Source organism: Hyperolius riggenbachi, chromosome 6 (assembly GCF_040937935.1).
Source record: "Hyperolius riggenbachi isolate aHypRig1 chromosome 6, aHypRig1.pri, whole genome shotgun sequence".
Classification (NCBI taxonomy): Eukaryota; Metazoa; Chordata; class Amphibia; order Anura; family Hyperoliidae; genus Hyperolius; species Hyperolius riggenbachi.
In genome coordinates this window covers 368,273,013-368,417,191 of record NC_090651.1, presented here as the reverse complement: position 1 = coordinate 368,417,191, position 144,179 = coordinate 368,273,013, and the positions used below count along the sequence as shown (strand labels likewise).

Sequence of the window (144,179 nt, the reverse complement as noted above, 5' to 3'; positions counted from 1 at the left end):
CCACTATTCTTCGTAGTAAAAAAGACGGGCGACCTAAGACCGGTGTTGGATCTTCGAACACTGAACAGCTTCATAGCGCTTCCGCGTTTCAAGATGGAGTCACTCCAGTCCACAATCCAAGCAGTAAGAATAGCAGACTGGATGTTGTCCATAGATTTAGAGGACGCGTATTTTCACATTCCCATACGCCAAAGCTTCCAAAAATTTCTAAGGTTCGCGATAGGAGACTTACATTTGCAATTTACTTGTCTGCCCTTCGGCATCAGTACAGCCCCAAGAACCTTTACGAAAATACTAGTTCAAGTAGTAGCAGCTCTTCGTCTGAGGAACCTGAGAATTTACCACTACCTGGACGACATCATCCTGCTTGCGCAAGACCCGCTAATGATAGTCCAGCACAGGGATCTACTGATAGAGACTCTACAACAACACGGGTGGCTAATCAGCTGGCGGAAGAGCCAGTTACTACCAACCCAAGACATGGTATACCTAGGTGCCAGGTTCCAGACACTCCACAATGCGGTGCGCCTACCAGAGGAAAAGAAAATGAAAATTCTTCAAAGAGTACAAGAAGTCATGTCCTGCAGTCACTTGAAAGCGAGACAGTGTTTGAGCCTACTCGGTCTGCTAACCTCAACAATCCCCATGGTGAAGTGGGCACAGTGGCACTCCAGACCCTTCCAATGGGGTTTCTTAACCCAGTGGCGGAAGTCGAATCTCGCACAGTGCATCCAAATAACACCAACAATGAAGAACAGTTTGTATTGGTGGCTGGACTTGAACAACCTGGACAGACACCAATCGATCCAAAAAGGAAAACCTCTTCTGATCACGACGGATGCAAGCTCCAAGGGGTGGGGAGCTCATCTATCAACACAAGTGGTCCAGGGGACATGGAATCAGGAAACAGCACAGAACCCAGCGAACATTCTGGAGTTGAAAGCCATACTACAGGCCTTACAAGCGTTCTCCGATCAAATAGCCAACAAAGCAGTACTGGTGAAGACCGACAACAGAACGGCGGTTGCTTATATCAACAAACAGGGGGGTACACACAGCCTCCGCTTACTACAACAGACGGCATTAATCATGCAGTTTGCGGAATCGCATCTAACAAGTTTACAAGCCATGTATATTCCAGGGACGGAGAACAGGATGGCAGACTATCTCAGTCGAACTTCGATCAACAACAACGAATGGGTCCTCAATCAGAGAATGTACCACAAACTCTGCAGGAAATGGGGAACCCCAGAAATAGACCTTATGGCGACAATTCAGAACACCAAGTGCAGACGCTTTTTCTCCAGGACCTATTGTCACCAAGCGGAGGACACGGATGCCATAACAGCAACATGGACATTTACTTTGGGGTATGTGTTCCCCCCGATACCCATGATCCACAGACTACTCAGGAGACTGGAACAGGAGAGCATAACCTTAATCGCGATTATACCATTCTGGAACTATCGTCCCTGGTTTCCCCTCCTGTGGCAACTGAAGGTGCTACCACCGTGGAAATTGCCAGTGACTCCGGATCTACTAATGCAAGGCCCAGTACATCATCCGGATCCCAGCAGACTTCATTTAATGGCGTGGCTCTTGAAGGGCAAAGGTTAAAAGATGCAGGCTGCTCTCAAAGTGTGATCAATACGATCTTGCGGTCACGAAAGACTACTACAAATAAAACGTACCATCGCATTTGGGAAAGATTCATATCTTTTGCAAAGACAAGAAATTTTGATCCTAAACAGCCAGAGGTTCATCAACTGTTAGAATTTCTTCAGACAGGTCTTGAAAAAGAATTAGGTTATTCATCACTTAAAGTACAAGTAACTGCTTTATCTGCCCTGACAGGCGTAAGGTGGGCACTGAACCCATTGGTAATCCAGTTTTTGAAAGGAGTGATAAAAATTAGACCCCCAAGGAAGACCATATTCCCTGCCTGGGATTTACCGCTTGTACTAGAGGCCTTGAGAACCTCCCCTTTCGAACCTCTGGAGGAGGCCTCCCTGTGGCACGTCACCTTGAAAGCAATCTTTCTAACAGCCCTGTCATCTGCACGCAGAGTCTCTGAGCTTGGAGCTATTGGAACAAAGGAACCTTACCTTTGCTTTTTTTCTGACAGAGTGGTCATTAGACCCATGCAAAATTTCATCCCGAAAGTGGCTACCTATTACCACTTTAATCAAGACTGGACTCTCCCCACTTTCCAAGACGAGGAGTCACAATCTTTGCACACTTTGGACGTAGGACGCATACTAAAACGATATCTGGAGATAACAACGGATCTTCGTAAGGCTGAGAACCTTTTTATTATACCGGCTGGATATAGAAAGGGTCAAGCTGCATCGCCAAGAACAATCGCGTCATGGATTGTAAAAGCAATACAAACTGCTTACAAAGCTATCAGTCTAGAACCTCCAACCGAGCTAAGGGCACACTCGACGAGGTCCGTCTCGACATCTTGGGCTGCCTACTCCAAAGTGTCGGCGAACCAGATTTGCCAAGCGGCGAACTGGAAAACTATTCACACCTTCATACAGCACTACAAAGTGGATCCTGCAGCCAATTCTTCTGTTACATTTGGAAGGACAGTGTTGTCAGCCTGTCCTTAATTATATTTTTCCTTATTTCTTCCAAGCTAATTAGGCTAATAAATTGGTTTTTTTGTGTGCACTTGCAATCAGACTCTCCCTCCCTATGTTATTCTTTCTCATCGCTAGTTAAATCCCATTAGTGCTGCCATGGAGGCATAAGGAAAACGGAAAATTGAATACTTACCTACCGGTAATTTTCCTTTCCTGATGCATCCATGGCAGCACGTGGGACCCACCCACGTCTCGGCAAGTCCGAAATATTAGACAGGGTGGAGTAGGCCTACCTTTAATTTATCTAGTTACCTGTCCTATAGGGGGTAGGGGGCGGGACTACTACCATTAGTGCTGCCATGGATGCATCAGGAAAGGAAAATTACCGGTAGGTAAGTATTCAATTTTCCGTTATCTGACAGGAAGCCCCGCTTTCTGTGTCCCTCATTACTTCCTCTGTCCTAAAATATCTCTCATTCCAACCTCAGCCCTTATCCTAAGATAACCCTGACCATAGACTGAAAGTCACACTTAGGCCCAGTGCACACCAAAACCGCTAGCAGATCGTCAAAACGCTAGCGGTTTTTGGACCTGATTTCAGAGCGATTCTAGAGAGGTTTTCTAAACATGCCTAGCGTTTTTTGGGAGCGTTTTTGTGTAGCATATTACAAATACTGTTACAGTAAAAGCTGTTACTGAACAACTTCTGTAACAAAAACACCTGGAAAACCGCTCTGATGTAGCGTTTTCCACAGGGGTCGAGTCCTGCGTGAACGCGGGGGGACGGCGTCCACTTACTTTTTTTGGAAAGTGAACGCCGTCCCCCCTAGCACCCTGGAGGGGAGCAGCGCAGCAGAGAGGAGCATTGTGCGCAGCGTGGGGAAGGGCGGACGTTTCCCCCCCCCCCCATCCCTCACCTTGGGGCTCCTCTCCCTGGCTCTCCCCTCCATAAAGATGCGGCGACGGTGGCTGGCGGCGGTGACTGGCAGCGGCATCGATGGGCGGGACTTACCTCCTCCAGTGTTCCAGGTGGACGCTGTGCGTGCCGCTGCTCTGGTCTTCACTAGACCAGAGCAGCGGCACGCACAGCGTCCACCCGGAACACTGGAGGAGGTAAGTCCCGCCCACCGATGCCGCTGCCAGTCACCGCCGCCGCCGCATCTTTATGGAGGGGAGAGCCAGGGAGAGGAGCCCCAAGGTGAGGGATGGGGGGGGAAACGTCCGCCCTTCCCCACGCTGCGCACAATGCTCCTCTCTGCTGCGCTGCTCCCCTCCAGCCGGGGGGGGGGGGGGAGGAGGACAACTGGCTACATATACTGGGGGCGACTATACACCTGGCTACATATACTGGGGGCGACTATACACCTGGCTACATATACTGGGGGCCACTATACACCTGGCTACATATACTGGGGGCCACTATACACCTGGCTACATATACTGGGGGCCACTATACACCTGGCTACATATACTGGGGGCCACTATACACCTGGCTACATATACTGGGGGCCACTATACACCTGGCTACATATACTGGGGGCCACTATACACCTGGCTACATATACTGGGGGCCACTATACACCTGGCTACATATACTGGGGGCCACTATACACCTGGCTACATATACTGGGGGCCACTATACACCTGGCTACATATACTGGGGGCCACTATACACCTGGCTACATATACTGGGGGCCACTATACGCCTGGCTACATATACTAGTGGCCACTAAACACCTGGCTACATATACTGGGGGCCACTATACAATTGGCTACATATAGTGGGCACATATACCCCTGGCTACATATACTGGGCACATATACACCTGGCTACATATACTGGGGACACCTATACACCTGGCTATACTGGGGACACCCATACACCTGGCTATACTGGGGGCACCCATACACCTGGCTATACTGGGGGCACCTATACACCTGGCTATACTGGGGGCACCTATACACCTGGCTATACTGGGGACACCTGAACACCTGGTTAGATATACTGGGGACACCTGGCTATACTGGGGACACCTATAGACCTGGCTACCTATTCTGGGGACATCTATACACTTGGCCACCTATTCTGGGAATATCTTTACACCTGACCACCTATTCTAAGGACATCTATACACCTGGCTACCTATTCTGGTGACATCTCTACATCTGGCCACCTATTCTGGGGACAACTATACACATGGCTACTTATACTGGGGACACATATAGACCTGGCTAGCTATACTGGGGGTACCTATTTTGGGAGAACTGCTGTCAGATCTGTATTTTTGGGGAACCGCTGATGCCAGATTACGTGTATTTTGGGGAACCGCTGCCAGATTGTGTATGTTGGGGACCACTACTGCCAGATTACATGTATTTTGGGTGTTACATGTATTTTGGGTGATCCACTACCAGGTTTCACGTATTTGGGGGAACTGCTTCCAGATTATGTGTATGTTGGGGGAACTGCTGCTGCCAGATTGTCAATTTTGGGGGAACCACTGCCATATTATCTGTATTTTGGAGGAACCTCTCCCAGATTGTGTATTTTTGGTGAAATGCTGTCAGATTACATCTACTTTTTGGGGATACTCTACGACAGAGCTCAAACTTCCCCTGGCAGACCTTTTATACCACTGCTAAGGCCATGTATATTTGGCCCCACCCATGACCACGCCCACGCTATGCTTAACCACGCCCATTTTGGGCGCGCCGCGCTATGCGCGGCGCAGAGGTTTGTAGGGTGCGTCCACTCACTTCTTTTTCCAGGACTAGACCCCTGATTTTCCACAGCGGTTGGCGTTTTTCCTATACTTTACATTGAGGATGAAACGCTTCTGAAAACCGCAAACGTGCAGCAGGAGGCACGTTTACGGTTTGGAGAAAAAAACTCAAACCCGCTGGTGTGCACCATCTCATGAAATACATTAACCAAGCGTTTTCACTGGCGGATGCGGCTGGCCGATCGCTGCTAAAACCGCTCAGTGTGCACTGGGCCTTAACCACTTCAGCCTTCACAGTCGTTTTTCACCTTATGCATCCGAGCAATTTTCACCTCCCATTCATTCGCCAGTAACTTTATCACTACTTAAAGAGAGTCTGAAGCGAGAATAAATCTCGCTTCAGACCTCATAGATAGCAGGGGCATGTGTGCCCCTGCTAAACCGCCACTATCGCGCCGCTAAACGGGGGTCCCTTCACCCCCAAATCCCCCTAACCTCCGCAGCCCTGCCCCACGCGCGTCTGTCAGCGCGTATCTCCGCCTCTCCCCTGCCCCTCTCAGTCTTCCTTCACTGAGAGGGGCGGGGGAGAGGCGGCGATGCGCCGCTGATAGACGCGACTGGAGGCAGGGCTGCAGCCGTTAGCCCTGCCTCCAGGAGCAACCAAGTCTGCGACCAAGTGTTGCAGGGGGGGGGTTTGTGGGTGAAGGGACCCCCGTTTAGCGGCGCGATAGCGGCGGTTTAGCAGGGGCACACATGCCCCTGCTAACTATGAGCTCTGAAGCGAGATTTATTCTTGCTTCAGAGTCTCTTTAACACAATTAATTGATCTATATCTTGTTTTGTTCCGCCACCAATTAGACTTTCTTTGGGTGGTACATTTTGCTAAGAATTATTTTTTCTAAATGCATTTTAACAGGAATATTAAGAAAAAAATTGAACAAATTCATTATTTCTCAGTTTTCGGCCATTATAGTTTTAAAATAATACATGCTACCATAATTCAAACCTATGTATTTTATTTGCCCATTTGTTCCAGTTATTACACCATTTACATTATGTCCCTATCACAATGTATGGCCCCAATATTTTATTTGGAAATAAAGGTGCATTTTTTTAGTTTTGTTTTTCTATCCCTTGAGCGAAAAACAGGAACTATAAGGAGGACATGATTTTTTTTTTCAGAAAAACTGCGGCTTCTGATGAGAAGCTGTCGGTTTTTCTACCAGGGACTTAGATCAATGAGTGGGAACTGTGTTCCCATGCATTGATCTCCGGGATAACCGGGGCTGCACAGGAGCACGCGGTAGCACGCACCACTGCGGCATCAGCGTTTTGGACGTCACAGTCACGTCCAAAAGGCTAAAATGGTTAAAGAGGCCCTGTAGTGACATATAGTAGAATGCAGCAAATTATTCAGGATACCCACTTTAAGGCTCCCTGCACACTGCAAATCCGTTTTCCGATTCCGATTCCGTTTCCGATTCCGATTCCGTTTCCGATTTTCCTTGAATACATTCAACAGAAAAACGGATCAAAAAACGCAGCATGCAGTTAAGATTAAAAATCTGAATCGGATGTAAAAACAGATTAAAAAGCGGAATCGGAATCTGAAATGCATGCAGTGTGCAAGAGGCCTTATGGCAATTATCCTGGTTTAAGCACCAGAAACACTTCCGATAGCTATATATTGCTGTACATTGGTATATAATCCACCCTCCCAGTGATGCTTAGCCTAGGCTGTTTAGCTATGTGGAATTCTCCTCTCAGTGCATTCTGGGAGACCAGACATTTTTTTCAGTGGCTTCAGAATTCTCAGAAACAAACATTCCCCAGAGCTGCACCTGACAGGACTACAGGTGTTGCCATATGTGACAAATCTCAGAATGTAAATCAGGTTGAGGAAAAGATTTTACATTTGGCAAACACTGACTAAATAATCTATAATAGATATTGTAAAAAAAAAAATAACTATGCATAGAAAAAAGCATTGTAAACAATATATCTAAAAGAAACATACCTGCAGCCCCACTCCATATATTCTCATCTCCTCTTCAACCCACAGAGCATTCTCTAATCCCTCTTGCACACCTATTTAGGGGGTGTGGTCTAGACTTACTGGGAGTGAGGAGGCAGGAAGAGGTTGTGCAGGATCTATGAATTAATGCTGCAGATATTTTTAATTTTTCAACTTGCAGAATCTTCGAATTATGAATAATTCATAATCATAAGGTGGTCAAAAAACCTTTTTTGCTTTATCCGAGGTGGGGGGGGGATAAGTTATACTCACATGGGGCTTCTTGACACTGTCCACTCCAAAAGATCCCCAACCACAGCTGTGGTCATGGGCTTCTGCCACCTGGCAGCGGCAGAAATGATTGAGGCACCAGCCTGCAGTGCTGCATAATCTGGGGATTCGGGGAGAGGGGCTGACATCATTCTTACCTCCCTATCCATGGGCCCCCCTCCTGCGTCTCCTTACAGACTAGTAAAACAGCGGTGCATTTTGAAAATCTCTCACCTGCTCCATGCGTCCATATGTCCATGCTTCTTCTTGGCAGCAGGCTTCTCTCTACTTCCTGTTTCCCTCACGCATCTCTACTTCCTGTTTCCCACACACATCTGTGGTTGAGGATTTTTTGGAGGAGACAGCGCCACCCTGGAGGGCAGCAGAACTACAGGGAGGGACCTGATAGAATGCCAGGGGCTGGAAGAAGCCCCAGGTAAGTATATCTAATCCTTCCCCACCTCAGATATACTAATAAACAATTTAAAAAGTGCTTGTGCATGATTCTGCGATTAGCGGGAATGCGGGAATCGCCCCTGTGAGAACGGGTCCTTAAAGGACAACCGAGGTGAAGTGTGATATAATGAGATAGACATGGGTATGTACAACGCCAAGCACACAAATAACTAGGCTATGTTACTATTTTTCTTTCACTTCCTGAAAGAGTTAAACAGGTATGCAAGTGACAGTTTCGGGTCAGGACTGGGTCAGACTACAGCATAACCCTCACTGATAAGTAATTGCAGCCATAAAACACTTTCCTGTCAGAAAATAGCTCAAAAACACTAGCATTTGAGCGTTTCGCAGAAATCGTGGCAAAACGCTCTAGTGTAAATGGGCCCTCAGTCAGTGTTTTCCTGTTGTAAAATGTTTCCTCTCCCTGATTTACATTCTGACACTTGAAGGTGGTGTCACTGGAAGGAGATGCTGCTTGCATTTCTGGCAGTTGGAAACAGCTGTTATTTCCTACAATGCAACAAGGCTCCCACAGATTGATGTCAGCACCATGGTCCTGACATCACACTATGGGAGGGGTTTCACCACAATATCAGCCATACAGAACCCCCTGATGATCCGTTTGAGAAAAGGAATAGATTCTCATAGGAAAGGGGGTATCAGCTACTGATTGGGATGAAGTTCAATTCTTGGTTACGGTTTCTCTTTAAGTCTGATGAAGGCTGCACAGGCGAAAGCTTGCTTTCTCTTATCCTTTTAAGTTAGACAATAAATGGTATCATCCTGATTCAAAATTTCTTGCTTAATCTCATTTTATGTAGTCTTGCTGTGGTGCTGCTGCCCACGTATTGCAGGCCACATCCGCAGGAAATCAAATACACAATGTTCTTATTATGACATGTAACAGTATCATTAATTTTGTTGTGCTTTCCTGTTACTGATTATTGAGATTGCATAATGCGTCTTTTCTTATCCTACTACAAATACTATTATTTAAATATATTATCTGTACTTTTTTCATTCTTAAAGTGTATCCAAGCTCAAGAATCCAAAATCAGAAGTCGCTAGGAACACTCTTCGAGGTTCCGGAGACAGTAGTTGAAATCTCCCTGTTTGAGATCTGTTATCCCTTCCAGGGCGCAGATTTTCAGCTACTCACGCTGCGTGGTCTTATTGCTCTCACCGTTTTCACCCATCTGCAATCGCTGCAGCCCTATTGCTCAGCTGTCATAATGACTGCACAGAGCTGTGCTGTCATTATGACAGCGGAGCAATAGGGCTGCAGCGATTGCAGATTGGTGAAAACGCAGCCGATTTCACTGGCTCCTGACCTGACCTTGTGATCACTGTGAGCCAATCAGAAACAGAAACATACTACAATGTGCTGATGTGTAATACGTACTGAAAATAGCCAGCAGGGTACATGTCCTTTTTGTTGATTATTTAGTAAGATACCTGTAACGATAGGCGTCAGCAAATACAAGGTTCTGTTTATTTGGTGATCTGCAGTATCACCAAATAATGTAGAGACTATATCCAGTGGTGCTCACCGCCAGGTCGTGATCACGCTTACGCGTGGATTCACGACCATTTTGACGCATTCCACCTCGGACACGCTAAACCGTGAATAGATTTTCAACCACGAAAATCTGCTTCGGCTTCGCGTGAATGCGGACAGAAATCCTCATTCACGCTCGTGAAACCCGGCGCTGAAGTCGTGGTTAGCGGAAATGCGTCAAACTATGCGGAAGTGACACATTGCAGGCCAATCAGAGGGCCCCAGCCAGGCCCTAGCAACGAATCACAGGAGGGGAGCTATGCCCTCCCCTCCTGAATATAAAGCGGCGGCCATGATGGAAAAGCTCTGTCCTTGCTAGACTGTGGTGCTGAGAGGATTATCTCCAGGCCATTGTTGTTTGAGCAAGTGCATTTATTGTGTTAAAAACAAAGCGTTTTTTTTGCTAACACTGCTCTTATACTGTACACAGTTAGCTAGTCAGTAAGTGATTGCTGTAGTTAGTTGTAGTCAGTGTAGTGTAGTGGGAGTGTGGGAGTCTAGTGATTATTTAACTGTGTGTAGTGCAGGCAGGTTCAGTGCTGCAGTGTAGTCAGTGTAGTGGGAGTGGGGATTATCTGTGTGTAGTGCAGGCAGGCAGGTTAGTGCAGCTGCAGTGTTCACTTGTATATTCCAGTGACAGTTATACACTTGTACTATTTGCAGGCAGCCAGTCACACCGCCGGCGCCGCCACTCTCTGCCAGCGCTGTTCATTCATTCTGTCAGTGACCTTGTGCCGTGCCCAGTGCCCACTGCTCGCTCGCTGGCATATAAGCATCTCATTACACACTTGTATATTATTTCAGTGACAGTTATACACTTCACTTGTACTATTTGCAGGCAGCCAGTCACACCGCCGGCACCGCCACTCTCTGCCAGCGCTGTTCATTCATTCTGTCAGTGACCTTCTGCCGTGCCCAGTGCCCACTGCTCGCTCGCTGGCATATAAGCATCTCATTACACAGTGTGACATCCTTGTGTGCCCACTGCATCCTTCAGTGACCTAGTTGTATATCCAGTGCCCACTGCTGTGCCCACTGCATCCTTCAGTGACCTTGTACTGTGCCCACTGCATCCTTCTGTGACCTAGTTGTATATCCAGTGCCCACTGCTGTGCCCACTGCATCCTTCAGTGACCTTGTACTGTGCCCACTGCATCCTTCAGTGACCTAGTTGTATATCCAGTGCCCACTGCTGTGCCCACTGCATCCTTCAGTGACCTTGTACTGTGCCCACTGCATCCTTCAGTGACCTAGTTGTATTTCCAGTGCCCACTGCTGTGCCCACTGCATCCTTCAGTGACCTTGTACTGTGCCCACTGCATCCTTCAGTGACCTAGTTGTATATCCAGTGCCCACTGCTGTGCCCACTGCATCCTTCAGTGACCTTGTACTGTGCCCACTGCATCCTTCAGTGACCTAGTTGTATATCCAGTGCCCACTGCTGTGCCCACTGCATCCTTCAGTGACCTTGTACTGTGCCCACTGCATCCTTCAGTGACCTAGTTGTATATCCAGTGCCCACTGCTGTGCCCACTGCATCCTTCAGTGACCTTGTACTGTGCCCACTGCATCCTTCAGTGATCTAGTTGTATATCCAGTGCCCACTGCTGTGCCCACTGCATCCTTCAGTGACCTTGTACTGTGCCCACTGCATCCTTCAGTGACCTAGTTGTATATCCAGTGCCCACTGCTGTGCCCACTGCATCCTTTAGTGACCTTGTACTGTGCCCACTGCATCCTTCAGTGCCGTTGTACTGTGCCTGGTGCATCCTTCAGTGACCTTGTACTGTGCCCACTGCATCCAGTGATTCATTACTAGCAACATGTCTGGCAGGGTTTCGCGGGGTGAGAAGAAAGGGAGTTCAATTGCCTCAGCCACTTCTGGGACTGCTCCACGTCCAGGGAGAGGACGCCCAGCTGTACGTGGTCGTGATGCAGCAGAAAGGTGGGCAGCAAAGCCTGGGCCGAGTCAGCGGACGCCATTGTCCAAATATTTTAAAGTTTCTGGTCCCCGTGTGGTGGTTGAGCAAATGGAACCTGACGTACTCATGGACATCATGACTTCCTCCCAGACCTCTATTGTGAGCACCACTCCAAGCAGCAGCAGCAGCAGCCAACGTCCCACGCTTGTTGTGACATCCACCCCAGCACCCACTGGTCAGCAGCCCTCCCAGGATGACAGCGTTCTGTCCCTCAGTCCGGCTTCTGGGAACCTGCTGATGCAAGAAGCTCAGGACTTACTGGGGACTGATGTGGCAGAGATTGAGATCGGGCCACAATCACAAGCATTGTTGAGTTCTGGTGATGAAGAAGAGGGGTCTGTGTCTGGGGATGTAGGGACAGAAGAGGAGGCGGGGGAGTCAGAGGAAGAGCTGGATTATGATGATGCTGCTGATGATGACGACGTTGTGGACCCTAACTATGCGCAGCCTGCTGAGTCCAGGGAAGAATGGTCAGAGCAGGATGACGAGTCACCTCGGCCTAGGCAAGGATATCGCCATATGTCAGACAGGGGCAGGGGCATCGGCAGCAGTGGGCGTGGAGGAAGTAGACAGGACACTGCTTCAGCCGGCACCACCACCATGCAACCCCCGGCAACTACTACCACACATTGTTCCGCTGCACCCTCTGCTAGTGGGGGCCGCAGTAAATTAAAGTCACCAGTGTGGGATTGCTTTGACGAATGTACTGATGACAAAAGGTATGCAGTGTGCAGGTTATGCAGCAAAAGATTGAGCCGTGGGAAAAGTCTGAGCAAGATGGGTACCTCATCCCTCCAGGGCCACCTGAGAAGCCGCCACTGCCGCGAGTATGCGGACTTTAAGAGGAAGCAGACACTGCTGGCAGAGGTTCCTGAGAGCAGAAGGCCCACCAGCGCAGCAGCATCATCCCTCCCTCAGGGTCGTGAATCCCCCACAGCAGCAGCAGTAGTAGCACGCAAGCGCTCTTCCACCTCGGCTACTCAGGACACAGACATTGAGGCTGGCAGCCAGTGGTCGTCTCTCTCCTCTGTCTCCCCTGCATCCCAGCGTCGTCAGACCCTGCTGAGCGACACCTTTCAGGGTCTGACCAAGCCTCTGCCTCCAAGCCACAGGCGGATCCGCAAACTAAATGGCTTGCTGGCCCGGGCCATGGCATCACAGCTGCTTCCCTACTCCCTGGTGCAGGAGGGGAGCGCCATGCGGACGCTGCTCCAATTTGGCATCCCCGAGTGGCAAGTCCCCAGTCGCCACTATTTCAGCAGGAGCGCGATCCCAGCACTCCACAAGTTTGCGGTGGAAAACGTGGCCCGTTCCCTGGACTACTCTGTGGGCAAGCGGGTCCACGTGACCATGGACTCGTGGAGTAGCAGATTTGGGACAGGTCGCTACCTGTCCTTTACGGCCCACTGGGTGACACTGATGGAAGGGAGGGAGGACAAGAGCGCATCAGCCCAGCTAGTGGTGCCACCACGCGGGATCAGGGGGGATGCAGAAGGGTCCTGTCACGACACTCTCCCTGCACCCGGAAAGCAAGCCCGCCTCGGCAGCAGCAGCGCCAAGCCTCGGCACTGCCAAGCCCTTTTAAAATTGGTGACCCTGGGGAAGGAGAGGCTTACGGCCACCAACGTCCTGGCCGCCCTCAGGAAGCAGGAGCAGAAGTGGCTGACCCCCAGAGGCCTGGAAGTGGGGTATGTGGCAGCCGATAACGGGGCCAACCTGGTGGCAGCAGTGCAGCAGGGAAACCTCCAGCACATCCCCTGCTTGGCCCACGTGCTCAATCTTGTGGTGCAGCGCTTCTTGCGCACCTACCAGGGGATGAGCGAGCTGCTGCAGGATGCCCGGGCGGTGGTACGCTTTTTCCGCCTGTCAGCCACTGCCTCTGCACTCTTGTCCACCTTACAGCAGCAGTATGGAAGGCCACAACACCGGATGATCATCGACATGCCAGTTCGCTGGAATTCGACTCTGGCCATGTTGGAGCGGCTGTGTCAGCACAGGCTGGCTCTTAGGGCCTACATGCTAGACCCAAGTGTCCCCAGCAACCAGCAAGTCCCCATGATTACTGCCACTCAGTGGACACTGATGCAGCAAGTATGCCTGGTGCTGAGTCCCTTCCTGGAGGCAACCAAGATGGTCAGTGAGGAGTGGGCCTCTGTGTGCCAGTGGGTGCCCTTGGTTTGTCTACTGGAGCAGGCAATGGACAATTTAATTGAGCGTGGGGATAAAGCCCTGAGGCAGTTGGAAGAACAGGAGCAGATGGCAGCACAGTCCAGCTCAGAGGAGGGCTCACAGCAGGTAGTGGAAGAGTTGGAGGTCCCTAACCTGAATGAGGAGGAGGAGGAGGAGCAGAGTGCAGCAGGCGTTGTACGTGGATGGCGGTTTGAGGAGGACAACGACATGGCACAGGAAGAGGACAGGCATGCGTTATGGAACAATGGCGAGGACGAGGAAGATCTTGCTGGCAGGGCCCACTTGTTTCCCATGGCTGTGCACATGTTGCGCTGCCTTCGCAGGGACCCCCGGGTGATCCAGATGCGTTCAAGGGAGGACATCTGGATTACCTTGATGCTTGATCCCAAGGGGAAGCTGGGAGACTTAATGACGCCATCCACCACCGAGCAACGCACAAGGGAGTTGAAGGAGGCCCTTGTGCGCAGACTACTGGAAGCATTCCCCCAGCCTTCCACCCCCACTGTAACTGCTCTGCCAAGCCAGCAAGAGGTGCCTGCCATTGCCACTAGCAGCACAACAACAACCACCAGCACCAGCAGCAGCAGCAGCAACTGGCGCCTCGGAGACCTGAAGAGCCTAAGCAAGAGCCTGTATGCAGTGCAGCAGCCCAGAACAGAGGTGCCCGCCACAGCATCCACCACCAACCAGCACAAGCAACGACTGACCACCATGGTGTCTGACTATATGGGGTCATCCAGTGGGCTCAATGACACCGACAGCCCCGTGGACCCCTTGGAGTACTGGGTCAAGAGACTGGACATCTCGAGCGAGCTTTCCCAGTACGCCCTGGAACTCCTATCCTGCCCTCCTTCCAGTGTCCTCTCAGAGAGATGCTTTAGTGCGGCCGGTGGCGTGGTCACAGAGAAGCGCTCTCGGCTCTCCCACGCCTCTGTGGACAAACTCACCTTCCTGAAAATCAACCAGGCTTGGGTGGAAGGTGAGTTCCTGGCCCCTATTGTCGGACACAGGGGGACATGAAGTGGCTGCTGCATGTGCTGTTGTTAACTATGCCTGCCTTTATAAAGACAGTTACTACCTGCCTAGTGCCTACCTTGGTTAATTTTTTGGTGTTATGGTACTACTACCAGCAGTAAGTTGCCATGGTCCTCCTTCTGAGCTGCTGAACTGACCGCCCGCTTTGTCCTCCTGACTCAGTCGCTACTACACTCTGCGTTATCACTGCCCGGGTCACCGGGTGCATTTAATTTTTTGGCCAGCACTATGACACTGTGCTACTACTACTACCACCAGTATGTTGGCATGGTCCTTCTGTGCTGCTGCTGCTGAACTGACCGCCCGCATTGTCCTCCTCCTTCTGACTCAGTCGCTTCCCGCTGCTGCACTCTGCGTTCACACTGCCTGGGTCACTGGGTGCATTTAATTTTTTGGCCAGCACTATGACGCTGTGCTGCTACTACTACACCACCAGTATGTTGCCATGGTCCTTCCGTGCTGCTGCTGCTGCTGAACTGAACGCCCGCTTTATCCTCCTCCTCCTCCTGACTCAGTCGCTACCACGGTACCACCAATGCACTCTGTCTGCGTTATCACTGCCCGGGTCACCGGGTGCATTTAATTTTTTGGCCAGCACTATGACACTGTGCTACTACTACTACCACCAGTATGTTGGCATGGTCCTTCTGTGCTGCTGCTGCTGCTGAACTGACCGCCCGCATTGTCCTCCTCCTCCTGACTCAGTCGCTTCCCGCTGCTGCACTCTGCGTTCACACTGCCCGGGTCACTGGGTGCATTTAATTTTTTGGCCAGCACTATGACGCTGTGCTGCTGCTACTACCACCAGTATGTTGCCATGGTCCTTCTGTGCTGCTGCTACTGCTGCTGCTGAACTGAACGCCCGCTTTGACCTCCTCCTCCTCCTGACTCAGTCGCTACCACGGTACCACCAATGCACTCTGTCTGCGTTATCACTGCCCGGGTCACCGGGTGCATTTAATTTTTTGGCCAGCACTATGACACTGTGCTACTACTACTACCACCAGTATGTTGCCATGGTCCTTCTGTTCTGTGCTGCTGAACTGACCGCCCGCATTGTCCTCCTCCTCCTGACTCAATCGCTTCCACCAATGTACTCTGTCTGTGTTCACACTGCCCGGGTCACCGGGTGCATTTAATTTTTTGGCCAGCACTATGACGCTGTGCTGCTACTACTACCACCAGTATGTTGCCATGGTCCTTCTGTGCTGCTGAATTGACCGCCCGCATTGTCCTCCTCCTCCTGACTCACTCGCTTCCACCAATGTACTCTGTCTGCGTTCACACTGCCCGGGTCACCGGGTGCATTTAATTTTTTGGCCAGCACTATGACACTGTGCTACTACTACTACCACCAGTATGTTGGCATGGTCCTTCTGTGCTGCTGCTGCTGAACTGACCGCCCGCATTGTCCTCCTCCTCCTGACTCAGTCGCTTCCCGCTGCTGCACTCTGCGTTCACACTGCCCGGGTCACTGGGTGCATTTAATTTTTTGGCCAGCACTATGACGCTGTGCTGCTACTACTACCACCAGTATGTTGCCATGGTCCTTCTGTGCTGCTGCTACTGCTGCTGCTGAACTGAACGCCCGCTTTGACCTCCTCCTCCTGACTTAGTTGCTACCACGGTACCACCAATGCACTCTGTCTGCGTTATCACTGCCCGGGTCACCGGGTGCATTTAATTTTTTGGCCAGCACTATGACACTGTGCTACTACTACTACCACCAGTATGTTGGCATGGTCCTTCTGTGCTGCTGCTGCTGAACTGACCGCCCGCATTGTCCTCCTCCTGACTCAGTCGCTTCCCGCTGCTGCACTCTGCGTTCACACTGCCCGGGTCACTGGGTGCATTTAATTTTTTGGCCAGCACTATGACACTGTGCTACTACTACTACCACCAGTATGTTGCCATGGTCCTTCTGTTCTGTGTTGCTGAACTGACCGCCCGCATTGTCCTCCTCCTCCTGACTCAATCGCTTCCACCAATGTACTCTGTCTGCGTTCACACTGCCCGGGTCACCGGGTGCATTTAATTTTTTGGCCAGCACTATGACGCTGTGCTGCTACTACTACCACCAGTATGTTGCCATGGTCCTTCTGTGCTGCTGAATTGACCGCCCGCATTGTCCTCCTCCTCCTGACTCACTCGCTTCCACCAATGTACTCTGTCTGCGTTCACACTGCCCGGGTCACCGGGTGCATTTAAATTTTTGGCCAGCACTATGACGCTGTGCTGCTACTACTACTACCAGTATGTTGCCGTGGTCCTTCTGTGCTGCTGAACTGACCGCCCGCATAGTCCTTCTCCTGACTCAGTCGCTACCACCACTGCACTCTGCGTTCACACTGCCCGTGTCCACTGACAACTCTGCTGCGATGTCATTGCTAATTGCTGCAAAAAAAAAAAAATTACAAAAACCTCTCTGGGGCCTTTTTGGCGTCAGCCACTCATCCTCCTCCAGCGGTACCTTCGCCGCCAAGTGCCATTGGAACTCGCCTTCACCTCTTTGATTGCTTAACGCGTATATCCCTTTTTAAAACCACGTATTACCAATTAATAGCCCCATTTACAGTGGTGATTTGTCTTTAAAAGCCATTAAAAAAAAAAAATTGGGGAATTTTTTTATGTTGAAGTTATGTTGCCCCTTATCACCTCGATAATCCATGCAATTTGGGGGATTATAGCATGTATGGGGGCTTTGTTATTAACGTTAAAAGAAATTCCGCCTCCGGGCGGGAATCCACGCATGATTACGCCATTCACGGCAGAAAATCCACGTGGTTGCGTGGACGCGGACGAAAATCCGCATGCGGCGGGGCCGAATGCGGATTTTTTTTTGCAACCACGCGGATTGCCGAATTCGTGGATGAGGCACATCCGAGCATCCCTGACTATATCTGATTATATGGTGATCTGCAGAATCACCAATAATACAAATATAGTAATAAAAGGAAGTGACGTGAGCCTAGTCACACTTTAATGCACTAAGTGTAGTGATTGGTGCAAACAGTACTGACAGAATTGGCAATACCTCACCAGAGGAGCTGGTGGGCACAGTCAGTACAGCGACAACCTCACCAGTGGCGAGGGCTCACTGGTGAGTAGAATGGTCAGACAGGCTAGGATCAGCAACAGGCGGGCAGGTACAGTACAAAATCGACTGGCAAGAGAGTAGTGAGATATCAGGCAGAGTTCAGCAACAGAGTCAGATGGGCAGAAGTACAGAATGAATAAGCAAGAGCAGGGTCAGAAGATAAGCAGAGTCATACACAGAATATCAAATATACAATAATACAATAATCCTAGTCTTGTGTGAAATCCCTGGTTTCCTCCCAGATCAAAGCACACCGGATACTATCTAAGGTCTGAGCGCTAGCACCAAGTGTTCGCAACAGTAGACAGCGAGCTACTGACAACTCGCTGTCTTTATGCTGGCAGGGGACTCCCAGGCACGCCCCCGCTAGCCAAACCAATCAGGAGCGAGGAACGCTCCTCGTGACGTCAGCCGACCCGTAGGTCAGCTGATGCATCTCCGAGACGCGTAAAGGTCTCGCCGCTGGACGCGCGCATAGCCCTGACGCTATGCGCCAGCAAGAGGCCAGCGCGCGGCGGAGCGAGCTGAGCGACGGGGACGGCAGAGATCGTATCCCCACCGCTCGTTACAATACCAACACTTATCTATGCTTAAAGTGCTGGGCAGTTTCTAGGCTAAATTGCACCCAGGGCGAGGGTGAAAAAATTGCACTCCGCCCCCCCCTCTCCACCCCCATGGACTCGCAAACCCTTACTCTTTAGGGACACTCACACAGCCTCAGGTTACAAGTAGATCTGCCTAGTTACTAGTGACCAGCCGCTCATCCAGAAGGAAGCAGGGACCAGGAAAACACACAGGCAAAGAGAGCCTGGAAAGCCCGCCTCCTCCATGAGCACCGCCCACTGACAGCCTGCAGTACCGCTACAGGACATCACGGCCCATATGCAATTAACTTTTTCACCTGAGTTATCTCCTAGGAGATAATTTTCATCTTCTCTAAAAAATGCGCAGAAGGTCAGCGAGGGATTGATAAGCCTGTAGGAGGCTGGAGGAAGCCCCAGGTATGTATAATTTTTTTCTCCCTCACCATCTCAGGTACCCTATAAAGGACATCTGAGGTGAAAATAAACGAATGAAATAAACAATTGTATCTATCTTCCTTCTCCTAAAAATGACTTTTTAAGATATTCCAGTTTTATTTTATATTTAAATCTACTTTTTAAGTTTTTACTGTTTTATTGTTTTTGCTCAATCACATATTCATTCAAGTAGGCCAGAGCTAAAATGTATGAACCATTGATCCTTTTTATCTCTTTCCTGCTCTCAGAAGCAATTTTCTGCTAGGAAAGTGTTTTATAGTTGGAATTTCTTATCAGTGTGGGTCACACTGTAGTCTAACCTAGTCCTTTAACTCTTTCAGGAAAAGAAAGAAAAAAAGGAACACAGCATAGTGATTTGTGTCATAGGCACTGTACATACACATGTCTATCTCATCATGTCACATGTCACCTCGGGTATCCTTAAGGGCCTGTTTCCACTATCGCGGTTTCTGCCGCAAATCCGCAGTTTCCCCGCAGGCAAATCACGCGGGGAAACTCTGCCATAGGGTATAACGGCGCCGCCGGGCGGTAGCGATTCGGCCGGAACCCCCCGCAGCTGTGCTGCTACTACTACCACCAGTATGTTGCCATGGTCCTTCTGTGCTGCTGAATTGACCGCCCGCATTGTCCTCCTCCTCCTGACTCAGTCGCTTCCACCAATGTACTCTGTCTGCGTTCACACTGCCCGGGTCACCGGGTGCATTTAATTTTTTGGCCAGCACTATGACGCTGTGCTGCTACTACTACTACCAGTATGTTGACGTGGTCCTTCTGTGCTGCTGAACGGCGCCGCCGGGCGGTAGCGATTCGGCCGGAACTCCCCGCAGAATTCGCAGCAGAGGCTGCGATTCTTATAGCCCTGCATGGCACGGCTGATGGGATTTGCCTGCGATCCCGCCCACCCGCTCAGTGCCGGTGTGCGTCTGCGAGACGCACGCCGCACAAGTGGAAACGAGCCCTTAAAGCAGACCTGAACTCATAACTTCTCTGCTCTAGAAGACACACAACAGCATAATAACCTTTGAAGGAAAACATTTCTTTGTTACAGCTGATACAAATCCTGCAATATATCTGCAGTGTATCTACTTCCTGCTTTCATGGAAGCAGACATATTGCTAACATCAAGGAACCAGTGGCCAGACTGATGTTTTTATTTCTGTTTGCTTCGGACTGAGCACCATTGCTTTTTTGCCAGCTTTATTAGTGGACTTTAAAGCACATTTGAATTTTGTTTAACGCTATGTTCCAGTTATTCTTTCACTTCTTTTTTATTGGTTTACTTTGCAATTCAACGTATGTTTCCTCATCATCCAACTGCCATTTCACTTCCTTATCGTCACTTTCCATTCTAAACAATGTCCTTCTCTGCAGCTATTGTGCGACCCTCTTTAGAAATATTAACAGCCTTAAACTCCTGTTTCCTCATATTATAATAAGAGTAATTCATGTTCCTTCCCTCTCCGGACCCGAAAGTATTCCATAAAAGTCCTAATTAGTTTGGAACTTCATTAAACGTTTTATTTCTGCTGTGTCGTTCAATGGTTTGCCTCTTGATGCCAACTGCATGTTTATCTAGATCTCATGGACTTATCTGGAATATCCAGACCTGCACACGACATCAAACCTGTGACATGCGACACAGAAAACGTCACATACTTACCTTTGTGATAGCCACAACATGCGCCCAAGTTACCTTGGCAGCACAGAGAAAAGTACTGTAACAGTATTTATAGACACGCCCCAAACCAACTTGTGCTAAAATGCCGGATTTAGGGCAAGGCCACCTATGCCATGGGGCACCACAGGAGCAAGGGCACCAAAGCAGCAGGCTAAACTGGTGCAAGCTTAAAGGATACCCAAAGTGACATGTGACATGATGAGATAGACATGGGTATGTACAGTGCCTAGCACACAAATAACTATGCTGTGTTCCTTTTTTTCTTTCTCTGCCTTAAAGAGTTAAATATCAGGTATGTAAGTGGCTGACTCAGTCCTGACTCAGACAGGAAGTGACTACAGTGTGACCGTCACTGATAAGAAATTCCCCTTTTTATCTTTTTCTTGCTCTCAGAAGCCATTTTCTGCTAGGAAGGTGTTTTATAAGAAATAAACTGAATTTTGAGAGAATAACAGAAATAAAGCAAATGAATGTAAAAAAATGTATTCCAAGTTCTCAACAATGCATAAACTTGTTTATTAAGGTATCAAAAATACACAGAATCCCCTTAAAAGAACCCCCCACAAAAAAACAGCCTAAATGGAATATGGAGCGCTCCTGACATCCATCCACCACACAAACCACTTCACCACATCTGGCCAGATATGTACTGCTCAAACAGCTAGCATGATCAATTCCAGGTGTTTATAGATCTTCATCTATTGGTGCGGTAATCAATGTCACTCCAGAGTGGGGACACTTCCCCTTTAAGCAACTGGTAATGATTTCAATTCCAACCGAATAGACCTCCAATAGTATGGGACCTCGCACCCAAATGTGAACCTCTACGCAAGTCCTTCCAAGAGTATCATTCCATAACCAATCGTTAGGGGTAACACAAGACTTATGCGACTGCATCACAGTCTTCCATATACAGTGGGTTGCAAAAGTATTCGCCCCCCTTGAAGTTTTCCACATTTTGTCATATTACTGCCACAAACATGAATCAATTTTATTCGAATTCCACGTGAAAGACCAATGCAAAGTGGTGTACACGTGAGAAGTGGACCGAAAATCATACATTATTCCAAACATGTTTTACAAATAAATAACTGCAAAGTGGTGTGTGCATAATTATTCGGCCCCTTTTGATCTGAGTGCAGTCAGTTGCCTATAGACATTGCCTGATGAGTGCTAATGACTAAATAGAGTGCACCTGTGTGTAATCTAATGTCAGTACAAATACAGCTGCTCTGTGAGGGCCTCAGAGGTTGTCTAAGAGAATATTGGGAGCAACAACACCGTGAAGTCCAAAGAACACACAAGACAGGTCAGGGATCAAGTTATTAAGAAATTTAAAGCAGGCTTAGGCTACAAAAAGATTTCCAAAGCCTTGAACATCCCACGGAGCACTGTTCAAGCGATCATTCAGAAATGGAAGGAGTATGGCACAACTGTAAACCTACCAAGACAAGGCCGTCCACCTAAACTCACAGGCCGAACAGGGAGAGCTCTGATCAGAAATGCAGTCAAGAGACCCATGGTGACTCTGGACGAGCTGCAGAAATCTACAGCTCAGGTGGGAGACTCTGTCCATAGGACAACTATTAGTCATGCACTGTACAAAGTTGACCTTTATGGAAGAGTGGCAAGAAGAAAGGCATTGTTAACAGAAAGCATAAGAAGTCCCGTTTGCAGTTTGCCACAAGCCATGTGGGGGACACAGAAAACCTGTAGAAGAAGGTGCTCTGCTCAGATGAGACCAAAATTGAACTTTTTGGCCAAAATGCAAAACGCTATGTGTGGCGGAAAACTAACACTGCACATCACTCTGAACACACCATCCCCACTGTCAAATATGGTGGTGGCAGCATCTTGCTCTGGGGGTGCTTCTCTTCAGCAGGGACAGGGAAGCTGGTCAGAGTTGATGGGAAGATGGATGGAGCCAAATACAGGGCAAACTTGGAAGAAAACCTCTTGGAGACTGCAAAAGACTTGAGACTGGGGCGGAGGTTCACCTTCCAGCAGGACAATGACCCTAAACATAAAGCCAGGGCAACAATGGAATGGATTAAAACAAAACATATCTATGTGTTAGAATGGCCCAGTCAAAGTCCAGATCTAAATCCAATCGAGAATCTGTGGCAAGATCTGAAAACTGCTGTTCACAAACGCTGTCCATCTAATATGACTGAGCTGGAGCTGTTTTGCAAAGAAGAATGGGCAAGGATTTCAGTCTCTAGATGTGCAAAGCTGGTAGAGACATACCCTAAAAGACTGGCAGCTGTAATTGCAGCAAAAGGTGGTTCTACGAAGTATTGACTCAGGGGGCTGAATAATTATGCACACCCCACTTTGCAGTTATTTATTTGTAAAAAATGTTTGGAATGATGTATGATTTTCGATCCACTTCTCACATGTACACCACTTTGTATTGGTCTTTCACGTGGAATTCCAATAAAATTGATGCATGTTTGTGGCAGTAATGTGACAAAATGTGGAGAACTTCAAGGGGGCCGAATACTTTTGCAAGCCACTGTATACTGCCCGTAGATACTGTTACAGTCAATGGGAGACTATGCATCTCTGGAAATTTGAACACATGCTGCTCAGCAGCACTCACCACCTCTTGCCTCTGAGCACTTTTCTTAAGGCTTGTAGCGGCGGCATCCCACAGCTTACTCTGCCCTGTAGTGGGAACCCGGGGTGACAGGGGGGCGTACGTTAAAAAAGGGCGCCGGGAAAAAAGGGCGCAGGGTTTTAAAAGATAATCATGAATAACGTTTAAAAAAAAATGTGTTATATTTCGTTTAAAAATAATGTTTTATAAAGTTATAAATCATTAAATAATGTGTATAAAATCGGCAATTTTAAAAACGTTAATCTTCCCTGTTTAAAAATTGAAATTTATAATAACGTTTTATAAAACATTAATAAGAATTTTACTAAAGCTATACCTAACCCTACTCTCACACAGAACCCTCCCTGTACTTATCCCTAACCCCTAGACCCCCCTGTTGGTGCCTAACCCTAAGACCCCCCTGGTGGTGCGTAACCCTAACACCCCCCTGTTGGTGCCTAAACCTAAGACCCCCCTGTTGGTGCCTAAACCTAAGACCCCCCTGTTGGTGCCTTAACCTAAGACCCCCCTGTGATAAGCATTAATAACGTTTAAAAAAAATATGGTGCGGTTTTTCGTTTAAAAATGTAAAAAAAATATTGTACGGTTTTTCGTTTAAAAGTAATGTTTTAAAAAATATTGTACTGTTTTTCGTTTAAAAATAATGTTTAAAAAATTATAAATCATTAAATAATGTGTAATCATGAGAAACAGTTATAAAACATTAAAAGTCTCCGGGCGCCGCTTTTAAAACGTTATTTTTCTCCGGCGCCCTTTTTTCCTGTTGGGCGCCGATTAAACGATATTTATTATGGGAGTGAATGGCGGCGCCCTTTTTGTCCACCTGCCTCATGCGCCCAAATTTCCTGCTTCCGACAGGGGGTGCGTTCTCCTCTTCTGGCCGGCCACCTACCTACTGTAAGTGACAGCAACATAGGAGAAGCGTAATTTATGGCTCATTTTACTCAGGAAGAAATGTGCTTCTTATTTGTATGTGTTTTACATTTTAAGATTTTCGGGACAGTTTCTCTTTATCTAGAACGTTATCTTCTTCTGTGAGCCTGCGCGGGATCTCCTGCTAGCCCCAAAGCCCCTGCTTGCCAATCGGCGTGGAGCGGTCCTGAGGCTGCCACTCCAATTGGCATGGATCGGTCGACAAGTAGTTAAACCATTGCTCACCCGGGAGGCACTCAAACCTACTATTAGGGAGAACCAACTAAATGAAATGCAAGCTGAGAAGAAAACATTTTTTTTCATGAATGATTGGATGACACGCTAACAAACTAAAAAAAGGATCTACTGAAGACCTTAAACTATATAAGGCCAGATGTGCTCTCTTTTGCAAATGCAAATGTTCTAATAAAAGTGGCAATAAGCCCAGATAGCTATTAACACAAGAGAGTCTTTACGCTCTACAGTTACAATATGTCAAAAAGACTATCAGGCTTGAGGAGATCAGAAGAAAGTCTACTTTTGGTTTCTTGACTATTCTAAATCTTTTACATAGTTACATAGTTAGTTTGGTTGAAAAAAAGACATCCACCCATTGAGGCCTCTTTCACAGTAGGACATTGGGTTTTGATTCGACAGTAAAGTCGCAAAGTAAATTACAACGCAACGTCTCAAAAAAGTCGCAACGCAACTTAATGCCCCGTTATCGTCGCATACAGTAGAGCATACAAGCAATGAAAAGTATGTTTCCAAGTCATTACTGAGCATGTGCAAACAGTGTAACGCAGCTGATAACGTGTATAACGCACCGCATGCAGCACTTTCACTTAACGTGCAGCGTTAGACACCAACGCAACAAGTGCACTGTGAATGAATGGGGCATTGATTTTTCATTGCAGTGAGTTATTCTGCGTTAAATGTTGTTTTAACGTGTGACTTTAACGTCGCACTGTGAAAGAGGCCTTAGTCAGAAACATCTGATCTGCATGCTTGTTCAGGTTCTATGGCTAAAAGTATTAGAGGCAGAGGATCAGCAGGACAGCCAGGCAATGTGCATTGCTTAAAATGAGATGAATATGTCAGCCTCCACATCTCTCACACTTCAGTTTTCCTTTAGGCCCATTTTACACAAGCATTTAAAACATGCGTTGTGTTACCCTATTTTGCCACAGGGTGACGCAACGGCAATGCAAGGCAAAGGGGCCTAGCACACTTAACTTGTTAGGGCCGGAATTGCCCTATCCGCTGGTGAGCAGACGCAGGGGCAACAGCATGTTGTACACGGTTGGACACTTCTTACTGCCTATACTGAGGGGACACCTCCCGCCATCTATACTGGGGGGGTACTTACTCTGGGGGACACCTTTAACTCCCTATGCTAAAGAGGGCTATTTATACTGGGGAGACACCTCTAACTACCTATACAGGGAAGGCAACCTAAACTGGGGAGCTATGTACAGTGGGTGAACTACCTTTGGCTAGGGTACCCATCTGGGTACTTATACCGGGGGGAGCTAACTCTAGCGACTTATACTGGGGGGAGGGACAATTTCAGTGTTTGCCATAGGCGCTATATGAGCTAGATATGCAGGGGCGTAACTAAAAATCACGATGCCCCCCTGCAAAACTTTGGATGGGGCCCCCTCCAGCCAGGACAGAGCACTTGGGGAAGGGTAGCGAGCTTGGGGGCAGGGCATTGTACACAAGACCCTGCTGCACACTGAATAGGGACTGTCTACAAATCTTTGTCTGCAAAACTTTGTATGATTCCTTATCAGTGGCTGAGCAGATGCAGTCATTAGAACAATTGTGCAGAGAGCAGAAAGTTTTTTCTCTCCATGGCCTTGTCAGTCTCTGTGGACAGGGAAAAGAAACTTCTCCCCCCACAGGGCCCCTTGTGGCTTCTGGGCCCCCCTGCGGCTGCATCCCTTGCAGGGCCTATTGTTACGCCCCTGTAGATATGCCTAAGTGTGATAAGAGTAGCTCTGTGGTGCCTCCTAAAGCAGGTGTCACTCCAGACATGTGCCTGGTTTGTCTATGCCTATAAACAGCCCTGCGTAAATTATCTCGACGGTTCATCACCTGATTCACAAATAGGCCAAGGTGTCAGCCCAGGTGCAGCAGGTGGGGGTATACAGGGAAGGCTGGGAGAGTCAGGTCAGCTGTACAATCTGACTGGCTTCATATGTTTCTAGAGACATTTTTTCTCCTTTCATTGCCTCTTGCTCTCCTCTGCCCTTTGCACTATTAATTTCCAGGCACTTGCGTCACTCCCGTCCCAGGAGGCCCCTGGAACAGCCAACTGATGTGATTATCTCCCGATATTTCTTCACTGCAGAGCCTGCCAAGGGCCGCCAGAGAGAGGGAGGAAGAGACAAGCCAGGGCGGGGCTGCTCTGTCCTTGTTTCAACCACTTACATTTAACATCCACTTGTGTTTACAAATTGCAAGAAATACAGATCAGCGCTGCTCAAAATGGTCACTGTAATTTAATGTTATTAAAATTACCTTCCAGCTGCCTGTCTCTTTTAGTAATGCTGTAGAATGGATGCCGCACAGGGGAAAATTATATACAGGTAGTCTTGGTGCCAAACAAGACAGGGAGGTTCATTCTTTAACCTCCATGCCGTTCCAATTTTGTCGGCAAGGGGGTGGCGCAGCCCTTTTTTGTTTACTTTTTTTTTTAATTCATGTAGCTAGCCTACCGCTGACAAGCGGCATCTCCCTACCTACTCCGATCGCCACCGGCGCTCTTTCAGAATCAGAATCAGAATCATTTATTTCGCCAAACATGACTGGGTCATGCCCGGAATTGGTTTTAGCATCACAGGGCAGCTTCACAGAAATAAGTTACAGCAGAGGCATGAACGTAAACAGTGATCAGACAATAAGTTACAGCAGAAGCTAGCAGAACGGGATTTCCTGCTTGCCTCCCCCCATCGCCATGGCCGTTGGGATGACGTCAGAGGGAATCCCGATCCACCCCTCAGCGCTGCCTGGCACTGATTGGCCAGTCTGCGCAAGGGGTCTGGAGGGAGGGGGGGCGGCGCGACGGGTAGCGGCGAATCGCCGGTGAGCGGCGGCGATCGAGATATGCACGCAGCTAGCAAAGTGCTGGCTGAATGCTATAAAAAATTTTTTTAGAAAATCAGCCCAGCGGGGCCTGAGAAATCCTCCTGCGCAGGTTACCCCAAACTGAGCTCGGGATAACCGGCAAGGAGGTTAAAGAGGAACTCCAGTGAACATTTTACTGTTGGCAGGTGATGTAGCCGCTGCATGGTTTTTGGCAGTTGGAAACAGCTGCAACAAGGTTCACAGACAGGAAACTGCCAAAAGTTCGAACTTTTCTTGTGGGAGGGGTTACTTGTGGGAGGGGTTTCACCACAATATCAGTCATACAGCGCCCCCTGTTGGTCTGTTTGTGAAAAGAAATAGATTTCTCATGTAAAAGGGGGTATCAGCTACTGATTGGGATAAAGTTCAATTTTTGGTCGGAGTTTCTCTTTAAAGAGACACTGAAGCGGAAAAAAATTATGATATAATAATGTAAAGTATCTGTTGACGCGCATACTACATGCAGGTGGTAAAATTGGTCCGTGATTGGCCAATCATAATTGAAAGTGTGTACCAGGCTTTACAGTCCATAACATGGAGGATTGTATAATTGTACTGATGTGATTCCATTATTTAGACAGCATCTATCTCATGACCAGTGTTGCATGTGAATTTACGCCACAGTCATTTTTGCATTGAAACTGCTATTTTCGACTTTGAAATGATATTTGCAAAAATACATTGCAATGTCAATTTATGCAAAAAAAAAATCCCCCAAATGTATGCCAAAATTGCTATAATTTCCCCCTAAATTGAGATGAGTTAAGAGTTAAGTTAAAAATAGCAAAAAAAAAAAAAAGTAAAAAACAAATCACACCTTTTAAAGCGAAAAATTGCTAAAAATGCGAATCATAAATATATTACAAAATGATTGTCAAAGACATTTTTGCTCAAAAGTCCTATTTTACATTATTTTCATGAAAATGAATGTGAAAAGAATATCAGCATTTTTGCAGAGAAATGTTTTATTTTCTGTAAAAAAAAAAAAAAAAAATCCTGGTTTTACTGTTTATTTTGTATTGAGTAATTCCCAATAAATTTTAATCACAAAAAAAAATGTTTTTCATGGGTATAAGTAACAAATGTTAATCTCATTTAATACTAAGTCCAATGTCATTTCATCCAGCAGCACACATCTTGAAAAATGAGAAATTTCATAATTATCTGCCTACAAGAACATGCCAGCACCAACTCTCATTCCCTGCCGAAACAGGTCGGGATTGTAGCAGCACATGTGGAAACGTTTAGGGGCCCAATAAATGATAGGATCCAGGCGGTACTGATCGCCCCAGAACAATGCCGGTCTTGTTGAGGCCTGGAGAATGGAAAATACTGCCCACCACATCTCTCGGCCTTGTTGTGTTTCCAAGAAGCTCACTGAAGGACAATTAGGAACTTTGTGATCCACTCATGCCAAGCTTCTGAGCAGACTTCTCTTCTGTCCAAGGAAAGGGTGCATTCGACGGGCATTTAAAGGGCAGGCTGATGGAAGACAAAAGTCATCTTTGTGTGTAAAAGCTCTGAAATGCTTTGGTAAAAATTCCTAAAGCCGTACAGAAGCTGTGATATTTTCTCTCGCGCCTGTATAATGCGGTCGTGAGTGCAACAATGGTGATGAAGGAAACGCATGTGCGCAGAGGAAATATTGTTCTGTTTCGTTGTTGAGTCTCGCTGTGGAGAGCAGACAGCACTGACTGAAGCCTCGTACGCGCTCTAGATTAAACTAGCCCGGGGTTGTCAAACTCAAATAGAAAATGGGCCGAAATTGAACATTGGGACCAAGTCATGGGACAACCTCATTGTCTACTGGCCAACTTCCTCCCTTATAAACGTACCTGGTGTCTAATGCCACCCCCTAGCCCGTCCAAACCCTATACAGTTCCCAGTGTCTACTGGTCCTCCTCCCTCCCCTATATATTTCCCTGGTGTCTAGTGGTCCTCCCTCCCCTATAAAGTTTTGTGGTGTCTAGGCGCCCCCAACCTTCCCCTACACAGTTCCCTGGTGTCTAGTGCTTTCCCTTACCTCTGCCATATGGTTTCCCTAGTGCTCTGTGGCTTCATATTGGTTGATATAGTAGAAGGAGGCACTCCACAGGCAAGAACTTGTGTTCAATTTTATTGCATGTCGATATACACTACATGTTTCGGGCTCCGCCCTTCATCAGGAGCCCGAAACATGTAGTGTATATCGACATGCAATAAAATTGAATGCAAGTTCTTGCCTGTGGAGTGCCTCCTTCTACTATATCTAGTATCACTGTGTGGAGCAGGGGTGGTGTACCTGCTTGGAGGAGTAGCACCGGCATCAGCTCTCCTGGTCCAGGATTGAGCCAACAGAGCCTAGTTCAGTCAAGCATACTACTGGCTTCATATTGCTTCCCTGGTGGTCTACAGTGGGCCAAACCTAATGCAAAGTGGGGAAACCTCTTGGGGGGGATTTAATGGCTCTGAGGGACAGATTTGGCCTGCAGGACGAAGTTTGACATGTATGAACTAGATTAAACTCTAGGTGGAGATTTTTGCACCACATCAACCAGCACTTCTTGGCGGTCCTTGTAGACTGGAATAATAATTGTGGCTATGGGGCACTTTGAGGAGGTTCATTTTTGGGGGGCCTCTGACAACTGATGCAAGCGATGCAGCGAGCGGCGGAAGTGTTCAGGGAGTGGTGGTGAGCGATCGGTAAGTTTAGTGTTAGGCATATCGATAGGAAGGAAGGTTAGTCATATCTCCCAACTTTTTGAGATAAGAAAGAGGGACACTTTAAGACACTCCCCCTGCCACACCTCTAATGACGCCCCCACCACACCCCTCACCATGCATACCAGAAAGAATTTAGATGATGTGTTGAATCATTAAAACCACTCTGGTCCCTTCTATCGTAATTTGTTTTCCTTCATTGTAACATTTAAAAATAAGAAATATATCAATTGAAATGATGGGAATAAAATTTAGAGTCAGTTAAACACATTTTTCAGTAGAAAAAAATAAATCTGTTTACATAGATCTGTACGTGAGTCTTGAAAGAGAGAAAGAGGGACAGAAAGATTTGGTTCCCAAAGAGGGACTGTCCTTCCGAAAAAGTGACATTTGGGAGCTATGAGGTTAGTGTTAATGTGGCCAAACATGATACAATAAAAAATATTACATTTTACTGAAATCTGATAAAATGGTTGTATTAAAAAAGTCTAGTTTTCTTTATTTGATTGAAAAATCTGATTGAATGTTCCATTTTTTTATCAATATAAGTCGATCAGGAGCAGCTACATTTTTTCATCGATTTTTATGAAAATTGAATAGTGTAGGATGGATTGTCAATTTCTTGATGGCCCAGGCAATAATTTCAATCTTCTTTTCTTTTAGATTTTGGGAAAAATTGAGCTTGTGTGTGATAACTTGCTCAGACTTTTCTAGTGTTAATTAATCAGTATTAATTAATTGTAGTTCTCACATTGAAAAGTAATATAAAAAAGTATCCTGTGTGGAGCTGAACTCTTGCACAAGACAGCAGGAAAACATAAGGAAATGCACCCTGTATGTATTTAGAGAGTTTAGCCTGTTTAATTCCCCCTCATCTGTGGTGAAGCACAAGTTGTAATTTGATCTCTCAATTGTGCCAGCTGACTGCCACGGCAGAGCAGCTAATTTGTAAACACAGGATGTTAACAATTTGTCTGCTTCCATGAAAGCAGGAAGTAGGTACACTGCAGATTTATTGCAGGATGCTGGGGATATTCACTTAGATGGGAACACTGACAGTGATAAGCAAGGCTGGAGCAAGATTCTCCAGCACGGGAGTCGGGCAGTCCAAAGTGCGTCCGCTCATAGCAGGGACAAGGTCTTCCAGCACCCAAGGCTGAGACACCAAAGTGCGCCCCTCCATCCCTCCCACCCCAGCCGTCACACACTGATTGCTATTACACTAAGAGGCCCCTCCCTCATCCCTCCCACCCCAGCCGTCACACACTGATTGCTATTAGACTAAGAGGCGTCACAGGGCCCACAACCTCCCCAACACCTTAATCTCTAGTTATCTGGCTTGCAGTCACTGCTATGTATCCCCTTTTCTTATTTCTCTCTGCTTCATACACAATTAGGAATGACAGCTGAATTAATTGTGCGCCCCTTCCTACACTGCACCCAGAGGCTGGAGCCTCTCCAGCCTATGCCTCGGCCCGGCCCTGTGTCCGCTCACCAGTAAGCACCAGTGTTGCTTGCAAATTTCTGCCAGTGTCATTTTCGCATTGAAATTGCCATTTTCGACTTTAAAAATATATTTGCGAAAATATATTATATTTTCCCAATGTGAATTTTCACAAAAATTGCCAGAATTTTTGCCAAAATTGCTTTTCATGAGTTAAAAGCAAATACCCTTCTACAGCTAAAAATCCTATTACAAGATGATCTTCACAGGCATTTTCACTCGAAAGTCGAATTTTACATTATTTTCGCGAAAATGAATGCAAAAAGAATATCGTCATTTTCGCTGCTCATCGCTGATCGGCACTACCGGGATCCCTCTTCAGCCCTATTTGCCGCACAGTGTCAACTCTAAGACACCCTTAAAGGACTTACGAGGCCAAATTAAAAAAAAAAAAGTTCTGTACCTGCATAAATTTTGAATGCATGGAGGACGCCATCCGCGCCCTCCGTGTAGTTCCGCCGGGTCCCCGCTGCTCAATGTCCCCCCGGGTCGGGCTCTCATGCCTCCTCATAAATGGCCGCCGGAGGTTGCCGCGGCTGCGCAGTCCGCATAGACGCGAGTGCAGCTGCGCAGCTCTAGGACCTCCCCCCGATCCACGCTACAGGCTGTCTCCTGTGCAACTTTAACGTCACACTGTGAAAGAGGCCTTAGTGCTGCCACTAGAGGGCATCATAGAATTGAGACAAGGCTGAAGAGGGATCCCAACGGCGCCAACTGATGAGTGAAGCACGAACCGCTCACGACTCTGCATATGGCCAGGTGAGGAGGGGCACAAGCGCAGCCTCAGGGCTGTGCGCCTAGAGGCTGTTGCCTTTCCAGCCTCTGCCTCACCCCAGCCCTGGAAATCAGGCTTCTGACATTTTTCCAGGCCATTTAGAACCAGAATAATACAATTCCTGCCGGTGAAATTTCAATAGAATATTTAGTAGCATGTTTTACCTTTTTGTTTTGCTGTGTTCGCCACAAAAAAAAAAAAAGAATTTAATTTACAAATTGTAAAATGAGAACCATATGAAATATTACAAATAAACATTTCCGTTTTGTTCAGTCACTTGGCCGATTGGCCGTTGTCATAAACAAGTTTGAAACATCATAAAAGCAGAGTCCGCTCACTGAGTGAATCATAACTTGGCCCTGTCGTTCTCTATGGAGACAGAGCAGCTGGGGGTTTGTGATACTTCCGCAGCATGCCAGCTACACCAGCAGGTGGAGCTCTCAAACCACATCATGTTTTTACATATAACAATTAACATAAATATTATTATTATTATTTATGAATTATAAAGTGCCAACATATCTGTTTTTTGTTCTTTTTGTTTATTTAAAGTTTAATTAAGAAACAAAAACACAGTACAGAAAAATATGCAAGGCGTATGTGCAGGCCCGTATTTACATCACAGGAGCCTATAGGCACAAATGTCCTGGCGCCCTAGACTCTAGAGCCCTCCATGAACCTACAAACTTCCACCAAACTGCACCGCACCACAAGTGTTCTGGCTGCCCCAGCTGTCACTGCTCCCTTACTTCTCTTGCCGGACATGGTACCCCTTAGCTCTAGGTAGCCAGAGGTACCCTCAATATTAGGTAGCTAGAGGTGCCCCCAAGTATTAGGTAGCTAGAGGACCCACGGTATTAGGTAGCTAGTGGTTCCCCCAAATATTAGGTAGCTAGAGGAATCTTAGTATTATTAAGTAGCTAGAGGTGCCCGCGACTGTTTGGAGATGTGCCGGGTGAGTAACCTCTCATTTACACTCTCATCAGGACTCTGCATAGGTAAGAAGGAAGGGAGGAGCTTGGGGAGGGGGAGTGAGCCGCCTTTCCAGCATCAGGCGCCTGTAGGCACAAGCCTACAATGCCTTATGGTAAATCCGGCCCTGTGTATGTATCATATACAAAAACGACAATTACCGACCAACATGGTACATATCACATACACAACAGAGATGTCCCGAACGGTTCGCCGTGCGAACGGTTCAAGGCGAACTTCGGGTGGTCGTTTATTCCTCTGCAGTAGAGAGCGCCATAAAGCAATTCAAACCTTCTCCCCGGCAGACCCCCTCATATTCTTTGGGTCTACCTCAAAGGGAACCAGATCATCTGTCGTAAATCCCTAACTGTCGAAAGCTACATTCCTCCACATTTTTTGTCAAGAGAAGATGGAATTAATTGCCCTCTGATTCGACTTTGATATATACAGTATCATTCCACATGATGTCATAATTTGAGTAATATTCAGGAACCGCAGGGCCCAAGGTCAATACACCTTTGAAGAGGTAAATGATTCTTCTAGCTGGTCCAGAGTCTGAGATATCAATCCCCTTGACAGGGAAGCTGGTAAAACAGGCATGATTGGTATCCACGATTTCAGCACATTATGACACAGCATAAAATGTTGGTTATCATATCATATGCCGAATGTCCATAGAGTTATGGTCGGACTCAGCCTCAGGTCAGGGTGCTAGAGGTGGGGGATCAACTCTCCTTACAAGATCCATCCCTAGCAAATAGAGGGTGAAATATGTGGACACAAAGGCTGTCGAGAGTCCTTCCATTGCCTATCCATATACCATCAAGGATCTGGGCTTTATATCTATGGACTATTATATCTTCTGTTTGGATTTACAATTCCAAAGAACACAGTAATTCTACTGCTCATACTGTATCCAGTTACTTTCACTTTTATTCCCATTATTTTACGATATCAATCTGTTTAACCACTTTACCCCCCGCAGTACGAATATCTCCGTCCCTTTTCCCCCCCCCCTAAAAAACCAAGGGATGGAGAAATCCGTACCTCCCGCGCTACCGCCGCTGTCCGTGCTCCCGCCACTCGTGCGCGCGCTCCCGCCGCTCGTGCACGCCGCCGTCCGCTTGCCCGGAGATCAATGAACGGGAAAGTCCATTCCCGTGCGTTGATCTAAGCCCCCGCAATGATCTGCTGCTTCTATGAGAAACAGCGCGATCATTGTGATTTGCCCAGCCTCGTAGTGCTTCCTGTAAGCGTCCTTCCGGACGCTTACAGGTCGCATGTAAACAAACTCACTGTGGCCATCTTGTGGCCAAATAGTAAAACTACACCCTAAAGCATTTTACATATACAACTACATTAGTTTACACAATAAATTAACTCCTTACCTCCCACACTCCCCAATTTATTTATTTTTGTAATAAAAAAAATACAATAAAAAAACATAAATAGTTACCTTAGGGACTGAACTTTTTAAATATTTATGTCAAGACGGTATAACACTGTTACTTTATAAACTACGGGCTTGTAATTAGGGATGGATGCAAAACTGAAAAAAATGCACCTTTATTTCCAATAAAATATTGGCACCAAACATTGTGATAGGGACGTAATTTAAACAGTTTTATAACCGGGACAAATGAGAAAATACATTTCATGGGTTTTAATTACAGTAGCATGCATTATTTAAAAACTATAATGGCCGAAAACTGAAAAATAATAATTTTTTTCCCACATTTTTTCCTATTTTCCCATTAAAACACATTGAGAATAAAATAATTCTTGGCATAATGTCCAACCTAAAGAAAGCCTAATTGGTGGCGAAAAAAACAAGATACAGTTCATTTCATTGTTAGGTACTTTTTTTTTTTCTTTTTCTTTTTACATTTCCTGTACTCATTATTTGTGTCCTTGATCTGAATATCTCTTTAAAGAGTCCTGCTTTTCTGAGAGAACATTACCATAACTGTTTTTATTGATATTGTTATATTTTGCTATCTCCAGAAAGGTTGTTTAACCATTTCAGCCCGCGGGTATTTTTCACCTTATGCATCCGAGCAATGTTCACCTCCCATTCATTCGCCAATAACTTTATCACTAATTATTACAATGAATTGATCTATATCTTGTTTTTTCCACCACCAATTAGGCTTTCTTTGGGTGGTACATTTTGCTAAGAATTATTTTTTTCTAAATGCATTTTCACAGGAATAAAAAAAAAGAAAAAAATTATCATTTCTCAGTTTTCGGCCCTTACAGCTTTAAAACAATACATGCGACCATAATTAAAACCTATGTATTTTATTTGCCCATTTGTCCCAGTTATTACACCATTTAAATTATATCACAATGTATGGTGCCATTATTTTATTTGGAAATAAAGGTGCATTTTTTTCAGTTTTGCGTCCATCACTATTTACAAGCTTATAATATAAAAAAAAATCTCATAATATACCCTCTTCACATGCGTATTAAAAAAGTTCATACCCTTAGTTAACTATTTGTTGTTTTTTTGTTATTTGTGTGGGAGATAAACAGTTAATTTTAAATGTAATAATGTGTGTTTATTTCATTAAAAAATGTATGTGGATGTAGTTTTACTATTTGGTTACAAGATGGCCACAGTCCCCAAAAAATGTTTAGTCCTGGAAGCGAACACTCTTGCTTCCAGGAAGCATAAAGAGGACGGGAAACTTGTTTTTTTATCAGAAAGACGGCGGCTTCTGATAAGAAGTCGTCGGTCTTTCTACCAGGGACTTAGATCAATGAATGGGAACTATGTTCCCATTTATTGATCTCTGGGCTAAGGGGGGCAACACAGGCGCGGGAGCACGCAGCAGCGTAACAGCAGCCGTCTGGATGTGACAATTACGTCCAGGCGCATAAATGGTTAAATAACTCTTTTCCTTACAGGACTAGCTAGAATTAGATTTGCATATTCGCAGGCTTATGCGAATTGGTGCCAGCTACCTGATCTCTATAGGAGATTACAGATTGTATCCATTGCATATACAATAAAAATTGTACTGTGTGTGCACTCAACCAATTCAAAAGGTTACATTGCCTGCAGTGCTGTATGGCTTCAGAATTCCCACAGGCCAGTTTCCCCGGGGGTTGCACCGCACGTAAAAAAAACAGGCCTTTGGGGATTACTGTGACACTCGCTTGTGCTCACTTCCTGTTTCAGAAATAGGGAAGTGCACGGAAGCGTATTGTAAAAATACCCTTCCGCGCATGAGCCACGTTCAAAACTTGCAGCGCGTATTCACACAAACACACGCGTCACCATAGACTTACATGACTTCCGGTCTGCCGCATAGATCGCCACAGAACTGCGCAGTTTCATAGATCTGCCCGAGCGTCGGGGGTGTGGCGAACACATCACTTCTGACGCATCACGCCGTACTGCGTCGGTATGAAAGTCGCCACTCGCCATAGACTTTCATTGCCCTGCGGTGGGGTGCGGTAAAATAACCGCACCACCCCAGTGTGAAACCACCCTTAATGGTAAACTGCGGCAAAGGGAACAGGAATTGGAGGGTGACTTCACGGGGCCCTGTGTTGCAGCCAAATTTCACCCTAGGGCCCCTGAAATGGCTACCCATTGGAAATAACTATGGCAGCCTCCATACAACTCTCACCTTAGGTTCACTTTAAGAACATATGGGGCTTGATTCACTAAGACAAATAGCACGCCTTATCAACGTTAACTCGCCTTATCAGAGTAGCATAGAGAACTTATGCCTGCTAATTGGCAATGACAAGAGCTCTACTCGTCCTGCCCTGAGCCCCTGCGGGTTCGTAGCGCTCGCTATGTTAGGGCCCTTTTCCACTAGCAATCGCTAGCGTTCACGCTGAACGCTAGCGATTGCTGAATCGCAATTACTGGCGATTCCCCGACGTTTGCGGCCGCGATTTTGCTATGCTATGCACTGCATAGCAAAATCGTGGCAAATATCGCTCCGCCGCGCGTTCGCGTTCCCGTAAAAAACGAATCGCGGTAGTGGAAATGACCTACCGCGATTCCTATGTTAAAAAGCAAACCGTAGCGATTGTAAAATCGCTAGCGGTTTGGGTCTTTGCGATTCAGCCAGCACAAACGCCGTAGTGGAAAAGGGCCCTTACTGACTAAATTTTATCCCCATCATTTCAATTGATATATTTCTTATTTTTAAATGTTACAATGAAGGAAAACAAATTACGATAGAAGGGACCAGAGTGGTGTTGGTGGAAAAGGGGCATAACTCTGATAAGGCGTGTTAACTTTGATAAGGCGTTCTAACTTTGATAAGGCATGCTATTTGTCTTAGTGAGTCAAGCCCACGGTGCCTATGTCACACAACGTAGGAAGCAGTATTATCTCTAATGGAGACCTCTCTTCTTGCAGTTGGGCCTGTGCCTTGCCTCTGCTGAACTCCATGCCTTTTCCGAGCCTCACACCACCATGGGGATCTGACACGTCGCTGCTGTTATGCCTACCAGACATAATAATCACAATCCTCAGAGGAACTAATGTTACAACTGCTGAGCTGCTGTTACATACGGCTGAGCTTATGAACAACAACCTGCACATCTCAACCACATGTGATTCCCCTACACACTGCACAAACTGCAGGAGTCACGGCACCACAACAAGTATTAAAGAGAACCTGAACTCAGAACCTCCTGTCTGCTCTAAAAGATAAGCAACAGCATAATAAACTTTAAAGAAAAACATGTCGTGGTCACAGCTGATACAAATCCTGCAATAAATCTGCAGTGTGTCTACTACCTGCTTTCATGGAAGCAGACATACAGTTAAAGGAATACTGTAGGGGGGTTGGGGGAAAATGAATTGAACTTACCCGGGGCTTCTAATGGTCCCCCGCAGACATCCTGTGTTGGCGCAGCCACTCACCGATGCTCCAGCCCCGCCTCCGATTCACTTCTGGAATTTCAGACTTTAAAGTCAGAAAACCACTGCGCCTGCGTTGCCGTGTCCTCGCTCCTGCTGATGTCACCAGGAGCGCACTGCGGAGGCCCAGTATGGGGACCTTTAGAAGGCCTGGGTAAGTTCAACTAATTTTCCCCTACAGTATTCCTTTAACATCCTGTACCTTGAAATGAACTCTCTGCCGTGGCAGTCAGCTGACACAGGGGAAAGATCAAATTACATCTTGTGATTAGACACAGATGAGGGGGAAAGACATACAGGGTGCATTTCTCTGTTTACCTTCTGTCCTGTGCAAGAGCTCTGGTCCACATTAAACTGATACACAGAAACAGAATGTGGGCGCCTTGCAATGCAAAAACAATAATTTATTGAAGTATCAGTCCGGCGAAATGCAGCTGCTGCGGCAGGGAAGGGGGGGGGGGGGGGGCAGATGGGACACAAAGGCAGGTTCGCTGCCTCATTACACTCCTCATTACACCCTTTCCGTGCCATCGACTGTGGGGGGCTGCCTGCTCCATATCATCAAACTGTGCCCTGGTCTGTGGTTTGCTGCCTGCCCCATAACACCTGTTTTTGGGCCCTGGTCCGTGCTGGCTGCCTGCCCCCTATCATCTGTTCTGGACCTGAGTCCGTCCACTTACTGTGCTGCGTTCACCGCACCATCCAATGTACCACACACTGTGCCGCCTGCTCCAGCCCATCTATTGTGTCCCTAAACGGGACGTGCTGCCTGCCCTTTGCCATCTATCTGTATCAGTCTGTGTTGTGCCGCCTGCTCCTCACCACCTGTACCATATCTGAGTCACTGAATGCTACCTACTGTGGTAGTTGTGCCATGGCCGGAGAACAGACTGCCACACTTTCTAGAGAGGCCCTTCTCAAATGGGAACCCCCGGATGGTCCCAACCAGTCACCGGGCTCCCCCCTGTGGAACACTGTCACCGCTCACATCAAGTATCTCTCCACCAAGCTAGCCCCTAACAAACGCCGCCACAGAGGAAGGAGGTCGGGGGCACAGGTCCGACTCAAAAGGAAAGGCCTACGCTCACCTATCCCTGCCATACTACTAGCTAACGTCTGCTCACTTCCCAACAAACTGGATGAGCTGCTCCTACTCGGTAGCAAACCCCAGATCAGCAAGTATACCCCTGTTCTCTGTTTCACCGAAACCTGGCTGTGCGACAGCATCCCCGATAACTCTCTGCAAGTACCAGGCCACAACCTCCTAAGAGCAGACCGTGACGCAGCCCTCTCTGGGAAAACGAGAGGAGGTGGTATCTGCTTTTACATAAACTCCTCCTGGTGCTCCAACACCACCACTCTCCACAAGGCCTGCACTCCTGATGTTGAGATCTTTGCCATAAACTGCAGGCCTCGGTACTCCCCTAGGGAGTTCTCTTCCCTTGTCCTCGTGGGGGTCTACATCCCTCCCGACGCATGCTCCAAGACTGCCCTGCAGGTACTCAGTGACTGCATCTCGTGCTGGGAAACAGCCCATCCGGAGGCCCTGTTCATCATCTTGGGCGACTTCAATAAGGCGAACCTTCGGCACGTGTTGCCCCGCTACCGGCAGCACATCACCTGTCCTACCAGGAACTGTAACATCCTGGACCACTGCTACACGGTCCATAAGTGTGCTTATAAGGCCATCCAAGGAGCCCCCCTTGGGAACTCTGACCACAACACGATACACCTGATCCCCACCTACAGGAGGCTCCTGGAGACCTCAAAGCCCATCGTCAAAACCTCAAAGAAATGGACAGCAGACGCCAAACTGGAGCTCCAAGCTTGCTTTGAAACCACCGACTGGTCGGCTCTGGAGGCACCCACCCTTGATGAATGGGCCGAGAATGTCACCTCCTACATTAGCTTCTGCGAAGAAGCGTGTATTCCGTCGAAGTCCTTCAGAGTCTATCCCAACAACAAGCCCTGGTTCAACGACAGGCTTCGCCGGCTTCGGAAACGCAAAGAGGAAGCGCACAGGTCGGGCTCTCCAGAGGAATTCAGAGAGGCCAGGCACGCCCTGAAAAGAGAACTGCGTTTGGCAAAAAGGGCCTACGCCGAAAAGCTGGGGCTCTGCCTCCAGTCGACCAACACACGGGAGGTATGGAAGGGCCTGAGAGCAGCCACGAACTTCAAACCGGCCCCCCAAACGGTGACCCCCAGCCCTCGACTGGCGGAGGAGCTCAATGAGTTCTACTGCAGGTTCGAGAAACTTCCCAACCAGCCAGCGAGCCAAACATCTCCGACCCCCCCCTCGGGTGAACTCGTCGCCCTGGCGCCGTGTGCTGTTCAGGAATCAGAGGTACTCCGGCACCTCCGCAAGCTGAACCCCAGGAAATCTTCCGGCCCTGACGGTGTGTCGTCCATCTGCTTGCGTACCTGTGCCGATCAGCTAGCCCCTGTGCTCACCTCCTTATTTAAGCAGTCATTATCTGGTGGTACAGTCCCCTCCTGTTTTAAGAGGTCTATAATTGTACCGGTCCCAAAGAAAACAGGCAGTACCGAGCTAAATAACTTCCGACCAGTGGCCCTAACCTCAAATATCATGAAGCTCCTCGAGCGGCTGGTCCTTGCCCTCCTGAAGAGGTCCACGGACTCCCGTTTAGACCCGCTCCAATTTGCTTACAGGTCTAACCGATCCGTGGAGGATGCCATCAATGTCAGCATGGCTCACATCACTGAGCACCTGGACAACCCCGCCTCCTATGCCAGGATCTTGTTCCTAGACTTTAGCTCAGCGTTCAACACGATCTGCCCAGACATCCTGATCACCAATCTGACGCAGCTCGGAATTGATACTTCACTCCGAGCATGGATCAAGGACTTCCTGACTAACAGAACGCAACAAGTGAAGCTTGGCAACTTCTACTCCAGCGTCCGGACCACCAATACAGGGGCCCCACAAGGCTGTGTTTTGTCACCTCTGCTGTTCTCCCTCTATACCAACAACTGCATCTCATCCGCTGACTCTGTGAAGGTCATCAAGTTTGCAGATGACACCACCATCATCGGCCTTATTGGTAGCAACGGGGAGCACGAGTACCGCAGCGAAGTCGGGAGAATATGCAAATGGTGCAGCGACAACAACCTGGTCCTCAACACAGCAAAGACTGTTGAACTAGTCGTTGACTTCAGGAGAAACCCCCCCCCCCCCTCCCACCTGTCCTCATTGGAGGGACAGAAGTCTCTAAGGTGTCATCGGTTCGGTTCCTCGGCACGACTCTCACTAATAACCTAAAATGGGGGCTAAACACCACCAAAATTCAGAAGAAATCCCAGCAGCGGTTGTTCTTCCTGCGCCAACTGAAGAGATTTGGCATGCCCAAGGAGCTGCTGACCAGCTTCTATACCGCCACCATAGAATCTATCCTCTGCTCCTCTGTAATTGTCTGGTATGCAGGCGCAGCGGCAAGCGACAAACACAAGCTGCAGAGAGTCATAACTGACGCGGAGAAGATCATCGGCTCTCCTCTTCCTCCTCTTGATCTCCTCCATTCTTCTAGGATGAGAAAGAGGGCAACCATGATCTCCCGCGACCCCTCCCACCCAGGCAGCCACTACTTCAGGCTCCTCCCATTGGGCCGCCGCTACAGGACTTTACCATCCAAAACTAATAGGCGGAAGAACACCTTCTTCCCCCAGGCTGTTCGGCTACTGAACTCTAACCTTCCCCGGCTTGGCCTGAATCTCTAACTGCCGGGTCGGTCAGCCGATCCCTGCCTCTGCCTGCCCAGGTTCTTTATCCGTAAAGGGACTGTGGACGTTTTAGTGCACCTTATTACTACCTGACTGCCCTGCACAGAAGTGGAATGGCCTGTACAGTCCTGACCATTGCATTCTATTTTTGTACTTTGTATTTGTATGCGTTTTGCTTTTGTCTTTACTCTGTCTGTCTTTACACTGCCTATGCCATGTGAACCACAAATAATTCCGATTACAGCTCTTGCTGTACTTGGCGAAATAAAACTGATTCTGATTCTGATTCTGATTCTGATTCTGTGTCCCCACACCACTGTAGATTCCTGAAGGACTTGTTGCCTCTACATCACACATACCCCCCCCCCCCCAATCTTAGATCAAAAGGATCAAATAACTTGGTCACCCCCAGAGCTCACCTCAAAAACTTTGAAGACAGAGCCTTCTGTCATGCTGCCCCTGCACTTTGGAACTCCCTACCACACCCAACCAGGACATCTCCATCCCTGGAAGCATTTCTGTCCAAACTGAAAAGCCACCTGTTTAGCCTGGCATTTATGAGCACCTGACTGTTTCCTCTGTAGCACAGTCCAGCCTGCAACCCATTTCCAACCATCCCTAGGCAGGAGTCTAGAGTGTCCCTTTACATTCAGGAAACAGATGTTTGTGAATCATAAACAGTGTTCATTTAAAACAGATCAGAACAAACAGGCATGTAACGGCCACATGGAATATACAAGGTTCCTGAAACCAGAACACCCTGAGACGCATGCTGATGTCTGGTGACCCAGACATGACCTTCCAGCAACGGAGGTAACCAGATGACCCCTCCCCTCTCTCTGTAGTATAGGTAACCAGATGACCCCTCCCCTCTCTCTGTAGTATAGGTAACCAGATGACCCCTCCCCTCTCTCTGTAGTATAGGTAACCAGATGACCCCTCCCCTCTCTCTGTAGTATAGGTAACCAGATGACCCCTCCCCTCTCTCTGTAGTATAGGTAACCAGATGACCCCTCCCCTCTCTCTGTAGTATAGGTAACCAGATGACCCCTCCCCTCTCTCTGTAGTATAGGTAACCAGATGACCCCTCCCCTCTCTCTGTAGTATAGGTAACCAGATGACCCCTCCCCTCTCTCTGTAGTATAGGTAACCAGATGACCCCTCCCCTCTCTCTGTAGTATAGGTAACCAGATGACCCTTCCCCCTCCCTGCAGCCCTCCAGTATAGGTAGCCCATTGACCCTTCCTCTAGTATAGGCAGCCAGAGGACCCTCCCCCCCCCATCTCTAGTATAGGTAGCCAGGTGCCAACCCCCCCCCCCCCCCCCCCTAGTATATCCTGCTACCCACATGCCCTTGATCCTGTGGTGCCCTAGGCTATGGCCTATGTAACCTTGGCTTAAATCCGGCCCTAATTGCTAGAATGAAAAAGTGTAACATTTAACCACTTCACCCCAAGGGTTTTTACCCTAACGGACCAGAGCAATTGTCGCCTGTCAGCGCTCCTCCCGTTCATTCGCCAATAACATTATCACTACTTATCACAACAAAACGATCTACACCTTGTTTTTTTTCGCCACTAATTAGGCTTCCTTTGGGCGGTACATTATGCTAAGAATTATTTTATTCTAAATGCATTTTAGCAGGAATAATAAGAAAAAAAAGGAAAAAAAATAATTATTTCTCAGTTTTCGGCCATTATAGTTTTAAAATGAAATGTGCTACTGTGAATAAAACCCACGTATTTTATTTGCCCATTTGTCCCGGTTATTACAATGTTTAAATTATGTCCCTAGAACAGTGAGCTGCAAACTTGGCTCTCCAGCTGTTAACCTCCTTGCCGTTCTGATTCTTTCCAGATTTTAGGGTCTAAAAGAGGTGCAATTTTTTTCCACTCTTTCAGACCCTAAAACCTGAAAAAAATCATTCTGGCAGGGAGATCTGCAGCAGAATAAAAAATGTACCGTCCTGGGCTCCAGCCCTGCAGTTTTCTCTTTGACCACAAGATGGCGCTAATATACATATAAACGAACTTCTCCATATTTCTCTAATATAGAGAAGTTCGTTTTAAATATTAGCCCCCGATGATGTCACGCCGCCACCGCCGCTCCGCTGCTCCGATTGGCCGCCGGGTCCCCGGAAGAATAGCGGGGACATGGGGATCCCGGCGGCCAGGGAAAGACCCCACACTGCCGGGGAGAGAGGCTGGAGTCCCGCTGCACAGCGCGATCGCGCTTGGGACTCCACAACTTAAGGTAAAGCGCTGCACTCCCTACCCCGACCTGAGCTCGGGATCACCGCTAGCAGCTTCTTTTTTCTACCCTGAGCTTAGGTCGGGAAAACCGGCAAGGAGGTTAAGGAACTACAAGTCCCACAATGCATTGCAGGAGTCTGACAGCCGCATTGCAGGAGTCTGACAGCCACATGATTCATAAAGGCAAATGTATTGTGGGACTTGTAGTTCCTTAACAGCTGGAGAGCCAAGTTTGCAGATCACTGCCTAGTACAATGGCGACAATACTTTAATTGGAAATAAAGGTGCATTTTTTTCAGTTTTGCATCCATTAATTACAACCCCATATATGCAAATATTATAGTAACATACCCTCATGCTATACATAGTAGAAAAGTGGAGTCCCTAACATAAAAAATGTTTTTTTTTTGTTTTGTTTTTTTTAATGCTGTAATTTTTTTATTTCACAGGTGTTTTTATTTTGGTAACTATAGGGGGGAGGGGTGTTCAGTGAGGGGACTAAAAGTATTAATTTATTTTTATTTAATAAATGTAAAATGTAGTGTAAAATGTTTTTTGTTTTTCACTTTTCTTTTTTTTTTTTTTTTGACCACTAGATGTCCTCACACTCTCTCGTCGAACTCTCTTGTTCTCATTGAAGCCATGAGCTTTGCTTACAGGCACTCTGATTGGTTCAGGGAAGGATTCTTCTCTGTCCCCAATCACATGCCCTGTGGGTCTTGGCAGTAATCGCGTGATCGTGAACGGTGACGGTGAGGGGGGCGGTTTAAATCGTCTCTCAGTTTGATAACAGGGACCAACAGGACGTTTTAAAACTGTTGGTGGGCGGGTAGTGGTTAAATACATGAGTACTAAAACATAGGATGTACTTTTGTCACAGAATGAAATGCACTGTAAATAACTTGTTTTCTATGTAGCTGTCACTTACAGGAATTGTTATTAATCTGACAGGTCCTCAAGTCTCATTATACTTCATCCCTCTCTGTACCTAATGCCTCATTATTATTATCATTTAGTATTTATATTATATATAATAGATATATAATTATTTAGTATTTATATACATCTTACGCACCGCAGTACAGAGTATAATGTCTGTCCTCAGAGGAGTTCACAATCTAATCCCTGCCATAGCCATATGTCTATGTATGTATTGTGTAGTGTGTGTATTGTAGTCTAGGGCCAATTTAGAAGGAAGACGATTAACTTATCTGTATGCTTTTGGAATGTAAGAGGAAACCGGAGTACCCGGAGGAGACCCACACAGACACCTGGAGAACATACAAACTCCATGCAGATAGTGCCCCGGCTGGGGTTCCACCCAGGGACCCAGCGTTACAAGGCGAAAACAGTACCCACTACGCCACCGTGCTGCCCACTATCCCTCTCTGTGCCTCAACTCATTATAATTCATCCCTCTCAGCACATCATGCTTCATTATACTTTGTTGCACTCTTTGTTGTACTCCGTCAAACGATTGCATGGTGTATGGCCAGTCGGCATTGCATTGCTGGGTGGTGGATGTTGGCATGCAGTTAGAGATGAGCGTAATGACCTAATTACGATTTCGCGAAATTTCGCGTAATTAGTGTAATTACGATTATGGCCGTAAGTACATAATCGTAATGAAGAAGGATTTCGCAAAATTTCGCGTAAGCGTAATTTCGCGTAATTTTCGCATTACAGTCGTATCATGCCGTAATTTCGCATTAAACGCTACCGTAATTTCGCGTTAAACCGTAACGCTCCATATAATATAAAAAAGCCGCCGACTTTAAGGGTTAATAGCAAAGCCCCCTTAAATGCTAAGAGCCTCAAATTTGGAGAATATATTAAGGAGATCAGGAGGAATAAAAGGAAAAACAATTTTTTCAAAAAGACCTTATAGTTTTTGAGAAAATCGATGTTAAAGTTTCAAAGGAAAAATGTAAACATTTAAAAACCCGCCGACTTTAACGGTTAATAGCAAAGCCTGCTTAAAGTTTAGGAACACCAAATTCCCAGGGTATATTAAGGGGATCAGTGGGAATAAGAGGAAAACATTTTTTTTCAAAAAGACCTTATAGTTTTTGAGAAAATCGATTTTTAAGTTTCAAGGGCGAAAATGTCTTTTAAATGCGGAAAATGTCAGTTTTTTTTGCACAGGTAACAATAGTGTATTATTTTCATAGATTCCCCCAAGTGGGAAGAGTTTTACTTACTTCGTTCTGAGTGTGGGAAATATTAAAAAAAACGACGTGGGGTCCCCCCTCCCAGACCTCTTTAACCCCTTGTCCCCCATGCAGGCTGGGATAGCCAGAATGCGGAGCACCGGCCGCGTGGGGCTCCGCACCCTGACTATACCAGCCCGCATGGTCCATGGATTGGGGGGTCTCGGAAGGGGAGGGGCAGCCAAGCTTTCCCCACCCCCTCCGAGCCCTTGTCCAATCCAAGGACAAGGGGCTCTTCTCCACCTCCGATGGGCGGTGGAGGTGGAGGCCGCGATTTCCTGGGGGGGAGATTCATGGTGGAATCTGGGAGTCCCCTTTAAAAAGGGGTCCCCCAGATGCCCACCCCCCCTCCCAGGAGAAATGAGTATAGAGGTACTTGTACCCCTTACCCATTTTCTTTAAGAGTTAAAGTAAATAAACACACAGACACTTAGAAAAAAGTATTTTAATTGAACAAAAAACATAACCACGAAAAAAGTCCTTTAATATTCTTAATTAACCATTAATACTTACCTGTCCCTTTAAATAAATGATCCCTCGCAATATCCTCGGAAATGTTCTATCAGTTACAATGTAACAAAGTTATTACAATGTAACAACTTTGTTACATTGTAACTACGCCGCACCCGACGTCACTCGCCGCCGCCGCCGCGTCTGTGCTGCAGGACCCGACAGAGCTCTGAGCTATATAGCTCAGAGCTCTCTAAGCATCTTTGTATTTGGGCTCCAAGGAGCCCCATTGGTCCTTAGCAGACCAATGGGGTTCCTTTAAATCAGAAGGAACCCCATTGGTCTGCTAAGGACCAATGGGGCTCCTTGGAGCCCAAATACAAAGATGCTTAGAGAGCTCTGAGCTATAGCTCAGAGCTCTGTCGGGTCCTGCAGCACAGACGCGGCGGCGGCGGCGGCGGTGAGTGACGTCGGGTGCGGCGTAGTTACAATGTAACAAAGTTTTTACATTGTAATAACTTTGTTACATTGTAACTGATAGAACATTTCTGAGGATATTGCGAGGGATCATTTATTTAAAGGGACAGGTAAGTATTAATGGTTAATTAGGAATATTAAAGGACTTTTTTCGTGGTTATGTTTTTTGTTCAATTAAAATACTTTTTCTAAGTGTCTGTGTGTTTATTTACTTTAACTCTTAAAGGAAATGGGTAAGGGGTACAAGTACCTCTATACTCATTTCTCCTGGGAGGGGGGGTGGGCATCTGGGGGACCCCTTTTTAAAGGGGACTCACAGATTCCACCATGAACCTCCCCCCCAGGAAATCGCGGCCTCCACCTCCACCGCCCATCGGAGGTGGAGAAGAGCCCCTTGTCCTTGGATTGGACAAGGGCTCGGAGGGGGAGGGGAAAGCTTGGCTGCCCCTCCCCTTCCGAGACCCCCCAATCCATGGACCATGCGGGCTGGTATAGTCAGGGTGCGGAGTCCCACGCGGCCGGTGCTCCGCATTCTGGCTATCCCAGCCTGCATGGGGGACAAGGGGTTAACCACATAACGACCGCCCCCAGCCGATGGGCGGCGGCAAAGTCTGGGCCCAAACGACCGCAATACGCCCATCGGCGGGGGCGGCTGCGGGAGTGGCTATGCGGCGATCGCGTCATTCGTGACGCGATCAGCCGCCGGGGACTGGCTCCGCCCCCCGTTCGCCGTAACCCGCCGGCCGTTCGGAAGCGCCGGCGGGTTACTGGCATCCGGATCGCCGCTGCAACAGTGTATAATAGGCTTTGTAATGTATACAAAGCCTATTATACTGGCTGCCTCCTGCCCTGGTGGTCCCAGTGTCCGAGGGACCACCAGGGCAGGCTGCAGCCACCCTAGTCTGCACCCAAGCACACTGATTTCCCCCCCCCCTGCCCCCTGATCGCCCACAGCACCCCTCAGACCCCCCCCTGCCCACCCCCCAGACCACTGTTTGCACCCAGTCACCCTCCTAATCACCCATCAATCACTCCCTGTCACTATCTGTCAACGCTATTTTTTTTTTAAGTCCCTAATCTGCCCCCTACTCCCTCCTGATCACCCCCCCACCCCTCAGATTCTCCCCAGACCCCCCCCAGACCCCCCCCCCCCCCCCCGTGTACTGTATGCATCTATCCCCCCTGATCACCTGTCAATCACCTGTCAATCACCTGTCAATCACCTGTCAATCACCCGTCAATCACCCCCTGTCACTGCCACCCATCAATCAGCCCCTGATCTGCCCCTTGCGGGCAATCTGATCACCCCCCCACACCAATAGATCGCCCGCAGATCCGACATCAGATCACCTCCCAAATCCATTGTTTACATCTATTCTCTCCTCTAAACACCCACTAATTACCCATCAATCACCCCCTATCACCACCTGTCACTGTTACCCATCAGATTAGACCCTAATCTGCCCCTTGCGGGCACCCAATCACCTGCCCACACGCTCAGATTGCCCTCAGACCCCCCCCTTATCAATTCGCCCGTGCAATATTTACATCTGTTCTCCCCTGTAATAACCCACTGATTACCTGTCAATCACCCATCAATCACCCCCTGTCACTGCCACCCATCAATCACCCCCTGTCACTGCCACCCATCAATCAGCCCCTAACCTGCCCCTTGCGGGCAATCTGATCACCCACCCACACCAATAGATCGCCCGCAGATCCGACATCAGATCACCTCCCAAATCCATTGTTTACATCTATTCTCTCCTCTAAACACCCACTAATTACCCATCAATCACCCCCTATCACCACCTGTCACTGTTACCCATCAGATTAGACCCTAATCTGCCCCTTGCGGGCACCCAATCACCTGCCCACACGCTCAGATTGCCCTCAGACCCCCCCCTTATCAATTCGCCCGTGCAATATTTACATCTGTTCTCCCCTGTAATAACCCACTGATTACCTGTCAATCACCCATCAATCACCCCCTGTCACTGCCACCCATCAATCACCCCCTGTCACTGCCACCCATCAATCAGCCCCTAACCTGCCCCTTGCGGGCAATCTGATCACCCCCCCACACCAATAGATCGCCCGCAGATCCGACATCAGATCACCTCCCAAATCCATTGTTTACATCTATTCTCTCCTCTAAACACCCACTAATTACCCATCAATCACCCCCTATCACCACCTGTCACTGTTACCCATCAGATTAGACCCTAATCTGCCCCTTGCGGGCACCCAATCACCCGCCCACACCTCAGAACGCCCTCAGACCCCAGCCCTGATCACCTCGCCAGTGCATTGCTTGCATCTATTTCCCCCCTCTAATCACACCTTGAGACACCCATCAATCACCTCCTGTCACCCCCTAGCACACCTACCCATCAGATCAGGCCCTAATTTGCCCCGTGTGGGCTCCTGATCACTCGGCCAAACCCTCAGATCCCCCTCAGACCCCCTTCCGATCACCTCCCCAGTGCATTGATTGCATCTATTTTCCCCTCTAACCGCCCCCTGAGACACCCATCAATCACCTCCTGTCACCCCCCTAGCACTCCTATCCATCAGATCAGGCCCAATACATCCTGTCATCTAAGAGGCCACCCTGCTTATGACCGATTCCACAAAATTTGCCCCCTCATAGACCACCTGTCATCAAAATTTGCAGATGCTTATACCCCTGAACAGTCATTTTGAGAAATTTGGTTTCCAGACTACTCACAGTTTTGGGCCCGTAAAATGCCAGGGCAGTATAGGAACCCCACAAGTGACCCCATTTTAGAAAGAAGACACCCCAAGGTATTCTGTTAGGTGTATGATGAGTTCATAGAATATTTTATTTTTTGTCAAAAGTTAGCGGAAATTGGATTGTTATTGTTTTTTTCACAAAGTGTCATTTTTCACTAACTTGTGAGAAAAAATAAAATCTTCTATGAACTCACCATACCCCTAACGGAATACCTTGGGGTGTCTTCTTTCTAAAATGGGGTCACTTGTGGGGTTCCTATACTGCCCTGGCATTTTAGGGGCCCTAAACCGTGAGGAGTAGTCTAGAAAACAAATGCCTCAAAATGACCTGTGAATAGGACGTTGGGCCCCTTAGCGCACCTAGGCTGCAAAAAAGTGTCACACATGTGGTATCGCCATACTCAGGAGAAGTAGTATAATGTGTTTTGTGGTGTATTTTTACACATACCCATGCTGGGTGGGAGAAATCTCTCTGTAAATGGACAATTGTGTGTAAAAAAAATCAAAAATGTGTCATTTACAGAGATATTTCTCCCACCCAGCATGGTTATATGTAAAAATACACCACAAAACACATTATACTACTTCTTCTGAGTACGGCGATACCACATGTGTGACACTTTTTTGCAGCCTAACTGTGCTAAGGGGCCCAAAGTCCAATGAGTACCTTTAGGATTTCACAGGTCATTTTGAGACATTTGGGTTCAAGACTACTCCTCACGGTTTAGGGCCCCTAAAATGCCAGGGCAGTATAGGAACCCCACAAGTGACCCCATTTTAGAAAGAAGACACCCCAAGGTATTCTTTTAGGTGTATGATGAGTTCATAGAAGATTTTATTTTTTGTCACAAGTTAGCGGAAATTGATATGTATTGTTTTTTTTTTCACAAAGTGTCATTTTCCGCTAACTTGTGACAAAAAAAAAATCTTCTATGAACTCACCATACTCCTAACAGAATACCTTGGGGTGTCTTCTTTCTAAAATGGGGTCACTTGTGGGGTTCCTATACTGCCCTGGCATTTTAGGGGCCCTAAACCGTGAGGAGTAGTCTAGAATCCAAATGCCTCAAAATGACCTGTGAATAGGACGTTAGGCCCCTTAGCGCACCTAGGTTGCAAAAAAGTGTCACACATGTGGTATCGCCGTACTCAGAAGAAGTAGTATAATGTGTTTTGGGGTGTATTTTTATACATACCCATGCTGGGTGGGAGAAATCTCTCTGTAAATGGACAATTGTGTGTAAAAAAAATCAAATAATTGTCATTTACAGAGATATTTCTCCCACCCAGCATGGGTATGTGTAAAAATACACCCCAAAACACATTATACTACTTCTCCTGAGTACGGCGGTACCACATGTGTGGCACTTTTTTGCACCCTAAGTGCGCTAAGGGGCCCAAAGTCCAATGAGTACCTTTAGGATTTCACAGGTCATTTTGCCACATTTGGTTTCAAGACTACTCCTCACGGTTTAGGGCCCCTAAAATGCCAGGGCAGTATAGGAACCCCACAAATGACTCCATTTTAGAAAGAAGACACCCCAAGGTATTCCGTTAGGAGAATGGCGAGTTCATAGAAGATTTTATTTTTTGTCACAAGTTAGCGGAAAATGACACTTTGTGAAAAAAAACAATTACAATCAATTTCCGCTAACTTGTGACAAAAAAAAAAAATCTTCTATGAACTCACCATACATCTAACGGAATACCTTGGGGTGTCTTCTTTCTAAAATGGGGTAATTTGTGGGGTTCCTATACTGTCCTGGCATTTTAGGGGCCCTAAACCGTGAGGAGTAGTCTTGAAACGAAATTTCTCAAAATGACCTGTGAAATCCTAAAGGTACTCATTGGACTTTGGGCCCCTTAGCGCAGTTAGGGTGCAAAAAAGTGTCACACATGTGGTATCGCCGTACTCAGGAGAAGTAGTATAATGTGTTTTGGGGTGTATTTTTCCACATACCCATGCTGAGTGGGAGAAATATCTCTATAAATAGACAATTGTGTGTAAAAAAAATAAAAAAATTGTCATTTACGGAGATATTTCTCCCACCCAGCATGTGTATGTGTAAAAATACACCCCAAAACACATTATACTACTTTTCCTGAGTACGGCAATACCACATGTGTGGCACTTTTTTGCGGCCTAACTGCGCTAAGGGGCCCAAAGTCCAATGAGCATCTTTAGGCTTTACAGGGGTGCTTACAATTAGGCACCCCCCAAATGCCAGGACAGTAAACACACCCCACAAATGACCCCATTCTGGAAAGTAGACACTTCAAGGTATTCAGAGAGGAGCATAGTGAGTCCGTGGCAGATTTCATTTTTTTTTGTCGCAAGTTAGAAGAAATGGAAACTTTTTTTTTTTTTTTTTTTTGTCACAAACTGTCATTTTCCGCTAACTTGTGACAAAAAATAAAATCTTCTATGAACTCACCATGCCTCTCACTGAATACTTTGGGATGTCTTCTTTCCAAAATGGGGTCATTTGGGGGGTATTTGTACTATCCTGGAATTTTAGCCCCTCATGAAACATGACAGGTGCGCAGAAAAGTCAGAGATGCTTGAAAATGGGAAAATTCACTTTTGGCACCATAGTTTGTAAACGCTATAACTTTTACCCAATCCAATAAATATACACTGAATGTTTTTTTTTTTATCAAAGACATGTAGCAGAATAACTTTCGCGCTCAAATGTATAGGAAATTTTACTTTATTTGAAAAATGTCAGCACAGAAAGTTAAAAAAGTCATTTTTTTGACAAAATTCATGTCTTTTTTGATGAATATAATAAAAAGTAAAACTCGCAGCAGCAATCAAATAGCATCAAAAGAAAGCTGTATTAGTGACAAGAAAAGGAGGTAAAATTCATTTAGGTGGTAGGTTGTATGACCGAGCAATAAACCGTGAAAGCTGCAGTGGTCTGAATGGAGAAAAAGGCTCTGGTCCTTAAGGGGCGAAAAGACTGTGGTCCCGAAGTGGTTAAAGAGGTCTGGGAGGGGGGACCCCACGTCGTTTTTTTTTTATATTTACCACACTCAGAATGAAGTAAGTAAAACTCTTCCCACTTGGGGGAATCTATGAAAATAATACACTATTGTTACCTGTGCAAAAAAACCTGACATTTTCCGCATTTAAAAGACATTTTCGCCCTTGAAATTTAAAAATCGATTTTCTCAAAAACTATAAGGTCTTTTTGAAAAAAACATTTTTCCTCTTATTCCCACTGATCCCCTTAATATACCCTGGGAATTTGGTGTTCCTAAACTTTAAGCAGGCTTTGCTATTAACCGTTAAAGTCGGCGGGTTTTTAAATGTTTACATTTTTCCTTTGAAACTTTAACATCGATTTTCTCAAAAACTATAAGGTCTTTTTGAAAAAAAAAATTTTCCTCTTATTCCTCCTGATCTCCTTAATATATTCTCCAAATTTGAGGCTCTTAGCATTTAAGGGGGCTTTGCTATTAACCCTTAAAGTCGGCGGCTTTTTTATATTATACGGAGCGTTACGGTTTAACGCGAAATTACGGTAGCGTTTAATGCGAAATTACGGCATGAACGAAACGCGAAATTACGCGTTGAAAATTACGCTTACGGTATTTTCAATTACGATTTTAATGGCAATTACGCTACCGTAATTTCGCATCGTAATCGCAAATTTCGCATGCGTAATTTTAGTAATGCGAAATTACTAAAATTTCGGCTCAACTCTACATGCAGTGCTCTTATCAGCCTCAGCATCTGCTGTGCAGCATCCTCTGCCTGTGCCACACCCTGATGCCAGCCCAGCCTCCACCCTGCTCAATGATAGCACACAGCATCTCTCCTCTGCTTCCCCCAGAGCAGAGTTCAGCCTCAGCCTGCACAGGGGACACACTGGAGACAGACGAGATGGAGATTAACAACAAGAATCTGTACACTCCCCAGTCTGCTGCTGTCAGCATGCCAGTCATGCAATCCCCCACCCCTCACAAGCAGAAGGACTTCCTCGGCTGGTCTATCTTCAACCTCACCTTATGCTGCGTCCCCATAGGCCTCGTCGCACTCATATACTCCGTCAAAGTAAGTGGCAAATTCAAAATGTTTTTGTTTTTCTTGTGTGTTTTTGTTATAGTTTGTCTGTTTACAAAACCCAATCGGCTTCTTCTGAAATTTTTCTGTCCAAAAATATTTTGGCAAAATACAAACTTCTCTTTATAACCTCCTTCCCTCCTTCTGTGCTGAACAGTGTGTTAAAGAGGACCTGTAGTGACAATAACATAATTAATGAAATTGCTTTGTTTTTGTTTTGTTTGTTTTTTACAATATTCATATCTATACATTATTTTTTTGTGTTTGTCTATTGTCAACATTTTTCCTCACCCAAATTTACATTCTGAAATAGATCGCGGGTGGCAACCTCTTTAGTCCTGGCAGGTGCATCGCTGCGGAATGTTTATTTACATGAGAGTTCTGGAGTCAGTAGAAAATATACCTGGTCTCCCAGAATGCTCTGGGAGGAGAATTCAGCATAGCTAAACAGCCTAGGCTAAACATAACTGGGAGGGTGCAGTTACATATACAGCAATATAGATATAGGAAGAGTTTCTGATGCTGAAACCAAGATAATTATTGTAAAAGTGGGTATCCTGAATAATTTACTGCATTCTACTACATGTCACTACAGGGCCTCTTTACTGCATTCTACTACATGTCACTACAGGGCCTCTTTAATGCATTCTATTATATGTCACTACAGGGCCTCTTTACTGCATTCTACTATATGTCACTACAAGGCCTCTTTACTGCATTCTACTATATGTCACTACAGGGTCTCTTTACTGCATTGTGCTATATGTCACTACAGGGCCTCTTTACTGCATTCTACTATATATCATTACAGGGCCTCTTTACTGCATTCTACTATATGTCACTACAGGGTCTCTTTACTGCATTTTACTATATGTCACTACAGGGCCTCTTTACTGCATTCTACTATGTGTCACTACAGGGCCTCTTTACTGCATTCTACTATATGTCACTACAGGGCCTCTTTACTGCATTCTACTATATGTCACTACAGGGCCTCTTTACTGCATTCTGCTATATGTCACTACAGGGCCCCTTTACTGCATTCTACTATATGTCACCACAGGGCCTCTTTACTGCATTCTACTATATGTCACTGCAGGGCTTCTTTACTGCATTCTACTATATGTCATTACAGGGCCTCTTTACTGCATTCTACTATATGTCACTACAGGGCCTCTTTACTGCATTCTACTATATGTCACTGCAGGGCTTCTTTACTGCATTCTACTATATGTCACTACAGGGCCTCTTTACTGCATTCTACTATATGTCACTGCAGGGCTTTTTTACTGCATTCTACTATATGTCACTACAGGGCCTCTTTACTGCATTCTACTATATGTCACTACAGGGCCTCTTTACTGCATTCTACTATATGTCACTGCAGGGCTTCTTTACTGCATTTTACTATATGTCACTACAGGGCCTCTTTACTGCATTCTACCATATGTCACTACAGGGCCTCTTTACTGCATTCTACTATATGTCACTGCAGGGCTTCTTTACTGCATTCTACTATATGTCACTACAGGGCCTCTTTACTGCATTCTACTATACGTCACTACAGGGCCTCTTTACTGCATTCTGCTGTTACTACAGGGCCTCTTTACTGCATTCTACTATATGTCACTACAGGGCCTCTTTACTGCATTCTGCTGTCACTACAGGGCCTGTTTAAAGGACAACCGAACTGACATGTGACATGATGAGATAGACATGTGTATGTACAGCATACTAGCACACAAATAACTAGGCTGTGTTCCTTTTTTTCTTTCTCTGCCTGAAAAAGTTAAACATCAGGTATATAAGTGACAGTTTCTGTCCGGGTCGGGATTAATTACAGCCATAAAATACTTTCTTGTCAGTAAATGGCTTCTGAGAGCAAGAAAGATAATTCATAGATTTGAGCTCTGACATACTTCAAGGAAGGTGTCATTGAGCGGAGACAATGAAATAGTAAAAACTTAAAAACTAGATTGAAATCTATATATATAAAATCGGATGTATATGTGTGTGTGTGTGTGTGTGTGTGTGTGTGTGTGTGTGTGTGTGTGTGTGTGTGTGTGTGTGTGTGTGTGTGTGTGTGTGTGTGTGTGTGTGTGTGTGTGTGTGTGTGTGTGTGTGTGTGTGTGTGTGTGTGTGTGTGTGTGTGTGTGTGTGTGTGTGTGTGTGTGTGTGTGTGTGTGTGTGTGTGTGTGTGTGTGTGTGTGTGTGTGTGTGTGTGTGTGTGTGTGTGTGTGTGTGTGTGTGTGTGTGTGTGTGTGTGTGTGTGTGTGTGTGCCGCGATCACTCGAAAACCCCTTGACCGATTTGAACGAAACTTGGTATACAGGTTCCTTACTACCTGGGATGATAGGTTCTGGGGGTCTCGCGGCCCCCCTGCCCACCTGGGCGGAGCTACAAACAGCAAATCAGATTCCACCCATTCAAGTCAATGGAAAAAATGTAAAAGGCTGCCATTCTCACAGTAATCAAGCCAGAGTCCCCACACTTGGCACAGTTGGTCACTTGGTGACCGAGGTTACAAATCCAGGAAAAGCGGGTGGAGCATAAAACAGCCAATCAAAATTCAGCCATTCCTTTTAAATGGGAAAAAATGCAGCCATTCTTACACTGTTAATCGCAGGGTTCTCAAACTTGCCACACTTCGCCACTGGGTGAATAAGATTAAGATTTTGGAAAGTGGGTGGAGCCTACAACAGCCAATCAAAATTCACCTATTGCGTTTAAAGGGGAATATTTAAACTGCTGCCATTCTTACACTGTTTATGGCAGAGGCTTCAGACTTGCTGCAGTCAGTCATTAGGTGACTGGGGTCCAAATTCACTAAAGGGGCGGGGCCACAAACAGCCAATCAGATTTCTTTGCTGGATAAACTGCTTCCATTCACACAATTTTGATGCCAGGAACCTGAAAGCTCACAAAATTGGTCATTGAGTGACTGTGTGACAAGGTTACACAAAGTGGGTGGAGCCAAAAACACATTTTACTGGGAAAATATAAACTGCAGCCATTCTTACACTGTTAATGGCAGGGTTGTCAAACTTTGCACAGTTGGTCATTGAGTGAATGTGATTAAGATTTTGGGAAGTGGGTAGAGCCTACAACAGCCAATCAAAATTCAACTTTTGATTGTCAAAGGGAATATTTAAACTGCAACCATTCTTATACTGTTAATAGCAGATGCCTCAAACCTGGTACAGCTGGGCACTGGGTGACTGGGGTTCAAATTCAGAAAGGGGCGGAGCCACAAACAGCCAATCAGATATACAAAGTATTGATACCAAGGATCCCAAAGCTGATAAACTTGGTAATTGAGTGACTATATGTCAAGGTTACAAAAAGTGGGCGGTGCCAGAAACTTAATTTTTTACATGGCAGGGTTCCCAAACTTGATACAATTGGCCACTGGGTGCCTGGGATTATTATTCAGAAATGTGGGTGGAGCCTACAACAGCCAATCAAAATTCAGCTATTGATTTTCATGGGGAATATTTACATTGCTACCATTCTTACACTGTTAATGGCAGAGGCCTCAAACCTGATACAGTCAGTAATTGGGTGACTGGGGACCAAATTCACTAAAGGCGGTGGAGCCACAAACAGCCAATCAGATTTGTTAGATTGATTTCAGCCATTCTGTTATTGGCAGGGTTCTCAAACTTGACACAGTTGGCCACTGGGTGACTAGGATTAATATTTAGGAAAGTGGGTGGAGTGTACAGCAGCCAATCAAAATTCATCTTTTGATTTTCAAGGGGAATATTTACATTGCTGCCATTCTTGCACTGTTAATGGCACAGATTATTATACAGAAAAGTGGGTGGAGCCTAAAAAAAACAATCAAAATTCACCTGTTGATTTTCAAAGGGAATATTAAAATTGCTGCCATTCTTGCACTGTTAATGGCACAAGCCTCAAACCTGGTACAGTTGATCATTGGGTCACTGGGGTTCAAATTCAGAAAAGGGGATAGAGGAGGCATGGGCAAACTTGGCCCTCCAGCTGTTGAGGAACTACAAGTCCCACAATGCATTGCAGGAGTCTGACAGCCACAGTCATGACTCATAAAGGCAAATGCATTGTGGGATTTGTAGTTCCTTAACAGCTGGAGGGCCAAGTTTGCCCATGCCTGTGATAGAGCCACAAACAGCCAATCAGATGTTTCATTTCACTGGGAAAATACAAATTATTGATGCCAAGGACCCAAAGCTCACAAACATGGTCATTGAGTGACTGTGTGTCCAGTTTACAAAAAGTGGGCGGAGCCAAAAACAAATTTCAATGGGAAAATGTAAACTGCAGCCCTTCTTCACTGTTAATGGCAGGGATCTCAAACTTTGCCAAGATGGTCACTGGGTGACTGAGATTAATATTCAGGGAAGTGGGTGGAGCCTATAATAGCCAAAATAGCCAAAATAGTCAAAATTCACCTGTTGATTTTCAAAAGGAATATTTAAATTGCTGCCATTTTTACACTGGTATTAGCAGATCAGAGCAGTTTCTAGGCTAAATCTCACCCAGGGCGAGGGTGTAAAAATCGCCCCCCACCCCACCCCCATGGAGCCAGGCATAGGTGCCCGCAGTACAGGTTGAACAGGTTAGCTACGTAGGTGCCTCCAGTATAGGGTAGCCTGCATAGTTGCCCCCAGTGTAGGTTAGATAGGTAGGTGCCTGCTTTATAGGTTATCTACGTTGGTGCCTCCAGTATAGGGTAGCCCGTATAGTTGCCACCAGTGTGGGTTAGATAGGTAGGTGCCCCCAGTATAGTTTAGATAGGTAGGTGCCCGCAGTATAGGTTAGATAGGTAGGTTCCCGCAGTATAGGTTCGATAGGTAGGTTCCCCCAGTATGGGTTAGATCGGTAGGTTCCCCCAGTATAGGTTCAATAGGTAGGTTCCCCCAGTATAGGTTAGATAGGTAGGTCCCCCCAGTATGGGTTAGATAGGTAGGTTCCTGCAGTTTAGGATAGTTAGGTAGGTTCCCGCAGTATAGCTTGGCTAGGTAGGTTCCCGCAGTATAGGTTAGTTAGGTAGGTTCCCGCAGTATAGGTTAGTTAGGTAAGTTCCCGCAGTATAGGATAGTTAGGTAGGTTCCCACAGTATAGCTTGGCTAGGTAGGTTCTCGCAGTATAGGTTAGTTAGGTAGGTTCCCGCAGTATAGGTTAGTTAGGTAGGTTCCCGCAGTATAGGTTAGTTAGGTAGGTTCCCGCAGTATAGGATAGTTAGGTAGGTTCCTACAGTATAGCTTGGCTAGGTAGGTTCCCGCAGTATAGGTTAGTTAGGTAGGTTCCCGCAGTATAGGTTAGTTAGGTAGGTTCCCGTAGTATAGGTTAGTTAGGTAGGTTCCCGCAGTATAGGTTAGTTAGGTAGGTTCCCGCAGTATAGGTTAGTTAGGTAGGTAGGTTCCTGCAGTGTAGGATAAATAGGTAGGTTCCTGCAGTTTAGGTTAGTTAGGTAGGTTCCCACAGTTTAGGTTAGTTGGTATGGGCGGTATGAGTTGGGCGCAGGAGCGGGGGGAGCGAACATAATAGTAATAACTCACCTGCTTCCGCCGAACCCGCGCTGCTTCAATGTCCTTCCTTTCCCGGCATCTATCTCATTAGTCACAGTGCTTCCTGTGATGACATGCGGTATGTCATCACAGGGGGCGCTGTTACCAGGCGACGGACGCCGGGAGAGGAAAGATATTGAAACTGCGGGGAACGGATGAAGAAGGTGAGTTATAACTATTATGTCCGTTCCCCCGCTCCGGCGCCCCCCCTCCTGCCGCACAATAAAGCACCCCGGGCGATTGCACGTATCACACACCCATAGAAACGGGGCTGTAGCAGATGCCTCAAACCTGCTATAGTTGGTCATTGGGTGACTGGGGTTCAAATGTTGGAGAGGAGTGCAGCCACAGACAGCCAATCTGATTTGTTTAATTTCTATGGGAATATACAAATTATTGATGCCAAAGACCCCGAAGTTCACAAACTTGGTCATTGAGTGTTCGTGCATTAGGGTTAGAAAAAGTGGGCGGAGCCAAAACCGGTCAAATACATACACAGGCAGTTCCACGTCATTAGTGGGTGGAGACAAATGCAAATTTCACTGGGAAAATGTAAACTGCAGCCATACTTACACTGTTAATGGTAGGGTTCTCAAACTTTGCACAGTTGGTCACTGGGTGACTGGGTTAAATATTCAGAAAAGTGGGTGGAGCCTACAAAAGTGAATCAAACTTCACCTATTGCTTCTCAAGGGGAATATTTAATTGCTGCCATTCTTGCACTGTTAATGGCACAGGCCTCAAACCTGCTACAGTTGGTCATTGGGTGACTGGGGTTCAAATTCAGAAAAGGGGTGGAGCCACAAACAGCCAATCAGATTTTTTTCATTTCAATGCAAATTATTGTTTCCAAAGACCGCAAAGCTCACAAACTTGGTCATTGAGTAATTGTGTGTTAGGGTTAGAAAAAGTGGGCGGAGCCAACACTAGCCAAATACATACCCGGGCAACGCCGGGCAATCAGCTAGTATAAAATAAAACAGGGATATCTTAAAAAAAAAGTTATTTTTAGGAGACTGAGGATAGATACAATTGTTTTTCTCATAAATTTATTTTCACCTCGGATGTCCTTTAAGGCTTTATAAGCAAAAGGCACATTCTGTCTTCATCGGCTATGGTAAATTTAAGCCTGACAATGCATCTACCCCCCCCCCCCCCCCCCCCAAAAAAAGCACTATATTTAAAAATAAGCAGTGTGGTGACAGTCGCTCTGAGATTTTTGGCAGTGGCTTTGTGGTGACACGGTCGTTGTTTGGTAATATTTCAATAGCGTGTTTATTTACACAGATCTGTAAATGTTTAGCTATTTTTATCCTGGGTTTCTGTAGCACTGCCAGATTTCCAGACAACTCCGAACAATTCACTTTTAAATGTCTAATGCTTCCAAAGTGATTTCACTAATATGGTCTATATACCATGTTTGGTAAGCCAGTGGTTAATATTTGTTTTTATTATCCTTTGGATTACTGACGTATGACTTAAAGAAAACCTGTAACTAAGAAAAAGTTCCCCTGGGGGTACTCCCCTCGGGTGGAGGAAGCCTCTGGGTCCTGTCGAGGCTTCCCCCGTCCTCCTGTGTCCCACCGCGGTCTCGCTGTGCCCCTCCAAACAGCGGGGATGTAAATATTTACCTTCCTGGCTCCAGCGCAGGCGCAGTATCGGCTCTCCGCTCGGAGATAGGCGGATATAGCGGATCGCTGTCGGTCCGCTCTACTGCGCAGGCACAAGTCTCCTGCAAGTCTCCTGCATCTGTGTAGCAGAGCGGACCCGACAGAGATCAGCTATATCTGCCTATCTCCGTGCTGAGAGCCGCAACAGCGCCCCCGCTGGAGGCAGGGAAAGTAAATATATGAAGCCTTGTCAGGCTTGTTGAGGGAGGATTGCGGGAGACTTCGGGGGAGCCAGCGCTGGACTGCCTGCAGCTACTGCGATGGGGGAAGCCTCATTGGGACCCTGAGGCTTCCCTCTCCTGAGGGAAGTAGCCACCAGGGGACCTTTTTTTGTTACAGAGTCTCTTTAATCTTTTTAAAGGAAACCCGAAGTGAGAGGGATATGGAGGCTGACATGTTTGTTTCCTTTTAAATAATGCACATTGCCTGGCTGTCCTGCTGACCCTCTGCCTCTAATAATTTAAAGTGTACCCGAGGCGACATGTGACATGATGAGATAAATGTTTATCTACAGTGCCAAACATATTAATAACCAGGCCTGAAAGAGTTAATTTCTTGGCATGGAAGTGACAGCTTCTGACTTGTGGGTACCTTGTCAGGAATAGTAAACCTCACTGATAAGCAAATTACAGCCATAAAAGTCTTCCTGGCAGAGTAAACTTATGAGAGCGGGGGGGGGGGGTGAAATACATGAACTATTGACCTTTTTCTTACTCTGGGACACTTAATAGGCTGCCACTGATTAGAGACTGTAAAATATTCAACCTATTTTATAAATGCTTAAATATAAAATAAAACCCTAGGATACTTAAAAAGGTTATTTTTAGGAGTAGGGGGATAAATATAATTGTTTATCTTATCAGATAATTTTCACTTTAACCTCCCTGGCGGTTTATTTATTTTGCCAGGGAGGCTGCAATGTGTTTTTTTTTTAATTAAAAAAAAAATATTTCATGCAGCCAACTGAAAGTTGGCTGCATGAAAGCCCACTAGAGGGCGCTCCTGATGTGTACTTTCGATCGCCTCCGGCAATCGAAAGTAACAAGATAGGCCGCATTCGCTTTCCTCGTCGCCATGGCGACGAGCGGAGTGACGTCATGGACGTCAGTCGACGTCCTGACGTCAGAGCCGCCCGATCCAGCCCCTAGCGCCGGCCGGAACTGTTTGTTCCGGCTGCGCTGGGCTCGGGCGGCTGGGGGGACCCTCTTTCGCCGCTGCACGCGGCGGATCGCCGCGGAGCGGCGGCGATCGGGCAGCACACGCGGCTGGCAAAGTGCCGGCTGCGTGTGCTGCTTTTTTCAGAACCGAAATCGGCCCAGCAGGGCCTGAGCGGCGACCTCCGGCGGCATACCCCGAGCTCAGCTCGGGATTACCGCCAAGGAGGTTAAAGGACCTCTATTGCGAAAATTGTAAAATTTAAAGTACGTGTAAACATATACAAATAAGTCAATTTCTCCCAGAGTAAAATGTGCTATAAATTACTTTTTTCCTATGTTGCTGTCACTTACAGTAGGTTGTAGAAATCTGACACTACCGACAGGTTTTGGATCAGCTCATCTCCTCATGGGGAAGGGGGGGGGTATTTATTTTCAAAAGCACCTAGTGAATGGCAGTTGCTCCATCCAATCCAAATGTAAAAAAAAGTAAAAAAGTAATTTATGGCTCATTTTACTCTGGAAGAAATGTACTTCTTATTGGTATGTGTTTACATGTATTTTACATTTTTCTGTGATAGTGTTCATTTGAGCCATAGACCCCGAACAAGCATGCAGATCAGATGTCTGACAAATCTGACAAGAGTAGCTGCATGCTTGTATCAGGTGGGTGATTCAGACACTACTGACCGGAAAGATCAGCAGGACAGCCAGGCAACTGGTATTGTTTTAAAGGAAATAAATATGGCCGCTTCTATAGGTCTCACACCTCAGGTTCCATTTGAGTTGCTTACTAATGATACAATCTTGATTGTACAATCTTACCAGTTCTATGTGATATGAGTGACTACTTAAATTATCCATTCAAAGTACAATTCTTCACTCTACCCGTCTACTACTTGAATTTGGTAAAGATTGGATTACTAGTGGGCACCTTAACCGATACAAAAACACGATATGGCTGGGGAAGAAGATCCTGGCCTATCAAGTGTAAAATCTACAGGTGCCCATCAATGAACCAATCTTGATTGTACAATCGTACAATTTCTATGTAATATGAGGCTAACTAAGTATTTAATCAAAATATTAAGTGCTCAGTTTACCCTTCTGCTACAAAGATTCGGCAAGATTGTTCAATCGAGATTGGATGACTGATGGGCACCGTGAGGGCACAATATATATCTGATGATCTGCTCTAGCAGGCTTACAATCTAAAGCCTTGTATACAGGCACTCAGGGGCTGCTATACACATGCTGGATTTTTGGTCGTCATTATGGGCTCCCTTGGTCGAGTTTCATCTAGCATATGCAGGGCCAGATTTCTGGAAAGGCCCCAAAGGCCATGGCCTTGGGCGCTGAAAAAGCAAGAGGGCGTCAGGACTTGGGGAGAGATAAAATTCCACATGTCAAAATAAATCATCTCTCCTGCTCCAAAGCCACCCTGCTTTGCTGCACATAAGCATAACCTGAATTCCAGAGCTCCGTGCATCTTTCTTACTTCCTGGTGTGCAATGAGACAATGCTATCTCCAGGAACATACACAAGCTTCAGTTTAGTGCCAGGGCTGTAGAGAAGAATTCGGATCCAATAAGGTTTACATTTACGGGATTATCCGCTCCACTCTACTGTTACTGTTACTGATGGTTAGTTGTTCGAGTGCGAATTTCTACTCCTACTCCTGCCAGAGGAAAGTTGATGCAGAAATAACTCCAGAGTTTCAAGCAACAATGTAATTTAGGTGAAGCATAGAAAACATTTCATGAATGAGATCAACTGGAAGAAAGTTTACTTTAGTCTTGATGGAAGGCATCAAATATGGGTGGGGGGGGGGGGGCTTGATGCACACCATAGGGTGTGGCCCAATGCATCCTGGGTGGTCAGACCAAAGGCTAACGGACAACCAATATGTAATCAGAGTGAATGTTCGGCACTTTAGATGTAAGATACAACTTAATCTTTATTGCTGAACATAAAACATTCCAACGTTTCGAGACAACAGCGTTTCTCTTTCTCAAGGACAGCAAATGCCAAACAGATGAGCACCCGGGGGGAATAAACTGGATGTTCATTATCGGGTGTCTGAAGACATCTACCAATGCCTAGCCCTTAAAGAGAACCCGAGGTGGGATTTAATTATGTTACTGGGGCACAGAGGCTGGTTGTGCACACTAAGACCAGCCTCCGTTGCCCTATGGTGTGCCTCCATGTCCCCCCTGCACGGCGCTATACCCCCGCAGTGCTGGCGACACGCAGCACGTCGCCAGCACAATGTTTACCTATGCGCTGCTGTCAGTCAGCGCCGCTCCCCCGCCTCCTCCACATCGGCGTTACCCGCCCGCGTCACTTCCCTCCTATCAGCTTCTATATTTATTTTATTGGAGGCACATGCTGGCAGATTATGTTATTTGGGGACACATGCTGCCTGTCATTCTTACTGGAGGACACATGCTGCCTGATTTTCTTATTGGGGATGTGAAGATCATAAGCCTTTAGTTAGGCTTTTGGGCACTGGCGTAACAATAGGCCCTGCAGCCCCTGCTCCCATGGGGGGGCCCGCTCGGGGCCGTTTTGTGGGGGCTGGAGGGGTGGCAGCATGAGGGGAAAGCCTTGGCCACAGTCGGCGGGGAGAGGGGAAGTTCCCCCCCCCCCCTCTCCCTCACCTCGGGGCTCTCCCCTCTGCGCTCCCCTCCAGCTAGTTACAGTGTGGGCGGCGAGCAGATACATACCTTCCGTGCGTTCCACCGCATATTCCTCGCTCTAGCGGCTGACGTCATTTCCGGAAGTGATGTCAGCCGCTAGAGCGAGGAGTATGCGGTGGAACGCACGGAACAAGGTATGTATCTGCCCGCCGCTGCCCGCCGCCCACACTGTAACTAGCTGGAGGGGAGCGCAGAGGGGAGAGCCCCGAGGTGAGGGAGAGGGGGGGGGGGACTTCCCCTCTCCCCGCCAACTCTGGCCAAGGCTTTCCCCTCATGCTGCCACCCCTCCGGCCCCCACAAAACGGCCCCGAGCGGGCCCCAGGGAGGTGGGGGGGGGCCACAAGGAAATTCTGCAGGGGGGCCTGGTGGCGCCTAGTTACACCCCTGCTTTGCGATATACAATGTCACTGGGAGATACACACTGCCTGATTATATTATTGGGGACACATGCTGCCTGATTACCTTACTGGAGGATGTGAAGATCTCAGTTAGGCTTTTGGGTATACAATGTCATTGGGAGATACGCACTGTCTGATTATGTTATTGGGGGACACATGCTGCCTGTTATGTTGCTCGGTAAAAATATGTTGCCTAATTACTTTACTAGAGGACTGTATAAGTCACTGAGAGAGACACATGCTGCCTGATTATGTCATTGGAAGACACAGACTGCCTGTTTATGTTACTGTGGGACTGTAACAGCTGGTGGGGATATCGCCGCGGCGGAGAGCGGCATGGACGCCGTCTCCACGTGTCAGCCGGCGGCGGTCCCCACCTCGCTGTTACACACAGGTCCTTCGGCCGCAAACAGGGCAGCTGACTTGCCGATCAGCTGGCTCCAACTAGCTGTTGGATTGGCTGGGCGGCTGGGTGGCGCTGCAGATGCGCTCCCAGCATATAAGGAGCTAGGCATCTGTTGCTCCTCGTCTGCTGTCGTGAATACATTGTGTTAACGCTCAGACCTTAGTCCAGATCCTAGGTGTTGATACCAAGGACGTCACACCTTAGTTTAGGATTGTATTGTATATTTACCTGTGTTTTTGACTCTGGCTATCCCTGACTACTCTTTATTCTAATCGATCTTGTACCTCTGCCTATCTGATTCAAGTTGCCGACCCTGCCTGTTTACCGACTCTGAATCAGCCTTCCGCTCCTGTACTGCTGCCGTCTCTCTGTTGCCGAACCTCTGCTTGTCTGACCTTTCTCCCTCCAGTGGAACGTCTCCCACTGGTGGGCTATCTCTGAGGCTTGCCTCTCTGAGACGCTTGCCCTAGCAGATTGTTACTGCTAGAGGCTGAGACTCCTCTTCCAGCCTTTTAGAGGATCTCACATACCGGGTTCCCATTCAGAGGTAACCACGCCTCTGAGGAATCGCTGTGTGGTGGACATTTCCACGATCTTGTGTTTTGACATTGTCATTATTGTTATCACTGTTTTGGTGTCCAGAGGTTAGTCATACTTGTATTATTGGTGATTCTGCAGATCATCAATAATCAGGTATATATCTGTATTATTGGTGATACTGCAGATCACCCATAATCAGATTCTCTCTGTGTGTTGACACCGGTCGTTACAGGGACACAACCTGACTGTTTTATGCTACTGGAGGACACATGTGGCCTAATTATGATTAACATTTCTAGGAGGTTTTGCAGCAGCACATTTGATGCCAACAATGTCTATTTAAAGAGAATCTGTATTGTTAAAATCACACAAAAGTAAACATACCAGTGCGTTAGGGGACACCTCCTATTCCCCTCTGTCACAATTTCGCCGCTCCCCGCCGCATTAAAAGTAGTCAAAAACTGTTTTAAAAAGTTTGTTTATAAACAAACAAAATGGCCACCAAAACAGGAAGTAGGTTGATGTACAGTATGTCCACACATAGAAAATACATCCATACACAAGCAGGCTGTATACAGCCTTCCTTTTGAATCTCAAGAGATCATTTGTGTGTTTCTTTCCCCCTGCATCTCTCATGCACTGAAGTTTCAGGCTGCTCGTTTCTTCCTGCAAACAGCTTTGCCCTTGTCTGTAATTCTTCAGTATGTGAAAGCCCAGCCAGCTCAGAGGACGATTTATCCAGCTTGTAAAAGATAAGAGAGAAGAGAGAAGCTGCCCTAATCTAAAGAATACACAGGCAGTGTGCATATAGGGGCCTGGAAGAGGGAGTTCATAGCAGAACCACAACACTGAAGAACTTGGCAGCCTTCCAGACACAGGCCGACAAGTCTGACAGGGGAAAGATACATTGATTTATTACAGAGACAGTGATAGTAGAAAGTGCTGCAGTAAGCTAGAACACATTAGAATAGCTTTTGGAACTTGTAGGATGATAAAAAACAGGATGCAATTTTTGTTACGGAGTCTCTTTAATGACATCTTGTATGGCTGTTTGTGAGAATTATCGTTGATCTTTTTTTTTTCATGCAAATGTTATGCTGTTATGCTAATTTTTCATAAATACATAAATGCAGCAGTGGCAATATATGAATTCCAAACAGTACTACCGTATTTTGTTGGACTACAAGACGCACCTATGTTTAGAAGGCAAAAACCAGGGGAAGAAAATATATAAACTAATCCTGGTGCATCCATGGTGAAGAGGCATCTTGTGGATTATGCCCCCTTTGTACCTCATGCCCCCTTGTACTTCTTGTGTCTCCCTGTGTCCTCCTCTGTTCCCCATGTGTTTGCCTCTGTCCTCCTGTGTCTGCCTCTGTCCTCCACTTTGCCCCATTGTGTCCCCATGTCCTCCATTTCTCCCGTGTCCTCCTCTGTATGGCCACAGTACAGGGAGTCCCCGACATTGCGGCAGGTTGGAGGTTTGTATTGGAAGGTATACACAAGTCAGGAACTCCCTGCATTTGGACTATAAGACGCAGTGACTTTTTTCCCCCACTTTTGGAGGAGAAAAAGTGAGTCTTATAGTCCAAAAAATACAGTAATTTGCATAACATTAGCATAAAATCTGCATCCACTCAAAATTATTAGCATCCAATAAACAATCTCTATATAGAGGCTTTTCTAGTTATGTCCTGGCTAGGTTCAAAGTATTTGGCCAAGGTCTATTGTGACCACTCCCACCTTGTGATGTAATACACAACATTTTCCTATTATGTGCTCCAGGTTGACAACTGCATTGCAAATGATCATTTCCTGTGCTATTATAAATATGCAGTGAATATATAGGACAATCGATGATTTTATCAAGCAGATAAAAATACAGTAAAATCAATGTATTTATTTTTTTTACTAAGAAACAGACAGTGACTCACTTACAGCTGAGCTATTGCAAATACCTTGTGTGGCCACATTTCCCATTTTTTAATTTTATTTTTATTTATTTATGAAAACAATAAATTTTATAAGAAATCGGAAATAATTGTTTTTGTTTTTTATTATGGAGGGAAAAAAAAGATCTTTTCAACAGATTTACTATCTGACCGATTTTCCAATTGTTTTTCTGATCGATTTCCATTCACTTCTATGAGAAATCGATCAGAAAAACGATCGAAAATCAGATCGGACCTGTCAGAAATGATCTATCGAACCATCTATCTGCTAAAAAATTTCATGGTGTATTCCCAGCATCAGAAAAAAAAAATCAGAGAGAAAAATATAAAAACTGAAAGTTTTATTTGATTTTTTTTTTTTTGCTTACATTTTCTGAAAACTCCATCATAAGCATACCTATGAATTATCCGCCGGGAGATTTTGGTGCAGGGGAAAGCTGATATACAGCTCACCCGGCTCCTGCACAAGTCCCGGCGGTGTTAATTACTATTAGAGATGGGCCGAACCTCCGATTTTAGGTTCGCGAACCGGGTTCGCGAACCTTCGCGGAACGTTCGGTTCGCGTTAAAGTTTGCGAACCGCAATAGACTTCAATGGGGGTGCGAACTTTGAAAAAAAAAAAAATTATGCTGGCCACAAAACTGATGGAAAAGATGTTTCAAGGGGTCTAACACCTGGAGGGGGGCATGGCGGAGTGGGATACATGCCAAAAGTCCCGGGGAAAAATCTGGATTTGACGCAAAGCAGCGTTTTAAGGGCAGAAATCACATTGAATGCTAAATGACAGGCCTAAAGTGCTTTCAAACATCTTGCATGTGTATACATCAATCAGGTAGTGTAATTAAGGTACTGCTTCACACTGACACACCAAACTCACCGTGTAACGCACCGCAAACAGCTGTTTGTGTAGTGATGGCCGTGCTGGACTGGTGCGCACCATGGCGAGAGTGCAGGTTTTGGTGGCTTTACAGCCCATATGGTCGCCTGGCTGATGTAGCTGAATGACAGAACAGTGACTGTCCAGCTGATCAAATTTGGTCTGACCACAATGAAGCAACGACCTTATTATCTTTTGTGTGCCCCCCGAGACACTCATCTAGGCGCCGGTCATTGCTTCATTGTGATACGCAAGCCCCTTCACCACGGCAAGGTAATGATCACGAAGGGGAATGGGCGCATGTACATGCCTTTTCTTTTGTTGTTGCAGCTGCCCGCAGTGCAGCCAGAAAAATTAGGCAGTCATGTACACGCACCAGAAAAATTATTACAGCGGCCGCTGCTAGCAGCGGCCTAAAAAATTCAACAATCCGCCTGGAGTCCCGGACCCTGTTGGTGATGGCGGAGAAGGTAGTCAAGCGGCCTGCAGGCAGACATGCTGTGTGGAGGGACTGGGAGCGAGTTGCGAGTGGCGGGTTCACAGAACAGGTATGCAGTGGCAGGTTCACTGAACACAACAGGTATGCAGTGGCGGGTTCACTAAACAGGTATACAGTGGCGGGTCCACTGAACAGAACAGGTATGCAGTGGCGGGTTCACTGAACACAACAGGTATGCAGTGGTGGGTTCACTGAACAGGTATGCAGTGGTGGGTTCACAGAACAGGTATGCAGTGGTGGGTTCACAGAACAGGTATGCAGTGGTGGGTTCACAGCACAGGTATGCAGTGGTGGGTTCACAGAACAGGTATGCAGTGGTGGGTTCACAGCACAGGTATGCAGTGGCAGGTTCACTGAACAGGTATGCAGTGATGGGTTCACAGCACAGGTATGCAGTGGCAGGTTCACTGAACAGGTATGCAGTGATGGGTTCACAGCACAGGTATGCAGTGTTGGGTTCACAGAACAGGTATGCAGTGGTGGGTTCACAGCACAGGTATGCAGTGGCAGGTTCACTGAACAGGTATGCAGTGATGGGTTCACAGAACAGGTATGCAGTGGCAGGTTCACTGAACAGGTATGCAGTGGTGGGTTCACAGAACAGGTATGCAGTGGTGGGTTCACAGAACAGGTATGCAGTGGTGGGTTCACAGAACAGGTATGCAGTGGTGGGTTCACTGAACAGGTATGCAGTGATGGGTTCACAGAACAGGTATGCAGTGGCAGGTTCACAGAACAGGTATGCAGTGGTGGGTTCACAGTACAGGTATGCAGTGGTGGGTTCACAGAACAGGTATGCAGCCAGCCAGGAACAAGTTAAGCCTAACTAATCTTTCCCTGAGAGACAGTCTGCAGCAGCTCGCCCTATTCTCACTAACGCAGGCAGCACACGAGTGACCGTAATGGCCGCCGCTGCCTGCCTTATATAAGGGGGGGTGGGGCTCCAGGGGCTAGTGTAGCCTAATTGGCTACACTGGGCCTGCTGACTGTGATGTAGAGGGTCAAAGTTGACCCTCAAGGTGCATTATGGGGCGAACCGAACTTCCGCAAAGGTTCGCCAGCGGGACGCGAACGTGAACCACCGAAGTTCGCGTGGAACCGTTCGCCGGTGAACCGTTCAGCCCATCTCTAATTACTATTCCCCCTCCAGGCCGCCATGGATGGTGGGGAATGATGATGTGTGTATTATCCAGATGTCATCCAGATGTCATCCGGAGCTCACCACTGCCGCCAATCCCATCTCCCTCCATCTTCTGGCCGGCAGGTATGCGCGATGTTACACGACGAGCGCAACAAGACTTCAAACGATCGTGGTACTTTGTGCGGGTGTCGGCGGGGATATTCCTGATCTGAACCGCCGTGTCCATTGCTTAACGGTGCGCGATCGCCACAGGGGTCAACATGCACATGTTAAACAATGTTGCCCGACATTGGGGAACAGCGACACAAGTATCGCCTGGTGGGTACTTGCCATAACACGTGTTATGCAACTGACCTCTGAGAACCTAGCCTGAATCTTTCAAATTATTTGATCAAGTAGAAAGATTGATCAGATTCAGATCCGAACCAACCCCCCCACCCCAAAAAAAAAAAAATAGAATTCTGTATAGCCACCAATATTATTGTCCTATAGAAGTTGCCCTGCGATAAAGTACCAAACAAATATTTGAGTAACAATAATGACATTGTTTTCTTTTTCAGACTCGCGATGCCAGGTACGCCAACAATGACATCATCGCCACCAAATATTCCCGAACGACCTGGAAGCTGAATGTGTTGAGTCTGGTGGTCGGCATCCTCCTATACATTTTATTTTTCACCCTTTTTGTCTTTCTGCCTCGAAAACTACGATAAAAGCTGCTGACCGTTGGCTGCACTCCTGCAAGATGTAAAAAATATATACAATAAATATAAATATATATGGTACAAATAGATAAAATATATGGGGATTGGTTATTCATGTCAAATGGGGGAGAGTATTTAATAAAACATAAAAGAATATTGTGTGTTTATTTCAATGGAAAAATGGAGTACAAGGTTCGGATCAGCGGCGTAACAATAGGCCCTGCAAGGGATGCACCTGCAGGGGGCCCAGAAGCCACAGGGGGCCCTGTGGGGGGAGAAGTTTCTTTTCCCTGTCCAGAGAGACTGACAAGGGCATGGAGAGAAAAAACTTTCTGCTCTCTGCATAATTGTTCTAATGACTACATCTGCTCAGCCACTGATAAGGAATCATACAAAGTTTTGCAGACAAAGATTTGTAGGCTGTCCCTATTCTGTGTGCAGCAGGCTCTTGTGTACAACATCCAGCCCCCAACCTCTCTACCCCCTCCCCAAGTGCTCTGTTCCGTGACGGGAGGGGGCCCCATCCAAAGTTTTGCAGGGGCCCCAGTGATTTCTGGTTATGCCCCTGGTTCGGATAAAGAAGTTTTTATTTTACTCTTTTGAGTACCAGACGTCTTTGGCCCTATAAAAAGGAACTTAAAGGGGTTTCGCTCGCGTCATCTGAGGCTTACTGCGCAGGCGCAGTACAACGGTTTCTTGTACTGCGCTTGCGCAGTAAGCTTCCGATGACGCAGGCGGAAGCGAGCGGGTGCGCGGCCACTGTAGCGCAGCCGCAGTTGGATCCCATGCCGCTTAGACCGGGGCCGGCGGCGGAGAACGGCAGATGGGAGAAGGACGGCGTGGGACGTCCTCCTCCCATCTCCCGCTGCACGGGGCTGATAGAAGCCCAAGGTAAGTGTCTGTTTTTCTCCTCCGCAACCCCCCACAGAACTCCTTTAAGCGAAAAGGGGGACAAAATACATTGCAAAGCGAGAAGTTAAAAAAATAAGCGAGATCAAGAAATGATTGGTATTCGCCATGTGATTTGTTCATGTTGTTTGATGCACAGCCTGCAGGTCATCATCTTTACTGCTGGTAGACATGAAAAAAATAATACCGCACCACCTGCCATTATCTATAACCACACCCACTAACATTACGACAGGATAAAAGTAGTGATGATCGTAATACGAAATTTCGCGCAAATTTTCACAATTTCGCCTATACGTAATTACGATTTGTAAATTCAAATTTCGTATAACCATTTCTAATTTTGCATAAACGTTCTCATAATTTTCGCTTAATTTCGTGCCCATTTTAGCTGTGAAATGCAAAGCCCCCATACAAGGTATTGTCACCAGAATTGCGACATATGTTGTGGAGAATAGTAGGTACCAGGCAAAAAAAAATAATTTTTCAAAAAGACTTTGTAGCTTTTGTTGTTGTTCTTGTTTAACCCTTTCGGGACCGGCCGCCTAACCCCCTTCAGGACCAGGGATTTTTGCAGAAGGGGGGGTGCGTTTGGAGGGTCAGGCAGCCGGATCCCTGCAGGGTCTGGCTGGGCTGTCTCCCCCCTGTGTGGCCAGGGGTCCCCCCTTGTCAGCAGCAATCACTCACCTTCCAGGCTTCAGGGACGAGCCGCAGCGGATCCCTCTGCTCCGGCCGGCATCTCAGCTCCTACTGCCGCTCACTTCCGGATGACGTCATTAAGCCGGGACCCGGCACTGACGTCAGAAGGAGCAGAGATGCCGGCAAGAGCGGTGGGGAGCGCCAATCGTCGCAGGAACAGCAGGGAAGTGAGTGGATCCTCTTCTTTCCTCCCTACCGCCACAGCTGCCAATAGTGATCACTACAATCCACCGGCGATCGTAGTGATCACGTGATCAGAAGCCATACACAATGGCTGCTGATCAGTGAGGGGAGATGTCAGCTGTCATATGACAGCTTAATCTCCCCTCTCCGGTGCGCACGATCGCGTCGGGATGGTTCGTTAGCGCGCATGTTGAATCAACGTCCAGTCAGAACGATAGCACCACCTGCTGGACGTTGATTCAACGTACTTGGTCTCCAATAGGTTAAAATCAATTTTCTAAAAAACTACAAGGTCTTTTGGTGGCAGCAGCATGTATGGGGACTTTGCTATTAACCGTCGGCACAAAATTATGCAAAAAATTTACGCAAAATTATAAAATGTATTATTTATGGAAATGATTACAATTACAAACGAAATTAATTAAGATTTTTCCTGAAATTTCGCATTACGATTTTGCATCGTAATTGCGAATTTCGATGTGAAATTACGACTATGCGAAATCTGTGCTCATCACTAGTTAAAAGGTTGGGTTTTTTTAACGTATATACATATCCACAGCGGGAGATACTGGTTGTTTGGCAGATGGAAACCGCTTTCGTTTTCCACAATGCAACAAGGCTCCCACAGTGTGATGTCAGGACCATGGCCATGACATCACACTGTGGGAGGGGTTTCACCACAATATCAGCCGTACAGATCCCTCTGATGATCTGTATGAGAAAAGGTAAAGATTTCTCCTGGGTAAAATCTTTCTCCAGCTCCATGAGGCTCGTGGGCTCCCTCGCCGTCCTTCTGGGAGGCTCCGTTCTCTTCTAATTCTCTCCGGTAACCCGGCCAGCCGTGCTCTTCTGCGCATGCGTGGCCCGGCCATGCGCACACCCTCCATCGCGCAGGAGCATGCGAATGGACAGATTACTGGGGAGAATTAGAAGAGAACTGTTCTGCCCTGGAGGACGGCAAAGGAGCCCCAGGTAAGTATAGCCTGGAGTCCCATCTCAGGTACCCTCTAAAGGATACCCGAGGTGACATGTGACATGATGAGATAGACATGTGTATGTACAGTGCCAAGCACACAAATAACGAGGCTGTGTTCCTTTTTTTCTTTCTCTGCCTGAGTTAAATATCAGGTATGTAAGTGGCTGACTCAGTCCTGACTCAGACAGGAAGTGACTACAGTGTGGCCCTCACTGATATGAAATTCCAACTATAAAACACTTTCCTAGCAGAAAATGGCTTCTGAGAGCAGGAAAGGGATAAAAAGGGTCAATAGTTCATAGATTTTAGCTCTGGCATACTTCAATGAATGTGTCATTGAGCAAAAATAATAAAACAGTACAGTTAAAAAATTTAAAAAGTAGATTTAAACATAAAATAAAACTGTGGAATATCTTAAAAAGTCATCTTTAGGAGACGGAAGATAGATACAAACATTTATTTCAATAGTGTATTTTTGTCTCGGGTGTCCTTTAATCTCCTACAGGTGTGTATCTGCTGAGCAGGTCAGGGATGTAAGTCGGGCACGACTTGTGTACAGATTTGTAGGCCAAACATAGGATATTGATGCTGATTCTGAAGTGAATTGAAAGCCAGCAATGGGATTTGCACAGGTGATCCGTACGGAATGTTTGTTACTGAGAGTTCTATGCACAGAGGGAGAGACTGGTTGCTTGGCAATTGGAAAAAACATTATTTCCCAGAATGCAGTGAGGTTCACAGATAGGAATCTATCAGGACCTAGGTCATGACATCAAACAGACCCTATACTTGTGGCTGATATAGCTCCACCCCCCCCCTCATGGGAAAGGGGGTATCAGCTACTGATTGGGATAAAGTTCAATTCAGGGTTAAAGTTCCCCTTTAGGTAGTGGCCTATCTCTGATTGACGGTACTCTCCAGGACAATATCACAAAAGAAAAGAACTGTGCCAATCAAAGCCACTAGCTGCCAATTTATTAGCTGGGAGCCGGTTACTGAATCAGCAGCTATGGGCTGTAATTAGCTAAAAGCACACCTGAAAGGAGAGACATATGGAGGCTGCCATATTTATTTCCTTTTATATATTTCACATTCCCTGGCAGTCCTGCTGATCCTCTGCCTCTAATACTTCTAGTCATAGCCCCTGAACAAGCATGCAGATCATGTTTGTGACAAAAATTTGACTAGAGTGGGAGGGTGGGTGATTCAGACACTACTGATACATGAAAGATCAGCAGGACTGCCAGGCAACTGGTGTTGTCTAAATGCAAATAAATATGGCAGCCTCCATATCCCTTCAGGTGTACTTTAATGTAATGGGGGTGGGGGGTTTCACATGATGTTTTGGCTATCGCTGTACCCTTTAGTAAAGCGTCTGAAGTGCCTGGCTGGGAATACGCCAGTTCTAGCTGAGCTCTCTTGGTCACGTGACACTGACTGGCTGCAGGAAAATAAACAGGCTGACAGCTGTTTCCTGTCCAAGGAGTGAGATGCCAAAAGTTAGATTTCCATTGCAGGGCTGTGATCCACCTGCCAGAGCCTATACTGTCCTCTGATGGCTGATGCCTATTGCCTGGTTTCCTGATCACAGCCCCTTCAAGTTTAGGTCAAAGTCATGTAAACTTTCCAGTAAGGATTAGTTCCTGCCTGTTATCTCTGTGAGCTCCTGGGCTGTATGCAGAGGGGTCATCCTGCAGGAAAAAGACATTAAACTATATAGGAAGAAGACATTAAACTATACAGGAAACCGAGAGTTGCAAAACATTTGCAGGTCTGCAGGTCCTCAAGCTGCAGTGAAAGGCATACTTTAGCTCCCAACTGTCCCTCTTTTGATGGGACAGTCCCTCTTTGCCAACCAAATCCCTCTGTCCCTCTTTCTTCCTCATGTGTTCCTCTTTCAGGACTGATGTATGTACAGATCTATGCAAATATATGTATTTTTCTACTGAAAAATGTATGACTTTAAACTTTATTCCCATCAATTAACTTGACATATTTCTTATTATCAAATGTTAAAATGAAGGAAAACTACTGATGATAGAGAGGACCAGTGTGATTTGAATCAGGGCCGGGCCGAGGCATAGGCTGGAGAGGCTCCAGCCTCAGGGCGCAGTGTAGGAAGGGGCGCACAATTCATTCAGATGTCATTCCTAATTGTGTATGAAGCAGAAAGAAATAAGAAAAGGAGATACATGGCAGTGACTGCAAGCCAGATAACTAGATATTGAGGTGTTGGGGAGGTTGTGGGCCCTGTGGCGCCTCTTAGTCTAATAGCAATCAGTGTGTGACGGCTGGGGTGGGAGGGATGAGGAAGGGGCCTCTTAGTGTAATAGCAATCAGTGTGTGACGGCTGGGGTGGGAGGGATGAGGGAGGGGCCTCTTAGTCTAATAGCAATCAGTGTGTGACAGCTGGGGTGGGAGGGATGGGGGGGCGCACTTTGGTGTCTCAGCCTTGGGTGCTGGAGGACCTTGTCCCGCCTCTGATTTGAATTATAAAACATCATCTCTTGCTTCTGAATTCTTTGTGATATGCGTGGTGAGGGGTGTGGTGGGGGTGTGGTTAGAAGTGTGTCCAGGGCGTGTCTTAAAGTTTCCCTCTTTCTTATCTCCAAAAAGTTGGGAGGTATGGAAATGTGTAGGAAGGACGCAGTGGTTGGAACACAAGTATAATTTTGCTCTGACGGATAATTTATTCATCTTCACTCTACTGGTTGTTTAAAGAGGTTCTGTGGATCATTAAAAAAAAAAAACAGACACTTACCTGGGGCTGCTATCGGCCCCCTGCAGCTGTCATGTCCTGCGTCGTCCTACTCGAATCACTCCTTCCCCGCTGCAGGTCCCGGTCTAATTGATCCAGACCATCAACTGCGGCTGCATGGCCGTGCGCATGCTCGCTCCCGCTGCGTCATCGGGACATACTGCGCAGTACGAGAAAACCTCATACTGCGCCTGCGCAGTAAGCTCCCGGAGACACAAGAGCGAGCATTATTCGTCTGCTTAGACAAATAATGTGGCGGCGGCGGGAAACGGAGGATCGTAGGCAGGGCCGGTTCAAGAAACAATTGGGCCCTAGGGCAAGATTAGCCTGGGGGCCCCCCAACATACACCCCCGACCAAAAAGCGTCTTTAGAGGCCCTTTGTTGCAGCCAAATCTCCCTCCTGGGCCCCTGAGCTGGCTGCTGACCCTTCCCCAATCACCTCCCAACTTAACAGTCCCTGGGGAGCAACAGTTAACATCAGAGGGGGAGGGGGACCTTGGGGGCCCCTACGGGCTCTGGGGTCCTGGGGCAATTGCCCATTTTTTCCTATGGTAGCTCCGGCCCTGATCGTAGGAGGATGGCACGGGACATGGCAGCTACAGGGGGCCAATAGAAGCCCCAGGTAAGTGTCAGTTTTTGTATTTTTTTATAATCCACAGAACCCCTTTAAGGAACACTTCACTTTGATTCATAAAATCGATTTCACATATAAAAGAGATGCGAAGGATGTTTTGTGGGCTAAAGCCGGCCATCATGGGCATGATTGTGCAATCTTACTGACTCTATATGCCACAGTGAGAAGTCTTGTCAGTGCCCAGGCCAACGTTGATAAGCACCAGGAATGCTGCTTCCAGAAACCACATGCAGTAGTGCCAATAAAGAAGAAAGAAGTGGAAGCGCGCATCCACTGCTAACATTTCAGTTTATTAGTTTCCAATTAAAGCCAGTTATAGTCAGATGTTGCGGACGGCTGAGGAAGCATCGGCCACATCGGGGCGAAACAACTGTCAACCCTGCACCGGTCTGTATGCTTTCCTCCCTGTTATAGGATAAGCTGCCTGTTACCCATCTGACTATAACTGGTTTTAAAGCGGACCTGAATTCAGAACTTCTTCTCTACTCTAAAAGATAAGCAACAGCATAATAACTTTAAAATAAAAACATTTCTTTGTTACACCTAATACAAATCCTGCAATACATCTGCAGTGTTTCTACTTCCTGCTTTCATGAAAGCAGACATAGGGCTTGATTCACAAAAGAGTGCTAACTCTTAGCACGGCTCTTTTCGCGCAAATTTTTGCATTGCGCCCGATCGCGAATTTTCGCACGAAACGATAACGTTTTTGCGCACAAATGCACATTTTTGTGCGAAAACTATATCGATTTCGTTTGCACGCGAAAACTTTATCGTTTTGCACGAAAATTCACGATCGCACACAATGTGAAAATTCGCGCGAAAACGGCCGTGCTAAGAGTTAGCACTCTTTTGTGAATCAAGCCCATAGGGTTATCATCCTGTGCTTTCAAATGGGCGTATCTGCCATCTCTACCATGGCAGTCATGTGACAAAGGGAGAGATCAGATTACCACTTGTGATTAGTCACAGATGAGGGGGAATTAGACAGGCTCAACTCTGTAAATACACACATGGGGCTCGATTCACAAAGCGGTGCTAACCCGGTTAGCATGCCTAAAAGACTTTAGGCATGATAACCATTGCACCATGCTGGTGAAAAGCCAGTTTAGGCGTGATAAGTTTAGGTATGATAAGTTTAGGTGTGATAAGTTTAGGCATGCTAAGTTTAGATAAGTTTAGATCGCTTGCAAAGTCCCGCACGCAAAGCAGCGCCATTAAACTTTATACATGATCAGCTGTGCACTGCGGTGCTAACGCAGTTGGCGCTTAAACTTAGCATGCCTAAACTTATCACACCTAAACTTATCACACCTAAACTTATCATGCCTAAACTGAGTTTAGGGGCTCGATTCACAAAGCGGTGCAAAGTGTTAGCACCATGGTGAAAAGGCCCTTATCACGCCTAAAGTCACTTTAGGCATGATAAGAAGAAACTCGCGCGAAGTTGCCGCGCGTACGCGTAAGTGCGCGCGCAACACCCGACGCTTCGCGCGAAGCTCCCATTAAGCCCTATGGGACTTTGCGCGCGCTCTTACGCGCGTACGCGCGAACGCGCTTACGCGCGGTAACTTCGCGCGAAGAGCAGGAAAAATCGGTGATAACTCAGTGGTGAAAAGGTCATCACGCCTAAAGTCTTTTAGGCGTGATAACTGGGTTATCACCGCTTTGTGAATCGAGGCCTAGGTGTGATAAAGGGCTTTTCACCAGAGTGCTAACTGTTAGCACCGCTTTGTGAATCAGGCCCATGGGGCTTGATTCACAAAGCGGTGCTAACCCAGTTAGAGAGTTTAGGCATGATAACCATTGCACTACTCTGGTGAAAAGCCAGTTTAGGCGTGATAAGTTTAGGCGTGATAAGTTTAGGCGTGATAAGTTTAGGCATGCTAAAGGTGGCCATACACTGGTCGATGTGCCATTAGATCGACCAGCTGACAGATCCCTATCTGATCGAATCTGATCAGATAGGGATCGTATGGCTGCCTTTACTGCAAACAGATTGTGAATCGATTTCAGCCTGAAACCGATCTTGCTCCATCCCGGCGCTTCCTGTGTTACTCCGTGACCAGGAAGTTCAAATAGAGCGCCCTCTATTTCAACTTCCTGGTCACCGGAGTGACACAGGAAGTATAAGCGTACACTGGGACATGCGGAAATGCGGTGCAGCGAGGAGAAGAGGACCCCGGAGCCAGCTTCAGGTAATGTATACATGCTCGGATCGGGCCCGAATCGTACGCCGCAAGAGACGCGTTCCTACCGCCGGGCGATCGAGGGTAATTTCCCGCACGGCGCGATCGACGGACCGATCCGATTTCGGAAGGAAATCGGATCGGCGGGTGCGTTTAGCGCAAGCGATTGGCAGCAGATCCGATCCCAGGATCGGATCTGCTGTCGAAACGGCCGTGAATCGAGCCAGTGTATGGCCTGCTTAAGTGTTGATAAGTGTAGATAGCGTGCAAAGTCCCACGCGCAAAGCAGCGCCATTAAACTCTATGCGAAGTGCACCAGACTTTGCTAGCGCAAAACTTTTGATCAGCTGTGCACTGCGGTACTAACGCAGTTGGTGCCTAAACTTATCACACCTAAACTTATCATGCCTAAACTTATCACACCTAAACTTATCACACCTAAACTTATCACACCTAAACTTATCATGCCTAAACTTATCATGCCTAAACTTATCACACCTAAACTTATCATGCCTAAACTGAGTTTAGGCGTGATAAAGGGCTTTTCACCAGCGTGCTAACTGTTAGCACCGCTTTGTGAATCAGGCCCATGGTGCATTCCTCTATGTTTTCCTTCTGTCCTGTGCAAGAGTTCAGCTCCACTTTAATTGGAAACAATCAGAAATGTTAGCAGTGGATGTGCACTTCTCTCTTCTTTCTTCTTTATTGGTACCAACTCTATGTAGTAGAACCGTAAACTGACTGAATAGGCTTTGAAGAGATGTCTTATGTAGTCCCTCGGATCACATGGAAGTGGTAAGATTGTGCAACCTTAAAGTAAACCAGAGGTGCTAATAAACAAAATAAAAAAGATATGTCCTACCTGACCCCTAACCCTAATCACCCCTTACAAACTTCCGACCTGAAGTCTAACCCTAACATTCAAGACCACCCCAACAAACTTCCTACTGGACACCTGCTAGCGGGCTTCTAAATTGCCTGCTTCACTGCCTGGGCCCACTTGAAGATCGTGGCTGCGCCCCTGTTCATGCACCAGTAGAGCTGAGGTGCACCCGTGCAAGTACAGGCGCAGTAGCACGGAGCTGCACCTGCATGGGTGGCTGGGACTTACTACGCAGGTGCAGCCGTTCTCTCGCAGGTTACGGAACGGCACAGTTACAGTCCTAAAGAAATGGGCTTGAATGAGGGAAGGGGGGGTTGAGTGTGGCTGCTGGGACTGCGCGCCGCACACTACTGCCATGGACTATTTATATCGCGGACTTGGGTCCCCATCTGTGAGCATTTCCTGCTCTGTCAGTCCCTCTGTTGGCTCCCTGCCACACAAAGGTACTATTCATGATCCTGTTCCAAACCCTCACCTAAAGCCCTCACCAGTCTCACCCCTGCCCTACTTAAAGTGGACCTGAACTCTTGCATGGGACAAAATGAAAACAGAGAGAAATGCACCTTGTGTGTATTTAGAGAGTTTAGCCTGTCTAATTCCCTCTCATCTGTGTCTAATCACAGGTTGTAATATGATCTCTCCCCTGTGTCACATGACTGCCTATGGCAGATCAGCAGATAAGCTCATTTGAAAGCACAGGCTGTAAACAATATGTCTGCTTCCATGAATCAGGAAATAGAAACAGTGCAGATTTATTGCAGGATTCGTATCAGCTGTATCAAAGTAATATTTTTCTTTAAAGGCTATTATGCTGCTGCTTATCTTTTAGAGCAGAGAGGAAGTTCTGAGTTCAGGTCCACTTTAACTACAATTCTCTCGCGATTGTAAAGGCTGTACTGTGTATTCTCCATTGTAAAGTGACAGAGAAGATGCTGGCGCTATATATATACTGTACATACCTCCCACATTTTGAGATAAGAAAGAGGGATCCTTAAAGAGGAACTCCAGTGAAAATAATGTAATAAAATAGTGCTTTATTTTTACAATAAATATGTATAAATGATTTAGTCAGTGTTTGGCCATTGTAAGATCTTCCTCTCCCCGATTTACATTCTGACATTTATCACATGGTGGCATTTTTACTGCTGGCAGGTGATGTCACTGGAAGTAGACGCTGCTTGCATTTTTGGCAGTTGGAAACAACTGTAAACAGCTATTTCCCATAATGCAATGAGGTTCACAGACAGGAAACTGCCGGGACCATTGGTCCTCACAATAACCTGTGGGAGGGGTTCCACCACAATATCAGCCATACAGCGCCCCCTGATGATCCGTTTGAGAAAAGGAATAGATTTCTCAAGTAAAAGGGGGTATCAGCTACTGATTGGGATAAAGTTCAATTCTTGGTCGGAGTTTCTCTTTAAGCCGCACCCCTGCCACACCCCTAATCATGTCCCCAACGCACCCCTAGTCACATACAATAAAGATTTCATGGGAAAATGTGTTGTTTTATAATTCAAACCACAGTAGTCCTTTCTATCATTAATAGTTTTCCTTCATCTTAGCATTTGAATATAAGACATTCATTAATTTAAATGATAGGAATAAAGTTTAGAGTAAATTAAAACACATTTTTCGTAGATAAATACACATATTTACATAGATCTGTACTCCAGTCCTGAAAGAGGGACAGATGAGGAAGAAAGAGGGACAAAGGTATTTGGTTCCCAAAGAGGCACGGCTATGTATAAAACTAAAAGAATAATAATTCCTTATAATCATAACTCCCAACTGTCCCTATTTCGGAGGGACAGTCCCTTTTTGGAAGCCCTGTCCCTCTGTCCCTTTTTCCCTCTCATTTGTCCCTCTTTCAGGACTTTGTCTCTCTTTCTATATAAATATATATATTTCTCCACTAAAAATGTGTTTAATTGACTCTAAACTTCATTCACATCCTTTAAATAGATATATTACTAATTTTGAAATGTTACTATGAAGGAAAATGAACCAGGAAAGAAAGGACCAGTGTGGTTTGAATTATAAAACAACATATTTTTCTTATGAAATCTTTATGGTATGCGTGACTAGGGACGTGGTGGGGGCGTGGCCAGGGGTGTGGCTCAAATGTCCCTTTTTCTCATCTCAAAAAGTTGGGATGTATGTTATAATAATAATCCCTTCAAAAGAGGGACCGTTGGAAGCTATGTATAAAACTAAAAGAATAATAATTATTTCCATCAATTATCCTGTCTAGAAATGTATATCAAATATAAATAAAATAAATAAATAAACAAACGTAATCAAAGAAATAATATTTTAAAAAAGTATAAATTTCAGTGCAGCAATACTCCCAAGTCGCCACAAGATGGCGCGCCAGCCTGCGAAGTGAGCCATAGAATAGCTGCGCGCTGGTTTCTTGTAGCTGTAGTGGGTGATCTGCCTCCCCCTGGCGGCGGATAGCGGGCACTGCACGTGGTGACGCAGAGCGGAGGTGACACGTTCAAATCGCGCCCGGCGGGAAGAGCGAAGCTGTGCGGCTGTCCGGAGCGGGTGAGAAGAGGGGGGCTGCTGGTGGGCGATCTGAGGCAGACTGCTGCTGAACTACAGCTCCCAGCCTCTCCATTGTAGGGGGTGGAGGGCTTTTTGGGACTTGTAGATCACATTGTTATACTGAAACTTTCAAATGTTAGGGGTGATGGGAGTGCAGACACTTGTAGTGCAGGGCTCTCCTGGGACTTGTAGTGCACAGCAGGGCTCTCCTGGGACTTGTAGTGCGCCGCAGAGCTCTCCTGGGACTTGTAGTGCACAGCAGGGCTCTCCTGGGACTTGTAGCGCACCGCAGGGCTCTCCTGGGACTTGTAGTGCACCGCAGGGCTCTCCTGGGAGATGTAGTACACTGCAGGACTCTCCTGGGACTTGTAGTGCGCCGCAGAGCTCTCCTGGAACTTGTAGTGCACCGCAGGGCTCTCCTGGGACTTGTAGCGCACCGCAGGGCTCTCCTGGGACTTGTAGCGCACCGCAGGGCTCTCCTGGGACTTGTAGTGCACCGGAGGGCTCTCCTGGGACTTGTAGTGCACAGCAGGGCTCTCCTGGGACTTGTAGTGCACAGCAGGGCTCTCCTGGGACTTGTAGTGCACACCAGGGCTCTCCTGAGATTTGTAGTGCACCGCAGGGCTCTGCTGGGACTTGTAGTGCACCGCAGGGCTCTCCTAGGACTTGTAGTGCACACCAGGGCTCTCCTGAGATTTGTAGTGCACCGCAGGGCTCTCCTGGGACTTGTAGTGCACCGCAGGGCTCTCCTGGGACTTGTAGTGCACCGCGGGGCTCTCCTGGGACTTGTAGTGCACCGCGGGGCTCTCCTCTGACTTGTAGTGCACCGCAGGGCTCTCCTGGGACTTGTAGTGCACCGCAGGGCTCTCCTGGGACTTTTAGTGCACCGCAGGGCTCTCCTGAGATTTGTAGTGCACCGCAGGGCTCTCCTGGGACTTGTAGCGCACCGCAGGGCTCTCCTGGGACTTGTAGCGCACCGCAGGGCTCTCCTGGGACTTGTAGCGCACCGCAGGGCTCTCCTGGGACTTGTAGCGCACCGCAGGGCTCTCCTGGGACTTGTAGCGCACCGCAGGGCTCTCCTGGGACTTGTAGCGCACCGCAGGGCTCTCCTGGGACTTGTAGCGCACCGCAGGGCTCTCCTGGGACTTGTAGTGCACACCAGGGCTCTCCTGAGATTTGTAGTGCACACCAGGGCTCTCCTGAGATTTGTAGTGCACCGCAGGGCTCTGCTGGGACTTGTGCACCGCAGGGCTCTGCTGGGACTTGTAGTGCACCGCAGGGCTCTCCTGGGACTTGTAGTGCACCGCAGGGCTCTCCTGGGACTTGTAGTGCACCGCAGGGCTCTCCTGGGACTTGTAGTGCACCGCAGGGCTCTCCTGGGACTTGTAGTGCTCCGCGGGGCTCTCCTGGGACTTGTAGTGGATTGCAAGGCTCTCCTGGGACTTGTAGTGCATTGCAGGGCTCTCCTGGAACTTGTAGTGCACCGCAGGGCTCTCCTGGGACTTGTAGTGCACCGCAGGGCTCTCCTGGGACTTGTAGTGCACCGCAGGGCTCTCCTGGGACTTGTAGTGCACCGCAGGGCTCTCCTGGGACTTGTAGTGCACCGCAGGGCTCTCCTGGGACTTGTAGTGCACCGCGGGGCTCTCCTGGGACTTGTAGTGCACCGCGGGGCTCTCCTGGGACTTGTAGTGGATGGCTGGATTATTTTTATTATTGATTAATAAAGTGCCAACATATTCCGTGGCGCTGTACAAAGTAAGTAACAAACATGGGGTACATAATAATACAGACAGTGGTGTACACCATATATAGGCACTGGTACATAATACAGAATTCGTAATTACTGTTACAAATGTTACATGATAAATACAATGGATAATGCAGGCATGTGTAGAATGTGGGGTGTATGGGGGACTTGTATTGGTTTGCAAGCTTGTGATGGGAGTGGAATTGTGGGGTTGTGTTGGAACCTGGTGTTACTATGTCTATGGCCAGGATTGGATTGTGAGCTCCTCTGAGGACAGTCAGTGACATGACTATGTACTCTGTAAAGTGCTGCAGAAGATGTCAGAGCTATATAAATACATAATAATATGGTAGGACATTAGATTATGACTATGACAGGGATTAGATTGTGAGCTCCTCTGAGGACAGTCAGTGACATGACTATGTACTCTGTACAGTGCTGCAGGAGAGGTCAGTGCTATATAAATACATACATAATAATATGGTAGGACATTAGACTATGACAATGGTAGGATTAGATTGTGAGCTCCTCTGAGGACAGTCAGTGACATGACGATGTACTCTAAAGTGCTGCGGAAGGTGTCAGTGCTATAAAAATACATAATAATAATATGGTGGGACATTAGACTATGACCAGGATTAGATTGTGAGCTCCTGTGATCACTCCTGTAGTTGTACTCAATCTGGAGATCCCTCTTTAGGAAAGGCTGCAGCACATTCATATGCCTGACCTCTGGCCTTGTGTCTCCCAGGAATGGATCGGAGGGGGTTGGCGCAGGAGCTGCGGAGGTGGGCAGTGGAGGAAATGGGGCTTCCGACACAGAAGGCGCCCCCAGAGGACGTGCTGCAGAGGTGAGGCAAGAATGAGGGGTACGGACTATAAAGGGCTTCTGTCTGCAGTAACCTGACACTTGTCTCTCTGCCTCCCCCTACAGGCTGTTCATAGGACAGTGCGCTGATATCTGGAAGTATGTTGTACGGCACGTCCGCAGCCAGAGGTGAGTATATTGTGCGTCTGTAAATTATAACTGCCAGTCTGCTTGGTAACCCCTTCCCATACACTTTATACTGCGCATCGGGTTACTGAGCTTCATCTCAACAGCAGTTCACCTGTCTGGTAGGGTTTTAAGAGAGTTAAAGGGAGGGTCCACGGTGTAAAAAAAAAAAAAAAAAATACTAATCCACCTTACCTGGGGCTTCCTCCAGCCCGTGGCAGGCAGGACGTGCCCTTGACGCCGCTCCGGAGGCTCCCGGTCTTCTCCCGTGGCGCACCCGACCTGGCCAGGCCGGCTTCAACGTCGGGCTCTTGTACGCTCCAACGTGCGTCTCACGCCGTCGTGCTGACATCATCAAACGGACTGTACTGTGCAGGCGCAGAACTACTGCGCCTGCGCAGTACAGCCTGGAGGACCTCCGATGACGTTAGCGCGACCGTGAGAGACGCACGCTGGAGCGTACAAGAGCCCGACGTTGAAGCCGGCCTGGCCAGGTCGGGTGCGCCACGGGAGAAGACCGGGAGCCTCCGGAGCGGCGTCAAGGGCACGTCCTGCCTGCCACGGGCTGGAGGAAGCCCCAGGTAAGGTGGATTAGTAGTTTTTTTTTTTTTTTTTACCGTGAACCCTCCCTTTAAAGAGAACCCGAGGCGGGGCTCTGAGAATAAAATCCCTAGATCTAAATAGCAACAGAGGCTGGGCTCTATAGGCAGACCCAGCCTCTGTATGGGAATTTCGTTGTGAGAACCCCGCCTCAGGTTCTCTTTAATAATTACTTATCTATAGGAATGCAGGTGATTATGCAAATTTGCTACCAAACCAGTTGGGAAGAAGGAGGGGCAATCAGAGGTCGCTGTAGTGATGACTGGGAAGGTGATTTTATTACTGGTCCTGGCCTTCTTCCCCAACTACTAAATTGTCTATAATAATCACATTAAAAAAATTTCAGCCACTGCCCTAAAAACCCAACATATTTCGTCACACTGGTCTGTGCCGAAAACTGTGACTTTACTGCCGTGTACGTTTCTGCGTTTTGCATTTTTCTTGGGTTTTGTGTTTTTTAAATCTGCCTTTTTTGATGGGGAAAAATACCAGGGCTGTGCAGTCATTTTTGGGTACCTGGAGTTGGATGATTTTTGTACCGACTCCACAGACACTTTTGTACCGACTCTTTCCCGGCATTGGAAACTGAATATCCGTATTTTATTTGGGTTCATTTTTCCCTAAATTTTGTTATTAATTTTTTTTTTTTATTATTTTTTGAAGTCCAAGCTTATGACTTGATAGGGAAATATAGATTAAATAATATTTCTTACAACAGATCAAGTCAGTTTTCCATATTCCTTCTCTCATTTTCAAACTAGATTTTGCTTTGTGACTGAGTCTGCAGTAAAGTAAAATGTATGCTGCTTTGTGGTTACATATTGGAGTTTTTAGAAAGGTCAGGTGACTTCCATTTTTTCCTTTGTTCGCAACAGGGCTGTGGAGTCGGTCCAAAAATCCTCCGACTCCTCAGTTTAGGATTCCACCGACTCCGACTCCTCTAATTTGCATATTACAATCTTGTTGATTAACAGTATGTAACGTGAAATTTGTCTCTTAACTGCCAACGCTTAGGAATTTTACAAGACAACTGAAGTGAGAAGGATATGTAGACTACTATATTTATTCCCTTTAGACTAAAACTAGTCCTTGGTAAGAGCACTTGTAAAAGGTACAAACCGGAGCAAAGAACACCTATCAGGCCCTAGGCAATGTAACTGTGGGTACATGTAAGAATGATGTGCAGGTACTCTGCAGGGGAATGAGGAGATTCTTCCTCTATTACACATTCTTCATGCACAATCTGAACAAAGTTTATGGGTGACAGACAACACCTCTGTGTTCAATGTGCACAGCATTCTCAGTGGATTCCCTGCATCTCTGTGGGGAGTGCATATGTAGAGTATAGTACTACTGTGTAACAAAGTAAACCTGAGACAGATGAAATTAAAGTTTTATACATACCTGGGGCTTCCTCCAGCCGCCTTCAGGATAATCAGTCCCTTGTTGTCCTCCTCCACCACCTGGATCTTCTGCTATGAGTCCAGGTACTTGAGCCAGTCTGGTGTAGTGCACATGCACACAGTCCGCCGCCGGGAGCGCAGCACTATTGCGCAGGTGCAGAATGTTCCTGGCTGTGGGAGCGGCATGCGGCCGGACAGCGCTGACTGGCTGAATTACCAGGACTTGTAGCAGAAGATCCAGGTGGTGGAGGTGGACAGCGAGGGACTGATTAGCCTGAAGGGGGCTGGAAAAAGCCCCAGGTATGTATAAAGCTTTTTTCTTTTCATCCGTCTCAGTTACCCTTTAATTTGTAGTCACCAAACCAAATTTTAACAACATATCAAATTATTTGATTTCATGAGCAAAGGGGGTGCATACATTTGCATAAATCAGCATCAATGCAGAATTATTTCCATCTCATTGACCATCTCTATTAGTGACACAGCTACACATCAGGCTTTATTCTTACAGCATAGACGTTATTTAGTATATATGTTACGGCCAGAACCCGAAGTGTGGCCACTTCGGGTTCTGGCCGGCCAATGCGCGAAGTGACCGCAGCGCAGCGGCCAATGTTAGAAATGGAATGTTTCCTTTTATTATGAATGTAGTTTTCCGGCCGTGTCTGGCCAAAATGTAGCAAAACAGTTCGTTCATTAAATGAAATGAAGCTGGCGGCAATGTAGAAGGATGAAGCCGCCCGGCTTCTGCTCCGCCTCCTCTCCTCCGCCCCTGCCTCTCTCTCTTCTCCCCGATACTGGCAGCGGGGGACATGCGTGTCCCCCCCAGAGTCGTTCGTAGCGGCAGGCAATCCTGTCGTTCGTCCCTGCAGAGCGGGGGCCGGCAGAAGCAATGTCTGCAGCCTCCCCGCTCTGCTTTCCTGGCGCCACGAACGACTCTCGGGGACACGCGTGTCCCCGCCGGCTGCCCGAAGAAGAGAGAGAGAAGAGGCAGGGGCGGAGGAGAGGAGGCGGAGCCGCCAGCTTCATTTCATTCAATTAACGAACTGTTTTGCTACATTTTGGCCAGAGACGGCCGGAAAACTATATTAATATTAAAAGGAAACATTCCATTTCTAACATTGGCCGCTGCGCTGCGGCCACTTCGCGCATTGGCCGGCCAGAACCCGAAGTGGCCGGCCAGAACCCGAAGTGGCCGGCCAGAACTAGAAGTGGCCAAACTTCGGGTTCTGGCCGTAACATATATAAGAGATTCCTGTGTACACATCATATATACAGTCACAATCAGATGTGTATATCTGACTTTAAAAATACGGGGACTGCTTTATTGAAGCAGCGCAAGTAACTCATTTTGATTGGTTTATTTCATTTTTGTGGACTGAGCACAGCTATTACTGTATATATGCTGTATATATACATTATTTTTAATGACTATTATCTGAGAAATAGAACATTTTATCATATTTTTCTATTTTAATTACAGTTACAAATTCATTAGGAGTCGGAGTCGGTGCATTTTTCCCCGACTCCGACTCCAGGCACCCAAAATTGCCCGACTCCACAGCCCTGGTTCGCAAGCTAAATTGTGCTCCAAATTACAGTAGAAGTAAAATATATATGATAGCTTGTGGTTACATTACTTGTGATTTCTTGTCTGATTAGTTAATGTTCTAGTCAATTTTGCTCTTACATTGTGCAGTAAGCTTATATTGAGAAGTATTTTGAGTATTTTGTATCATTCATTAATTTGATTTGCAATTGTTCTAATAAATTCATGTATATTTAATAAATTGTTTTTAAAATAGTTGTCATGATTTTTCACTCTTTGTACCAATGTACTGAGAAATCTCGATATTGAACTCAGAGTTGGGCATATGATACAGTTTATTTTTCGTAGGAAGTCTTAGAGTTTGATTTTTATACTTCCGGTCAGGGCTGTGGAGTTGGAGTTGGGGCAATTTTGGGCACCCGGAGTTGGAGTCGTTGATTTCATAAACTGAGGAGTCAGAGTCGGATGATTTTTGTACAAAATCCACAGCCCTGTTAAGTATCAGACTAAGGAGTTTGAGTCGGGGAGTCGGAGTCTGAGCCATTTTGGGTACCCGGAGTTGGAGTCGGAGTCGTGGTTTCATAAACTGAGGAGTCTGTGTTGGAGTCGGAAGATTTTGTACCGACTCCACAGCCCTGCTTCCGGTTACAGTTCATGTGTCCGTATCATAAATAGCCTGACATTATTAGCCTTCCATTCTCTGTGACTGCATGTATACACGATGCCCCCTGTGCCTTATACTGACTTCTGTGTGTTTGTCTTGCAGGACGGCGAGGCACATTGAAGGCAACCTCCTGTGGTATCCTTATTGCTCAGTGCTGGACTTGTGGTCTTCTGTCTGTCACAGATATCTGCTGATCAATATCATCATCAGTAATATGCAAGTTATAAGGTTCAGCACCAAACGGGGAGCGGGGGCAGTGTTCTCCCCAGGCTCTTTTAGCTGGGTGCTCCGCCCGGCTAGTTTTGGTGAGCACCCGGCTGTCATCAGCTCACCTCCTCCTCTGCTGTAAGCAGAGTTGCGCAGAGAAGCACCGGCCCTGCATTCTCTCATCTCGCCCCACCCGCAAACTTTTTTGTGCCACTCGGCTACTTTTGCATGCCACCCAGCTGGAAAATTTTGGGGGGGGAGAACACTGGGGGGGGGGGGGTGACACTTGGCTTTCTGACAGGGAGTAGCTGGGATTCTGTGCTCGGGGGAGATTAGACCTGATCTCGCAGCACATTGCAGGTCTGCTCAGTACACTCTGACCTGCTGTATGACCTGGGTTGGCACAAGTCAAGGTGGCCACTAACGGTTCAATTTCTATTCTAGTGAAAAATCATTGAAGCGATCAGATCATTCTGATCGGATTGGTTGTGAATAATGTCCGCTGACGGGCACATTTGATTACAAACTTTTATCTGATTGGATTGTCGGCGATCCAAGATTTGGTTTTTTTTGTCTGCTGTGATAGATGGGAAGCAAAGATTGGTCCGTTGATGGTGTGGTGAACGATGTATTACGATATTTCACTTCCGATTAGAATGATCTGATCGCTCTAACGATTTTTCCCTAGAAATTGGTTGATCGTTCGTGGCCACCTTAAAGTGAACCAGAGACGAAGCACCCTTGTGTATTTTACCATAGAAATCAGTGGGAACATTAGAGAAAACATTTACCATGCTCTCTGTTCCATCCTCACTGCTAAAAGTGTCTGTTATCTAGCTGAGATAAGAATCCCGAACTGAGCATTGATTCTGGCTTTGCTATAATGACTCAGCTATAATGATTCCTGAGCAAAGCCAGCAGGGGGCAGGCTTGGACTTAAGGACAGAAAAGAACACAGTCTCAGCTATAATTATTCTGTAGCAAAGCCAGACCGACTGCTTAGTCGGGATTCTTATCTTAGAGGTGATAACAGGCAAATTAAACAGAGAACAATGTAACAAAGAGCAGATTAGGTGTTTACTGTCATGTTCCCACTGATTTATAAGGTAAAATACATGAGGTTGCTTCATCTCTGGTTCTCTTTAAAGGGATACTGTAGGGGGGTTGGGGGAAAATGAGTTGAACTTACCCGGGGCTTCTAATGGTCCCCCGCAGACATCCTGTGCCCGCGCAGCCACTCACCGATGCTCCGGCCCCGCCTCCGGTTCACTTCTGGAATTTCAGGCTTTAAAGTCTGAAAACCACTGCGCTTGCGTTGCCGTGTCCTCGCTCCCGCTGATGTCACCAGGAGCGTACTGCGCAGGTACAGACCATACTGGGCGTGTGTGCTATACGCTCCTGGTGCCATCAGTGGAAGCGAGGACACGGAAATGCAGGCACAGTGGTTTTCCGACTTTAAAGTCTGAAATTCCAGAAGTGAACCAGAGGCGGGGCCGGAGCATCGGGGAGTGGCTGCGCAGGCACAGGATGCCTCCGGGGGACCAATAGAAACCCCGGGTAAGTTCAACTAATTCCCCCCCCCCCCTACAGGATCCCTTTAAAGCACCCCTAATGTGGGAGGGATACGGAGGAAGCAGGAAGTCTGAGTGCCCAACTATTATCACCGGAGCCCGAGCGGAGAGACTCTACTTCGCCTTTGCACACGCCGACAAGGAAATCTTTGGGGGGGGGGGGGGGGCAGCTTCCCCTCTGCTGCAAAGGACAGGGGAAGTCTCTTTAGGATCCAGAGGCTTCTCCCTCCTGAGGTAAGTATCCCCTAGGGGCAACTTTTTTTCCTTTACAGGTTCACTTTAAGGTTAGGCATGGAGAGGGAGTCTTAAAGTGGATCCGAGATAAACTTTTACTCACTGCATAATTGTGCTCCTTTCATATAGTTTATAGGGCATTCCTCAAGCCAAATACTTTTTTTGTTTTGTTTTAATACTCTAATTCCCTATAAACTAAACAAGCCGCGCCCACAGCTCTTTTTGTGCCTTGGCACTCCATGTAGCAAGGGCTTCTGGGAGCTCAGTCTGGGCAGGAGGAAGAGGAGGTTACTAGCCAGAGATTTCAGAGGCAGAGGGGAGGAGGAGAAGGGACTGAATTTACACACAGGCAAGCTGATAGCATCTCCAGCCCTTAGCCTGTGACAAACAGAACATGGCTGCCCTCATTGTATCACAGGAATCATAAAATGTTGAAGCTGTTTGCAGCTAGATTTGCTGTGCAAACTAAACTTTAGATAAGTTATATAGACAAGTTACTTGTTAGTTTTTCCTCTCAGATCCGCTTTAAGATTAGGCGTGTGGGGGTTGGTTAGGGTTGGGCATCAGAGGGGTGGGTGGTTAGGGTTATTATTTACTGGTATTTTACTATTGTAGTGGCCAGTGTAAAAATGTAGAATATTTGGGAAAATTTACTGATATTCCACGTGCCAAAATTGGGCACCCAAAATGACAAGCGCCACAGTGCTAAAGCACTTCAAAATACTGTATTTGGCAAGTTCTGGTTAAAATGACACCACATATGCCACATTTCATCGCTGGTTGGGCGTATGTAGCGTACCATGAATACCAGCCTGCCCCCTTGTGGTGCCCCGTTCTGGCAGTTGGATTGTACTACTGTGTTCAGGAGGTGCTTTTAATTATTTTTATTTAGTATTTATATAGCGCTGACATATTACACAGCGCTGTACAGAGTATATAATGTCTGTCACTAACTGTCGCTCAGAGGGGCTCACAATCTAATCCCTACCATAGTCATATGTCTATGTATGTATTGTGTAGTGTATGTACCATAGTCGAGGGCCAATTTAGGGGGACGCCAATTAACTTATCTGTATTTTTTTGGGATGTGGGAGGAAACCAGAGTGCCCAGAAGAAACCCACGCAGACACGGGAAGAACCGGGGACCCAGCGCTGCAAGGCGAGAGTGCTAGCCACTACACTATCGTGCTGTTCAAAAAATTAAAAAGGAAAGGAAACCTCAAGGGTCTTCCATGTGGAGATGGACTAGTCCACGTATCTGGATGTCAGATTAATAAAAGCTTCTGGTGATGGCTGCATAGGAGACCTGTTGTGGAGCAGAGACTCCTAGTCCATCTGCAGATGTGGCCATTGTAGGTCTGGCTCGGATGTACACACGGCACTTGTCACCCTGGTGGTCCTTGTCATGGTCTCTATGCAGCTACATATGACATCTGTATTTTGAGTTATAACTTGACTGGCGGCCCAGGTACCAGCAGCTGCAGCACTCGGAGGTAAGTCCTGCTTCTATGCAATCTCTCACCGGTCAAAACATTAGGGCTGCCACGCACTGGAGCTGTTTCAGCCAAAGTTTAGATCCTCCTGAGGCTTCCCCATCCTACTCCAGACCCCTCGTAGGTACCAAGACCCCCTGAAGGTTTGTGGCCGCTCTCCTGTGCTCCCATACATGAACGGGCGCACTGCACTCAGGCTTCGGCAGAAAAGGCAGAGCTAGGTCAGCTCCATGCTGCTGTGCAGGCACGAGGGCTTGTCTGGAGGTCCCGGCACTGGAATGGGCCGGTGGGGGAGGACCGGGGAAGCCTCTATTGAGGTAAGTACCCCTTTCTCAGCTATGCATAGCCACACAGCAGATTTACAACCTTTAAACAATTATCAGCGAAAGTTCAGACTAATTTCCAGCCCTGAATTATTAACCCTTACAGTGAGAAGTAAGAAACGCTGACTAGTTGCATGTAGTATTGGGCCTGTACATGTACGGTTATCTCATCATGTCATATTTACCTCCAGGTAACATTTAAAAGGTAACTAGCCAAATTTTGATTTGAGTTTTGGTAGTATAGCACACTGAACAGGTGAAAAACTAGGGACTATCTGCTGAGACTAGTTGCTATGATTAGTGACTGGCTGCTGAAACTACTTACTATGACTAGTTGACTGGCTGTTCAGACTAGTTATTTACGACCAGTGACTGGCTGCTGAGACTAGTTGCAACTAGGATTAGTGACTGGCTGCTGAGACTAGCTACTACGATTAGTAGCTAGTTGCTGGTAGCTCAGTCTCTCATGGCAGAGAGATTACGGCCAGTGGAATTGAAGGCCTGCAGTCATCTGGTATAGAGGCATCCGATGGTCTAGTTGTGCAGGGGTGGGCCAGAGTCTGATATAGAGGTAGTCTAGGGTCTGGTTGTGCAGGGGTGGACCAGAGTCTGGTATAGCTGTAGTCGACTCTGGCTGTGCAGGGGCGGGCCAGAGTCTGATATAGAGGTAGTCTAGGATCTGGTTGTGCAGGGGTGAACCAGAGTCTGATATAGAGGTAGTCTAAGGTCTGGTTGTGCAGGGGTGGGCCAGAGTCTGATATAGAGGTAGTCTAGGATCTGGTTGTGCAGGGGTGGACCAGAGTCTGGTATAGCTGTAGTCGAGACTCTGGTTGTGCAGGGGCGGGCCAGAGTCTGATATAGAGGTAGTCTAGGGTCTGGTTGTGCAGGGGTGGGCCAGAGTCTGATATAGAGGTAGCCGATGGTCTGGTTGTGCAGGGGTGGGCCAGAGTCTGGTATAGGGGCATCCAAGGGTCTGGTTGTGCAGGGGTGGGCTAGAGTCTGGTATAGAGGCATCCAAGGGTCTGGTTGTGCAGGTGCAGGCCAGAGTCTGATATAGAGGTAGACTAGGGTCTGGTTGTGCAGGGGTGGGCGAGACTCTGGCATAAAGGTAGCTGGGGGTCTGGTTGTGCAGGGGCAGGCCAGAGTCTGGTATAGAGGCATCCAAGGGTCTGGTTGTGCGGGGGCAGGCAATAGTCTGATATAGAGGTAGCTGAGGGTCTGGTTGTGCAGGGGCGGGTGAGATTCTGGCATAAAGGTAGCTGGGGGTCTGGTTGTGCAGGGGCGGGCCAAAGTCTGGTATAAGCACACTCCACTCTGTTGGCAGGCACAGCGCTCTGCGGAGGAGGAGGAGCAGCAGCACAGGAAGCAGCTGTGTCGGGAGATCGCTGACCTGCGCTCAGAGCTGCAACACCTGCAGGAACAGATCCAAAGCGCTGAGAGAGAGATCATCGGCCAAGGTAAGGAAAATGGAGATTAAAGAGGATCTTTACTGAATGCCGCTTAATGAATACAATAATTTACTTGACATTAATACTTTATGCGTTATTTAGTCAGTGTTTGCCATTGTAAAATCTTTCCACTCCCCAATTTACATTCTTAAATGTATCACAGCTGGCAGGTGCAACACTATTGAATGTTTGTTTACTGTGTTTCAAAGACTGTAGAAAAATCTAGTTTCCCAGAGTTCTGTGGGAGGAGAATTCTGCATAACTAAACAGCCTAGGCTAAGCATGGAGAGGGCGGGGCTACATATAAATATATACCGCAATAAATAGATGTAGGAAGTGTCTCTGATGCTGAAACCAGGATAATTACCATAACAGTGGCTATCCTGAAAAATGTACTGCATTCTGCTGCATGTCATTATAGGGCCTCTTTAATATAGGTTTAACGCTGAAGAGGAGGCAAATAGTTTTTCTTTATACACCCGATACTGTGGGGGTGGGGGAGAGCGACTGTCGTGGTTTTCTTGATGTCTTATTACCTGTGAGGAAGTTTACCCCTTGCTTCCTGTTGGCCTCATCATGGAGAGGTGTGGCTTCAGCTCCTGGAGTTGTAGAATGCATTGCAGAGGTTGTGGGAAGGGGGTGGGGCTTGCGTTACAGTTCCTGTAAAGACCAGGTATGTTCCAGGGGACGTGAAGACACAGGAAACTGAATCTGATGTGGGGAGGGGGCACAGCCTTTCTGACATTGTTCCCTGTGGAAGCGTGGTATTGCCCAGGGAATGTTAGGCAGTGGAGTCTGATGTGGGAAGGGGGTGTGGCTTGCCTTTCAAGGAATACTGTAGGCGGGTCGGGGGGAAAATGAGTTGAACTTACCCGGGGCTTCTAACGGTCCCCCGAAGACATCCTGTGCCCGCGCAGCCACTCACCGATGCTCCGGCCCCGCCTCCGGTTCACTTCTGGAATTTCAGACTTTAAAGTCTGAAAACCACTGCGCCTGCGTTGGCGTGTCCTCACTCCCGCTAGTGCCACCAGGAGCTTACTGCGCAGGCACAGACCATACTGGGCCTGCGCAGGACGCTCCTGGTGACATCAGCGGGAGCGAGGACACGGCAACGCAGGCGCAGTGTTTTTCAGACTTTAAAGTCTGAAATTTCAAAAGTGAATCGGAGGCGGGGCCGGAGCATTGGGGAGTGGCTGCGCCAACACAGGATGTCTGCAGGGAACCATTAGAAGCCCAGAGTAAGTTCAACTCATTTTCCCCCGACCCCCTACAGTATTCCTTTAAATTGTTCCCTGTGGAAGTAGTATGGTCTAGGGAATGTGAGGAAGCCGGGTCTGATGTGGGGAGAGGGTGTGGCTTGCCTTACATTGTTTCCTGTGGAATTGAGGTATGGTCCAGGGAATCTGAGGAAGTGGAATCTGATATGGGTAGATGGTGTGGCCTGTCTGACATTGTTACTTGTGGAAGTGGTATGTTCCAGGGGATGTGAGGTGATGTGGGGAGGAGTTGTGGCTTGCCTTACATTGTTCCCTATGGAAGTAGTATGGCCCAGGAGATGTGATGTGGGGAGGGGCAGTTTGGTCTACACCACTCAGAAAAAAATCCAAAGAAACCCCATAAGACAGGGGTCCTAACCTTCAGGGGTGAAATCACTTTTCTCTGAGTTAGCCAAAATAGGCAGAATCAATACGTTGCCTGTGAAAAAATGTTTACCTGGCCCTTGAAGTATATTTGGTGGTCTATTCCTTTCACAGCCGGAAGTGTTTTTGCCTAAAATTTGAAGCTCCCACATAACAGTACCTCAGCACCCCTCTTTTGTTGACTGACACTAGCTCTAATGGATGACTTTTCACCAGCAGAACTGAACAGTGAGAAGTCGCAGGATCTCCGCCGGCGCTCCCTCCTGCTGCGGGCGTTCAATAAGAAGAGAGGGGCGGAGTTTGACTCCCTGCGGGATAGCAACAGCAGGATACAGTACCGCTGCGAGCAGCTGCAGGAAGTCAGCCGGTACGGCATGCTTGTGTGACATTCTTATGTGGCCAGTCAGGATTGGTAGATGTTCAGTGTTTATTTTGTCTTTTATGTTTTGTTCTGACAGAGCAGCCCAGAGGGAAGTCCTGTTCCCCTCACTGGATAGCAGCACAGCTGCTGCGACCTTACCGGAGCCTGAGGTCATGGTACGTCACTTCCACACCTCTCTGACTGGGATTATTAAAGTGGACCTGAACTCAGAACTTCCTTTCTGCTCTAAAAGATATGCAATAGCATAATAACCTATAAAGAAAAACATTTATTTGTTACAGCTGACACAAATCCTGTGATACATCTGCATTGAGTCTACTTCCTGCTTTCATGGAAGCAGACATGGGGTTAACATCCTGTGTTTACAAATGAGATCTCTACCTCGGCAGTCAGCTGACACAGCTAAGGGGTCAAATTGCAACTTGTGATTAGTCACAGATGAGGAGGAATTAGGCTAAACTCTCTACATACATACAGGGTGCATTTCTTTGTTTTCCTTCTGTCATGTGCAAGAGTTCAGCTCCACTTTTAAAGTAATACTAAAGTGAACATCTAAAAGATACTCACCTATGCCCTCAGTCCACCGCTGTCCCCTGTGAAAGGTACCCACCCAAATGGTTGAATACGCCTTCAGGAGTCCTCGTGAAGGCATCGGAAGTACTCTCACCCTCCCGAGTACTTCGGAGACAAGCGGATCCGTTCTGCGCATGCGTCCAAACTTGCACATGCGCTGTACTGGGACACCCGTCTTTGGAAGCACTCGGATAGAATGAGAGGATTTTCTCTACAGCATGCAGTTAGGGACCAATGGTGACACTAATAATGTTTCAGGGTGCCATATTTATTACTTTTTTAAACAATACCAGTTGTCTGGCAGTCCTGCTGATCTGTTTGGCTGCAGTAGTGTCTGAATCACACCCCTGAGACAAGCATGCAGCTAATCCAGTCTGACTTCAATTAGAACCATCTGATCTGAATGCTTGTTCAGGGTCTATGGCTAAACATGAGTCAGAGGCTCAACAGGACAACCGGACAATCTGTATTGTTTAAAAGTACATAAATATGGCAGCCTGCATATCCCTCTCCTTTCAGGTTCCCTTTAATGTTATTCTTTTATTTTAGATTGCAGAGCTCGGGGTGGTCAGTTGATTGCAGAGCTCAGGGTGGGCAGTTGATTGCAGAGCTCAGGGTGGGCAGTTGATTGCAGAGCTCAGGGTGGTCAGTTGATTGCAGAGTTGGGGGTGGTCAGTTGATTGCAGAGCTCAGGGTGGGCAGTTGATTGCAGAGCTCAGAGTGGGCAGTTGATTGCAGAGCTCAGGGTGGGCAGTTGATTGCAGAGCTCAGGGTGGGCAGTTGATTGCAGAGCTCGGGTGGGCAGTTGATAGCAGAGCTCGGGGTGGGCAGTTGATTGCAGAGCTCGGGGTGGGCAGTTGATTGCAGAGCTCGGGGTGGGCAGTTGATTGCAGAGCTCGGGGTGGGCAGTTGATTGCAGAGCTCGGGGTGGTCAGTTGATTGCAGAGCTCGGGGTGGTCAGTTGATTGCAGAGCTCGGGGTGGTCAGTTGATTGCAGAGCTCGGGGTGGTTAGTTGATTGCAGAGCTCGGGGTGGTTAGTTGATTGCAGAGCTCGGGGTGGTTAGTTGATTGCAGAGCTCGGGGTGGTTAGTTGATTGCAGAGCTCGGGGTGGTTAGTTGATTGATTGCAGAGCTCGGGGTGGTCAGTTGATTGATTGCAGAGCTCGGGGTGGGCAGTTGATTGCAGAGCTCGGGGTGGGCAGTTGATTGCAGAGCTCGGGGTGGGCAGTTGATTGCAGAGCTTGGGGTGGTCAGTTGATTGCTGCACTTATTCTTTAGGACGCATGTTCCCAGAAATGCATTGTTGTCTTTCTTTACAAGCCTACATAACACTGGTTAGCATGCGTGTAACGTGTGTTCCGTGTTGCAGAGAGAGGTGAGGGCCGTGTGTCGGGTGCGGTTCCAGTTCCTGCGCTCCCTCTACGATGACTCCATCTCCAGCTCAGCGCTGTGAGTAGAGCATTCCTCGTCTGTGATATTCTGTCTGTGGATCCTCTGCGCTCTGTAACTCTGTGATTCTTCTGCACAGGAGCGGAGGGGAGGAGCTGCGCTCTCTGGCACACCAGCAGTGGATAAGCTTGGCTGAGGTGAGTATAGTCACGTTCAGGCACACTATTGTCTTCGTGTTTTGTTTTTAATGAATTTTAGCTAAATGTTATTTTACATTAAATGTGCATAAACCGGTTTTATTTTTATTTACCGATTAATTATGTTGTCAAGTGTTTTTATTGAAAGATAAAACTACACCTGTACATTGATCATCATTCGTGATAGTCAAAGAGATGCAAATAATTTTGAGTTGATGCAAATCTATGCAGCTTGAAAATAAACCAATTGAATTTCACATCAGCAGGATTTGATTGGTTCATTTTCAAGCTGCTTAAAGGAAAACTTAAGTCAGAAAAAAAAAAAGGCATTTACTCACCTGGGGCATCCCTCAGCCCCCCGAAGCTGGATGGTGCCCTCGCAGCCCCGCTCCGATCGTCCTGTCCCCGCCGGCGGCTACTTCCGGGTTCGGCGACAGCCGCCGACAGGCTGGGAACGCGGCTGATTTTCCGCGTTCCCAGCCGCTATATCACCCCTCTATGCTGCTATAGCGTATATATACGCTATAGTGTATATATATATATATATATATATATATATATATATATATACGCTATAGCAGCATAGAGGGTGATATAGCAGCTGGGAACGCGGAAAATCAGCCGCGTTCCCAGCCTGTCGGCGGCTGTCGCCGAACCCGGAAGTAGCCGCCGGCGGGGACAGGACGATCGGAGCGGGGCTGCGAGGGCACCATCCAGCTTCGGGGGGCTGAGGGATGCCCCAGGTGAGTAAATGCCTTTTTTTTTTTTCTGACTTAAGTTTTTTCCTTTAAATTTCCATAAAAATTCGCATACATTTGCATCAACTCGAAATTATTTGCATCTCTTAGACCATCACTAATCTTCATGTCGTCCTAAGTTGCCTGTCCTCTACCAGGCAGCCTATAGCCGCTAGGGATGAGCCAGTATGACTGAGGGAAAAGGGAAATCGTGGAGAGGGGTGTGGTCTGTATATGGAGAGGTTAAAGTGGACCCAAATGAAAAATACAAGATTTCAGAAATACAATCTATTTTCTAAATTGCAATAATAAATGGCAGCCTTTTTTCAGCTGCATGATGCCAAATATAAAATATTTTACATTTATTGGAGGAACCCCTCCCTTTCTTTCATATTGCCGGGACAGAATCCGGCAGACTGGTGGAGGAGATAATAAACAAAACACAGGCTGCTACTGATGATGTCACAGGGGAGGTGATCTCAGCTTGTGTGAGGATTTCACATAGACGACGCCCCTGTGAGGGAGGGTAGCTGATGACAAACACACCCATGATCCAAAACCTCCTACTAAGCTCAGAAGTAATGGCTGCCTCCTGTATAACCCTAGTTATGAGAAGAGAAGAAGGAGGGTTTTATTTATCTTTGTATGGTGCAACTAAATATTTTGAATTAAAAAAATGTTTGGTTTGGGTCCGCTTTAACTAACCTAAGTCTCCGCCTCTTTTCCGATCCGTTCCATCTTCTGACACTTCTGCCTTCTAAACCGGAACACCCAGTTTAGAAAGTGTAAGTACAAGAAGATGGAACGCAGCATGGAGCGCATTGGAAGAGAGGCGGGGACTTGGGTGCATGCACAGCACACTCCCCAGTATGCACAGCACACGCCCCCTATACACTTCAGGACAATTTAGTGGATTTGTTCTTGCTCATTCCTAGAAGCCACACTGTGAATTCTATAAAGGAAAAGCAGAAAATCCTTTTCTAGGCAGTGGCCATCTTGCCAAGCTAATGCTGTATCATATCCTCCCTGACTCTTGTTTTCCCCCCTCCCTTATTTTGCTCATTGTGTATTCATTAGCTGCCCTCCTCCCAGAGTCTTCAGACACTCCCACTGAGGTGGATACTAACAACTGCACTGTCTTTTTTTTTTATTATTATTTACACATCCAATCACTGAGTCACCTCAGCCTTGCTTGTAAACACAAGTAATCAGAGGGTGTGTCTGATAAGGAGCTAGGCAAGGAATGGAAGAGGAGGAATATATTATAGATAAAAATAACTCCCAGCATTCATCTCTTTGGCACTGTTTGGCACTAGGGCCAGTGCTCCTAAAGTATGTGATAACTCCAAACCATAACAGCAGAAAAAAAAAATTTGCAAGTTTTGAATGCAGAATTAGCCATCTTTATCACTTAATACACTCAGACCAGTTGCTGTTGAAATTTGATGACAATACCGCTTTAACATTTATGCAGCTGGGACATTTTGCTGCATTTTCAGGCTTGCCTATATTTGCGTAGAAGTTGCATCACACATGAATTGTCCGCATCAGTTGGACTTATCCTCAGTTTTGTGCGAACAGGGAGACGACGTGTTCAGCTGACAGAGTGGCAGAGATGCTTAACCACCCTGGCGTTCTATTAAGATCGCCAGGGCGGCTGCATGAGGGTTTTTTGTAAATTAAAAAAAAACTATTTCATGCAGCCAACTGAAAGTTGGCTGCATGAAAGCCCACTAGATGGCGCTCCGGAGGCGTTCTTCTGATCGCCTCCGGCGGCTAAAATTAACACGGAAGGCCGCAATGAGCAGCCTTCCGTGTTTGGCTTCTCCTGTCGCCATGGCGACGAGCGGAGTGACGTCATGGACGTCAGCCGACGTCCTGACGTCAGCCGCCTCCGATCCAGCCCTTAGCGCTGGCCGGAACTATTTGTTCCGGCTGCGCAGGGCTCAGGCGGCTGGGGGGACCCTCTCGGGCAGCACACGCGGCTGGCAAAGTGCCGGCTGCGTGTGCTGCTCTTTATTTCATCGAAATCGGCCCAGCAGGGCCTGAGCGGCAGCCATCGGCGACGATGGACGAGCTGAGCTCGTCCATACCGCTAAGATGGTTAAAGGACAGCTGTAGTGAGAGGTATATGGATGCTGCCATATTTATTTCCTTTTAAACCATACCATTTACGTGGCAGTCTTGCTGATCTATTTGGCTGCAGTAGTGTCTGAATCACACCAGAAACAAACATGCAGCTAATTTTGTTATATCAGACAATAATGTCAGACACACTTGATCTGCTGCATGCTTGTTCAGGGGCTATGGCTAAAAGTATTAGAGGCAGAGGATCAGCGGGACAGCCCGGCAGCTGGTATTGTTTAAAAGGCAATAAATATTGCAGCCTCCATATAACTCTCACCTCAGTTGTCCTTTAAGGTGGCCAACCATCGGATGATTTGGCGTCCAGTTCGCCATCTGATTCGATAATTATCATTGCCGCATAACAAGCATGCCTGATCGATGATTCAACCAGGGCTGTGAGGTCGGAGCAATTTTGGGTACCTGGAGTCGGTGGTTTCATAAACTGAGGAGTCGTATGATTTTTGAACCGAATTCATAGCCTTTGTAAAAATTAGACTAAGGAGTTGGAGTCACGGAGTCGGAGCCATTTTGGGTACCCGGAGTTGGTAGTTTCATAAACTGAGGAGGAGGAGGATTTTTGTACCGACTCCACAGCCCTGGATTCAACCTATTTCGATCAGACCTGCTGGTAAATCTCGGGCTGCCGCGGCCGATTGGGTGTGGTAATGACATGAAAAATATCACAAGCAACAGAATACCCGGCCGCTGTCTCTGCCAATGCAGAAATACGGCGGACAGATTAAAGAGAACCTGAGTATTTTGAACACAGCCGCGACCTGGGAGGTACTTCCTGGGTGGCGGCTTAGCTTCCGATTGGAGGCGGGAGAGTGCTGACTGAATGACAGGCTGCAGGTAAATAGAAGGCTTTTTTCAGGGGGGGACTAGAGGGCAATACAGAGACAGAGGCATGTGATTATGCACAGGACATGCCTCTGTGTTCTCTTAAAGGGAACCTAAACTGAGAAGGATATGGATGTTTCCTTTTAAATTAATACCAGTTGCCGGACTCTCCTGCTGATCCTGTGTCTCTAATACTTTTAGTCACAGCCCCTGAACAAGCATGCAGATCAGGTGCTCTGAAGTCAGACTGGATTAGCTGTATGCTTGTTTCAGGTGTGTGATTCAGCCACTACTGCAGCCAGAGAGGTCAGCAGCACAGCCAGGCAACTGGTATTGTTTAACAGGAAACATCCATATCCCTCTCAGTTTAGGTTCCCTTTAAGATTCAAAACCTGCCTCGGGTTCTCTTTAAGCATTATAATACGCAGACGCTGGGGGCACATATAACAGTTGGGGGGGGGGGGGGGGGGTGGAGAGTCGGCATCACAACGCCAGTTCCTGATAGATTTCGTATCATTTATGAATAGTGTAAAAAGTGCGCCATTTTATTACAGTAATTACGTGATTTTCCCTTTAAGTTTAACAGGAAGGCAGGTAACCATTTCTCTATATTAATATATTTCTTCCTCCTCTCACAGAACGTCTGGAGCTCCCATCCCCCCGGCCACCTCATCTCCTCCCTGGAGCATCTCGCCCTAGAGACCACGCGGGACCTCAGACAGCTCCAGTCCTCTCTGGTTACTGACCCTTCCGAGACCTGCAGCAGCTTTACTGAGACCACAGGGGACGGCCTGGACTCCAGAGACTGCCTGGAGATCTCCAAACGGGCCCGGTAATCTCTCCATAAGGAAGTAATGATGAGGAAAACCTGATCCCCACATGCAGATCTGCACACTTTGGCTACTGGTTATCTATCCAACTGTGAGATAATTGGCAGTGAAATAAGGTCACTTAATGGCTTTGGTGCAATATTTACAGAAGATGTCAGTGCTATATAAAAACATAATATGGTAGGACAGATCACTATGGTAGGGATTAGAGTGTGAGCTCCTCTGAGGACAGTCAGTGACATGACTATGTACTCTGTCCAGTGCTGCAGAAGATGTCAGTGCTATATAAATACATAATAATAATAATATGGTAGGACATTAGACTATGACCATGGTAGGATTAGATTGTGAGCTCCTCTGAGGACAGTCAGTGACATGACTATGTACTCTGTAAAGTGCTGCAGAAGATGTCAGTGCTATATAAATACATAATAATAATATGGCAGGACATTAGACTATGACTATGGTAGGATTAGATTGTAAGCTCCTCTGGGGACAGTCAGCCAGGGATGAGCTTCCGAGTAGTGAGCTACTAGAATTCATGATTAAAATGAGGCTTGATTGCCTCAGGTGTGTGCCTGGGAGAGAGGGGGTTGCTTACCCATTAGTCCACTGTCTTATATGCGTTCCAAACGTCTTGCACGCTTCCTATTGGACGGGTTGCAAGACTCACCATGCACACTTCCTCTTTCCGGCTTGAAGGAAGAAGTGCGCTGTGGTGAGGCTTGCCACGCGACCAATAGGACGCGTGCAAGACGTTTGGAACGCAGGGCGGACAGTGGAATCATGGGGAATTGTAATTGTAATTCGGCTGCGGCAATGAAAGCTCATTTGAATGATGAGTAAGCACTGGTGAGCCCATCCCTGCAGTCAGCGACATGGCATAATTCTAGTTTAGGGAGGGGCTCTCCTCTCTTGCGGCAGTAGCGATGGCAGATTGTGGTTGCTCTTGAATTATGATGCTCAGCAGACGCTGCCCGTGTATGTCACGTTTTCTTAATGGCCAGGCGATGGCTTCCTGCCGCAAAGTGATTTCCTAAATGCTGATATGAATAGAATCCAAGGTGTCTCCACCGATCTCTAGTAGGGATATCACAAGTGATCCAGCAAACCTGCACTGGTTTCATTCAATGTTTAGGATTTTCCACTCTCGCCTGGGTCACATCATATTATAGACCGTGTTGTGTTAGCAGCTGCATCCAGCATCCTCCGTACTTCCACTTTCATGCCTGAATATGAACTGTCTGTGTTTCAGGTCGGCCTATGAGAGCGGGATTCACAGCTCACAGGGAGTCCTGCCTTCCTTCAACAGTCTGATACAGGTCAGTGTGGAATCTGCAGCTGCCACTCAGCAGATAGTTCTCCTACATATAGAGATCACTGGGGGAATAACTGTATTCATCTTGTAAAGTGACTCTGATATACAGCATTTGGTGATGCAGTACATGATCACTGGCTAGCTAGAGTTTTTGTCCTAACCTAGAGCGACAACTAGAAGAAGATGAACTTCTAAGAGTGTCTTGAGAAAGTCTCCCAGTGTCAGGAGGAAGTCCCTCCCCTTTGACCATTGTGGTGAACCGCTTCACTGAGCCATAGGAAGGTTTCGCTCACTCTATGCCCATATACATTTACAGTGGCTTGCAATTCGACCCCCTTGAAGTTTTCCACATTTTGTCACATTACTGCCACAAACATGAATCAATTTTATTGGAATTCCATATGAAAGACCAATACAAAGTGGTGTACACGTGAGAAGTGGAACAAAAATCTTACATCATTCCAAACATTTTTTTACAAATAAATAACTGCAAAGTGGAGTGTGCAAAATTATTCAGCCCCCTGAGTCAGTACTTTGTAGAACCACCTTTTGCTGCAATTACAGCTGCCGATCTTTTAGGGTATGTCTCTACCAGCTTTGTACATCTAGAGACTGAAATCCTTGCCCATTCTTCTTTGCAAAACAGCTCCAGCTCAGTCAGATTAGATGGACAGCGTTTGTGAACAGCAGTTTTCAAAACTTGCCACAGATTCTCGATTGGATTTAGATCTGGACTTTGACTGAGCCATTCTAACACATAGATATGTGTTGTTTTAAACCATTCCATTGTTGCCCTGGCTTAATGTTTAGGGTCATTGTCCTGCTGGAAGGTGAACCTCCGCCCCAGTCTCAAGTCTTTTGCAGACTCCCAAGAGGTTTTCTTCCAAGATTGCCCTGTATTTGGTTCCATCCATCTTCCCATCAACTCTGACCAGCTTCCCTGTCCCTGCTGAAGAGAAACACCCTCAGAGCATGATGCTGCCACCACCATATTTGACAGTGGGGATGGTGTGTTCAGAGTGATATGCAGTGTTAGTTTTCAGCCACACATAGCGTTTTGCATTTTGGCTAAAACGTTCCATTTTGGTCTCATCTGACCAGAGCACCTTCTTCCACATGGTTGCTGTGTCCCCCACATGGCTTGTGGCAAACTGCAAATGGGACTTCTTATGCTTTCTGTTAACAATGCCTTTCTTCTTGCCACTCTTCCATAAGGCCAACTTTGTACAGTTTATGACTAATAGTTGTCCTATGGACAGAGTCTCCCACCTCAGCTGTAGATCTCTGCAGCTCGTCCAGAGTCACCATGGGCCTCTTGACTGCATTTCTGATCAGCGCTCTCCTTGTTCGGCCTGTGAGTTTAGGTGGACGGCCTTGTCTTGGTAGGTTTACAGTTGTGCCATACTCCTTCCATTTCTGAATGAACGCTTGTACAGTGCTCCATGGGATGTTCAAGGCTTTGGAAATCTTTTTGTAGCCTAATCCTGCTTTAAATTTCTCAATGACTTTTTCCCTGACCTGCCTGGTGTGTTCTTTGGACTTCATGGTGTTGTTGCTCCCAATATTCTCTTAGACAACCTCTGAGGCCCTCACAGAGCAGCTGTATTTGTACTGACATTAGATTACACACAGGTGCACTCTGTTTAGTCCTTAGCACTTATCAGGCAATGTCTATGGGCAACTGACTGCACTCAGTCCAAAGGGAGCTGAATAATTATGCACACACCACTTTGCAGTTATTGATTTGTAAAAAAATGTTTGGAATCATGTATGATTTTCGTTCCACTTCTCACATGTACACCACTTTGTGTTGGTCTTTCACGTGGAATTCCAATAAAATTGATTCATGTTTGTGGCAGTAATATGACAAAATGTGGAAAACTTCAAGGGGGCCGAATACTTTTGCAAACCACTGTATTTATTACTTCTCCAAACTCTGGAACTTCTGAATACTTACATGCAGTTTTCTCTGTAGGGTTCCTCTTGTTATGCCAAAGGCTCTATTTCTGTTACTTGAGATTAATTCAAATTTGATTTAAAAGAAACCTGAAGTGAGAGCGATGTGGAGACTTCCATATTTATTTCCTGTTAAACAGTACCAGTTGCCTGGCAGTCCTGCATTAGTGTCTGACTCACACCTGAAACAAGCATGCTGCTAATGTAGTCAGACTTCAGTCAGAAAAATCTGATCTGCTGCATGCTGGTTCAGGGTCTGTAGCTAAAAGTATTAGAGGCAGAGGTTCAGTAGGACTGCATTGTTGAAAAGGAAATAAATGGCAGGCTCAATATTCCTCTCACTTCAGATATACTTTAAAAGATATCTGCAGTGGCCCCCTTTGTGTTGCTCTTGCGGTCACATGGTCTCTCCTCTTCCTCAGGAGGGCTGGGCGGAGACAGTGCAGGTCACCATACAGCTGCGGTCCACACAGAACCAGACGCAGGAGCTGTCCGAGCAGCTGGCGGGGAAGATTCAGGAGGTCCACAAGACGATGTCTGACAGCGGTGAACTCGCACAGCTCAGCAGGTTAGGACTTTGGATGCCCAGATATTGATTGTTGGTTGAGGGTTGTTATATCTGTGGACAGTAAACTGTGGCATTGAGGTTTATGCATGTGACACACACCTGGCCAGACGGACGTTTCCACACACCTGGCCAGACGGCCGTTTCCACAAACCACCCCCAGCTCTCTCATGCCATCCATCATCCCTCCATAACAGAATATGTCGCTACGCTATAGTCTGGTGACGCGTCTGTACAGAGCTCAGTCACCTTTAGGCTGGGTGCACACTTTGTAGATTAGCAAGCAATTTTCAGGAATGCACTACTGAAATACACATGCAATTCTAGGAGCAGATGCCTAATGGACAAGGCCCATTTTGCATCCACCCTGTGCCAACCACCCGTTGTCCTAAGCGATTGCCGCTCACCTGTCCCGCCACTGCTCTGTTCCTTTATATTCAGCCTGGAGGCCAGCAGGACCATGGGGCTCTCCATAGGCTGCATTAGGCCAATTCTCCCCAGCAACAGAGAATTTTCAATGGTTCACTATGAACCAATGAGAATTCTCCATTGCTGAGGTTTCACACTGGTGTTTTGCAGCCCAATGATGATCCCCATGCTTCTTCTGTGTACAGGGAGCGAGTGGTGGTGATCGGTGGGACGTGTAGCCTGGGACAGATGCAGGCGCATCCACCTGCCCGGGGTTTTCATGGACTGCACAGAAGGGTGGTCAACTTACTGCAATGGTTCCTCAGATCCGTTGCAGAGTGACAAGTGTGATAAAATATCTATAAAATAGGAGCCATTCACTGTCCGTTTAGAGATGAGCGGAGAGCAGACAAAAATGCCCGTTCTCTAAAGGTAGCCATACACTGGTCGATTTGCCATCAGATTCGACCAACAGACAGATCCCTATCTGATCGAATCTGATCAGAGAGGGATCGTATGGCTGCCTTTACTGCAAACAGATTGTGAACCGATTTCAGCCTGAAACCGTTCACAATCTGTGGTGGTGCTGCCGCCGCCGCTTCCCCCCCCCCATCCCGCATACATTACCTGCTCCGCCGGCGTGACTCCCGGGTCTCCGCTCTTCTCCGCTCTGGTCTGCTCTGGTCTCCGGCATGCTTCCCTTCTTCCTGTCTGGGGGAAGTTTAAACAGTAGAGCGCCCTCTACTGTTTAAACTTCCTGCCGGGACAGGAAGAAGGGAAGCATGCCGGAGACCAGGCCAGAGCGGAGACCCGGGAGTCGCGCCGGCGGAGCAGGTAATGTATGCGGGTCTATTGCGTCGGTCGTCGGGCACTCGAACGCCGCTAGCGATGCGCTCTTTACCCGCGGGCGATCGACGGTTATTTTCCGCACGGCGCGATCGACGGGATCGGACGGAATGGATCGAAATTTGGCGTGTAGCGCGAACGATTGGCAGCAGATTCGATCCCAGTGATCGAATCTGCTGTTGAAACGGCGGCAAATCGGGCCAGTGTATGGCCAGCTTAACAGCCTCACACAGAGAAACGCTGCTATAAATTAGCCTCTTATCTCCAACAGTCAGAGTTAAAACAACCATCTTCCTGCAGCTTGGTGAGCTCAGTGCATTGATAAGGCTTCCATGACAAATTGAAATTAAAGCTATGAGGTTTCTAGATGTGAAAAAATAATTGAAATTGACTGAGAATCATTGCAACATTAACCTGTTTTCTGCATATCACTAACTGTGCTGGGTGTGTCTCAGGACGGCGTTTGACTCTGAGCTGCGATCGGTCCTCCTGCGAGGCTGTCGGGATTCGCTGCTGCAAGAATGTCGGGCGCTTCAAGAGGCAGCGACAGATCGCAAACAGGAAGTGAACATTCTCCAACAGCAACAGCAGAACATCCGGGACGCCTGCCTGCTGCTGGTCCGTAAGCTAGATCAGTGTCCTTATCAAAGGGCACCTGTCACATGACAAAATGTGGCCAATCTGACAATATTTTTAGACACCTAATGCACTGGGATTGGGCTGTGAAAGGGACGGGTCGGATCATTCTTGTAATTAAGGCGCAGGGTAAAGCCGAAAAATTCTCACCCTGCTCCTGCAAAAGTTCCGGCAGCGTTAATTACTACTCCCACTCCTGGCTGCCATGGACTCTGGGGAAATACGTAATTCGGTTTCCAGCTATTGCTGGTGGCCAAATTATGCTGTTTTATAGACATTTGGGCTCCGTCTTTGGACTGCAGCCAAATTATGAGCGCCGCGATATCTGTAATTCATGTTACGGCCTATGGTGTGCCGGAATTTCCAGAGCCTCGCGGGGCAGATTTTATTTTAGAAATTGGCAGGACATAGACGTAAGTCGCGGATATCAAGGCCAGCATTCCTAGAGGCACCCGTGGGTCAGCGCCCTTCAACAGGTGCAAAAGTTGAAATATTGGGGAGGTTTCAGAAACACACCAGCGTTGTTTGTTGAAAATCTTGTTAGTTTGGTCACAGTTTTCTTATGTTGCTGGTTCTTTTTAATGTAGATCTGAACGTTAATTTACAAAGTTTCCATCTATAGCATTATTTCTTTACTTTACTTAGTTCTGGAATTAGAATTTTTTTTTTTAAGGGCAAGGAGACCACTTTTCTCTCTCCTCTTCCACCATGTTATACTTTATGAGTAAGGCTGCTTACACACTAAGACGTTACAGGCGCACGTTAGTGCAGCCTGTAACGCAGCCCCACCGCACAGTAATGAAAAATCAATGGGCTTGTTCACACTGCCCACTTTGCGTTACATTGTAATGCAGCACATCCGTTGAGAGTGCTGCATGCTGTGCATTATGCGGACTGTGCGCACATGCTCAGTAGTGTTGGGGAGGAGTGGAGAGCGGCCAGGCACATGGCTAATTAATATTCACTGCACGGTGTGACGTGCAGTGTTTACTTCCTGAAGCGGCCGCTCTGTGCGGCGATTGCCCGGGTGCGGGACCACGTGATGCCGCATGCGTCCAAGAGTACGCATCACGGCATCACGGACGCCAGAGTGAGCTGCACAACGCGGCTCACTCTGACGTCCACATCAGAGAGCACCAGGCGTTGCGTTAGGGGCACGTTATGTGCCCTATAACGTCCCCTAAACGCAACGTCCTGGTGTGTAAGTAGCCTAAAGGGATACTGTAGTGAGAGTGATATGGAGGATTCCATATTTATTTCCTATTAAAGGGACTCCGAGCACCTCTCATAGGCATGCCTTTAAGACTCTGACCAGTACTGCAAAGTACTTAAAGATGCATACCATTCTGTAGCTTGTGCTCTCCTCTTTCATTTGATGCCTGAATCGCCATTCTACACCAAATAGTTTTCGTTCGATTTCATCACTGGATGAAGCAGGAAGAGGAAGTGACACACATGGCCATTGCAAGAGGCTCCTCCAGAGAGGGGTCATAGCACGACTTTGTTGGAAGTCGTCTATCTTAAAGAGACACTGAAGTCTCCTGTAAATCGTGTTTTTATTTTAAAAGTGTGTAACATTACTGTCCTACCTAAATCGCCGCATCCCCGCCGCTGTGCACTAACTAAATCCCCCCCCCTAACTCGCCCTCCCTCTCCCCCGCAAAATCCACGACTTTCTTGGTTGTGGATTTCGCTGCCCTCTACTCTTTCGTGTGAGGCAGAGCTATGAGCCGCAGCCCTGCCTCACAGGTGTCTGTCAGCGGCAGATCTCCGCCCCTCTCAGTGAAGCAAGACTGAGAGGGGCGGGGGAGAGGCGGCGATCTGGGCTGAGAGTCAGAGCTGCGGCTCATAGCTCTGCCTCTCACGGAAGCGCTGCCCGGATTGCTCCCGGGGAGGTAGGGGGGATTTAGTTAGTGTACAGCGGCGGGGATGCGGCAGTTTAGGTAGGACAGTAACGTTAAACACATTTTTACAATAAAAACTGTATTTTTACGAGACTTCAGAGTCTCTTTAAAGGCATGCCCATGAGAGGTGCTTGGAGTCCCTTTAAAAATGCACATGCTGTCCCCCTAATACTTTAGCCATATACCCTGAACAAGCATGTAGATCCGAAGTTTGACTGAAGACTGGAATTGCCACATGCTTGTTTCAAAGGATTGTGATTCAGACACTATTGGTGCCAAAAGATCAGCAGGGCTGCCAGGCAACTGGTATTGTTAAAAAGGAAATAAATATGGCAGTCTCTTTATCTCTCTCACCTCGGGTTCAATTCAAGTTATTACTTAGTAAGATGTTAACACGGTTCATATTTCTCTCTTCCCTCTGCTTCCTTTTCTATTCCCAGCTTGGTGCTTTTTATAATAGAGAAACATGATACATAAATGATGCTGCTTCTATCAGCATTCCTGTTATCCTTTCATTTCTCACTCCCTACTCCAGTTTAATTTCTACAGTTGGAAATAGTGATGGTCAAGTAGATGCAAATAACTTCGAGTTGATGCAAATTTATGCAAATTGTTATGACAATGTATGCAGCTTGAAAATAAACCAATCGAATATTACCTCAGCAGTATTTGATTGGTTCATTTTCAAGCTGCATACAAATTTGCATACATTTGCTCAACTCGAAGTTAATTGCATCTACTTGACCATCACTAGTTGGAAAAGGGAAACGCATGTTGGAAGCGAAAAGAAACATTTTAGACGCAAGAAAATTACGTTTCTGTATATTTGTGTTGTAAGACTATACATTAGGGGTGTCCAATGAGATGCTAATAATACAGAGTTGATTCAAATACTGTGCTAATTTTATGTAAATTTTATGCAGTTTGGAAATGGACCAAATGAACTGCAGTTGCTGCTGCCTTGGAAAATGGTCCATTTACAGGCTGCATAAAATTAGAATCTCATTATCTACGTGTCCTTGACGAGTAGAAGTGTTGTAAACCAGGATGAGCGCCAGGCACACAACGGCAAAAAGCAATAATTTGCATGGCTCCGCCCTCTGTCCAGAGGGAGGCGAAATGGGTGTTACATTTTGCAGGGGAAGTCGCCACATGTGTTTAGGATTGGTGAATGAGATGCAAATAAGTCCGAGTTGAGGCAGGATTGTGCAAATCTTAAGCAACTTGAAAATTGAACCCTGCATGAATTTGCGTAGGAAATTAGCATAATCGTGCATCAACACGGGATTCTTTGCATCACATCAGCAATCCTTATGTCTGGTTTTTCTATGCCATAGTGTACAGCAGGGGTGCCCACAATTTTTGGGCTTGCAAACTACTTTAAAAATTGCCAAGTTCAAGAGATCGACTATCATTTTAAGTGCTTCTCCCACAATTCTTTCCCCAACCACCCTCCCGACCACCACAAAATATACTGTATATCTGTGTGTGTATAAAAAATATATTCTGTCACCCCCGCATTAACATTTATATAATTATAACATTCATCTCCTTAACTCCTGTTCATGAACTGTGGCTGAGCACCACAATGTCCGACCTGTGAGACAAATCACCAAAGTACCATGGGAACAGAGGGGGCGTAGCCACATCGCTGTGCACAGCCTGGAGGGGAGGAGACGCTGTCTCTCACTTCAGCCACGCCTCTCCCCTTGCTCTTCCCTGACTGGTCGTGTGCTGCTCTGCATAGGGTAGCAGAGCAGCACAATTTGATGAAACGCGGAAAGAAATGTGCAGACAGGCTTTAGTAGACCAGCACGTTGTTAGTGGGTCTCTGGATGTTTCGTTTTATGTAACGCTTGCTCAGGTTTCAGGATCATGTAGTATTCCGAGAGGCTTCCTCCGTGTTTACAGGGGACAACCGTTTTTCTATTGATGATGTTTGCTGTGGCTGCGATCTCTGCTGTCTGTTTAGGATTCCTCGTCTTTCTGTTTTACAGGAGAAGAAGCAAAAACAAATCCAAATTTTAATTAAGGGGAATGCCGTGGCGAAGACCCAGGTGCGACGCGGCTGCGCAGAGGTGAGGAAATAAAGTCCATCTTGGATGTTGAAAGTCCTTTTTATTCACTTTTCAGTTACATATAGGCCCTTGTTACCATTAGACCTATATCAGGGCAGCAGTGTGACCCAGAGGCTAGCACTCTAGCATTACATCACTCCTGACACTGCCTGCATACAGTCTGTGTGTTATCTCTCCGTTTGTAAGGGATTTCTCTGGCTGCTCCAGTTACCTCCAACACCCTAAAAATACATAATTCATTATTCTAATTGTGATTCAATTATATTGCTCGCTTTTTCCATATGTCTTTACACAGACTACACCAATTCTCTTGTTCCTTCAGAGGAATGCATAATCCAGTGTTTAACATAGCTATAATCTAATTTATCTACCAAATTTTTAAGTTTTTATATAGCACTGACCTCTTCTGCAGCACATTACAGAGTACATAGTCATGTCACTGAATGTCCTCAGAGGAGCTCACACTCTAATCCCACCATAGTCATAGTCTAATGTCCTACCATATTATTATTATGTATTTATATAGCACTGACATCTTCTGCAGCATTGTACAGAGCACATAGTCATGTCACTGACTGTCCTCAGAGGAGCTCACACTCTAATCTTACCATAGTCATAGTGTAATGTCCTACCATATTATTATTATGTATTTATATAGCACTGACATCTTCTGCAGCACTTTACAGAGTACATAGTCATGTCACTGACTGTCCTCAGAGGAGCTCACACTCTAATCCCACCATAGTCATAGTCTAATGTCCTACCATATTATTATTATGTATTTATATAGCACTGACATCTTCTGCAGCACTTTACAGAGTACATAGTCATGTCACTGACTGTCCTCAGAGGAGCTCACACTCTAATCCTACCATAGTCATAGCCTAATGTCCTACCATATAATTATTATGTATTTATAGTACATTTATAACTGGCCACTGTCTCCTTTCTCACAAGGTGCATAAATACATTAAGGACAAGCTGCTGCCCCGCCCCCAGGAAGTGATCCACGAATCCCGTCGCCTCCAGGACTCGGTCATGAAGGATGTCAAACAATTCTCAGCTATTTCCCTTCCAGCGCTGCAGAAGCTTTCTCCTGAAGGGTAAGTGAGGCTATAGGAGGAACTTGGTACAGCTCGGGATTATGGGAAATGTAGTCCTGGGTCCAACAGAGAACAAAAGGGCGTAAGTACGACCGCTCAGTACACCGCATGCACCTTATGGAGCGGCCGTCTTTGGGCTCCCGAAGAGACCCTCAGCGCCGGAAGTGACAGAAGAGAGCAGTCTCTGACTGATCAGTCGTAGACTGCTAACGGGGGAGCCAGCGTTGGAACTCGGGCACCGTGAGAACAGGAAGCCTTTATAGGACCCAGAGCCTTCCCTCTCCTTAGGAGAGTATCTGTCTTTTTTTTTCCCTTCAGACTTGCTTTAAGATGTTTTTGATTATAGTAAATATGACCTCCTAATGGTGCAAATTCAACAAATGACCATTTTCAGTTCTTTACAGCCTATAAAATGTTTTAAAGCTGTTTGCGTAATAATTTGGAACAGTGCATTTTAACCACTTGATGACCCACCCTTTACCCCCCCCCCCCCCCCCCCCCCTTAAGGACCAGCGCTGTTTTTAGTGATCTGTGCTGGGTGGGCTCTACAGCCCCCAGCACAGATCAGGGTGCAGGCAGAGCGACCAGATCGCCCCCCCCCCTATGGGAATGATGTGCAGGGGGGGTCTGATCGCTCCTGCTGGCTGTATTGTTGCGGGGGGGGGGCACCTCAAAGCCCCCCCTCCGCAGCGAAATTCCCCCCTCCCTCTTCTACCTTTCCCCCCTGGTGATCCGGGCTGCACAGGACGCTATCCGTCCTGTGCAGCCAGTGACAAGCTGTCCCCTGTCACACGGCGGCGATCCCCGGCCGCTGATTGGCCGGGGATCGCCGATCTGCCTTACGGCGCTGCTGCGCAGCAGCGCCGTACAATGTAAACAAAGGAGACATATGTCTCCTACGTTTAAATTTAGTCTGCAAACCGCAATCAGCGGCTCGTAGGCTATTCACGGAGACCCGCTCCGTGATCTAACAGGAAACGGAGCGGCCTTTCCTGATTAATTAGAGAGGCACCTGGCGACGCAGATCTGCGTCGCTGGTCCTCCAGCTACCACTTTGCCGCCGCACGGTATGAGTGTGCGGTCGGCAAGTGGTTGTTTTTTTTTTTATTTTTTTGTTTTTTTTTTGTTTGTTTTTTATTATTATTATTTTTGAATAAATCCTGTTAAGAGTAGGTTTGTTCAGTAACATTTGAATTATGCTCTAATGGTTCATGACTAAAAGATGATGCTGACTGTCACTTGCATTCACTAATTAGGAAAATCAGAGGGAAATATAATTTGCATAATAATTGTGTGTGTGTGTGTGTGTGTGTGTGTGTGTGTGTGTGTGTGTGTGTGTGTGTGTGTGTGTGTGTGTGTGTGTGTGTGTGTGTGTTGTGTGTGTGTGTTTTGTGTGTGTGTTGTGTGTTGTGTGTGTGTGTGTGTGTGTGTTGTGTGTGTGTGTGTTGTGAGTGTAGTGGGTTGTGTGTAGTGTTAGTGTTAGGCGTGTGTGAGTAGTGTTACGCGTGTGTGTATTGTATGTGTGTTTGTTCTCACTGCAGTGTTTGCAATTAGTATGAATCACTAATGTGCAGCACTTTAACCTCTCTGCAACCGCCTAATGCTGATTGGCGGCCGCAGAGTGGCTCCCCAGGACCGCCTAGCGCCGATTGGTGTCAAGTCCTGGGGGTGGAGACTAGCAGGGAGCGCACATGCGAGTGTTCCCTGCCGAGACGCGGAGCTGTGAGTTCAGCCTACCAACCGCAATCCCTGACAGGCTGCAAAACCGAAAAAAAAGAGCCGTTATTGTTTTATACAGCGCTGCGACCTCCTACAGCACTGTAGGGGGGTAGCTCTGTCACTGAGCTGTCCCCTCGAGTGGCAGGGAAAGAGATCGCTCTCATAGGCTGATGCCTATGAGAGATGATCACACTGATTGGGGGGGGGGGTCATAGTATTTAAAAATACTATGAATTGGTTGTGTAGTACGGATAATTACTAGAAGATAAGTAGCAAAGAAAATATTCTCATATTTTTATTTTCAGTTATAGAGTTGTTGTTTTTTTTGTTTTTTTATAGCATTGCATCATTCTCTAATATTTGCAGTTTACACACTACTCGGCATTCTAAATGATTTTACAGAGCAGGCTAGTGAACTTTTGAACTCTTCTCTGCAAGAAAAAAAAAACAATACAGCACCAGACAGTTCAGAAGACAGAGCTCTCGGCGACTTTGAAAGTCCTGGAGCTCAGTGGCTCTTTTGCATAGATCACTGAAGTTTCTTAACTCTTCCTGTACTGGAAACAATATTAGACTGTCTCTGCTCCTAATGTTTTATTTTTTAGCTGTACTACACATGCAAATCAATATATCATGATTTTTGTTTTTTTGCTTTAGTGTCATCACAGAGCCATCAGGATTAGATTCTCATTACTCCAAATGAGAATTGCAAAGCGCATTCGCCGGTTAAAATCCCTAAAAATCGCAATCACTAGGCGATTGCATTTTGCGATCCGAATGTCAATTAGCCTGAATGGGGGATGAGAAAAAAAGTTTACACTAGCTACAACTGAGATGAAGCCGACAGTGCCTTCCTCTGACCTTCTTTTTTCCAAAAGAGCAAAGGCAGAAATTTGCGTCAGGCAGGGGAACAGAGAGAGGACACTCATATTTTAAAGTGCATCTGAAGTGGCATGAGATAAGCATATACACATATAGTACTAGCTTTACTAAGAAATTATATATTTTATCCAGTACAGCAAGAGTACATAAAAAAAAATCACATGTCTGTATATTGGTGTCTCCCACAGGGCAGATGACATTCCGGCTCAAGACCTCTCCATCAATCGGCTGTCCAGCCCCCACCATCCCTACTACAATGTCTACAAGGGGATCTACGCCTGTATCGGCCTGCCGCTATACAAGGTCCGCTCCGCAAGCATGGAGTTCTATTCAAGGGGGAATTGTTTTAATTATCACCTGGAAGATGTTATAGAATACTAGTGATGTCCGTGACATCGTTGGTCCTTAAAGAACTCACGAGGCAACATTAAATAGCAATTTTTACTTGCTTGGGGCTTCTCCCAGCCCCTAGATGTCTCTTGAGTCCCTCGCCACAGCTCCGGTGGTCCTTACTGGCTGCCCATGAAGGTTGCCGGCCCTCCGGAGAGTAGGCACTTCTGCACATGTGCGGCCAGCATCGTGCGAGCGTGCCCATGTCATTGGATGCGCTTGCACAATGTCGGCCGCTTCCGACCCATCTTATGAAACAATTGTGAGGAGGAATAAGGAATTTCTAAAGTGGTCACATGTCCCTCAGAGAGGAGCCAAGTCCTGGAAGACCATCGATAACTGACGTTGAAGAAAATGGTGGTTAATCCTGGAAGACAGAGGAACAACCATCCAAATGATCATGAATGAAACTGGCCTCAGTGTGTGGAAAAACATTCATGACAACCTGCATGTGTCTAAGGTGTCTGCACTTTAGGTTCCACTTCTGCTAAAGGGGCCCATACACCTAACAATTTTCCGGCCGATATACAGCAGATTCGATCACTGTGATCGAATCTGCAGGGAAAGCGTCGCGCAAACGTTGACAGAACGATCGATTTCCATCCGAAATCAATCGTTCCAGTTGATCCGTCCGTGCGGAAGATTTTTCTCGATCATCGGCAGGTCGGGAGTGCGTCGACTGCGGCGTTCGAATGCCCGACTCTCCGCTCCGGGCATCAGGGCTGCAACTTCACTGAACTTCCTGTCCCGGCAGGAAGTTTTAAACAGCAGAGCGCCCTCTACTGTTTAAACTTCCCCTGGACAGGAAGTTCAGTGAAGCAAGCCAGCCGGACCGGAGACCAGCGCGGAGAAGAAGACAGCGGAGACCGGGGGAGTCGAACTGGCCAGATCAGGTAATGTATAGCTGGCGGCAGCATGATCGGTTTCATGCTGAAATCGATTCACAATCTGTTTGCAGTAAAGGCAGCCATACAATCCCTCTCTGATCAGATTCGATCAGAGAGGGATCTATCTGTTAGTCGAATCTGATGGCAAATCAACCAGTGTATGGCTAACCCTTTCCAGAAACAAACAAGACGTGACCTTTCAAGACAGATGTTGATGCATTGTGATGCGGGCACTAATATTGCCTTTCAAATGCAGGAACTTTATCACGCTACAAGCCTCAATCTTCTCCATCATTTTAGTCACTTCAGGCGCAATCTGTAATAAGATACAATGAGCTGATTTCCACAACATCATGCACTTAGGGGCCCAATGATGAAACTGACAGCATCTTATCAATATACTGCAGTGAAAATAATGTAATGAGAAAAAGTGCTCAATTTTTACAGTAATTATTTATAAATGATTTGGATTTTTTTCCCATTGTAAAATCTTTTCTCTCCTTGATTTACATTCTGACATTTTATCACCGGTGGTGACATTTTTACTGCTGGCAGGTGATGTCAGTGGAAGGAGCTGCTGCTTTCTTGGCAGCTGGAAACTGCTGTTATTTCCACAATGCAACAAGGCTCCCACAGTGTGATGTCAGTACCTAGGTGCTGACATCACACTGTGGGAGGGGCTAAAGTTCCTTTTTAATAACTTCAGGGTGATAAGACTTTACAAAACCCCCTCCTACAATGTGCAGTTCATAACTAAAGATACGTATAGATGCAAAGTGAATGCTGACTGCACGCAGCTTGTAACTGAGACCATCGCCATTGGCAGAAGGAACTTTTCATTGGCCCAATTCCAAGATGCATACATTTTGCAAGTTGGAATTGGCATATTAATGGTTATCTCTGCATAATGGAGGAGTCGCATGGTTTTATGTTATCATCCCATATCCTTAACAAAGAAGCTTGAACAAAAGAGAAGCTAGAACAAGCAGAACAAAAAGCTTGGCGATTAGCCCACTTGTTACTGAGATCTCCTGCGATAGGGCAAGTAAAGGTTGCCACACAGAAGATGATGGCCACCAAATCGACCATCAGATAGATCCCTCTATGGTTGAATCTGCACACTGATTTCCAAATCTTCTTAAAGGGGAACTGAAGTAAGAGGTATACGGAGGCTGCCATATTTATTTCCTTTTAATCAATACCAGTTGCCTGGCAGCCCTGCTGGTCTATTTCTCTGCAGTAGTATCTAAACAACACCAGAAACAAGCATGCAGCTAGTCTTGTCAGATCTGACTTTAAAGTCAGAAACACCTGATCTGCTGCATGCTTGTTCTGGGGCTATGGCTAATAGTATTAGAGGCAGAGGATCAGCAGGGCTGCCAGGCAACTGGTATTGCTTAAAAGGAAATAAATATGGTAGCCTCTGTATACCTCTTACTTCAGTTTCCCTTTAAGGTGGCCATACACTGGTCGATTTGCCATCAGATCGACCAACAGATAGATCCCTCTCTGATCGAATCTGATCAGAGAGGGATCATATGGCTGCCTTTACTGCAAACAGATTGTGAATCGATTTCAGCATGAAATCGACTCACCATCTGTGAAGCTGACGTCCGTGCCACCCGGTCTCCGCTGTCTTTTTTTCCATGCTCGGCTCCAGGTTCATTGAACTTCCTGCCGGGGGAAGTTTAAACAGTAAAGGGCACTCTACTGTTTAAACTTCCTGCCGGGACAGGAAGTGAAGCCATCCGGTACCCGGAGCCCAGCGGAGAAGAAGACAGCGAAGACCAGGGGACTCGCACCGGCGGAGCAGGTAATGTATTGCAGCTAGCGTCGGTCGTCGGGCATTCCAACGCCGCTATCGACGCACTCCCGACCCGCCGGCGATCGAGCAAAATCTTCTGCACGGACAGATCGACGGGAACGATTGATTTCAGACGGAAATCGATTGTTCTGTCAGCATTTGCGCAACGATTTCACAGCAGATTCGATCACAGTGATTGAATCTGCTGTATATCGGCGGGAAAATCGTTAGGTGTATGGGCCCCTTTAGCCCTTCCGGCCTGCTGCCCAAATGTCCCCTTCGACCGCCCCCCCCCCGCTCTTGATCACTGACGCCTGTGCCCCATGAGACCACCCCATATACTGAAGTTGCGTACATGCAGCACTGTTCGTGTGGTACAGGAGGCGGCACGCTGGCAGATAAGTGCTGCTCAAAGAGCTTGTGATTGACATAAGGACGGCCATTTTGTCTTATTGGCAAACTAATCTGCAGCATGAAACAACAGAAGACTGTTTAAGTATTGGCAGTCCGGTAATAGAGTGAACTCCCCCAGAATACAAACGATTCACACACTCCATTCTGCAATTCACAGGCTCCAGAGACCGTCCTCGCTCACGTGACCGATATCAAGAAGCAGCTGCTCTGCCTGCGTTCCCAGGTGAACAGCCGTAATCAGGCCCTGTCTAAGATACACAAGAAGCTGCGGGAGAGCCAGAGCCCGGACACCGACAGTAAGTGGAGCAGCTGGTTATTGGCTTTCCTGTGTCTGCTGCCCTCAGTAACGGTCTTGTTGTTTCCTCCCCTCAGTAACGGTCTTGTCCTTTTCTCCCCTCTCCTCCCCTCAGTAACGGTCTTGTCCTTTTCTCCCCTCTCCTCCCCTCAGTAACGGTCTTGTTGTTTTCTCCCTTCTCCTCCCCTCAGTAATGGTCTTGTTGTTTTCTCCCATCTCCTCCCCTCAGTAACGGTCCTGCTGTTTCCTCCCCTCTCCTGCCCTCAGTAACGGTCTTGTTGTTTTCTCCCCTCTCCTCCCGTCACTAACGGTCTTGTTGTTTCCTCCCCTCTCCTCCCCTCAGTAACGGTCTTGTTGTTTCCTCCCATCTCCTCCCCTCAGTAACGGTCTTGTTGTTTTCTCCCCTCTCCTCCCCTCAGTAACGGTCTTGTTGTTTTCTCCCCTCTCCTCCCCTCAGTAACGGTCTTGTTGTTTCCTCTCCTCTCCTCCCCTCAGTAACGGTCTTGTTGTTTCCTCCCATCTCCTCCCCTCAGTAACGGTCTTGTTGTTTTCTCCCCTCTCCTCCCCTCAGTAACGGTCTTGTGGTTTTCTCCCCTCTCCTCCCCTCAGTAACGGTCTTGTTGTTTCCTCCCATCTCCTCCCCTCAGTAACGGTCTTGTTGTTTTCTCCCCTCTCCTCCCCTCAGTAACGGTCTTGTTGTTTTCTCCCCTCTCCTCCCCTCAGTAACGGTCTTGCTGTTTTCTCCCCTCTCCTCCCCTCAGTAACAGTCTTGTTGTTTTTCTCCACTCTCCTCCCCTCAGTAATGGTCTTGTTGTTTCATCCCCTCTCCTGCCCTCAGTAACGGTCTTGTTGTTTTCTCCCCTCTCCTGCCCTCAGTAACGGTCTTGTTGTTTCCTCCCCTCTCCTGCCCTCAGTAACGGTCTTGTCGTTCTTCTCCCCTTTCCTGCCCTCAGTAACGGTCTTGTTATTTCCTCCCGTCTCCTCCCCTCAGTAACGGTCTTGTTGTTTCCTCCCGTCTCCTCCCCTCAGTAACGGTCTTGTTGTTTCCTCCCGTCTCCTCCCCTCAGTAACTGTCTTGTTGTTTTCTCCCATCTCCAGCGCTCAGTAACGGTCTTGTTGTTTCCTCCCCTCTCCTGCCCTCAGTAACGGTCTTGTCGTTCTTCTCCCCTTTCCTGCCCTCAGTAACGGTCTTGTTATTTCCTCCCGTCTCCTCCCCTCAGTAACGGTCTTGTTGTTTCCTCCCGTCTCCTCCCCTCAGTAACGGTCTTGTTGTTTCCTCCCGTCTCCTCCCCTCAGTAACTGTCTTGTTGTTTTCTCCCATCTCCAGCGCTCAGTAACGGTCTTGTTGTTTTCTCCCTTCTCCTGCCCTCAGTAACGGTCTTGTTCTTCTCCCCTCTCCTCCGCTCAGTAGCGGTCTTGTTGTTTTCTCCCCTCTCCTACCCCCAGTAATAGTCTTGTTATTTTCTCCCCTCTCCTCCCCTCAGTAATAGTCTTGTTGTTTTCTCCCCTCTCCTCCCCTCAGTAACGGTCTTGTTGTTTTCTCCCCTCTCCTCCCCTCAGTAACGGTCTTGTTGTTTTCTCCCCTCTCCTCCCCTCAGTAACGGTCTTGTTGTTTCATCCCCTCTCCTGCCCTCAGTAACGGTCTTGTTGTTTTTCTCCACTCTCCTCCCCTCAGTAACAGTCTTGTTGTTTTTCTCCACTCTCCTCCCCTCAGTAACTGTCTTGTTGTTTTCTCCCATCTCCAGCGCTCAGTAACGGTCTTGTTGTTTTCTCCCTTCTCCTGCCCTCAGTAACGGTCTTGTCGTTCTTCTCCCCTTTCCTGCCCTCAGTAACGGTCTTGTTCTTTTCTCCCCTCTCCTCCGCTCAGTAGCGGTCTTGTTGTTTTCTCCCCTCTCCTACCCTCAGTAATAGTCTTGTTATTTTCTCCCCTCTCCTCCCCTCAGTAATAGTCTTGTTGTTTTCTCCCCTCTCCTCCCCTCAGTAACGGTCTTGTTGTTTTCTCCCCTCTCCTCCCCTCAGTAACGGTCTTGTTGTTTCATCCCCTCTCCTGCCCTCAGTAACGGTCTTGTTGTTTCCTCCCCTCTCCTGCCCTCAGTAACGGTCTTGTCGTTCTTCTCCCCTTTCCTGCTCTCAGTAACGGTCTTGTTATTTCCTCCCGTCTCCTCCCCTCAGTAACGGTCTTGTTGTTTCCTCCCGTCTCCTCCCCTCAGTAACGGTCTTGTTGTTTCCTCCCGTCTCCTCCCCTCAGTAACGGTCTTGTTGTTTTCTCCCTTCTCCTGCCCTCAGTAACTGTCTTGTTGTTTTCTCCCATCTCCAGCGCTCAGTAATGGTCTTGTTGTTTTCTCCCTTCTCCTGCCCTCAGTAACGGTCTTGTCGTTCTTCTCCCCTTTCCTGCCCTCAGTAACGGTCTTGTTCTTTTCTCCCCTCTCCTCCGCTCAGTAGCGGTCTTGTTGTTTTCTCCCCTCTCCTCCCCTCAGTAACGGTCTTGTTGTTTTCTCCCTTCTCCTGCCCTCAGTAACGGTCTTGTCGTTCTTCTCCCCTTTCCTGCCCTCAGTAACGGTCTTGTTCTTTTCTCCCCTCTCCTCCGCTCAGTAGCGGTCTTGTTGTTTTCTCCCCTCTCCTACCCTCAGTAACGGTCTTGTCGTTCTTCTCCCCTTTCCTGCCCTCAGTAACGGTCTTGTTCTTTTCTCCCCTCTCCTCCGCTCAGTAGCGGTCTTGTTGTTTTCTCCCCTCTCCTACCCTCAGTAACGGTCTTGTCGTTCTTCTCCCCTTTCCTGCCCTCAGTAACGGTCTTGTTCTTTTCTCCCCTCTCCTCCGCTCAGTAGCGGTCTTGTTGTTTTCTCCCCTCTCCTACCCTCAGTAATAATCTTGTTATTTTCTCCCCTCTCCTCCCCTCAGTAATAGTCTTGTTGTTTTCTCCCCTCTCCTCCCCTCAGTAACGGTCTTGTCGTTTTTCTCCTCTCTCCTCCCCTCAGTAACGGTCTTGTTGTTTTTCTCCCCTCTCCTGCCCTCAGTAACGGTCTTGTTGTTTTTCCTCCACTCTCCTGCCCTTAGTAACGGTCTTGTTGTTTCCTCCCCTCTCCTGCCCTCAGTAACGGTCTTGTAGTTTTTCTCCTCTCTCCAGCCCTCAGTAATGGTCTTGTGGTTTTTCTCCTCTCTCCAGCCCTCAGTAACGATCTTGTCATTTTTCTCCCGTCTCCAGCCCTGCTGAAGCTGCTGTCTGCACACTACGCCCAGCAGACGGACATCCTGGTCCCCAAGCTGCAGGGTCTGATGGAGCAGTGCGAGAAGAGCCTGGAGTACGGCAAGGAGGTCCAGGCCACAGTGACTGACTGGTACGTAACACAGAGCTCCCACCTCGTCTTTCCTGCTGAACTACATACACCTGAGGGACCAGCCTCTGACATTGTTCACGGGAGTCCCGGAGTACTCCAGGGATGGCCTCTGGGAGGGGGGGGGGGTGTAAACTGAATGCTGTGTACATTAAATAACAGATTCCCAGTGGAAAGCCCCAGTGTTCACTTTACTTGTCTTGTACGTGTATATTTTGCCCCTTAAGGTGGACCCGACCTCTTGCCTAGGACAGGAGGAAAGCATAGCGAAATGCACCCTGTATCTATTTAGAGAGCTTAGCCCGTCTAATTCCCCCTCATCTGTGACTAATCACCACTGTAATTTAATCTCAGCTGTGTCAGCTCAGGAATTTCCTCTGCCATGACTGAGCAGCTAATTTCTAAACACAGGACATGAACCCTATGCCTGCTTCCATGAGAGAAGGAAGTAGACACACTGCAGATCTATTGCAGGCTTTGTACCAGCTGTAACAAAGAATTGTTTTTCTTTAAAGATTATTATGCGTTTGGTTATATTTTAGAGCATAGAGGAAGTTCTGAGTTCAGGTCCACTTTAAACATTCAATCTTTTAAAAATATTGCATAATGTTTACTTTAGGAAAAAATAAACCATTTGATTGTAAGGTATTTGAATGAGAAGCCATCCCAAAAGGGAGCCAGTCTAGCTGAGCCAGCAGGAAACCTCATAGATCAACAGTTATTGCTCCGTGCTCGCAGCAATCTGGTCGGGGCCACTAATTTGTAAGAAATAAGGGACCCAGCAGGAAATACTATCCACACTACCAACCGAATAGGTTTATTGCCGCCTCCTCAAGTTAGTGTTTCCCGCTGGGTTCCCTATTTCTTACAAATTGGTGGTCGTGAGCAGGAAGCAGCCGTGGGCCACCTAGACTTGACTAGCTCACCCAAAAAGACGCAGAAGGGAAAAGGTGGCTATGATATCACAGCTGACATATCTGTTGGTCTCCTCCCCCTTCCAGAGTAGTGGGCGGGCCTGACCTCATCACATGATCCCTTTTGTGTGTTCCGCAGGTGGGAGCAGCCGGCCCAGGCGTGCCTGCCTTGGGAGATCAGAGGAGGTCTGACGCTGCAGCAGTGGCGCGATCGCTGGGCGGTGGCCGTGACAGCCTTGCAAAGGGCCTCCGGCGTTCGAAAATCATCCATCTGAGTGGACTGTCTTTTAAGAGGGAAGAAGGAGATATTTAATGAGGTTTTTGCACATGAAAGAAGAAACTGAACTGGCCTAACGAATAGAATTGCAAAGCACATTGCCTATATGTACTTCAGCCACATGGTGGCACAGCTGAGTCACAACTGGACTACACTACTCACAAGACACACAGCGGGGATTCTCCGTTCCTAATGGCTGCGTGGAAAATGTTCCTGAACCTGTTTTATAAGCTCGCTATTTGTGGGTGGACTATAAGTCCCAGCATGCACACGGTTTCCTTGCTGGGGTGACCTGCTGAGGTTTGTAAGTACACTGTCCTATAGGGCATAGGGATAACTGCACAGAAATAAACGATACCTTTTTTGTAAATGATTAAGGGGTCTTTTTTTTTTAGTTCATATTGGGGCGCACGGCCTCAGTTGGACGCCCGGTGGTGACGCTGTGCCCGCGCTGGGACAAACTGATCCTCCGGTGACCCGCAGCGACTCAGTTTTGTTTTCGGCGACTGAGCCAGTCGATGGCAACTGTGTCTACGTGGCCCCGGCTGCGTGCGTCCGCATTCAAGCGCCTGTCACCGGAAGCATCATGCGCAGTATGAGATGTTTTTGTACTGTGCATGCGCAGGGTGCTCCCAACGACTGGAGCGGGATTAACTGGTTCCGGACAGACGCAGTTTGAATATACATCCAGCAGGTGGTGCTGCCGCTCTGACTGGCTGGACGTAGATTCAACGTTCTGATGAATGACACGTCCCCGACGATCTCACCGCTCTGAACCTGCTGCAATTTGCTCGCTCTGCTGTCTAGAAAACGGCAGAGCTCTGTAAGCAGGTCAGGAGCTGCTTTCATTGGCTCCTGACCACGTGATCACTGAGAGCCAATTACAGTGGCTCCCATTGATAGACAGCGTCAGGAGCCAATGAAAGCGGCTGTCAGCAATCTGCCCTCATAGAGACAGCAGGGAGAGGAGCCTGTGGGGATGGGGCAGCGTCGTGGCGGGCATGTGCGGCAATCCGTCGGGAGGTGGTGTTTTACCGTCTCTCTCCGGGCAGACACTGCTGGTACGGTAGTGGTAAAGGAGGTGCGCGTGTTTTCACCAGATATCAGCCAATTTCGATCGATCAAGCATCATGGAACATAATCATTTCTCCTAATCCAATAGAATGTTTGAACCCATTGGCCGATTGATCAGGAAGATCAAGTAAAGTATGGGCACCATTAGATCCCCCTGTCCACTAAACTGACGCCATCTGCTCAAATTGGCTAGTGGGAATTTGACCATTAACCTTCTTGCCGTTCCAATTATGTCGGCAAGGGGGCAGTGCAGCACTTTTTTTTTTTTTTTTTAAATCATGTAGCTAGCCTAGCGCTAGCTACATGATAGCCGCTGACAAGCGGCATCCCCCTATCTACTTCGATCACCGCCGGCGATCTGCGCAAGATCGCCATGGCGACGGGGCGGGATGACGTCACCGACGTCGGGACGTCAGAGGGAATCCCGATCCACCCCTCAGCACGACGCGGCGGCGATCGATTTATGCACGCAGCTAGCAAAGTGCTAGCTGCGTGTAATGAAAGAAAAATTGTGAAAATCGGCCCAGCGGGGCCTGAGCAATCCTCATGCGCAGGTTACCCCGAGCTCAGCTCGGGATAACCGGCAAGGAGGTTAATGGGCATCACTAATCATTTTCTGTCAATCGGCCACAGGATTGCATTGTTAATGGGCACCTTTAGGCAGAGAGATCAGCAGGACAGCCAGGCAATATGTATTGTTTAAAAGGAAAAAAAATGTGGCAGCCTCTATGGCCCTCTCGATTCAGTTGCCCTTTAAATATAGAGTAGTAGAGATGCAAGTTGAAGGTCATGCAGAATTATTCAACTGTTTATGCAAATTTTTATGCAGCTTGAAAATAATTCAATCAAATGCTGCCGCTGCAAGGACTGGTCCATTTTCAAGCTGTATACATTTGCATTAGGCTTGGTTCCCACTTGAGTGAATAGAAAATTGGCACATCCACTTTGCATCCCCACTGTGCCATCTGCCTCCGCCCGTCTAATGTGATCGCCACTCACCTGTCTTGCCGCCGCTCTGTCCCTCTGTACTCAGCCCAGAGGTCAGCGGAGCATGGGGCTCTACATAGGATGCAATTCTCCATAGCAACCGGGAGAATTTTCATTGGTTCACCATGAACCAATGAGAATTTTTCCTGTTGCTGAGGATTCCCATTGGTCTTTTTGCAGACCAATGGAAACCCCCAGCTTCTGCCAGCCACCGGGCTGTGTACAGGGACCGAGCGGCGGCACACGTGGGCTGTAGCCCGCTGTGGTCCTGCTATAGCCCAGGGCAGATGCACCCCCCCTCCCCCATTGGCCCCACCTTTCCGGGATTATCGCGGACTGCACAGAAGTGCGGCCCGCTTGCTGCAACGGATCCGCTGCCAATTTATAACATAGAATCCATTCACTGTCAGTTTAGCGGTGAACAGACAAAAAATGACAGTTCTCCTCTCAACTGGGAGCACAGCACAATTATCATTGACCATCCTTACAGAGGCAGAAACATTGGTGGAGGCGCCCTTGATGATTGACTACTAGGAATGGTTATATAGATGGGAAGTGTAATGACTTACTTCTCAGAAAGACAAGTCGTAAGTTAAAAAGACACTTAAGGGAAAAAAAATTATGGTTATAATGATTTTTATGTATATACAGCTAATAAATCAAACATTAGTAGCACAGATATGAGTCTCATATATTGTTTCCGGTACAGGAAGAGTTAAGAAACTCCATTTGTTATCTATGCAAAAGAGCAATTGAGCTCCACAACTTTCAAAGTCGCAGAGAGCTCTGTCTTCTGAAGCTTGTCATCTCAAGTGTCAGTCACTGTTTTTTCTTTTTCTCTCCAGAGGACAGGTCAATAGTACACCAGCCTGCTCTGTAAAAAAACATTTAGAATGCTGAGCAGTGTGTAAACTGCAAATATTAGAGAATGATGCAATGTTATTAAAAAAAAAATAAAAAAAAACTATATAACTGAAAATAAAAATATGAGAATATTTTCTTTGCTACTAATCTTCTAGTAATTATCCGTACTACACAACCAATTCATTATATCATAATTTTTTTTTTTTTCTTCAGTGTCTCTTTAAAGTGAATGTTTACCGTTTTTAAAAACAAAAAGTCAGATACTCACCTAAGGAGAGGGAAGGCTCGGTCCTAATGAGCCTTCCCTCTCCTCTCCCGGGGCCCGATCCAGCGCAGGATCCCCCGTAGCAGTATTCGACCAGTTTGGTCAAATACTGCCACTTCCGCCACCGAAGGGAGGTTTCGGAAGCCTTCGGGAGCACTCGGGCTCCCGATGACGCGGCCGCTCCATACTACGCATGCGCGAGCGCCCTCTATGACGCACTCGCGCGTTGTAGTATGGAGCGGCCCGTCTTCGGAAGCCCGAGTGCTCCCGAAGACCTCCGAAGTCCCTGCGGCGGCGGACGCGAACGGAGGAGCCAGTGCAGCACCGAGGGCACCGGGAGAGGAGAGGGAAGGCTCATTAGGACCGAGCCTTCCCTCTCCTTAGGTGAGTATCTGACTTTATTTTTATAGCGGTACCCATTGGCTTTAATGGTAAAGGTGTATATTTTATTCATGCACAATAGACAACGCGTTTCACAAGTCTTGGCCTCCTCAAATTTTCGGCACTCGCGCTCGTGACCAAAAGCTTTTCAGGCATTTTTACTGACCTAAGGAAGCAGGCCAGGACCCATGAAATGCCTTGTCTACCGTACATGAATAAATCTACCTTTTCCATTAAATGATGGTTTGTCCTTCTGAGAAGGTAAGACGTTACACTTCTCACCTATACAATTATTTATAGTAGTATATCATCAAGTATGCCTCCACCAGTGTCTTTAGCATAGTCCATACCCCCAAAGGGTTCATAGTCAGGAGGACCTTGGAGTCCTAACAACTAATTAAAGAGAGCGAAACAACCAGCATCTGCATCGACAGACCTGGGTCACCGTGCGGGGACGGTTCTATTCCCGCAGGCCCAGACGGTGGTTGCAAGTTTTGCATCCCTTCCTTGTAAAATATAATCCTACGCACGTGTTCTTTCATATACCTCCGTGTCCAACAAAACGGCACCATTGGGCTCCTGGTCTCTCTCATTCCACAGAGACTTGGAGGTTACAGGTAACCATCAAGGACTGACACTCTTTCTACTGTTCCTACAGAGGAGTTGGAGTCAGAAGTATAGAAACTGAGGCGTCTGAGGGCTTATCTACGGACTCCACAGCCCTGTTCAATAAAGTACCTCTTTAATGTTTTATGTGCACAAAAGAAACCAATCGTGTTTGTGTTCTGTGCCGTGTATAGAGTGGGTTTTGTCTGTTGTGTTCTCAGTTCACTTTATGAAAAGTAACTGATTTGGGAGATATTTCATGTTTTCTCCTATGCTCGGATTTGCAGAGTCGTGTTACTTTGTTGTCTCGCTTGTGCCTCGTAGGTATAGTATCTGTAGATCTAGCGGTAAAGACGCGTCCTGCTCACCCCCCTCAACCTCCACCTTTCCTAAAATGTCTTTCTGAGAAACGCAGACAGGAAGCCACAACCAGCATCTTATTATAATCATCAGCAAGTGTTTCATCTGCAGCAGCAGCAAGCTCATCTCTTATTTCTACCTACGGCGGCCGCGCTACGATCTGTGAACGCGGGTATGAAGGCCCGCTATCCAAAACCGTATATAAAATCTCATCTATATATAGCTGAAAAGATAAGAAGGAAGTGTTCCTTGAGTTTAAAAGTATAAACTAGATCCTGACGATGCCATTATGTTTAGCATACGAGCAGATTAGTGGATAAGCCACTGTTGATCTGTCCTCAATTGTCTTGTCTTTGTGGCAGCGCCGTCCAGGGATTCAATATGGAAGCCGTTGAAGCTCTCCACAGGCGTCCTCAGCCGGATCGGGATATTAGCAAAGCACAGACTTTTTGCACCAACATTTATTCAACAAAAGTTAAATGCAGGCAGTAAGCGGACGTGTTTCACGAGCTTAATCTGTGGCCAAACTGCCTCTGATGAAGCCGGGGTGATCTGTGTGAAACGCGTCAGGCCACTGCTGCATTTTATTTGTGTTCACTAAATGTTTGTAACTTGCCTATTGACACAAATAGCCTGTGATGTACTAATATCTTAAACCAGCCGAGGACTCGTCTGGAGAGCTTCAACAGCTTCCATATTGGATCCCTAGACGGTGCCTCCACACAGACGGGACGATTGAGGAGAGGTCAACAGTGGTTTATCCAAGTATGCTGAACTGTCAATATTGGCATTTTCAGCAATCTAATAAGGTGAGGGCGCTCTCTGCATAGGGACAAGGATCTAGTTTATATATATTTTTTAGCTTTTTTACAGTTTCCCAGCCATATTTACTCTTCTACAGATTAACAGCTGCATTCTGGTTTTTCTGAACTATTTACAGTGTGCTTTAAGTGAGCTCCCCCTAGGGGTTTGATGTAACGATAACATTTATATAGAGCTTTTCTCCCATAGGACTCAAAGCGCTTAGGCTCTCTCAGATTCAGTAGTAACTGGTAGTAGGTTAAAGTATTAACAATTGGCCTCAATTCTGCTAGCTATGTGAGGTAATTTTTTTTTTTTGTGGGTAAAATACCTTTTAGCAATTCTGAAAGATTTTCTCCATTTCCGAACATGAGGTAAATGCATAAAGTGAGGTAAAACAAGGTATTTCAGTGGTAAGCATGCAGTAAATAAATAGTCTTCCATTAGTTAGGATAGTCTTTGAAAGATGGTTTTTTTTTTGAGGGGGGAAGGTGTATTTGATTGTGTAAAAGCCTATGAAAATTATATTTTTAGACATCCCTTATAAAAAAATATATCCAGTAAATACTTGGACTTTTATTTCTACTATTCTTTCTATTACACAGCCTGAATAGGAACGACACTAAAACAGCAATAGGAACTCCACCAAATACTGCAAAATGCATACAAATTGACTTTACCTCCAGGTACAGGCAGGTCTTAAACTGATCAGTAAATTATGTGCTAAATTATGCCCCCTAATTTCCATGAGAATAGCTATTTTAAGTAAATTACCACATGAATTACATCATAATTTACATCATGAGGTAAAACCTACCAGAATTGCTAAATGTCATTACCTCATGAGGTAAATTATCTCACTTGAGGTAATTTGTTTGATAACTCTATCAGAATTGAGGCCAATAAAATTATACTTCTGCAAATGCCAAACTGAACAGGTGGGTTTTCAGTCTGGATTTAAAAACATCCAGAGTTGGAGCTGTCCTGATCTGCTGAGGTAAGGAGTTCCGTAGTGTAGGAGCAGCATGACAGAAGGCTCTGTGACTAAAAGTTTTCAGGTGGGCTCTGGGTATGACTAGATGATTGGAAACTATTGATCTCAGATTACTGGGATTGCTACACAGCTACATCATTTCTTTCATGTATCCAGGGCCCAGATTATGATTTAAATGTCAGTAGGCCGATCTTGAATAAGATCCTCCATTTTAGGGCTTTAGGTGTGAAAGGAGGGGGGAGCAGTGGGCATCATCCCAGCTCCACATACATGCCAGCTCCTTGTTTCTCCAAACCTTTTCGACTCTATCCTTTAACCACTTCCCAATTGAGGGGTTTTACCCCTTCAGCATCCGAGCAATTTTCACCTTTCAGCGCTCCTTACATTCATTCGCCTATAACTTTATCATTACTTATCACAATAAAATGAACACTATCTTGTTTTTTTCACCACCAATTAGGCTTTCTTTAGGTGGGACACTATGCCAAGAATTATTTTATTCTATATGTGTTTTAATGGGAAAATAGGAAAACATTTGGAAAAAAAAACATTTTTCAGTTTTCCGCCATTATAGTTTTTAAATAATGCATGCTACTGTAATTAAAATTCATGAAATGTATTTGCCCATTTGTACCGGTTATAAAACCGTTTAAATTATGTCCCTATCACAATGTTTGGCGCCAATATTTTACTTGGAAATAAAGGTGTATTTTTTTCAGTTTTGCGTCCATCACTATTTACAAGCCCATAGTTTATAAAGTAACAGTGTTGTACCCTCCTGACGTACATATTTAAAAAGTCCAGTCCCTAAGGTAACTATTTATGTATTTTTTTTTATTGTAAATGTTTTTATTTTTTTTTAATTACAAAAAAAAAAAAAAATTGGGGAGTGTGGGAGGTAATGAGTAAATTTTTTGTGTAAAAGTAGTCTATTTGTATGTGAAAAATTATTTAGGGTGTAGTTTTACTATTTGGCCACAAGATGGCAACAGTAACTTTTTGTTTAATGCGACCTCCAAGCGTCCTTCCGGACGCTTGGAGGAAGTACTAGGAGGCTGAGAGAGGGTTTTTTTTTTTTTTTCACAATGATCGCGCTGCTTAGAAGAAAAGCAGCGGATCATTGCGGGGCTTAGCTCAACGAACGGGAATGGATTTTCCCGTTCATTGATCTCCGGGTGAGCGGCCGGCGGCGTGATTACGAGCAGGAGTGCGAGCGGGAGCGCGGACAGCGACGGGGGGTGCGTATATCTACGCTCCGGGCGGGGAACTGAAGTCCAAAGGAGCGTAGATATACTGTACCCGGGCGGCGAAGTGGTTAAAGGGGTTCTGTGGAGGTTGTATACGAATACAACTGCGTGGCCGCGCGTATCCTGCAACGGGAGCTTACTGCGCAGGCACAGGAAGAGAAAACGTCGTACTGCGCAGTAAGCTCCAGGAGACGCGAGCGGGAATAAAGACGCGCACAGGCACAGTTGTATTCGTCTAGTTAGACGAATCATTGACCGGTGACGGCGGCGGAGAACGGAGGATCATAGAGGACGGTGTGGGCACATGACGGCTGCAGGGGTCAGTAGAAGCCCCATGTAAGTGTTAGTTTTAAACCCCCCCCCCCACGGAATCTCTTTAAAGAGAACCTGAACTGAAAATAACAAGTCAATTTAATCATACACAAGTCATACTTGCCTCCTTTGTAGTCCACTCCTCAATCTCTTTCTCCTCTCCTGCATCCTTCCGGTCCACTGTGATCAATGGAATGCTCTTTCCTCCATTTTAAAAATGGAGATGACCCCATAACAGCTTCCTGGTCAGCACACTTTTATACTGTAATATCGCCCACTTGAGCCATAGGGAAACATGGACATTACCTTGCACATTCAGTTGTAACTGACAGCTGCTGATATATAACTGACAGCAACTGGTATATTTCAGTTCTGACAAAATATTGTCAGAACTGGAAGGGATCACTGTAAGAAGAAAATGGTGAGCTTCTGAGAGGAACTGACGGTGAGGTTAGTATGTAATATTCATTTGCAGCCTCGCTTCAGGCTTAGCGAAGCCTACATGTTGGCCTTCACCATTGTGAGTACTTCCGGAGATTTGTGCTGTGGGTTGAGACTGCTCGCTAGTCGAGTTCTGGATAACCAGGGACTTTACTGTAGTTTTTGCAGATACGACAAAAGTAAGAAATCTGAAATGACGTTAGCAAAGTGCATTGTTATCTATAGATCTGACCTCAGGGGAGTTCGTACATCACAGCCCTGGTTCATTCACCCCCAGCGCTGAGACAGAAACTTGTACATCCTACGTGTGCAGCGCCTGACCACCGCAGAGCAGCCTGGTGTGTGCAGTGCAGGGTAACGTGGAGGAGGAGGTCAAGTAACAGCCAACCAGGGGGGTAACAACCGTTGAAGGTTTCGCATATCACATGAGTGATGATGCACCCAGCCCATTCCTTACCACGGCAATGATGAGCAACACAGCGGCATAGAGGAAAGCACTCTCGTCTTGCAGGGCTGGGTCCTAGGTTACAATGTGGGCCAGAACACTATCTGCATGGAGTCTGTATGTACACGTTTGCCTCTCACCATTCCAGAACATACCGATAAGTTAATTGGTTGCCCCAAAATTGGCCTTAGCCTTGTGATGGACATACAGGATCTTCTCAAAAAATTAGCTATTGTGATAAAGTTCATTATTTTCTGTAATGTACTGATAAACATTAGACTTTCATATATTTTAGATACATTACACACAACTGAAGTAGTTCAAGCCTTTTATTGTTTTTCTTATTGATGATTTGGGCATACAGCTCATGAAAACCCAAAATTCCTATCTTAAAAAATTAGCATCTTTCTTCCAACCAATAAAAGTAAAGTGTTTTTGAAAACAAAAAAAAAAGTCAACCTGCAAATCATCATGTTCAGTTATGCACTCAATACTTGGTCGGGAATCCTTTTGCAGAAATGACTGCTTCAATGCGGCGTGGCATGGAGGCAATCAGCCTGTGGCACTGCTCAGGTGTTATGGAGGCCCAGGATGCTTCGATAGCGGCCTTAAAGAGAACCCGAGGTGGGATTTAATTATGTTACTGGGGCACAGAGGCTGGTTGTGCACACTAAGACCAGCCTCCGTTGCCCCATGGTGTGCCTCCATGTCCCCCCTGCGCGCCGCTATACCCCCGCAGTGCTGGCGACACACAGCATGTCGCCAGCACAATGTTTACCTAAGCGCTGTCTGTCAGCGCCGCTCCCCCGCCTCCTCCGCATCGGCGCTTCCCGCCCGTATCTTCCCTCCCACTGATAGGAGGGAAGTGATGCGGGCGGGTAGCGCCGATGCAGAGGAGGCGGGGGAGCGGCGCTGACTGACAGCGCATAGGTAAACATTGTGATTTGGGCATAGAGCTCATGAAAACCCAAATTTCCTATCTCAAAAAATTTGCATATTTCATCCGACCAATAAAAGGAAGTGTTTTTAAAACAAAAAAAAAGTCAACCTGCAAATAATTATGTTCAGTTATGCGCTCAGTACTTGGTCGGGAATCCTTTTGCAGAAATGACTGCTTCAATGCGGCGTGGCATGGAGGCAATCAGCCTGTGGCACTGCTCAGGTGTTATGGAGGCCCAGGATGCTTCGATAGCGGCCTTACGCTCATCCAGAGTGTTGGGTCTTACGTCTCTCAACTTTCTCTTCACAGTATCCCACAGATTCTCTATGGGGTTCAGGTCAGGAGAGTTGGCAGGCCAATTGAGCACAGTAATACCATGGTCAGTAAACCATTTACCAGTGGTTTTGGCACTGTGAGCAGGTGCCAGATTGTGCTGAAAAATGAAATCTTCATCTCCATAAAGCTTTTCAGCAGATGGAAGCATGAACCCACTTTTGAACCAGAAACAGTGGCAGAGGTGCCTGACCTGGGCTACAGAGAAGCAACACTGGACTGTTGCTCAGTGGTCCAAAGTACTTTTTTGGGATGAAAGCAACTTTTACATGTCATTTGGAAATCAAGGTGCCAGAGTCTGGAGGAAGACTGGGGAGAGGAAAATGCCTGAAGTCCAGTGTCAAATACCCACAGTCAGTGATGGTCTGGGGTGCCATGTCTGCTGCTGGTGTTGGTCCACTGTGTTTTATCAAGGGCAAGGTCAATGCAGCTAGCTATCAGGAGATTTTGGAGCCCTTCATGCTTCCATCTGCTGAAAAACTTTGTGGAGATGAAGATTTCATTTTTCAGCACGACCTGGCACCTGCTCACAGTGCCAAAACCACTGGTAAATGGTTTACTGACCATGGCATTACAGTGCTCAATTGGCCTGCCAACTCTCCTGACCTGAACCCCATAGAGAATCTGTGGGATATTGTGAAGAGAAAGTTGAGAGACGCAAGACCCAACACTCTGGATGAGCTTAAAGAGAACCCGAGGTGGAATTTAATTATGTTACTGGGGCACAGAGGCTGGTTGTGCACACTAAGACTGGCCTTCGTTGCCCCATGGTGTACCTCCATGTCCCCCCTGCGCGCCGCTATACCCCCCGCAGTGCTGGCGACACGCAGCGCGTCGCCAGCACAATGTTTACCTATGCGCTGTCAGTCAGCGCCGCTCCCCCGCCTCCTCTGCATCGGCGCTACCCGCCCGCGTCACTTCCCTCCTATCAGTGGGAGGGAAGATACGGGCGGGAAGCGCCGATGCGGAGGAGGCGGGGGAGCGGCGCTGACAGACAGCGCTTAGGTAAACATTGTGCTGGCGACACGCTGTGTGTCGCCAGCACTGCGGGGGTATAGCGGCGCGCAGGGGGACATGGAGGCACACCATGGGGCAACGGAGGCTGGTCTTAGTGTGCACAACCAGCCTCTGTGCCCCAGTAACATAATTAAATCCCACCTCGGGTTCTCTTTAAGGCCGCTATCGAAGCATCCTGGGCCTCCATAACACCTGAGCAGTGCCACAGGCTGATTGCCTCCATGCCACGCCGCATTGAAGCAGTCATTTCTGCAAAAGGATTCCCGACCAAGTATTGAGTGCATAACTGAACATGATGATTTGCAGGTTGACTTTTTTTTTTGTTTTCAAAAACACTTTACTTTTATTGGTTGGAAGAAAGATGCTAATTTTTTAAGATAGGAATTTTGGGTTTTCATGAGCTGTATGCCCAAATCATCAATAAGAAAAACAATAAAAGGCTTGAACTACTTCAGTTGTGTGTATTAGAATCTAAAATATATGAAAGTCTAATGTTTATCAGTACATTACAGAAAATAATGAACTTTATCACAATATGCAAATTTTTTGAGAAGATCCTGTAGACCATGTTAGTGATTAGATTGTGAGCTCCTCTGAGGACAGTCAGTGACATGGCTATGTACTCTTTACAGTGCTGCAGCAGATGTAAGTGCTGTATATAAATACATAATAATAATATGGTGGGATATTAGACTATGACTATGGTAGGATTAGATTGTGAGCTCCTCTGAGGACAGTCAGTGACAGGACTATGTACTCTGTCATGTGCTGCAGAAGATGTCAGTGCTATATAATGTGTGCAGCATAGAGTTGAGCCAATCAAAATAATCGGCTGCTGCATTTATGTTGCCTTTTCCAAGCTGTATAAACTGGCATAAAATTATATTAACTTTCTAGTTCCTGGCTTATGCCTGGTACACACCATGCAATTTCCCATCAGATAGATGGGTCGATAGATCATTTCCAACAGATCCAGTCGGAATTCCGACCGTTTTTCTGATCACTTCTATGCAAAATCTATCAGGAAAACAATCAGATCGGACCTGTCGGAAATTATCTATTTGATCTATAGTAAAAGCTACGATTTGTGGTAAAGAAATTTAGGCGCACGGTTATCGGTTGCCTCCCGGCGCAGAAATTTACCTTCTTTGCCTCAAATTGCGACTTTGATAATGGTTGTGCTGTGCGGCAAGGTAGGTAAATTTCGGCACCAGGAGGCAGTGATTAGCGGCAGTGACAGTAAATGTCAGAGCCTGATAGCATCGCGGGTGTTCGGGTCTTGTGAAAATCCTAATTGCGACAATTAGGATTTCCCACAAGCTCCCGGCGCCCACTATGCCATGGGCGCCGAAATTTACCGTCACTGCCGCTAATGAGGTGCCAAAGTTTACCTTCCTTGCCACATATCATGGCTTTGCGGTGTGGGGTGTTAAGCTTTAGGAGGAGGGTAGGTTTAGGCACCACCGGGGGGATCTTGGCGTTAGGCACCACCAGGGGGCGTTCTATGGTTAGGCATCACCAGTAGCCTTGCTCTCCACGGATTAATCACAAGTAACCACGGTGGTTACTCGTGATTCAAATAAACTCTAATTGCCGCAGCTGAGCGGCTAGATGCGGCAGGGTTAATTACTCATAATGCCGCCCAGCGTTTCAACGAGGTGCAAGCGTCCAAATGGACGCATTGCAAGCCTCGCTATGGAGCACTTCCGAATGATTAATCCGTGGAGAGCAAGGCTAATCACCAGGGGGTTGGACATCTGTAGAGGGAAGGACCATGCCCCGCCTTACCTTGATAAATATGCTTCTGTGATCGGTCATTTTAGAATAAAACAAAAACACTCATTCTGTAAAAAATGTTTTTATTATGGCGAATACATAAAATATAATATTTAAATATTTACACAGTAAATAACACAATTAGTCGGGGCTAATGGAATGTACCTGAGTGAGAGAGTCGGGGAATGGCTAGAAGGCACACGGACTAGGAATTATTGAGGACTCTCATCACCCTACAGCATCTATATTAAGCTTATTTTCTATTGGACGCGGCCACCGTACCCCATCTTGTGTCCAGCGTCTACAACACAGGTCCAAACTCCAGTCCTTGAGGGCCACATCCATGCCAGTGTTTAGGATGGACTCAAAAATGGAGAAAAAGGTTCTGCCTGATGAACCATGCTTTTCCTGATTCAGTCCCATCCATTAATTTGAGCTGTGCAAAAAATGTGTGAGGACCTTGGCCCTTGAGGACTGTGTGAGGACCTTGGCCCTTGAGGACTGGAGTCTGACATCCCTGGTCTACAGTATTGTCCAGTGCTTTTACAACAAACGTCTTGTAGTGCTTGGCTGCGTTTCGAACCAGGTCACCTTCAATCGCAGCAGGTCCTGAAAGATCGTCGCATGCTCAACGTCTGAGAATCGGGCAACCCTTAGAACAACTGATTGGTCGGCACCACCATACACGCATGTACCATGGTTTCTCCAACCTTTTTTGTTCCAGCAACTTCCCTTGGATCCCAGTTCTTGACACGTTATTACATTGACCAATGTAATTGCGTCACTGTGTACATGTGCCATTGGCACATGCACACAGTGACGCAGATTTAGCAAAAGAAGTGCAAGAAAAACTAGAGCAGAACTAAAGCAAGATGAAGCAGGTGTCCAAATCAGGAATTCTGATTGGTCGCTCTAAACTCCGTGTCTGCATTAAATTTTCTCCAGTTCTCCTTGCACTGGTTCGATAATTTTTGCTGCATTTAGACATGTTAAGGACCGATCTAGATCTACCATCTGGCAACCGTTTATATCATTGTTCATCAGTCGGCAGAAGACTTCATCTCCGATCATCCAGTTTGTTTTGTTAAGATTGTTCATCTTTCAGAAGTGAAAATTTGATCTAGAGTAGAAGTCCTGTTTTAAACAGTCTGTTGGACACCAACTTGGTCGTCTCTTCACAAGCTCTTGGGACTCGGGCTCCGGTCCTTGGCGTCTTGTGTCGGCCTGTTGAGGAGGTTTTGGAGGTCGCACACAAATTTGTAGACGTATCTCTGGCCTCCGGTTTTGTGGATGATGTTTTTGTGGTAGTAATAGCGCAGTCCTCGACTTAGCTTCTCGTAGTTCATCCTGGGTTTGTTCTTACGTCTGCCCCATCGCCGTGCCACCTGGGAGAGCATAAATTGCGTTAAAAGAGGATAACTGGTGAATGAAGCGTAACTATTCTAAAAATAAATGAATATATTTGTTTTCTGCCTGATGATGATGATGTAAAAACCCAACTTCATGAAAAGCTTTCATATTAAAGCGGCCCCAAACCAAACATTTTTTTTTTTTTTATTAAAAATATTTAGTTGCACCACTCTGACACATACAAAGATAAATAAACACTCCTTCAAACCTATAAGCATTTCAGTGACTGCTTTTCACCCTTCTCTTTCCATAACTAGGGTTATACTGGGGGCAGCTATTAGTAATTCCTCCATTGCCAGACACCACTTACTCCACCAGTTTGCCGGATTTTGTCCCGGCAATCTGAAAGGAAGGGGTTCCTCCAATAAATGTAAAATATTTTATATTTGTCATCATGCAGCTGAAAAAAGGCTGCTATTTATTATTATAATTTAGAAAATCGATTTTATTTCTGAAATCTTGTATTTTTAATTTGGGTCCACTTTAATTTTGGCTAGTGAGGAAAGGGGTTAGGCCTTCTTTTAGGTTTTTAATTTATATAAGTGTGTTGTGTCCTTTTGTCTTGTGGGAATTTGCTCCCTGTCCAGATAGACGTATACATTTCTCTCCATGAATGACAGAGATGGCTTCAAATAAAACCATTTTTGTAGAGTATGGAAGGGCAAAGGTGGCCATATACCTCTTGATCTGCTACCAGATAGACCAATTAGATAGATCCACATCTGATCGGAGAAGGATCTACCTCCTGAAAATCTATTGCGATCATGCTGAAATCTATTGGAAATTGTCCTAGGGCCGCCACTTCTGCTTGCGGGACACACAACGCAGACACAACACCCCCACCACCACTGATGGGAAGGAGCAAGTATGGTTTAGGAGAGCCAGCGAGAAAGTCCATAGGGAACAGTTCTCCAATCACAGCAACAGCTACAACTTGAAGCATGATGAATTGGTCGTATAGTGTGGGCGTATTATTACTACGACCAATTTGAAAACTGGACATTCGATTGGTTGCTATCCACCCAATCACGTTTGCAGATTATCCCTATGGACTTTCTCACTGGCTCACCTCAACCAAAGTAGCTCCGAAGCAAATTTATTGAACTACTCTAGAGCCACTATTGAGCTAATAATTCTGAGTTGGTCCAAACTGTATGCTAGTATTGCGCAAATTTATGCTGAATTTGGTTGGAGCATTTTCAAGCACATAAAATTTGTATCAAATCAGAATTGGCATCATCTTTAAGGTGGCCATGCAATCAAATCAATCGGTTTTCCTGTTTTGTATTTTGTTTTTTAGTTTCAATTAAAAATGATCGAATGTATAAGGAATTGAAAAGAAAAACTTTTTTAATCTCTGGACTGAGCGAGAAAGATATCATTGTCAAATAAATGCTTATTATTAATAATAATAAATGTATAACGTAAAGGATGGAGGTATTCCCTGAACCTGAGGCTGTGTCTTACCTCATTGGGGTCGGAGAGTTTGAACTCCCAGCCATTCCCGGTCCAGTTTATGAGCTTCTGACAAGAGGAGTCTTGCAGTAGCTCCAGGAGGAACTGCCACAACTGGATGGGACCCGAGTTGCCTGGAGACACCAATACATTCGTAAGTTAGTCACTTTTTAGACTTGAGCTACTCTTGCAAACATCAGCATTTGTTAATTTATAAGGGTTTTCCTGCATATCCTAATAAAAACACAAAGAAATCTGAAATTAAAATAACCTGATAAGATAAACAATTCTAAAAGGCTACATGAGAACTATAGCAGTGGACCGGAATTTGGTAAAAAAAAATATATGTATATATGACTTTTCTAATCTTACCTGTTGAGGGCAGTTTGCCGTCTTTGGCTGCTGCGGTTTTCTGGTTGTAGGTGGAGTAATAACAGTCCTTGTTAGTGGCAGTCCGCCGGCTCGCTGGGTTGGAGGTTTGGTAGAAGTTGGAGTCGAAGACAAAACCTAAAAGTTGAAGCGACCATTGTAAGATATACAGAGTATTACAGTGGACAAACGACATTGTCAAAGCTTCTTTCACATCATTGGTGGTCTGTTATGGCCAGCTCTGGTGTACATTAACACCCCACACTCCCACCATTACACTTTCCTGACAGTGAATGGAGAACGTGCATTATATATCACATGAAATTAGGGCCTTCAGTGCAGAGACGGATGAAAATGAAGTGGGGCCTCTAGGAAAGGTAGTAGCTCTAGCTCTCCCTTATGGAACTTTTGGTGACCTAAGATAGGAGAGGGATCATATAAGGTGGCAATGGGACACCCTGCCACCCAGTAGGCCCCAGGCACCTTGCCTAGGATGCATTATGGATAATCCTGCTCTGCTTCAGTGAGATTCAGTAACCCCCCCCCCCCCCCCCCGGTATTGCTCTCAGTATATTAGCCCCACCCACAGAGATTCCTGTTAACTCCTAACAGCTGATCTCATTGGCCAATTTTTCTTAATGGAACTTTTTTTTTTCAACTACAGAAGCCTTGGTCATCACAAAACTGGTAAAAGGGGCTTCATCAAAACCTGGTTGGTGTCCTACTGAATCAAATTCTTATCTCCCAGTATCAACGTCTCCCCACCAAACACTACAAAAGCAAATGATGATGATGCACCTCTTACTGGATTGAGACAGTCCAAGATTAACCTACAACTGCTCTCCAATAGCTGAGACTTGTTATATGTGAAGTTGAAGACCCTTTTAGAAGTGTCCTCTTACCTGAGTTGAGGTTTTGAGGTGCTGATGATCTCTGTTGGTTATTGGAGGCCATGGGGGAATGGTTTGAGTTTCTGATCTCGGCAGACTGGCCAGAGTTCATCCAGGTATTGTCATCCCAGCTTTGCCAATCTTGGGACGCCCATGAGAAGCTCTGATCACCAACAGAGCCAGCCCCGGAGTTCTGGGAGTATCCATCCAACCCGGGCGGGAAGGTGAGGTTCTGCTGAGTTTGGTAGAGGGATTCTTGTCCATTTTGATGGTTCCCCAGCACACCCTGCTGGATGTTTTGGTTCTGCAGTTCCTCCGCCACCCCCGACAACATTCCCTGGAATGATGATATGTATTCATCCGTCCCTCCTTGTCCTGTATCAACAGAAACACAATATGACCATGTTAAGCATGTGGTTAATTTTGGCATTTGTCATTCAGGAGAATTAAAAACATGAACTTCTGTGTATGGTTGTAAAACAAAACAGGAGAACCGAGAGCCCAATATGGTGTAGTATGTCGTGACAATGATAATAAATACTAGTTAAAGTGTAACTGAACTCTTGTACAGGACACAAGGAAAAGAGAGAAAGTCACCCTGTGTGTTTTTAAAAAGATGAAACTGTCTAATTCCCACTCATCTGTGACTAATTACAAGCTGTAATTTGATCTCTCAGCTGTGTCAGCACAGACATTTGGCAGACACCGCTAATATGTAAACACAGGATTTTAACCTTTTGTCTGCTTCCATGAAAGCAGGAAGTAGATGTGCTGAAGATTTATTGCAGGAGTCCTGTAAGCTGTAACAAAGAAATGTTTTTTTCTGTATAGGCTATTATGCTGCTGTTTATCTTTTAGAGCAGAGAGGAAATTATGAATTCAGGTCTGCTTGAAATAGGAGTAATACAAACAAGGGTTACCAGCAAGGTAACCACTTAATAGGCAGGTGGGAAATCAAATCTGTCCCTACTCAGAATTAAAAAGTCGCTCGCTGTAGCAGGAGATTGATCAGGGGGAGGGGATACCTATTGAACCACAAAGCAAAGTTACAGAGGTGCCAGGTTAGG

General features: G+C 46.8%; 3 protein-coding genes across 3 annotated transcripts in view; 2 read left to right on the top strand and 1 right to left on the bottom strand.

Moving 5' to 3' along the window:
• The first annotated feature begins 53,838 nt into the window (after positions 1–53,838).
• LOC137523049 (dispanin subfamily A member 2b-like) lies at positions 53,839–71,842 on the top strand. Its single transcript, XM_068243243.1, has 2 exons — positions 53,839–54,084; positions 71,543–71,842. Exons 1-2 carry the CDS (start codon positions 53,914–53,916, stop codon positions 71,693–71,695), a joined length of 324 nt encoding a protein of 107 aa, XP_068099344.1. The 5' UTR covers positions 53,839–53,913; the 3' UTR covers positions 71,696–71,842.
• Positions 71,843–83,395: 11,553 nt separating this feature from the next.
• On the top strand, positions 83,396–126,523 carry HAUS5 (HAUS augmin like complex subunit 5). Its single transcript, XM_068243242.1, has 20 exons — positions 83,396–83,468; positions 85,967–86,066; positions 86,150–86,212; positions 90,528–90,560; positions 93,906–93,930; positions 95,578–95,710; positions 97,561–97,708; positions 97,800–97,878; positions 99,667–99,746; positions 99,826–99,883; positions 104,226–104,419; positions 105,673–105,739; positions 108,114–108,259; positions 109,966–110,128; positions 114,048–114,128; positions 115,086–115,231; positions 118,021–118,135; positions 121,485–121,623; positions 124,825–124,957; positions 126,008–126,523. Exons 2-20 carry the CDS (start codon positions 85,969–85,971, stop codon positions 126,141–126,143), a joined length of 2,037 nt encoding a protein of 678 aa, XP_068099343.1. The 5' UTR covers positions 83,396–83,468; positions 85,967–85,968; the 3' UTR covers positions 126,144–126,523.
• Positions 126,524–140,002: 13,479 nt separating this feature from the next.
• The window catches only part of ETV2 (ETS variant transcription factor 2), a 44,106-nt gene continuing 39,929 nt past the window's right edge, over positions 140,003–144,179 (bottom strand). The window contains exons 4-7 of the mRNA XM_068242308.1: positions 143,125–143,487; positions 142,226–142,360; positions 141,866–141,987; positions 140,003–140,373 (exon numbers count right to left, since the gene is read on the bottom strand). Of these exons, the coding sequence (XP_068098409.1) occupies positions 140,164–140,373; positions 141,866–141,987; positions 142,226–142,360; positions 143,125–143,487 (830 nt within the window). The 3' untranslated portion in view covers positions 140,003–140,163. The remainder of the gene's footprint in view (positions 140,374–141,865; positions 141,988–142,225; positions 142,361–143,124; positions 143,488–144,179) is intronic.

Bases quoted from the DNA above. Each gene is read 5' to 3' on its own strand.
- LOC137523049 (XM_068243243.1), top strand. From the start codon at position 53,914: ATGGAGATTAACAACAAGAATCTGTACACTCCCCAGTCTGCTGCTGTC. The intron at 54,085-71,542 runs GTAAGTGGCAAA...TTTCTTTTTCAG, and splicing joins CACTCATATACTCCGTCAAA to ACTCGCGATGCCAGGTACGC.
- HAUS5 (XM_068243242.1), top strand. From the start codon at position 85,969: ATGGATCGGAGGGGGTTGGCGCAGGAGCTGCGGAGGTGGGCAGTGGAG. The intron at 90,561-93,905 runs GTATCCTTATTG...CTGGCGGCCCAG, and splicing joins ATTGAAGGCAACCTCCTGTG to GTACCAGCAGCTGCAGCACT. The intron at 104,420-105,672 runs GTAATCTCTCCA...TCTGTGTTTCAG, and splicing joins GAGATCTCCAAACGGGCCCG to GTCGGCCTATGAGAGCGGGA.